Source organism: Salvia splendens, chromosome 15, assembly GCF_004379255.2.
Source record: "Salvia splendens isolate huo1 chromosome 15, SspV2, whole genome shotgun sequence".
Lineage (NCBI taxonomy): Eukaryota > Viridiplantae > Streptophyta > Magnoliopsida > Lamiales > Lamiaceae > Salvia > Salvia splendens.
Window position 1 is genome coordinate 2,241,644 of NC_056046.1, and position 118,992 is coordinate 2,360,635.

At 40.4% G+C, this 118,992-nt stretch overlaps 15 protein-coding genes, 3 long non-coding RNA genes and 1 pseudogene across 22 annotated transcripts; 11 read left to right on the top strand and 8 right to left on the bottom strand.

The window, feature by feature from the left end:
• Positions 1 to 894: 894 nt before the first annotated feature.
• On the top strand, positions 895 to 5,508 carry LOC121768513 (homeobox-leucine zipper protein GLABRA 2-like). Its single transcript, XM_042165047.1, has 11 exons — positions 895 to 1,080; positions 1,210 to 1,442; positions 1,918 to 2,035; positions 3,002 to 3,202; positions 3,277 to 3,663; positions 3,760 to 3,861; positions 3,963 to 4,172; positions 4,262 to 4,436; positions 4,506 to 4,777; positions 4,864 to 4,950; positions 5,031 to 5,508. Exons 1-11 carry the CDS (start codon positions 991 to 993, stop codon positions 5,409 to 5,411), a joined length of 2,256 nt encoding a protein of 751 aa, XP_042020981.1. The 5' UTR covers positions 895 to 990; the 3' UTR covers positions 5,412 to 5,508.
• Positions 5,509 to 7,391: 1,883 nt separating this feature from the next.
• Positions 7,392 to 8,804, top strand: LOC121768516 (photosystem I reaction center subunit VI, chloroplastic-like). The gene is made up of 3 exons (XM_042165050.1): positions 7,392 to 7,570; positions 7,931 to 8,057; positions 8,477 to 8,804. The coding sequence occupies exons 1-3, from the start codon at positions 7,446 to 7,448 to the stop codon at positions 8,654 to 8,656; spliced, it is 432 nt and encodes a 143-aa protein (XP_042020984.1). The 5' UTR covers positions 7,392 to 7,445; the 3' UTR covers positions 8,657 to 8,804.
• A 52-nt stretch (positions 8,805 to 8,856) lies between these two features.
• LOC121768514 (rop guanine nucleotide exchange factor 12-like) lies at positions 8,857 to 11,664 on the bottom strand. Its single transcript, XM_042165048.1, has 7 exons — positions 11,148 to 11,664; positions 10,734 to 10,850; positions 10,502 to 10,656; positions 10,349 to 10,423; positions 10,018 to 10,275; positions 9,625 to 9,939; positions 8,857 to 9,548 (listed from the first exon to the last, which is right to left on the bottom strand). The coding sequence occupies exons 1-7, from the start codon at positions 11,467 to 11,469 to the stop codon at positions 9,309 to 9,311; spliced, it is 1,482 nt and encodes a 493-aa protein (XP_042020982.1). The 5' UTR covers positions 11,470 to 11,664; the 3' UTR covers positions 8,857 to 9,308.
• Positions 11,665 to 12,958: 1,294 nt separating this feature from the next.
• LOC121768515 (hydroxyphenylpyruvate reductase-like) lies at positions 12,959 to 15,379 on the top strand. Its single transcript, XM_042165049.1, has 2 exons — positions 12,959 to 13,514; positions 14,777 to 15,379. The coding sequence occupies exons 1-2, from the start codon at positions 13,092 to 13,094 to the stop codon at positions 15,290 to 15,292; spliced, it is 939 nt and encodes a 312-aa protein (XP_042020983.1). The 5' UTR covers positions 12,959 to 13,091; the 3' UTR covers positions 15,293 to 15,379.
• A 1,330-nt stretch (positions 15,380 to 16,709) lies between these two features.
• On the bottom strand, positions 16,710 to 17,395 carry LOC121768518 (dynein light chain 1, cytoplasmic-like). The gene is made up of 2 exons (XM_042165051.1): positions 17,191 to 17,395; positions 16,710 to 17,111 (listed from the first exon to the last, which is right to left on the bottom strand). Exons 1-2 carry the CDS (start codon positions 17,326 to 17,328, stop codon positions 16,968 to 16,970), a joined length of 282 nt encoding a protein of 93 aa, XP_042020985.1. The 5' UTR covers positions 17,329 to 17,395; the 3' UTR covers positions 16,710 to 16,967.
• A 5,957-nt stretch (positions 17,396 to 23,352) lies between these two features.
• On the top strand, positions 23,353 to 25,558 carry LOC121769282. Its single transcript, XM_042166030.1, has 3 exons — positions 23,353 to 24,117; positions 24,739 to 24,924; positions 25,057 to 25,558. Exons 1-3 carry the CDS (start codon positions 23,650 to 23,652, stop codon positions 25,336 to 25,338), a joined length of 936 nt encoding a protein of 311 aa, XP_042021964.1. The 5' UTR covers positions 23,353 to 23,649; the 3' UTR covers positions 25,339 to 25,558.
• Positions 25,559 to 25,596: 38 nt separating this feature from the next.
• Positions 25,597 to 27,485, bottom strand: LOC121768619 (annotated as a pseudogene).
• Positions 27,486 to 28,049: 564 nt separating this feature from the next.
• LOC121769112 (protein disulfide isomerase-like 1-6) lies at positions 28,050 to 31,636 on the top strand. Its single transcript, XM_042165806.1, has 12 exons — positions 28,050 to 28,714; positions 29,022 to 29,151; positions 29,370 to 29,535; positions 29,702 to 29,820; positions 29,970 to 30,050; positions 30,116 to 30,205; positions 30,294 to 30,365; positions 30,448 to 30,516; positions 30,737 to 30,817; positions 30,947 to 31,081; positions 31,182 to 31,235; positions 31,313 to 31,636. The coding sequence occupies exons 1-12, from the start codon at positions 28,203 to 28,205 to the stop codon at positions 31,406 to 31,408; spliced, it is 1,605 nt and encodes a 534-aa protein (XP_042021740.1). The 5' UTR covers positions 28,050 to 28,202; the 3' UTR covers positions 31,409 to 31,636.
• LOC121769113 (sulfite exporter TauE/SafE family protein 3-like) lies at positions 31,566 to 34,608 on the bottom strand. 3 transcript variants are annotated; one of them, XM_042165808.1, is made up of 14 exons: positions 34,473 to 34,594; positions 34,269 to 34,386; positions 33,911 to 34,163; positions 33,655 to 33,814; positions 33,333 to 33,533; positions 33,177 to 33,241; positions 33,068 to 33,095; positions 32,894 to 32,991; positions 32,740 to 32,826; positions 32,601 to 32,651; positions 32,297 to 32,518; positions 32,103 to 32,196; positions 31,876 to 32,016; positions 31,566 to 31,797 (listed from the first exon to the last, which is right to left on the bottom strand). In XM_042165808.1, the coding sequence occupies exons 3-14, from the start codon at positions 34,124 to 34,126 to the stop codon at positions 31,709 to 31,711; spliced, it is 1,452 nt and encodes a 483-aa protein (XP_042021742.1). In that variant the 5' UTR covers positions 34,127 to 34,163; positions 34,269 to 34,386; positions 34,473 to 34,594; the 3' UTR covers positions 31,566 to 31,708. The 3 variants fall into 3 exon arrangements, with proteins under 3 accessions (XP_042021742.1, XP_042021743.1, XP_042021741.1); XM_042165809.1 differs by lacking the exon at positions 34,269 to 34,386 and having other exon boundaries at positions 34,473 to 34,608; XM_042165807.1 differs by lacking the exon at positions 34,473 to 34,594 and having other exon boundaries at positions 34,269 to 34,452.
• Positions 34,609 to 41,398: 6,790 nt separating this feature from the next.
• On the bottom strand, positions 41,399 to 43,285 carry LOC121769536 (stage V sporulation protein K-like). The gene is made up of 4 exons (XM_042166375.1): positions 43,146 to 43,285; positions 42,874 to 43,045; positions 42,182 to 42,276; positions 41,399 to 42,087 (listed from the first exon to the last, which is right to left on the bottom strand). The coding sequence occupies exons 1-4, from the start codon at positions 43,188 to 43,190 to the stop codon at positions 41,584 to 41,586; spliced, it is 816 nt and encodes a 271-aa protein (XP_042022309.1). The 5' UTR covers positions 43,191 to 43,285; the 3' UTR covers positions 41,399 to 41,583.
• A 1,471-nt stretch (positions 43,286 to 44,756) lies between these two features.
• Positions 44,757 to 52,173, top strand: LOC121768437. Its single transcript, XM_042164947.1, has 15 exons — positions 44,757 to 45,236; positions 46,056 to 46,452; positions 46,545 to 46,722; positions 46,831 to 46,970; positions 47,100 to 48,279; positions 48,374 to 48,474; positions 48,830 to 48,974; positions 49,077 to 49,145; positions 49,243 to 49,288; positions 49,361 to 49,728; positions 49,933 to 50,012; positions 50,109 to 50,244; positions 50,460 to 50,652; positions 50,768 to 50,850; positions 51,895 to 52,173. The coding sequence occupies exons 1-15, from the start codon at positions 45,125 to 45,127 to the stop codon at positions 52,027 to 52,029; spliced, it is 3,363 nt and encodes a 1,120-aa protein (XP_042020881.1). The 5' UTR covers positions 44,757 to 45,124; the 3' UTR covers positions 52,030 to 52,173.
• A 237-nt stretch (positions 52,174 to 52,410) lies between these two features.
• On the bottom strand, positions 52,411 to 53,516 carry LOC121768438 (60S ribosomal protein L37-3). Its single transcript, XM_042164948.1, has 4 exons — positions 53,356 to 53,516; positions 53,126 to 53,261; positions 52,752 to 52,853; positions 52,411 to 52,663 (listed from the first exon to the last, which is right to left on the bottom strand). The coding sequence occupies exons 1-4, from the start codon at positions 53,356 to 53,358 to the stop codon at positions 52,617 to 52,619; spliced, it is 288 nt and encodes a 95-aa protein (XP_042020882.1). The 5' UTR covers positions 53,359 to 53,516; the 3' UTR covers positions 52,411 to 52,616.
• Positions 53,517 to 54,781: 1,265 nt separating this feature from the next.
• On the top strand, positions 54,782 to 56,459 carry LOC121766318 (heparan-sulfate 6-O-sulfotransferase 3-like). The gene is made up of 2 exons (XM_042162574.1): positions 54,782 to 55,089; positions 56,075 to 56,459. Exons 1-2 carry the CDS (start codon positions 54,847 to 54,849, stop codon positions 56,255 to 56,257), a joined length of 426 nt encoding a protein of 141 aa, XP_042018508.1. The 5' UTR covers positions 54,782 to 54,846; the 3' UTR covers positions 56,258 to 56,459.
• Positions 56,460 to 57,286: 827 nt separating this feature from the next.
• On the bottom strand, positions 57,287 to 59,722 carry LOC121767306. Of its 3 annotated transcripts, none has more exons than XR_006043067.1 (5): positions 59,416 to 59,722; positions 58,765 to 58,879; positions 58,069 to 58,124; positions 57,639 to 57,680; positions 57,287 to 57,540 (listed from the first exon to the last, which is right to left on the bottom strand). It is a non-coding gene; the product is annotated as an uncharacterized LOC121767306 (long non-coding RNA). The 3 variants fall into 3 exon arrangements; XR_006043065.1 differs by lacking the exon at positions 59,416 to 59,722 and adding an exon at positions 59,252 to 59,379; XR_006043066.1 differs by lacking the exon at positions 59,416 to 59,722 and adding an exon at positions 59,252 to 59,379 and having other exon boundaries at positions 58,728 to 58,879.
• A 215-nt stretch (positions 59,723 to 59,937) lies between these two features.
• LOC121767308 lies at positions 59,938 to 61,223 on the top strand. Its single transcript, XR_006043069.1, has 2 exons — positions 59,938 to 60,842; positions 60,910 to 61,223. It is a non-coding gene; the product is annotated as an uncharacterized LOC121767308 (long non-coding RNA).
• A 3,558-nt stretch (positions 61,224 to 64,781) lies between these two features.
• Positions 64,782 to 67,939, top strand: LOC121767304 (purine permease 3-like). Its single transcript, XM_042163549.1, has 2 exons — positions 64,782 to 65,604; positions 67,293 to 67,939. Exons 1-2 carry the CDS (start codon positions 64,894 to 64,896, stop codon positions 67,689 to 67,691), a joined length of 1,110 nt encoding a protein of 369 aa, XP_042019483.1. The 5' UTR covers positions 64,782 to 64,893; the 3' UTR covers positions 67,692 to 67,939.
• Positions 67,940 to 71,304: 3,365 nt separating this feature from the next.
• On the top strand, positions 71,305 to 73,003 carry LOC121767305 (purine permease 3-like). The gene is made up of 2 exons (XM_042163550.1): positions 71,305 to 72,104; positions 72,617 to 73,003. The coding sequence occupies exons 1-2, from the start codon at positions 71,427 to 71,429 to the stop codon at positions 72,953 to 72,955; spliced, it is 1,017 nt and encodes a 338-aa protein (XP_042019484.1). The 5' UTR covers positions 71,305 to 71,426; the 3' UTR covers positions 72,956 to 73,003.
• Positions 73,004 to 85,526: 12,523 nt separating this feature from the next.
• LOC121767307 lies at positions 85,527 to 88,143 on the bottom strand. Its single transcript, XR_006043068.1, has 6 exons — positions 87,650 to 88,143; positions 86,941 to 87,055; positions 86,476 to 86,539; positions 86,282 to 86,337; positions 85,852 to 85,893; positions 85,527 to 85,754 (listed from the first exon to the last, which is right to left on the bottom strand). It is a non-coding gene; the product is annotated as an uncharacterized LOC121767307 (long non-coding RNA).
• Positions 88,144 to 112,728: 24,585 nt separating this feature from the next.
• Positions 112,729 to 114,620, top strand: LOC121767274 (purine permease 3-like). The gene is made up of 2 exons (XM_042163513.1): positions 112,729 to 113,576; positions 114,095 to 114,620. Exons 1-2 carry the CDS (start codon positions 112,770 to 112,772, stop codon positions 114,473 to 114,475), a joined length of 1,188 nt encoding a protein of 395 aa, XP_042019447.1. The 5' UTR covers positions 112,729 to 112,769; the 3' UTR covers positions 114,476 to 114,620.
• Positions 114,621 to 118,992: the final 4,372 nt, after the last annotated feature.

Genomic DNA, 118,992 nt, shown 5'->3' on the forward strand with positions numbered 1-118,992 from the left:
ACTGCTCGAAAGTTGACTAAAACGTGACCTTTTAAACTTAAATTTACAAATAATAAAATTTACGGTGACATCAACTTCAACTAAATAATTTTTTTTACTCGAACTATTACGTGAACAACACAGCTAATAAATACACAGCATTTGTAATCAAAGTTGGAGCTACTCCATCTGTCTCTTATTATTGACATTGTTTGACTTGGCTCGAATTTAAGAAATGTAGTGGATAATTAAAGGAAAAAGTTAGTGAAATGTAAGTCTTACTTTTAATATTAATTTTATAATAAAATATTAATGAAATGAGTTAGTAGCATGTGAAGTCGTACCAACGTACTCCCTCTGTCTCACTTTAGGAGTCCCGGTTTACCATTTTTGGGTGTCCCACTTGAGGAGTCCCGGTTGAAATATTTCATAAATAGTATTAGGCCTCACATTCTGCTAACCTCTTTTCCACTCACATTTTATTATAAAACTAATATAAAAAAGTAGGACTCACATTCCAGTATTTTTTCACCAATTTTCCTTTACATTTCTTAAAACTCGTGCCGAACTCAACTGAGACTCTTAAAGTGGGACGGAAGGAGTAATAAATAGTAAGTGTGTTAATTAGTTGAAGACATACCAAAAATGAAATAAGTGTCAATTAATGTAGACTAGTGAAGGAGTATAATCGCCGAAGCGGATTCGGAACACTCGTGGTCAAACAAAAGAAATAACCATAAAAAAAATCCGAGGTGTACCAACTAATAAAATTAATGAGATAGAAACAAATAGGAGATGGATTATTCATTAAATTAGTGCATGGGTAGGAAATGGACAGAGATATGAAAAAAAGAGCATCAATTAACCACACCTCACTAAGTCTCAATTTTGTTTGATATCCTTAATGAATAGACCCCACAATCCATTCTTCACAAGGCTATGAAATGAGCTTCATATAAAAATGAAAAAAAAAGATAAATATAGTAATTTATCATCGATTTGGCAAATGCAATGAGCCTTGTTGATATGTCTTCCAATAATCTTCCCACCTCTCAATCCAGAGATCTTCACAAATCTGCTCCAGCTCTCTCACTCTCTCTTGTACTCTCCTCTCTCTCATGATTTCCTTTTTCTTGCCTTTTTTTCTTCTTATTTTTAGAAATTTATTTTGCATGTAATTTCGAATTAATTATGTGCTTTTCCTGTTTTTTTTTCTTCTATTTGTGGAAGGCTGGTATATTCCACGGCGGCGGAGGCGAGGAGGAGGAGGGCGGGATCGGCGGCGAGGCGGTGGAGATAAGCAGCGAGAACTCCGGCGCTGCTAAGTCGCGGTCAGACGACGACTACGACTTAGCCGCGGAGGGATTGGAAGATGAGGATGAAGACGAAAACGACGGCGGAAAGAAGAGGAAGAGGAAGAAATATCACAGACACACACCGCAGCAGATTAGAGAAATGGAAGCGTATGTTTTCTCTCTTTTTCCACACACACGCTTTGAATTTTTACAGAATTTAATTTTGAATTTTTTGATGGTGAAGATGAAAAAAGGGCCAATTTTTACATGAAATGTGACATGAATATGATCGGAAAAATAATCGGAGCAGATTAATTAACGAAATAAAATTCAACTTAATTAGTGTGAGATTAAGACAAGATATGAAAGGGCTATTTTAGTATATTAGTACCACGTTTTTCTTGATGGGTGTATAGTTATTTTCATGGTGTCCGAAGTTGTCCATTTCTAAGAGAGTGAAAGTGAATATATATTATACAGATATGACAGCCTTTTTTGTATTTTATTAATTAAGCTGACATATATGTGCAAGTGGCTAGATGTAAATGTACTTTCCCTATATGGTTTATTGTATGTTTTTTAGGCTTTTCACATAAATAGTAAAAACGATTTTCTAAGTTGAAAATATGAATGTAATTTGCAGATTATTTAAAGAGTCTCCTCACCCAGATGAGAAGCAAAGAATGCAGCTAAGCAAGCAATTAGGGCTTCATCCTAGGCAAGTGAAGTTCTGGTTTCAAAATCGTCGAACGCAAATTAAGGTAATCCATCACTAAATGTTTCAATCGTCTAAATTCATTGGTCGTAATAACAAAAAGGGACTTTATAGCCCAACAAAGGGAGTACTCCCTCCGTTCCCTCATAGTTGAGGCAAAACTTTTTGATACAGGGTTTAAGAAATGAATGTTGAGTGTGTTAAATAAATAGATAAAAAAGTAAGAAAGAGAAAAATGTAGATAGAATAAAATAATCAGTGAATAAAGTAAGATAGAGTAAAGTAAGAAAGAGAAAAAAATTACTACTCCCTCCGTCCCACACTACTCGCACTTATTTCCTTTTTTGGCGTCCCAAGTTACTTGCACTCTTTCCATTTTTAGTAAAAAATTCACCTACAGCCGTCATTTTTGACTTTCCTATACACTCATTCCTTAATCTCCGAGCCGAAAAGGAAATGAGCGAGTAGCCTGGGACGGAGGGAGTACTATATATGGAAACAACTAACTATGATTAAACTTCATGAAATAGAAAAATGACTAACTATGAGAGAAAGGAGAGAATATTTAAGAAGTAGGAGTGATAGAAACTATATACATTGAAATTGAATATTGCGTGAACAAATGAAATATAAAAATTTTCTTGAAATTTAAGAGTATATTGATTAGTGATAAGTGACCCTACAAGTCTACAACATTGAGCTAAATCTAATTCCAATCGCAATTTAAATAAAACGAAAAAAATACACCCAGCCGACATTTTTCAGACATCATAATTGATTTAGTGACATTTGATATAAGTGGGTAATTTTGAGATCTTTCGCGCCACCAAAACGATGCCGTTTAGCTATCTTTTTGCCAATCCTTTCTACTCCATTTAAACTTCTAACAAAGATGCACATAAAATTGTTATGCTTAAAATATCTCAAATAATGAAATTTCCACATCATTAAATTTTTAAAGCTGTTACTAAAATCATCACTAATATGTTATAGTATTTGTTTGGGTGTACAGGCTATACAGGAGCGTCACGAAAACTCTCTATTAAAATCCGAAATAGACAAACTTTGCGACGAAAATAAATCGCTGAGAGAAACCATAAAAAATCAATCTTGCTCCAACTGTGGATTTGCTAGCCCTAACAAAGATGGTACAACTCCCTTGCCCACTGAAGGCCAGAAGCTCAGAATAGAGAATGCTAGGCTCAAAGCTGAGGTACAACCAAATGATGCACAACAAAACTTAAACCTTTTTCTTGACAATTTCACATATATGTTCAAACTTTGCAGGTTGAAAAGCTTAAATCAGCCATGGCAAAACACCCCCATGGATCATCGCCAAGAAGCTCCTACTCTCCGGGAAACGATCAAGACGACAGGAGCTCGTTCGAGTTCCCCAATGCCGGCTGTGGCCTTGAGAAAGCGCGCATCATGGAAGCTGCGAGCAGAGCTGCCGAGGAGCTGAGGAAGATGGCTAGCCACGGCGAGCCACTTTGGGTTCGGAGCTACGAGACGGGGAGGGAGATGCTCAACTACGACGAGTACAGAAAGGAGTTTTGTGCTGAGGATGAGAATGGCAGTAACATGCAGGCAAGGAAGAAATCAGTGGAGGCGTCGAGAGAGACTGCACTCGTCTTCGTTGATCTTCCTTGGCTCGTTCAGACATTCATGGACGTGGTGATTCATCGTTCTAAATCCCGTTTTCTAGTATATGTATATGTGTGTGTGTGTGTGTGTGTAGCAAACATTTGAATGAGGAAATGTTCATTACAGAATCAGTGGAAGGAGTTGTTTCCTTGCTTGATCTCAAAGGCAGCTACAGTTGATGTCATTTGCAACGGGGAAGGTGTCAACCGAGACGGTGCTGCTCAGTTGGTAAGACGCTGACAGTCTGAAAGACTGCATAATATGTATATGCAAGAAATTGCAACATGGAACATGGTTTTAATTAAGGGCTTTGTCTTAAAACATACCAGATGTTTGCCGAGATCCAAATGCTGACCCCGTTGGTTGCCACGAGAGAGGTGTATTTCGTCCGATACAGCAAGAAGATAAGCGCGAATCAGTGGGCGATCGTGGATGTCTCAGTTGACAGAGGCGAGGACAGCACCGGTGCCTCTCTGCACAAGTGCAGGAAGCGCCCCTCGGGTTGCATCATCGAGGACAAATCCAACGGCCACTGTAAGGTAGTAGTAAGAGATTAGATATCGTATTGCCAAGAGGCGGAGCGATCTTACATTATGCTCGTTTTGCTCTCGTGCGATGATTTTTCCAGGTGACTTGGGTGGAGCACGTTGAGTGCCAGAGGAGCACGGTCCACTCTCTGTACCGGACCATGGTCAAGAGTGGGCTAGCATTCGGGGCGAAGCGCTGGCTCTCCACGCTGCAGCAGCAGTGCGACCGCCTCGTCTTCCTCGTGGCTACGAATGTTCCTCTAAAGGATTCAAGTGGTAATAAGTTAGTAACTTCCTCTCAAGTTAATGAATAATCAAAACTGAAGAAAGTATCATCAACACCAGGTGTTGCTACACTTGCTGGGAGAAAAAGCATTCTCAAACTAGCGCAGAGAATGAGCAGAGGCTTCTGCAGAGCGCTAGGCGACTCGAGCTTCAACTCGTGGAACAAAATCACTAGCAAAACTGGAGACGAGATCAGGGTGGCTATGAGGAAGAACCACAACGACCCCGGTGAGCCCCTTGGCACAATCCTGTCTGCAGTTGCTAGCGTCTGGCTGCCCGTCTCTCACCATGTCCTCTTCGACTTCCTAAGAGACGAGAATCGTAGAAACGAGGTCTCAACTAAACACGAAATTATCACCATTTTCATCACTATTCTAAACCCGCCTAACCTCTCTTTCTTACTTTTTTCTTGCAAAAGTGGGACATAATGTCCAAAGGGAGCACAGTGCAAACCATAGCAAACCTAGCCAAAGGGCAAGACCGTGGAAACGCGGTCACAACCATGGTGAGCCAAACCACCACGAAAGCATAACACGAACAGAGCCACACTTTACTAACCTCAGGTTGCTATGATCTTGGACACAGGCAATGCAGAACGAGGAGCACAAGATGTGGGTGCTCCAAGATAGTAGTACGAACACATACGAGTCGATGATCATCTACGCCCCCGTGGACATCAAAGGGATGCAGTCAGTGATGACAGGCTGCGATTCAAGCAACATGGCAGTCCTGCCCTCAGGCTTCTCGATCCTTCCAGATGGGGTCGAGTCGAGGCCATCGGTGATCACATCTAAACCGGAGGAGGAGAAGAGTGCGGAAGGAGGTTCGTTGCTTACCATGGCATTCCAGATACTGATCAGCAATGCATCAGCAACAAAACTGTCTCTGGATTCAGTGGAATCAGTTAACACCCTCATATCCTGCACACTGGAGAACATAAAGACCACTTTGCAATGTGAAGATTGAAGGCATTTTTCCATTTAGTTATCAGTCAGAAAGCAGAGTAGTATTAAGTGTTAACATTCTTTTTTCATTTGTTTTAAGAGTGAAGAAATAGGTGATATTTTTTTGCGTAAGAGCCTCAACAATGGCGTGGAATTCCCGGTGGAATTTCCAAAAACACCTCATGTCACGTCATACGGACTTCCCACTGCACTGCTACGTCATAAGAAATTCCCACTGTACAGTGGCGGACATACCCAAGGACTTCCCACAATTAAAAAAATTCAAAAATTCACAAATTAAACAATTTCCGGAAGTAAGAAATTTACGGAATTAAATAGTCGACACGAATACGGAGAAAATGCAACCACTTTATTTAAAAAAAAATACTTCATTATAAAAAAATACATAATTACTAAAAAATTACATTATTAAAATAAAAACTGACTTCTCACTCCTCGGATTCCCTGCCGCCGCCACCCCCTCGCCGTCACCGTCCGACATGTCTCCGAACCCCAAATCGCGCCGCATACTGTTGATGAGAGGTTTAAGCGACCGCTTGTAATGGGGTCGGTCGATTGGCGCCATTCAACCATTGCACGTAACAAGGTTTCATGTGCCGCGATGCGGGCGAATGAGGGGTTCTCGGGATCGTTTTGGACGGGTGCTGCCGATTGGGCATCGGCGGATCCCCTGGTGCTTCCCCTCGCCATCCGTGGGAGTCAACGCAATGGCGGACGTCCGCGCGGCGTCGCGACGAAATTCCACGTAAACACCGCGGAACTGCGGTGTCCTCGGCGGAATTCCGTATCCGTGCATACCATGCACAATGGCGGACGTCCACCGCGGAATTCCGGCACGCCGATCGGAATTCCGCCGGGATGGGCGCCATTACTGATGCTCTAAGTAGAAGATAGACAGCATCACTATTTTTTTGTGTGTGACATTGTACTATTTTTTTGTGCGCAGATTATGATAGCTTCGAAACATCATTCAACATCATTCCCTTTTCTTTTTCAATCCTTGTTGGCATGATATTGCTCGTTTTAAATAACCACAAAATAAATTGAAAATCAAAATCAAAATCAAAATCAAATTAAAGTTTGTAAAAGAATTATCTTTTATCTTCCAAAAAATTGCCAAAAATCAAGAATCTGCAATCATAGAATTATGATGAGATAAAAATTCTAACAAGCATTTCATCATATAATTCCCGATCAAAATTTTACTCTAAAATCTGAGCAAGCAATCATCCATTAACAGATGAATAAATTGAGGAGAGCCTGAAGGGGGCGGTGGCGCCATGGAGGAAGGGGGTGGTGAGGGAGAGGGATTTGAATTGGGATGTGAGAAGCATTGTTGATCGATTTTGGAAATCGATAACACTGGTTTTTGTGTGAGCGCAAAGATAAAGTCGCTACTTTGTTATGCGATTTCGCTTGTTTTTAAGCGATTCTTAAGATTACATGCAAAGCATGTAAGCCCGTCGAATAACGGCCCAAGCCCAAAGGCCAAGAAGCTCTAAAATTTTGTCACAAAATCAAAATACATTATACCTATTGAATAATTAGCACTTTAAGATTGCATAATTTTTTTTAATATATTTATTTTTCGCAGAAATACACACAATTTTTAATCTTCGTGTCAATTCTAAAACAATCTAATAATATTCTTGTGAGTTGTGTCGCCTTTAAGCTAAGTTTTAGAGTAACATTCCCTAGTTTTTCTTCTTTTGAATAGTTAGAAATTCTTGAATTAGTCTCTCCCTCTCAACGTATATGCATCAGTTTTCCAATTGCTCTAAAACACCAAAAACTCAAAAATTATGGTGAATCCCAACCAAAAATAAAATTGATAATAAAAATAAAAGGATAGGGTTATCCAATTCGAGCCACTGGCACCTCAAAAATGGGAATCCCAAATCTCTTGAAGGCAAACCAGATTTCCACGTGGCATAACCGCATCCAATCAAGACCATAAAATACAATCAAGAATCAAAGTAGTTTTTTCAGTTTACATCTCTACACACAGGCGCGTAGCATTGCACCAAGGAAAAAGATGGCGTCACTAGCAATTGCCGCCGCCCATCCCACCGCCGTGAAGGGCCTCTCCGGCAGCTCTCTCGCCGGAACTAAGCTCCACGCCAAGCCATCTCGCCTCACCTTCAAGCCAACCAACTACAGGTCTGTTTTACTCATGTGGCATGCAAGATCTTTTTTTAGACTTTGATCATAGTGAATTGTTATTAAATTTAACCTGGGTTGATTTTTTTAGAGGTATGATATACTCCTTTCTGTCAGATATTGAATTTGGGTTCCAATTAATTCGTTGTTTGTGTGAGGGCATAGAGTCATTGGGTAATTTATAGTCAGTATTGCTTGGAACTGAAATCTTGAAACTTATTTTCTCTGTATACATACATTTATTTTTAAAAAAATGAATCTTGAAAGGATTTTACTTATATATGGTGGATTTTATATGTGGGAAAGGTGAAAACCATGAAACATGCTCACTTAGTAATGCAATGGAAATGTTGTTTGTAGGAGTGGTGCTGTGGTGGCAAAGTATGGTGACAAGAGTGTCTACTTTGATTTGGAGGACATTGGCAACACCACCGGCCAATGGGACTTGTATGGATCAGATGCACCTTCACCATACAACTCACTTCAGGTATATATGCATCCTTCATGCTACAGAGCTTCTTACTAATTTGTATGTTTTCTGATCTATTTTTGTCAAATTAAAATTTTTCCAAGTACTTGAGAGCATTCTTGATGTTTTTAGCTTATCTATATGTATATGGATAGAGCGGCGTCATAAGGCATTTGGTGTCAAACTACATTGAAAATTGATCAAATAGCTAGCTCTGGTTGGTTTAAGTTGTCTATGAACCTTAGAAGTTTGGGGTTGATTTTGTTCATGCTGTAAATTTTCACTTTATTTTGATTGTTGATTATAAGGATTAAGAAGATTTTGATTAAAGTTGTCTAATCATTCAGACTACTCTAGTTCTGTATGTTTGTGGATTACTGCAAGCATTTTTGTGGTGACTAGGAAGTTTCTTGAAGAATCTTGTTTTTTTTTTGCAGAGCAAGTTCTTCGAAACATTTGCTGCCCCTTTCACCAAGAGAGGTCTGCTTCTCAAGTTCTTAATAATTGGAGGTGGTGCCACTCTTGCCTATGTGAGCTCCCAAGCAACCGGAGATGTTCTGCCGATAGTCAAGGGCCCTCAACTTCCGCCTAAGCTTGGCCCACGTGGAAAAATATAATCTTCGTGAGCTTAAAATTCTTAAACGTTTTAGTTGCGTCTGATGTTTGATTTCCACAGCTTTGTAAGTAATTCTCAAACCTACTTGTGACATTGTTGATCATCATCATCAAATGTTGTATTATTAGTCTTCGTGATTTTGCTTTTAAGTGTCACTCCCGCAGCATGATTATAGCATTCAACGATAATGAACGCGTATGCTTGCTCGTGAAACTAGTAATCTTAGAATGGCCTCCTAGTATAACTCAGAACGGCTTCTGGTTACATTGTTCAATCACATAACTATTTTGCCCTCTGCAGACTATTAGAACACTCGGACTGCAGCCAACTACGGTCGTGCAGTCCATAAACATGAGTCGTTAATTTGACTCCCTAGACATCTAATCTAAATGTACATAAAATCCAATTAATCTACCACTGCTTTTTGTTAGCAAAGCAGAGCTTTTTGAAATTGTTAAACTCTATGATTTTTGTCATTTCTGTACATACATTCATCCATCCATCCTTCCATCCATCACCTGTTGAGTTCCGTGAACTAGCTGCATATCATGTTAGTGGCGTGCCGTTGGGCTTCTCGTGCCCCCTAGGACCTCTAGCCTCTCTATGTAGGACAACTTCTTGCTCGGGGTGAGGTTTTCTTGTTTGGTGAGGGTCTATGCATCTGCATTCTCGTCGTTGGTTGTCTTCCCTTCTGTCTCCCGCTGCTGCTGCTCCGTTTCCTCCTTAGCCACTGCAACTTTGTCAGATACCTTTATGGACTTCGTCTTCTCTGCAGTCGCAGAGCCCCTTGCTTGAGCGTCAGCGCTCATCACGTCTTCTATTCTAGACAAGACGGTGAATGCTAACGTCTCCAAGATCCTCGAGTAGCTCTCAAGAACCGCGTGCCCCACATCCTTCAAGAATCAAACGCATCCTGAGAAAATCCATGTACTGCAAGAATCAGGAAAAATAGTGAAGAAGTATTCTTACCTTGTTGGATTCGATTTTGGTGATATCTAGATCTGACTGAGGGGTACCGGGGAAACGATGCTTGAGGATCAGCAACACGGTTTCTGCTCTATCTTCTAGAATCTCCCTCTTCTCTGTGCTCACGGCCGAACCCCATTTGTTGTCTTTGGCATTCATCTTCCTTTTCCATATCACGACAGATGCCTCGATCTTGTTCTTGAGTTCGACTATCTTATGCTCCGATGACAAGTCCAAAGACGACAGCAAGCAGTCCGGATCAAAGAAGTCCTCTGTGATCGTCTTGTATATCGCATCTCCAAGACTTACTCTCCCATTCTAGGATCAAACACACACACACACACACACACACATAAGTTTGGTAGACGAATCAAGAATCGAAATGCCTCGTTTCACCTTAGGGAGAGAATCAATGTAGGCCTCTGGGATCTCCATTTCATTGAGGACCTGAGCATTGATAGCCATGGCTGCTTTCAGCACTTGGTTCACTGAGTCCTTCTGATGCTGCAGCCATTTTCTGTTGTTCTCGGACAGCCCGTTCGGGGGCACCCTAGGCACAGGAATCCACCATTTGTCGTCGCTTCTCTGGGCCTTTTCGCCGTCCTTTGATCCGTAGAAAAACTCGTGCGGCTCCTTGAAGTTGTCCAGACAGTCCTACCCATCCAAAACCAGTCAAAAACCATGTCTTTGAAATGAAAAGATGAAGAAGGGAAGATGCGGCCTTAACAAGAAGCATCGTGTCAAGCTTGCGCAGCGCAGGAATGTTCACGTGCAGGTCGTTTCTCTGCCTCGTCGCCATCACCTGCGAAAGAGTGCATCATCACTATTGGATTCAAGAAACAGAGAATGGTTTAAGCAGGGGCAGAGGCTGAGAGAGAACCTCAAAGGTGGTTCCATCCTCCTTGTTTTGTGTGACAGCAACGAACTCAACTATGGAGTCAGTGACAGAGAGCAGCCAATCTATCTCCTTCCTCCACTTTACTTTAGTGTCGGGCGCCATCGGCTCCAATTTCTTCATCTCTCCATATGCAGAAGCTGCATTTCCCCATAGTCCAATCAAAGAGATGATCAACAAGATGAATCAAAATCAAATCTTGATCATTTTATTTCACCTGCTAAGTTTGTGATTGCATTTGACAATGCCAAAGCCGATGATACTCCATTCCCTCTTCCCGACATGTCCTCGCCTAGTAGCAACTTTGCAAACTTCTCCTTCATCATATCCATATCTATAACATAACACAAAGCCATCATTGCTAAGAAACTGAAAGGTGGTGACGACTCAAGTCTGCCAAATTCTGGTATGTCTCGTAAAAATTTGATAACGACATGTATATTAAATCACGAAATTTCATGTTTTTCGCATCCCTATATAAAATGATAGTCTTTCAGTCATGCTCAGAACAACAATAAAACAACATTGTTTTGATCATTACCAAAAGACAGTCTTTCGTGACAGCTGAAAAAAATTGAAACTTTCGTGATTTAATAGTATGTTTTCAAACTTTATGAGCCTGATTTCTTGCCTGTAGGTATCTTCCTGACAGGAGGGGGTACTTCTTTGGCGGGAGCAGGGGCGGGGGCGATTTTAGTGCCACGGGACTTGACGTTTTCTGTCCTGCTGAGAAGGCCACCTGGCCTGGGCTGGACAAGAGGGGGAGGAGGATCTTGGGGCAAGGTTGGGGCGGCGGCAGCCTCATCGGATCCATTGTTTACGTTGTTGCTGTCGTTGAGGTTACGTCGGAATTTGGTGGCGCTGCTCACGAGCATGCCCCTGAACCGCCATAGCTTCGACGATCTCGAAGGCTCTGCTTGATCTTCTGCAGTTTCCTCCATTTCTTTAACCATTATTGTCTATCTCTACCCCAATTTAAGCCACATTTGGAATCAACACCTTGCATGCATAAAGATTTAACTAGTTTTCTTTTCTACGAAAAATTGGTTTTGTTTTGGGAATTTTTGTTGTTTGATGGGGGATTGGACGTTACGGATGAAATGCTGCTTTTCTATCTTTTGGTATGTAGTTCTTGTTTCTTTTTGTGTGTTTCACCAATGTGCCAAAACAAACACACACAAACACACACATGCTAAAAAATTGTTGTATTTGGTGCGTGAATGTGTGGGGCAATAAGGACAAACTAGGGAAGCAAAATTATTGGTCTTTAGCTAAAATATTCTGAATTGATGACAATTACAAAAAAATGAGTATATTGTTAAATGACCTCTTGGTTTAATAATCATAAAATGATGCTCATCTTGTTTTAACGTGAGGTCATGCATTCAACACTTTTTAAATTACTTTTCTTGAATTATTAATTAATATGATTAATTTATAGCAGTAGGTTTTATTGTTATATTTTGAATTTTAAGAAATGATAGTATAAATAAAAATATCTTTTGAACTTTAATATTTTGAAACTTAATTATACCATAAAATTCCAAGGAATAATATTTTGCAACCATGAGATGAGACGATCGGTGCCTAAATTGACCGGTGGCCACCTAACCCAAATTCGCCTCTCCCCACCAACCCACAATCGGATATTAAAACGATATTTTTTTAATTAGATAATACTTATAAAGTAATTCTTCTTTTCATGTTCTCAATTCAAATCAATTGATAATAATGACTTGAACTAAACTAAAAAAATCTATTTTTTGTTTTATGTTTTTGGAGGAGCCTCAAATCGAACATAAGTGCATGCATACGACAATTTTGTTTAGGATATACTACATCTGTCCCATTAGAAATGAAACGTTTTCCTTTTTGGTTTGTCTCATTAAAAATGAAACGTCCTAAAAATGGAAACAATACTCTCTCTACTCTTTCTTCTCTCTTACTCTACTTTCTCTTCATTAACTCATAAAACAACACTACATAAAATCTCGTGTCGAAAAATAAATGTTGCATATTTATTGGGACGGAAGGAGTAGTATACTATATCAATTTAGTGCTTTTAATTTAAAACGTAGTATTAGAGAATATCAATTAAAGATTCAAAACCGTGAAAGTAGTAACAAGAATATTGAAAATACTGCCCTCTTTAAGTTTTTACTAAGTAATGGAAGGTAAATCAAGTAAATATTAGTTAAATCATTAACTATATGATTTGTTCCAATAGGAGTGGATTATTGATAATGGTAACTTTTTAGGGTTAATGATCAAGTAATCCTATGAATGTATAAAATCTATTTAAACTTTTGATATTATCAATTATAAAGGTGATTAGAACATACTCCTTCCGTTAATTAATTGATTAATTAGCTTAATTATCCAAAGCAAAGTAAACCAGAAGCATACAAAATAGCATTACTGACTCTCAACGGCGGAGAAATGCTAGCCACAATCTGGCGCCGAGCCGCGCCGCATCTCAGCCGTCCATCGCATCCACGAGCTGTCCTCATTATATTAACCAGCCACACCCACACTTTTCACAACTACCACTCAAACACCATCTCCCGCCGCGAAAATGGATGCGATCGGTGTTCTGATGATGTGCCCCATGAACAACTACTTGGAGCAGGAGCTCGACAAGCGGTTCAAGCTCTTCCGCTACTGGACCCAGCCGAAGCAGGCCGAATTCCTCTCCCAGCAGGCGGACTCGATCCGCGCTGTGGTCGGGAACGCCACCGCCGGCGCGAACGCCGATCTGATCGACGCGCTGCCGAAATTGGAGATCGTCTCGTGCTTCAGCGTGGGATTGGATAGAGTCGACTTGACGAGGTGCAAGGAGAAGGGGGTTAGGGTTACCAACACGCCCGATGTGCTGACGGATGACGTGGCGGATCTGGCGATCGGGTTGATGCTGGCGGTGCTGAGGCGGATCTGCGTTTGCGATAAGTATGTGAGGAGCGGCGCGTGGAAATTGGGAGACTTCAAGCTGACTACTAAGGTATGCTGTGTGATTTTGGTTTTGATGCGTTTATTTTGAGCTGATGAAGTTTAGGTTTTTGTGAATTTGGTGCATTTTGCATTGGCCTGTGTTATCACACATTCACATTATTACATTTTGGATGATTATAAATTCATAGGCATATCCTTGATTTCATGTTGAGACTAATTTCATCATGGATTGAGAGCAGTTTTCTTCATACAGTATTAAGTTTAGTGCTTGCTTGCTCGTTGTTACTGCTCTGGAAGCATTGAGAGTAGCTTCTGATGTGCAAATATGCTAATTTTCTCTTAAAAAGGACGATTTTATACATTTATTGTGATTTTGACTATAGTTTTTGAGATGGATCATTTCATATATGTATGTTTATATCTTTCAGAAATTACTTGTATTATCTTTGGCTCTTGTTTGCATGTTGAGGGAATAGAGGAATAGGGTCAAATAGGAGAATCCTATGTATCATTCTCAATGTTGTTAAATATGCCATCGCGCTTTTTTTGTGGCGGTCTTTTGTAAAAACGCCATCGCCACGACTGTTTATGGCAGCCGCCATGGCATTTATGGCGTCTGTTTTGTCTCGCTTAACTCATTAGCCCGTAATTCGGCTCATTTTCCAAATGAACCCTCCTATTTGCTTAAAATCCGGCCCATTTATATATTTGTAATATGCTTTTATACCTTTTTAGCTTCCGCATTTATCAGCTTCAGATTTTAGAATGCTCACTCTCTCTGTCAACCCTATCTCCATTGTCCTAGCGGGCTACTGCTGGCCGCCTAGCCCTGTCGCTGCCCGTTGCCTGAAGAGTTTTATAGTGGGCTGTTTATTTAATTTCGAATTCAAATTTGAGGCAGATTGAATACAGACATACAGTACATTCTATAGCAAAATAATACGGAGTAGATATACATATTGTATAAGATACAAAACAAACATAATGTCTACTGGAGACTTTACGGTTTAGTTATTGAGCTAAGACTTTACTGGTGGAATGCATAGCCCAGAAACTCTCTTTATTCATGCTTTGTTTATTAAAAAAATGAATCGCAATTCGGAATCTCCAAAGTCGTAATGAGACTTCAATAAGTCATGAATTAGTATTGTTTTGGGTATTTTTGCAAATGTAGAGTTCCGTAGTCTTTTATCATTCAATTGTATCGCATTACTTTCTGTCTTTCGGGCTTGCTTCATTTAGTGGAATGTTGGTCTTTGATAGTAATTCATAGATGTATTCATGTTCTCAACTCGTTCATTATTTATGCAGTTCAGTGGCAAAAGAATTGGCATCATAGGACTGGGCAGAATCGGGCTAGCAATTGCTCAGCGAGCAGAGGGATTCGATTGCCCCATCAGTTACCACTCAAGATCCAAGAAAGCCACAAACTACACCTACTATAGCAGCGTTGTAAAATTGGCATCAAACAGTGACATCCTAGTGATCGCATGCGCCCTGACTCCAGAAACAACCCACATTGTGAATCGTGAAGTAATTGATGCGCTGGGTCCAAAGGGAGTTCTGATCAACATCGGAAGGGGACCCCACGTTGATGAGGCCGAACTGGTGTCTGCTCTTGTGGAGGGCCGTCTTGGTGGCGCTGGACTTGATGTCTTCGAAAAGGAACCGGAGGTACCAGAGCAACTCTTTGGGCTCGAAAATGTAGTTCTGTTGCCGCATGTCGGGAGCGGCACCGAGGAAACGCGTAAAGCCATGGCTGACCTTGTTTTGGGAAATTTGGAAGCTCACTTTTCCAGCCAGCCTTTGTTAACACCTGTGGTTTGATAACTCTATGAAAATTGAAAACCATTGATCCTAAATTCAGAGGCAACTTGATAAATTGTTTCATTCAAATAAAAACAATATCTCTAATCATTTGTGTTTATCTATCGCTTTCTTTTCAGTGGTTGGTTTGCATCTATCTTATACTCCAGTATGAGATGATCATTTTAGTTGGGTACAACTTAAAAAGCAATACGAATCACTTGAAGTAGGATGGAGGGAGTATTACTTGGGGATTGGTACTTAATCTGTTCTTTACAAAGAAAATTCAAAGCTATTCAAAATTAAATGAACCAATATATCTATGCCTATTAGAAAATTAAATGTACGTCAATTTTAATTAAGGATATTTTGATTTTTTTTCAATTTTGACATATTAATATTTATTTTTAATCATTTATAATTTATTTTGCAATACATGCTAGATAATTCGCTTTATTAACAATAGCGATAATCATTTGGGGAGATGATCAAAATAAGTATGTGTTTAAATCCAGAAATGCAGACCAAATCTTGGCCCTAGGATTAGATGATCTAATGGTCAATAATTAACCAAAAACATGGAAGGTCATATTTAAGCAATTTTAGGTCATATTATAATATTTGGGTTTAATGTCATGCTAAGATCGTTTTAGGTCATGCTTTGTTAGCATGACCTAAAAATTACCTAATTATGACCTAAAAGTGACATAATTATGATATTGTTCTGCGTTTCTGTATTTAAATCTAGTTTTGCATAGATCAAAACCCTAATCATTTGTGTTTATCTTTTTATTATCTGGGGTAATAAATTCGCTTTCTTTTCGTTGGTTTGCCACTATCTTATTTTTATTACTATTGATTTGGATAAATTAATTTTAGATAGTTTTCGTTCAATTCATTACAAAATGGAGAAAAATTGTCTGGGACGCGACAAGAAGAGGGTCTTTGTAAATTATGAGGAAAATTGATTTGATCACAAAACCTTTAAAAAGCACTGAAAGAATTTTTAAAAAAAATTATTTTCCTCATTGTAATTCGATATGTAAACAAGAATGCACTTAATTATATCTTGGTTTCTCATAGTATCATTTTTCTAATACATGCTCCAAAATACTAGTAGATAGGATACAAAAATAAACCTTCTTAAAATTTTGTATTTTTACATAGAGCATCCAAGTCTGGTACAAGTCATAGCATCTGCTAATTTGGGGTCAAATTAGATGCCAAATAGCAACATTCCACAAACATTTCAAGATAAAAAATCATCCCACAAAGATTGTCCCATTTTTTTTATTTTCATCCGTCCCACAAAATTTGTCTAATTTCACTTTTTACCATTTTTTATAGTGGACCTCATGTTCCACTAACTCATTCTTACTCATATTTTATTATAAAACTAATATATAAAAGTATGACTCACATACCACTAACTTTTTCATTGCATTTCTTAAAACATGTGTCCGGTCAAAGTGAGACAATCTTTGTTAGACGAAGGAAGTAATTTAGAGCCCCTCAAGACTTTTCTGATTGTAGTATGCACGGAGAAACATCAAAAAGGAGTTCCCCAACAAAAGAAAAAAGTTAAAGGAAAAGGAAATGAACACCAATGTCCAATGTTGTATTCCTTCCACATTAGTCCTAACACACTATCCCAATTCCCACTACACTTTCTCTAATCCCTCTATCTCTATCACTATCACTGAGAAGCAGCTTTGAAGATGAGGAAGTTGAGAGTGTGTAGAGTGAAATATATGAAGCTCCCTTTGGAGTGAGTGAAAAAGCACCCAAACTTGGATCCCACCACACACTGCCATCCACTCCCATACGTGTTGTCAAAATCCTGCAACCAAACAAACCCTAACTACCAAACATCAATCTTTAAATTAATTCCCCCCCCAAAAAAGAGAGAAAAATCTGACCTTCTTGATGTGGGAAGCTATAGATTTGCAGTCGAGAACATCGTAGAGATCCAAAGCATGAGAAGCAGAGGCCATTGCTTGGATCTGCATCTTCATTGGCATGTCTGTCTCCTCTATCAAACCTTTCCCTTCTAACATCTTCCTTAAATCCCACTTCAAAACACACTCTTCTCCTGTTGTTAGGATAACAATTTCTCAAGTTATATAGCCGCAATCTTTTGTGGAGTGATTTGGCAAATTATATTTTAATGTCACTTTATAGCCGTATTATATTGTGGGACATTCTTTTCTGGCGTCATCAGTCAAAGTGGATAAATATGGATGTAAATCTGTATTTCAAAATAAAAAATTTTCTATTTTAATTGCAGCAATTTTGGTAAGATCGTGATTGCCGGAGGAATAGTTATTGTTTTTTTTTGGTTTTTTGCCATAATTATCAATATGATACTTAGAAAATTGTCAATTAATATTAAGTTTCAATGTTGGACGGCTTCAAACTCGTATAGCAATACAAATTCAAACTCGCATTGCTCTAAAATAAACGTGTTTTCGGCTAAAAGATATGGGCCAATCATTTTTTAACGGGCTTTAGTTCACTTGTTTTATATTGCAGGCTTAATTGAATTAAACTCTAGCATTGGCCCACCAACAAATGTGTATTTTCAGTTTTAGGTTCTATACTTTCATAGTAAAAAATATTTTGTTAAATACAGTTAATTCATTCATAAAATCTAATCAAATATCAGTTAATAATAAACTATAATCGAATCAAACGAATCTTCGGATCATACGAGATAAATAAATCACGATTGAAAAGTCAGAACTCAAGAAGTGTCTGATTCAAATTAATAAAAGAGTTTGTAGTTTCGATTTGAATTTGTGATATTTTTATTTTTTTTCTTGAATATCAATATAATTATAACACTGACAAATTTTGACACATTGATAAGCCATACATATTTTGACCTATTGATTGATAATTGAGATCCTAACAACACTATTTTCTAATAGGCACAGATATATTTATAAGTTATTATCAATTTGCATATAAAATATAAATTTATCAAAAAAACACCAAAAATAAGAATAAACGCAACTTATTAATTAATTTGATAACAAAAATCTTTTTAAAAACACAAAAAGACTGAAAAAACAAATACTATAAAGCATTTTCCTAATCGAAATTGAATTTGTTGTATGTAACATATTCGCTCATCTTCATACGTATATAAATACACCCCAATTATATTTAGGTCGAACACAAAAAAAGTGCGAACGCATAGCCAATACGCATAATTTAACGGTTTTACAATTTTGATTTTCTTATTTTAAGAAAATTATAGGTGATGAATATATGCTAGATATTTTAGAAATCCAGATTTTCTTATTGACTACTAAACTTTTTTTATCCAAGAAGTATAGGTGGTTTTAGAGCATCAGCCGTGCATCCGCGCGGGACATCCGCCATTGGATCGGGAAAGGCGGACGCGGACGTCCCCGACAGATGTGAGGTATCCGCGGCCATCCGCCGACGTCCGTCGGGACATCCGTCGTGAGGTTCGCTATTGCGGTGCCAAGACGGACGTCCCGATTTTTAATTTTTTAAAAAACTCTATATATACGGCTCGTTGAACTTCATTTCATTCGCACCACTTGTATTAACGAGTTTCTCTCTCTACTTTCATTTCTTTTGAAGATAAATGGTTTTTTAAAACTCTATATATACGGCTTGTTGAACTTTATTTCATTCGCACCACTTGTGTTAACGGATTTCTCTCTCTACTTTCATTTCTTTTGAAGATAAATGGAGCACGACAGTGATTCTCCCGTATTAGTGTCGAAAGCTTTGGGTTGTATTTTTTTTAACTATGTATTTTTAAAAAAAATAATTATGTACGTTTTTTACTATTTAAATAAAATTATTGCATTTTCCCCGTATTCGTGTCGAAATTTTAATTCCGTAAATTGTATATTTGTGAATTTTTATTATTGTGGATGTTCACTGGTATGTCCGCTATTGTGCAGTGGGATGTCCTTATGACGTTGCATGAGGTGTTTTTTGTGTCCGCCGAGGTGGGGTCGCGTGGGGTCGGCCGACCCCACCATCGGCTCCGAAGAATCGCCGGAAAACGCCCTTAATCGGCCGCCGACCCCACAGTCTCTTTACCTCTGCCCCGTTCTCAAATATCAACCTCTCGGCGGCGTGCAGAGAAGAAAGAAGGGTTTACTTTTCTGTTCCCATATTGGGCCTTCTTCATTAATTACAAATTAATTTAAAGCCCAATTAACTTTCTGCCTAGAGTATTTTAATAATATAATTTCTAATATAAAATCAAGTCTTTATAAAGCATAAGTTTTAGCCATAATATTGATGATATTTTATTTTTTCAAAGGAAATTATTATTATTTTCTTTTTTCAACTTTGTAGTACTAATTAATGGAGTAATTAGTAAATTCACTATTTTTCTCTTATTCATAAATATTTTTTACCCTACCTCAAATTAACATAATAATTACTTTTGATTATTAATTTCATTATTTTGCTCAATAAACTAGATTAAAAAGTGCTATAGTATACCATAAAAGAGTATTAGTTGAATAATTTCGACTTCTAGTAATTTTATTAAATCTATCCAAACTACTATGAATACTTTGTAATAAAATAATATTTAGTCGTTTTCATAATTTGAATATTGATTGAAGTCAATCAAAAGTAGTAATATTTAAATTTTAATATTTTTATTGAAAATAATTATTTAAATACGTATATTATTTATTTTTGTTTCTGACCCTACAATAATATGAATTTATGGATCCGCCATTACCGCCGAGATGTCCGTCAAGACATCCGTCTCCATTGCTGAAGCTCTTAAGTGAAAAAAACCTCCCTAGGAATCTCCACTAACTAATACACAAACTCCAAGTTAGCTAAACAACAAAATGATATGTCGGGGGAATAATTGTGAAAAAAAAAACAAGAACGCAGTGAAGGGTGTCTTCAAAATTAAATTTTTTATTCAATTTTGTCCTGGTTGTAAAGGTTTACCATTAGGTAAAAGCTTAACTGGTGGGATCTTTTATTCACTTTTGGGTGCTTTGCTAAAGTGTTGAGGACTAGTAAAGATAAGATTAAAATATGCTCCATATTTATCAACCTAAACCTATAAATTATTACTTTTAAAAAATTAAACTAAAAGATCGTACTAATCATTGAATATAATGTGATTCATAATAGTATACTCCATCCATAACATGTTACTCGCACTTTTCATTTTAGGTCGTAAATTTGGGATTGAATTTTTAGAGTAATTATATTAGAATTTTAAGTGTAATGAGACATCACTTAATAAATAAGCTCTTAACTTAATCTAACATATTAATTAAATGCATTAATTCTAACTCAAATTATAAATAGTGTAAGAAGTTTGTGACGAGCCGAAAAACAACAATGCAAGTAACATGGGACGGAGGGAGTACTTTATATACAATGCGAAACATTGTCACAATAAAATGAAGGATAATATGTTGTTTCGCTCCGATAATAACTCAAATTAGTGTATAGCTTAGGAGTTAGGGCATCTCTAACCATTTACATCAAACTCAAACCCATTTTTGAGTATACGCTAATAGGGATGTCAATCGGACCGGCCCTACTTGGGTTTCGGGTCAATCGGGTGAGGACTAATCGGGTTGTGAATTCTTTCAGGTTGTAAAAGTTCAACCCTAACCCTAAAATCTCGGGTTTCAGGCTGGCCCAGCGGGTTAATCGGGTTGCTACCGATAAGATTAACATGCGATCAATACAATAAATAATGATGAAAATTAGTTATATTCATAAAATGTAAAATAGTTAATTATGATAAATTTGAGATATATGGTCAAACTCAATCATAAACATGATCAAATACTAATATTTGAGATATTTCGTGAAATTTTAATGCATGTTTTAGAAATTTAAATATTTTTTTAAAGTGAATTTGAAGTTTTTAATTTATTTATCAATTATTATATTAATAAAAATTCAATATATAATTTGTATATTTAATATAAAATTGAAAGTTATTTTTTAGTTATCTATATTATAAAATTAATCAAAGAAGTGTTGAATTAGGAGTAAAAAATAGAATAATAGAAATTTTATCTGGTTTTCGGGCCAGCCCATTGGATTTCCGGGTCTAGCCCTAACGTGTCGCGGGTTAATCAGGTGCGGGCTAATCGAGTTTTAATTTTATCGGGCTGGAAATTTCCAGCCCTAACCCTATAAATTTGGCGAGCTATTCGGGCCAGCCCATGGGTTGCGGGCTACATTGACATCCCTATATGCTAACACCAAAAGTAATTTTACTCCAATCATTTACACCAAACTCAAACCCAGAAGAATAGTCCATACCCACCTACATTTTATACCTTTTCAATTACACCCACCTACTTGTTCAATTACACATTTATGCACAACATTATGTCAAAAATTTAAATTAAATTAAATTAAATTATAAAATAATTTTTCTTATTATATATAAATATACTTTATATTAAAAATACATTATCTTAAAAATTAATATACATTTCATGTGCTATGATAAAATTAAAATATAAATCAAAACATATTTAAAAACATCTTAATTACAAAAAATGGGTTTGAGTTTTTCCCACAACTGATCAACTAGTGCAAGCTCGGAGGAGCATTTTACTTCTTTTTGCACCATATCAAGTCAAATACTTTTGAAATCGAGCATCTTCATTTGTTATTGTAAATTTTTTTTCGTGTTTTAATTCACAAAATTAAATAATAATGGACTGATTTACAATATGTCAAAAATTTTTGCAGTAAGACCATATTTGATGTAAATATGTAGAAAACATAAAAATGAGTTTGAGTTTGGTGTAGGGTTGAAGATAATTTTTTTAAAAAAAGACTTTGGGTGTATGGTTAGAGTTGGTGTTAGGACTGATTTCATAGCCCTAGGTTTCGTGTCACTGTCACCAAACATCAATTATTAAATCCACCCACTAAATAGGTCAATTATAATCAACCTAAATGAATTAATTTATAAAATATGCATTTTATATTAGTATGATATGATGTTAATTGAAGTGCGAAATGTAAAATTACACTCACCTCGTATATTAAATACCATATATACAAACCATCTACTATTAAGTACAGTATAACGATAATAATTTTGCTATGCCAGCAAGCTAATTGGAATTTAAAAGAAATGCATAAAATATGCAAAAATACCTATTTTTCGTACATGTTAATGATCTATAGAATAGTAGAATGCCAATGGCAATATCGAAAGGTAGTAACTAAACATGAAATTGTTGCAATCGTGATTTGTCTAATTTTTTATTATATCAAGTTACTAACTAATCAATCATTAATTTAATTTTGGCGTCTTCTTTTCATTACCATGAAAAAGAGAGTATCTTTCATGGCCATATAATGACTGAAAGTGAAAACAATTCAAAACTAGAATGAAAGCTCAATAATACGAAAATACCCATTATTTATTCGATATTTGACTAAATTATATCCTTTTATAATAAAATCAATTATAAAACTAGAAAAAATCTACAAATGGCAGCATACTAGTAAAATAGGCAGAAAGTGGTAGAAAAATATCATCCACGTCAAATAAAATAATTTAATAAGCATATAATGTAAAGTTTGACCTTATAATTCAATCCGACCAAGCATGATAGTTTGCATAAATCATAATATAGCACACTTCTAGATTATACTAAATATACAATAATATCAAATCATGCGCTAGTAAATTAGTCTTTTCAATTCAACTAAACACGAGTTTAATTAAATGCCCAACTTTCTACTTGACCGACAAAACAAAAACATCAATTGAAGTATATAAAAAACATGTCATATTAGTCACAACTTCCCAACTAAAAAATGCTAAAATTTAACTAAACATTAATATCGCTCATGGTAGTAGTATTTGGTAAGTTGTTGAGTAATTAAAACATAAAATAAAATAAAATAAAACAAAATAAAACCATTGAAAAAGGGACCCACCGCTCCACTAAGTTGCGAAAGCGACTTGTGGCTGCCGACACTATGTAAAACGCGTAGGCTCGGAGCCAGGCCCGGAGCCAGCCTCGGAGTCAGTTGTGAATCTCTTTCCCATACATAGCTTTCATCACCACACAAACTCACTCTTCACTTTCCACCTCTGCTTGCTTACTCCCATGCACATTTGCACACACACTACACGCACTAACTCTGTTTTTCCAACCTCTGCATTTCCAAATTCTTCCATTTCTTCGCATTGGATTATGTGCTTTCTTTGATTGTTCCCTCTCAGTTGTCAAATTCCTAATTCTGCAGTTTAATCGAAACAAATTGAGCTTTTTTTTACATGATTAGGGTTTAGAGTTGAAACAGAGTCCATCAATTTACTTCTCACTTCTCCCAAAATCTCGGAAAGGGGAAATTGAGAAATGCAGCACGCGAAATCGGAATCCGATGTCACGAGCTTGGCGCCGTCGTCGCCGTCGAGGTCTCCGAAGAGGCCTGTGTACTACGTGCAGAGCCCGTCGCGGGACTCGCACGACGGGGACAAGTCGTCGTCCATGCATGCGACCCCCAATTTCAACAGCCCCATGGAGTCCCCCTCGCACCCCTCCTTCGGCCGCCACTCGCGCAACTCCTCCGCCAGCCGATTCTCCGGGATTTTCCGGTCGTCGTCTGGGCGGAAGGGCGGCCGCAGCAAGCGCAACGACAAGGGGTGGCCAGAGTGCGATGTGATCGTGGAGGAGGGGAATTACGACGAGTTCGACGATGATAAGGCATACACGCGGCGCTGCCAGATTTTGTTGGCGCTATTGGGGTTTGTTGTGCTGTTTACGGTCTTCTGCTTGATCATCTGGGGCGCCGGGAGGCCGTTCAAGGCTGAAGTTGCTGTCAAGGTAAGATTTTTTTACTGATTTTAGTGTTTTGTGTGTGTTTGTTTGATTAATTGATTGTGTTGGTTTTGAGGTTAAATTTGGGGAAATTGGGAATTTGGGGTTTTTTGTGTTTTGAGGATGCTGGTTGGAGTTTTGGTGTTATCTGCTAGAGTTGGAAGTCATAGTTTCTGCCTAATCTTGGCATAAAGTGAGAATTTTGTATTATAATATATACTAATTGGGAAATTTTTTAGGCTTCACTCTGGATATTTGGGAATGAGGAAAAACTCAGATGTTACACCTTGTTGCATTTGTGATGGTGATTTGATTAGGCAGAGCTTGCTTGGTTTGGATGTTTTGTGTTATGATTTGTGGAGAAGCAGATATGGTTATCTGATGATCAGTTGCAGATGTGTGTAAGACAAATTGATTGTTGCATAAATTCTTGATGTGGATTGGTAGAGCTTTTAATTTGTGACCATTTCTACTGAAGCTGATGATAGGTTGACTGAAAGCAACTTGCATTTATGATAGGTCTTGGCTTAGCTAAGATATTGAATTTTTTATGATCTCGACTCTTTATCTTGTGTAAGACCTCAGAAGGGTAGCTGAATACTCTAAAACTCAGAATATTGTGTGCAGAGCTTGACGGTCAACAACATGTACATCGGCTCGGGTGCAGACTTCACCGGAGTTCCAACAAAGATGCTAAATGTGAATGGTTCCTTGAGGATCAGTGTGTACAATCCTGCTACATTCTACGGCATTCATGTTACTGCAACACCGGTCAATCTCATCTACTCTGATGTCGTTGTTGCAACAGGGGAGGTAGGCATCTACGACACCCTCCATTTTGCTTCTCCGTGTTTTTTTTGTGTGTGTAGTTCTTATCGCATGTGCATCAATATCATGAAACCAGTTTAAAAGGTGTTTACTTTGAGTATGATTGTGTAATCCCAGCTGAAGAAATACTATCAACACCGGAAAAGCCACAAGAATGTGGTGGTGCACATAGAGGGAACTAGAGTCCCCTTATATGGGGCTGCATCGAATCTAGAAGTTAAAGCTGGCGGCGCTGTCCAGGTTCCACTGACGTTGGAGTTTGAAGTAAGAACACGAGGTGATGTGGTTGGGAAGTTGGTGAGGACAAAGCACCATAGAAGAGTGTCGTGCCCATTGATCATTGATTCGACTAGCAACAAGGCCATCAAGTTCAAGAAGGATGCTTGCACTTACAGCTGAAGTAGCCTACTTTAACAGCGCTTGTGGTGATGCTGCTGAAACTACATTTTGAAGCAAAATTCTTTTTTTTGGGTTTAACTTAGGAAATGTGAAACTTCCCATTTCGAAAGATTGTGGTAATAAAATTGAGAGGTGTAAAGAATGTGAAAGATTGTGGTATTAGTTGTATCATGTATAATATGCTAAGAAATTCAATTGAATAAGATGTCAATTTTCAATAGAAGAATATCTATTAGCTCGAAAAACCAAATGCACTAGTTATCCTTGTTTGCAGTTTGACCAATATTCAGCAACAAGGTTTGAAAATGCAGAATTCATCTCCATAAGCTTTGAAGGTTCGTCATACTCCACCAATTCCCCTGCAACAAACCATATAAATACGCAACAAAACATCGTGTTACATCTTGCGTTTCACTTCACATACGACACGAGGGTAAACCCACCGTTCGACAAGACCAGCACCATATCGCTGTCTACGACAGTCGGAACCCTGTGTGCCACTGTTATGACAGTACAGTTAGCAAACTCTTCTCTGATTATCTTCTGCAAAATGGCATCTGTGGCCGAGTCAATCGAGGCTGTTGCCTCGTCGAGAACCAAGATCTTGTTCCATCTAAGAAGCACTCTTCCAAGGCAGAAGAGCTGCCTTTGCCCCATGCTCCAGTTCTCCCCTTCATCACTAACTGCACAAAACCAAGAAATACTAAAATTGGCAGTGATGAGGTAGTTTGTCTTGATCTGTTTTATTACCACATTTAGTATCTTTACCAGAAGAGTCTAGCAAGTCTGGCAGTTTACTGACTGTGGACTTAAGTTGGCATTTCTCAAGGGCCTGCAAATCAAGAATTAATAATGAAGATTAAAACTTCATCTTAAATATGGATTTATGTTACCTCCCATATCTCATCATCAGAATGAAGGCCTAATGGATCAACATTTGTCCTAACACTTCCCCTAAACAGAGTAGGCTCCTGAGGTATAATGCTGAGCGTCAGCCTCAAATCCCTCAGCCCTATCGAGCAGATATCAAAAGTTCGTCTATGAGGATCTTCCCGCTGTGAGGCTCAACCAGACGAAACAAAGCACTGATCAATGTCGTTTTCCCGCTCCCCGTCCTGCCCACCGCCCCCACTCTCTTCCCTTCTTTGAAAGTGCAGGTAATCCCCTTGAGGACTATAGGAGCATTAGGGCGATAGCGTATCCGTTCTTCAATATTCACATGTGTTTAACATAAGACAACGTGTAAAGTAGTTTCATTTCTTACCTTCAAGTCCATTAGATCGATCCTACCCTTTCGAGGCCACAAAGATGGAGGTCTCTTATCTGCTATCACAGCTGGTGCACGAGGTGGTATCTGCATGTACTGTTTTATCCTCTCAACGGAGACGATGTAGTTGGCAAAGCTACTGTACCATCTCAAGAGAAACACCTGCGTGCTGGTCAGTGCGAAGGCATAGGAAAGACATAGTCCTACAAGACCTGTAACAGCACAAAAAAATTGTCCAAATTAGCATAAAAAGATTGGAAAAGGTTGAGTTAGCAGAAACTTACCTTGGAGCAATGTAGTAGTTTGGGCTCAATAGTAAGAATACAGCACAAGTGAACAAGGTGAGGTTTTGAAGTGCCTCAGTCCTCAACACGAGCCATTCCAAGGCCGCGCTTGAGCAAAGGGAGACCTTTGCATTTGTGTCGACAAGTTTGAGGTAGTTCGTGATGAAGATGTCAGCAACTCCGAAAGCTCTTATGGTTGCAACTCCATGCGCTGTCTCGGACGCATAGTTCATAACGGGGGCTTTTGTTGTTCCGTTTATCCTCATCAGCTCGCCTGCAGATCTTTGGTAGTATCCCTTACATCCAAGAACTGAAATTTTCAGACAATAATGTACTGATGCAAAAGTTTGAGGTTATACAAATTAAGGTATGTTTATTTCTTTGAGAGTGATAAATTAATTTCTATTATCCACTTAATTTAAACTGCATGTGTAAAAATAATGGTCTGAATCAAAACTTTAGGATTTGGAATGAGAATTTGAAGGGGATTTCAGATAAATCCACGTAAAATACATTTGATTGATGAACCACCGTTTAAAAAATTATTGAAAATAAGATTTCTGAATTTTATTACAGAAGGAATCGGACGAAGACATGAAGGGAATCCAACCTCCACATTTGATCAAATTTCAGGTAATAGAAATCTGGAATCTCTTCTCTTGTCTGGCAAAAATGAACAGCATAATTTATTATACTCCATATTATTTCTTTTTATGGACCGAATCTATTATAACATTTATTTATTTTCATTTCTAAAAATTGGTGTACAACGAGAGATGTCACCACCGTCACGATACTTCATTAGTTTTGTAAGTATTACGAAAATCATTACAAATCGAAAATTGGTGTATTGTCATTCAAAATTATTAAATTCATATTTAAGTCATGAATAAAGTAGAATTTGCTATATTTAGAGCCAACAATCCTTTTCTTTATTTTGGAATATCCGCAAGGAATGCATGGAACGGTACATGAAATTTTTTAATAAATCAATTTTAGTATTTGATCATTTTATGTAGTAAGTTTTAGTATAGTATTTTTGTACACATAGGAAAAGAAAAAAGACTTCAATTTTATTTTGAAAAATGAAATTTTGTTAGACGCCGTCGCCGCAATATGCGGCTGGTTTATGTAAAATCAATGTAATATCTAATGTTGTTTAATCCTCTGCATTTGAGCACGTTGCTGCATTAATTTCATACACCCCCACCATTTTCCTTTCAACTCTGTAAACGATCCAAACAACAGATCTCCCACACTAAAAAGTTTCAATCTTTACTTCAAAAATCTTGTAAATTAACCTCCAAATCACCATGTACAACCACAAGCTTAGCTCAAGAACCCTTCTTCTCCCCGCAATTCTACTCCTCCTCCTCACTTCCGCAGCAGTTTTTTCAGAAATCGAAGACGCTGATGATCTGGGAGACATTGATGAACTCATCGCAATAGACGATGAGCAAGAAAACGGAGCAAATTCGGAGCCCGCAACTGCGAATTTTGAAACTGGGAAGAAATCGGAGGTGTTGAGCAGAGCTCAGAGAGTAGTGCTTGAGCTCAACACCGACGGCCCGAAGAGGACAATTGAGGAGAATGAGTACGTGTTGGTTTTGGGGTACGCGCCGTGGTGCGGCAGAAGTGCTGAATTGATGCCGAGGTTTGCTGAGGCTGCGAATGTGCTCAAGGGTTTAGGGAGTAGGGTTTTGCTGGCCAAGATTGATGGCGACAGGTACTCCAAGGCGGCTGCGAGTATTGAGATTAAAGGGTTCCCAACTCTGTTGCTGTTTGCCAATGGCACCTCTCGGCCTTACACCGGTGGATTTTCATCGTAAGCGTTTTGAATTTTTGGTTTGTAGAGATTGATTGAAGGTATAAGTGGTGGAGTTTGATATTTGAGATCATAGATTATTGCATTGCTATAAATCATTATGATTTTGGAACTAGTTTATGTCATTGCATTGTGTGTGATTTGTTATGAAGTTTTGTGGTTCCAATCAAGATTCTTGATTGAGAAGAGGATGATCTGTGATGAGTTCATTTGCATTGGTGTAGTCATTGTAGATATGTGTTTGATGTATTCTGTTTGTGACTAGATACTGATATGGAGCTCTCTCTTGGTGACATTTTGTGAAAAGGGAAGAAATAGTGTTATGGACAAGGAAGAAGACAGGGGCGCCTGTTATTGGAATACGCTCAGTAGCTGATGCGAATGAATACCTGAAGCAGCACTCTACATATGCAGTTGGGCTATTTGATAAATTTGAGGTGCGTGTGTGTTAAGAGCTTGAGTTATTTCAAAAATACTGATTAGTAGTACTTTTCATTTCTTAGTCCAGTTACTTTGTGATATAGTCTTTAGTCTACATTGAAATTGAAGACATTGCTAGTTAGGGAGATGCTGCATTGGTCTTGTTTTATCTTTAGTTTGCATCTTGTTTGATCTAGCTGGTGCAGACTTGCTAAATAATAGATCGTATATTCAGGGGCCTGATTATGGGGAGTTCGTAAAAGCTGCTGTTGCTGACAATGAAGTCCAATTTATAGAAACAAGCAGCGCTGAGATAGCCAAAGTATTATACCCTGTTGGCACGCTGACTAAACCTTTCTTTGGTCTTGTGAAAAGCGAACCAGAGCATTACACATCGTTTGGTGAGTTCATTTAGGGAAGACAATCACAACTTCATTTCTAATGTGCAGTTTTGTGTTATGCAATAGCTATAAAAAAACAATAACACTGCATAAACCTCCATGGTTTTATTATCTTATTATTCGAACATATTATTTGGGCTGAAGAGGCAATTGTTGTGGCATACAGACGGACATTTCAGTTCAGACGAAATCTTGCATTTTTTGGAGAACAACAAGTTCCCGTTGGTTACTGTAATGACTGAGCTGAACTCTGCTAAAGTATACTCCAGCACGAACAAGCTACAGGTTGCTCTTCCATCACTTGCAGATTATTTTTGCTTTTTTCCAGTTTATAAAAAATCAGTTAGTTCATCTCTAAAATTAAAAAAAAGGATTGAAATGTATGTCAACGGTTGAAAGTGTACTTTTTAATCTCCCTTGTATGTTCAAACTAGGTGTATGTCTTCGCTGAGGATGACGACTTGCAAAAGTTTCTTAAGCCATTACAAGAAATTGCGAAGAAGTTCAAGTCACAGGTCTTCTACTCTTAGTCTTTCCTTTTGCCATTTCATTTCTCTGAAATGTTCCTGTGATATTGCAGATGATGTTTGTAGCTGTAGATATTAAAGAGGATAACCTCGCGAAGCCCTTCCTGTCTTTATTTAGTCTAGAAGACTCGGAGGATTCTGTGGTAAAACTCAAGTCATTCTTGCTTATCCTTCTTGTATGATTCTTGGTTTAAATTTCTCTATCATTTCCTTCTTCATTTTCGTCTGTAGGTTGTTTCTTTTGACTACAACAGCAACTCGAAGTATCTGCTGGAATCAGATATAACATCAAGAAATATTGAAGTAATAAATTTCTTCTGTAATGTTGTGGATTTCATCAATCATGTAGTTTCTCGTTCGGTCATTGTATGTATTGGCATTGCAGGAATTCTGTACCGGCCTCGTGCAAGGAACATTGAAACCATACTTCAAGTCACAAACAATTCCTGATAATGTGAGTTCCTATAAACCACTGCTAGTATTATTTCGTTCCTGCATAACGAATCGATACTTGGGAGGTTACATTATCCTGATTTCAAAAATGAGTATATATGTTGAAGAGTAGAGGTTTCATGTTTCCCGTAGAAGATAAATGCTTGTCGAATTGTTTTAATCGGGTATGTACAAGTTTCTTTAACAGCATTAGTAACGTGACTCAAATTTCGTTACTGCAGAAAAACGCCAACATTCTGACTGTAGTGGGAAAGACATTTGATGAGTTGGTCCTTAACAATCCTGCAAACATAGTTCTGGAGGTTTGTTTAGAGCTTCGCGCTTCCAAAACCTTCTTCTATTTTTCTTTTTTCACATTTTCTTTGTTTAGTTTATGAGCACAATTCGACATCTCTTATGTTGATGAAGTCTTGACACTGCTCGTTCTTTAGGTCCACACGCCGTGGTGCATCACCTGCGAAACCACGAGCAAGCATGTCCAGAAACTGGCAAAGCACTTCAAGGGGTTGGATAATCTGGTCTTTGCAAGGATAGATGCTTCAACTAATGAACATCCAAAATTGCAGGTAATAGGACGTCTCGTCTACTCGTATCTTCAATCCTTATGCTATAACATTACAAATTTAGCTAGAACATTTCGTCTTGAAAATTGAAATATATGTGCAGGTTGAGGACTATCCAACTCTACTCTTCTACCCTGCAAACGACAAGTCAAACCCGGTATGCCATAGCTACGTTTCTTAAACTTTCCACTCCTTATAGTCGAGCCTTGTCTTTTTAACGTGTCTCATACGCAGACCACGCTCTCCACAAAGTCCAACTTGAAGGACTTAGCTGCACTTATCAACAAAATTTTGAAAACTCAAGAAGACGCGACCAAGGATGAATTGTAGTTCGACATACATTGTTGGAAGCCGATTTGCCTCCAGAGTTATACGACGGACAAAACCCAGAGATGATGTTTGTAGATGGAAACGATTTGTGAGCTTATACTGCATAGAAACAACCTATATATTTATATCTATAAAATTTAGTTTGTAACAAGTCCAATGATAGCAAGAGGGTAGTTGGACATACATTAACTCTTGATTTTAGTACTTATGTCATCAAGAACATAAAAATAGCTTCTTACAATGGCGAAAAACAAGACAAAAGTTTAGTACAAAAGTCTGTACATGAAATTGAGGCAGCAACTAAGACTTGTTGTATTCACAAAAGTTGTAAAACCACAAGTCATGCCCACGGTCTTCGCTTCCGATGATGTTTTCGATTCCAACCCAACCTGTCCAAAACAGAGTAGCATAAACTTGCATTGCTCTCCTCGTTCTTGGCAACGAAACACGATAGAAAATGAGCATACCTAGTGAAATCGCGCTCACAAAGATGGTGAAGGCGAGGATGAAGATGATCAACGACGCCCTACCAAGTATTTTAACGATCTTTCTGACCACGTGGAGCCCCACCAATGCAGCAAAGGTAGCCACTGCAACAAAATAAAGGGCTGCAAGAAAAACCGAAAGGAAGTGAGCTGTCTATGATCGACATCACAGTGAGGTTTCTCAGCTTCCTAAAGGTGAAAGAACGTACCATAGGATGGAGGGAAACGCCTCAAGAGGTAGTATTGTATAACAGACATGGATGCTGAGAATGCCATGACCAGTGTTGCTGTGGCACTCGAGACCTGCATTTCAAGTATTCAAACAAGTTAGCTATACGATCAAGTCTCAAATGAGAAAAAGTTTGGTGTTGTAAGTTTCTCAATGAGAAAGAAAGAGATGCACCTGTGGTGGAACTCCTAGCTCGAGAAACAACGGACCTAAGATGAATCCCCCTCCGAGGCCTAGCAGACCGCCTACGACACCAGCTAATATTCCACAGAAACAGCAAAGAATCAACTGGTATACTGTCCAGTTAATTCCCGGTTGTCCTTTGGATTCAATCACGCTCCAACCCTTATACAAGCAGACAGCCTGATATCCCGAGGCTCCAATTGCAACGGGAATCTACAGATGGAGAAAAGAATGATAAAATGTGAAAAACACAAAACTCTAGCTACTCCAATGCGTAAGAAATGGAGATATTTACCTGCAATAAGGTTACTATCCAAAATGCAACTGAACAAGTGGTCATAAAGTCCTGGAGAAACGTCGTAATGTTAGTGAAGAAGAAAATTTTGAACAACAGAAAATCAGTTTAAACTTGACAGATTAAGCCAGGGAGGTACCCTGGAGATGTGGAGTGAGCAGATAACGAGCCAGACAGCAAATAGAAAGGCGAGCTTCTTCCAGGATACGTTGTTGATAACTGAAACCTGCAGAGTTATCCAATCCACCTCAGTAACTAATGTTTCTGAGATGTTGAAGTTTTTATATTGTTACCTCTAACGGTTTTTGCTCATCGAGATTCACTCGATTTTCATCAGTGGGGCCTGTTGGTAGAAGCTTGTATGGAGCTTCTTCGCTTCCACTATATTGTGCTGAGATTAATAAAAAAACATTAGCGCATTCAAGAAAATTTTTAACGAGCATAAACAATTCAAGAATCCGACTTACAGTCAGATGCAAAGCGCCTAGCAGCTTCCTGTAAGTCGAAAGAAACAAGCAAACTGATCAGCCTAAAGGTGTAACATGAAAATCCAAATAAGTAGAAAATTTACAGCACCTTCTTTATTATGGTCTCTTTCTTCCATGTTTCGACACCTTTGAAAAAAGCCTTTCCCGAGGTAGCTGTCAAATTGCATAACGAATAAGCAGTTAAGCACTCCCTTCATTCGTTTAAGAGAAAAAAGGCAGACAGAGGCGAGCATATGTTAGTTACCTATGAAGAGAATTATGAGCAAGACAGTAACCATCCATTCTGCCAAAATCACATTGAAAAAAACTCCAATGCTAATTCCAAGAATCAGCATTGGCTGGAAAAGAAGAGCTAAATCATAATCAATTATTGGGAGATCGAGGGAAGGATGGCGGAGCTTGATGTTGTAATAGACAGTAGCAAGTGCAGCACCGGTTATCATACCTGATCAAGAAAACGACACAACACTTAAAAAACAAACGGGATACAATCATACAACAATAAGCACATTCTCAGCCATATATACACATGTGTAAACTAGTCTATGTCTAGCACTGAATCTTACACTTTGATATAGCAGTTGATGTTTTCGGGTCGAACCCAACTATCAACACCAGCATCGGAACGAAAATGCCACCTCCACCAACACCTCCAACACTAGCAAGAGCAGCACCAAAGAATCCAATCACAGTACCACCAACTATTCTCCATCCAAACTCCATATCCTACAAATTACAACCCTTTCATCAAATTTCACACAATTTGAGCACTAAGTAAAGAAATTTCATAAACAAAATTGCTAAATAATTAAAAAAACTAACAGGCCAAACAGGTCTTGCTTGCAAGCCTCTACTTTGCTTCAAGAAACTGATAATTCTTGTGAAATAATCAGATTCAGAGGCACCATTTCCTGTAGCAGTCACTTGCTCAAGATTCTCCTGAGCTGCAACAATTCCACAAGCTAAAGCTAGTAAAGCAATCAAAATCAGAGCTTTTCCTCTCAAACCCTTGTCACATTCTGCTCTTATCTCAGCCATGAATTCCTCCAAACAAAACCCTACTTGTTTCTTCACCCTGCAAAAAAGATCAAGAATGTTCCTTGAAACCCATGTACCAAAATCAACTAAAAACACAAACAAACATCAAAATTCAGGGCAAGGAAAAATGTGGGGAGTTAACCTATCAGAGTGAAGAAGCTCAGCAACTTTGAGTGACAATTTTTTCTTGATAATTTGGGTGGTGAGAATCGAAGCCTCAGATTCTATCTTTATTTCTCAAACACTACTACACAAGAAAACTGAAGTGGCATGCAATTATGCAAACATGTTTCCCCCTCTTTACTTTTTAATGCTGCAATTCAAACGAATAAGAAAACAAACACACCTTTAAATGTAGTTTGTCTCCGGCTCGGTGGCTCAAGCTTCACTCACCATAAAAAAACGGAACTGTAGCTTTCAAAAGAGAATCTTTTCAAATCTTTGTGATGAAATTACTATTCATTCTCTCATGATGATGAGTTGATGACTTTCATCTCTGCCTTTTTTGTCGATGTTAGGCCATCCACAATATGAATAGCCCAGCAATAGCTCAGTCATAGCCCAGCCACTATCACATCATCAGCACTAAAAATCCTCCTGCCACGTCATCAAAACAAGCAAATAGCCCAGCAATAGCCCAGCCATAGCCCAGGCACATACTATCTACATCATTATTAACAAATATATACAAAATGAAATAATTAAAAATCACACAATATACGGAATTAAATTTACGACACAAAAACGAGAAAATCCACTAATATTAATAAAATATAAAAGTACATTAATTAAAAAAAATACATAATTAAAAAAAACTAATGGCGGTCAATCCTCCGTGCCCATAACTCTTCAATTAAATCCTTTTGGAGTCGAATATGAGCCGCCGTTTGGCGCATGTCGGCGTGTGCTTGTAAGAGGCCGGCTTCATCGTGAGGTACCCCACTCCGTACGTTGGGGGCGGCCACGCCGTGGCTTGGACCGGCTTCATTATCGTCGTTGACCCAATTGGTCAGTTCGCCACCTTCATCTTCGACAATCATGTTGTGCATGATAATACATGCGTACATGATATCAGCAATGCATTGGACATCCCACAAACGCGTTGGACCCTTAATTGCCGCCCATCGAGACTGGAGCACACCAAATGCGCGCTCCACGTCCTTGCGCGCCGACTCCTGCCGTGCCGCAAAGTAGGCCTTCTTCGCATCTCCTGGGCATCGGATCGTCTTCACAAAGACGGGCCACCTAGGGTATATCCCATCCGCCAAGTAGTAGCACATATCATGTTGGTTGCCGTTGGCGACAAAACTGATGGCCGGACCGACGCCCTGACACTGCTCGTTGAAAAGTGGCGACGAGTTGAGGACGTTGAGGTCGTTGTTCGAACCAGCTATCCCAAAATACGCGTGCCAAATCCAAAGCCGGTAATCAGCTACGGCCTCCAGGATCATCGTGGGATTCTTTCCCTTGTAGCCGGACGTGTAGAACCCCTTCCAGGCTGCGGGACAGTTCTTCCAGTCCCAATGCATACAATCTATGCTGCCTAACATACCCGGGAACCCATGCTGACTCCCGTGCATCCGCAACAGATCTTGGCAGTCTTCGGGGGTAGGCTTTCGCAGATACTGATCACCGAATACTTCTATCACTCCCAGACAGAAATTCTTCAGACATTGCAAGGCAGTAGTCTCACCGATGTGGAGATACTCGTCCCACATGTCTGCCGCGCCTCCGTAGGCCAACTGCCGGATTGCCGCAGTGCACTTTTGAATAGGTGTGTGGCCGGGTCTGCCAGACGCATCGTGTCTGAAGCGGAAATACAGATATCGAGACTCCAAAGCGTTGACAATACGCATAAACAGGTTCATGGTCATCCTAAAACGACGCCTGAAAAGGTTGGCGTTGAACCGAGGCTCCTGTGCGAAGTAGTCTTCGTATAGGCGCTGATGTGCAGCTACGTGATCCCGATCAATCACACTGCGGCGGTGGACCACTGGGGGAGGTCGAGGTATCGCCGGCTGCAAGGCCCTTTCCATCCATTGGTTTATCGCGTTGGTCGTATAGGCGTCCAACGCCTCGGCCATTCGACGTTCGTACTCCTCAGCATCCCCTCCGCTACCACCACTACTACCACCAGCATTACTCATTTTGCGTTGTTGATCTTGAACAGAAATTAAGATAGAGAGAGTACTCGTTAAAACAAGTTGTGCGAATGAAAATGACGAACAAAGCGCGTATATATAGTGTTTCGAAAAAAAAAATTATTTTTTCGCGCTAGGCGGTGCGCTGGGCGATCCGGGCGCTGCAATAGCGCCGAACGGACCGCCTAGCCGACCGCCCAGCGCCACATAACCGCCCAGCGCTGCGCGGTTTCTCTCTCCACTCAGCCGCTGGGCGGCTGCAATAGACCGCCCAGCGAACCGCCCAGCACCGACGCTCGGCTGGGCGGTCACTGGGCGCCTATTGTGGATGGTCTTACTGATATACTTATTTTGGTAGTATGATGTATAAAAATATGAGAGAATTAAATTTAATTATGATACTCCAACTTTATAATAGTAGGAGAATTAATTTTTGTGGCTCAGAGCATTCATGATTCATGACCATGAGACAGCTTAGTAGTTGTACTTGCTATCATTACTTTTCTTTTATTAGGAGGAGTATTTTGATAGGGGAATTTACTTATATAAGTAGTTAACTATTAATTCATTTTTGTTATGAAATGAAATAAATTGAAAACTATAGGTAAACTAAACGTTTGCTACTTTAATTATACATCATCAATGTTACTATTAGTTGGTTAAATCAGTTATTATTATTATTATTATTAATTTTTATTAGAACATAAAACATAAAAAGTGGATATAATTAGTGGCATGAATAAAGTGTAAGAAGATGAGCTGGCAAATCCATAATCTCACTAGGCCCATATTATTAATTTTTACTTTTTGGAGGATTATATTTATAAGTTCTGAACTTTATAATAAGGTCATCCACAACGCTGTCTCTATACCGTCTCTTAACTACTATTTGAGCACTATTTGAGGGCCCCACTGTCCTTTTTTCCTCCATCTCTTAACTAAGAAACGGAACCTGCAACGCTCCGTCTCTTAACCGTCTCTATACCGTCTCTTAATTACTATTCATTCAATTTAATTTATAATTTTTTTAAAAACCCAATTCAAGTTAAACAAACACACTTTATTAAAATTAAAACAATATTACAACTTAACATTAAAAAAAACGAAGACATAATTAAAATTCTAAAAAAATAAAAATGACATAATTTAATCTTCTCCGCCAAAGTTTTCCCAAATGTGCTCAATTAGATCCTCTTGGAGTTGGGTGTGGGCGCTAGAGTCGCGTGTCCTTGCCCGAATAGCCAACCGTTCTTGTATAGATGGATGCGCTCCACTTCGCGGCGGCTTCCTCCCGGTTCCGATTGATGTACTTCCGGGAGCGTCGTGGGGGTGGTGCGGCTTCCTCCGCCTCTCGTCGTCGATCTTCTTCGAGTGATTGTTCCATTAATTGGCGCATTTGCTCAAAAGGATCCATTTGTTTGAGTTGATTGAAGATGGAAATTGGAGTGATAGAGAGGATTTGAGAGGAATAGATGTGTGTTTGTGTTTGAAATGAGTATGGAATAGAATTATTTATAGAGTAACAAAATTAAAAATTTAAAAAACGAAAATAAATATTTAACGGTAATATTACCGTTTGAAAAAAAAAATTTTTTTTATTAAAAATCGATTTTTTTTAAAAAAAATGAATTATTGCGTCATCAGTGACGACGCCCACTCGCGGGCCAGCGAGTGGGCGTCACGCACGCATGGGGACGTGCCACGTGTCCCTGGCGCGTGGCGAGACATCTCGTCTCGTGTCTCGCCGAGACGAGCTACGCGACGAGACGGGCGCGAGCTGGAGACGAGATGGGCGCTGCAATGCGTCTCGCGGGGGTCTCGTCTCTCCGAGACGAGACGCGAGCCCGGCGCGAGACGCGTTGTGGATGGTCTAAATAATTAAAAACATTATTAAAGTCCCATTTGACCCACAATAAATTCAATGATACAAAAGCTCCATACCAATTCAATTGCATCGCGTCTCCTACATCCCAAAATAAAATACTACTCGAGTGGTCATTTTCGTTTTAAAGAAAATTGTAATTTATATAATCATATTCTAAACTATGGATCATTTAACAAAAGTATCCAAATGCCCCGAATTATTAATTTTTTAATAATACTTTGAACACTGATATTTTAATCTAGATTTTTTCTATTAAGATATGCCTTAATTTGTTCAAGCTGTACGTGTATTTTATTATCTTCATTTCGCATGAGTCATGCATGATGCTCATGATCAATATATTTGACCAACTACTCCACGTATGATTTTGATGATTAATCCAAACTCAGTTATAATTAGCATCGATTTGATAGTACATTGATATCGATTTCAAATTTAATTATAACATAATTATCTATACTAATTGTATATAAGTCAAGTTGAGTTCGACAATATTAAATCACAAGTCAAGTCCAACTAACTAATTGTATATAAGAACTTATTCATTTGGTTAATCAATGTATAAAGTCACGTTCAAGAAGCTTCTCACCATTTGAATATAGTATAACATAATCTAACAATCTCCCACCAATACAAATTAATCATATAATATTATATCAAGTGTCGAAATCAACCATCTACTTTTTAAATTGCAAATCCACAAAAGAAAGAAAGCTAAATTGCCTACTTTTATATTCACAGTAACAATAAACGTAATGAAATTATTGTTTAATTGGACGATTACTATAATTGTCAAATGTAATTACGTACATCATTAACGTAAACTGCATGACTCTCACGCATAGTCTTCTCCTAAACACAGTTTACGTTTGTCCTAACCTATACGCTACCGCCACGTCAACATTTCCTAATCTGCCCCTCTCCTTTCCACATATTTTCATCCAACCCCAGCGTGTCGCAATCCGTCCACGTAAGCGTAGGAGTGGGCTCCACCACCACAACCGTGATTCTCTCCGCGTCGCCACCTCCCTCCGCCTCCCAACCCCCACCACAAATCAAAGGGCCCTTCGCAATCGAGACGGGACGGCAGCGGAGGAGTCATCTCCGTCGTTGAATCTTGAATTGCGTGATCTAACGGCCGAGGCGGCTTCGGATTACGGCGACGGCGTTAAGTTCCGGCGAAGGATACATTTGTGCGATAAATTATTAAATTTAGTTTTAGAGAATCTATCTATTTAATTGATATAATATGAAATTGTGTGTTCTTTTTTGTTAACTAGTCACCTTATTTAATACTCCCTCCGCCCCCCATAATTTATTACCATTTGACTTATTTTTAAGAAATATAATAGAAAGTAAGTTGAAAAAGTTAGTAGCATATGAGTCCTATTTTTATATATTAATTTTATAATAAAATATGAGTGAGAATGAGTTAGTGGAATATGAAGTTCACTACTAAAAATGGTAAAAGTGAAATTTGATAAATTTTTAGGGACAGACAAAAATAAAAATAAGTGACAAATTTTCAGAAATTGATAGAGTAACAGTGCACTGTTACTTCCAAGTTCCAACACGAAAGTCAATATAATAACCAATTGACATGTATTTGATCAATCTCCATAAAAAAATATATAAGGAGGCCGATATTTCTCATTACAAAATTATTTTTTACAAATATTGAAAGAGAAGTAGAGTATCAGGACATTCTCATGATCTGTCGGCAACATATATATACGTATATAAATATTGATTATGCGATAGTACGATTGAGAGATATGATCAATTGATAATTTTATTAAATTGATAATTAACAATTATATCAATAATTTATATTATGTCAACACAAAGACATTTGTATTGATATCTATAATGTAGGTTGTTGACACAGTTGTCAGTTATTAATTTAAGAAAATTGTCAACCTAACATGACTCTATATTGATATATAGATACTTTACGCTAAGTTTTATTCATTTAATCCAATGACTTTTAGTAAACATAAAAATTAAAATAAATGGATGGTCGTCATTTCAATTCAAAGTTATTTCCCGGAAGTTTCAGGCTTATTAAGATATGAAGTAATACTAAAATTGTGGGAGATGAAAGGGTAATGAGAACGTTAGGTATGGTGAAAATGTGGAAAAACAATAGTAATAAATGACGAAGAATAATGACCTAACAAAAAAATTAATTGTTGTCATATTTTATGCATGCGATGAGTTAATTGCATGTTTACAAATCACCATAACTTATGCACGACTCAAACGTAGATTAGTGATTGAAAATAATGTGACTGCGCCAACGCATTCTTTCAGGGAGAATTTATAACAATCTCGATCAACTATGGTAAAGACAATAGCTTTCTTATTTACTCCACTTAGTATTAGTACTATTATTTATTTATCAATTTTATATGCCCTAATAAATTTTCTAGTATTTCCATGAGTACTTGTTTAATGGCGGATCTACGTGGAAATAAGGCAAATTCGATCAAAGTTTGTGACTTAATGGAATTGGTGGGAGAGTTTCTTTAAAACGAAAGTAACTCTTATTGCAAAATGATTCAAAATTATTTAATAACGTCCTCTTCGAACTAGCATTTAGAAAACGATGTTAAATCTCATGATGGGCCGAAAATAACTTGGGCTGAAAATTCTAGGGTACAAGTGTTTCCCTTAAATCCAATTCAATGTGGTAGTTAAGAAGATAGGAAAACCTTTCTTTGTATTTTTGCTTTTTTATTTTATTCGAAACGTAAATTGAGCTATACAAATATTAGTAGTATTTCAAAAGAAGTATTGTTGGCCAACGGAGCGCAGTTGGCAGCTCGGAGCTGTGGTGACCTTGAGGTCACGAGTTGAAACCTAACTATGGTCAAACCCAAAAAAAAAGTATTGCGGATATGATGTACACTCTCCGTCACACGATAGGAGTCACTCTTATTGTGGGCACGGATTTTAAGAAAAGTAAAGAATAGTGGATTGAAAAAATTAGTGGGCTATGTGACCTATTTTTTATATTGATTTTATAATAAAACGTGAGTGAAGTAGGTTGATAGAATGTAAGACTTATTTACTATTTATGGTAAAAATTAAGTGTGACTCTTATTGTGGGATGGACAAAAAAGACAAAGTGTGACTTTATTGTGGGTCGAGGGAGTAAATTGTAAAGGAACAAAATCATGGTTTTAAAAAATACCTACCAAACAGTACAAAATAAATTACTACTATGATGCAAAGGAACCAAAATATGTGAAGAAATAGTCGGACAAAAGAAATACTAATGCCATTAAAATGGCTGGCATTAGCACATCAAAAGTTGGGTTATCTTACAAATGGTGATGTAATTAATAACTAATTACTATGAAGTATATATGACAACAATTAATTATAAATTTCTTCATAATCACAAAATGCCCTATTTTGCCGTGATATCACAAATTTAGCAACTTCTTGTAGATATCTGCCCCATTCTGTATACCCATCGCCAGGTCCCCCAATGATATGATTTTCTCACCTGGCATAGCCACTTTCTTCGCCTCAATCAGCATCTGATCCAGCAAATGTGCATTCAGCAAGCTACGTAGGTTTCGAGGCGTAAGCTCAGTTATCGTTCGAGCAATACTGTCGGTGCTGCAAGAGCTATCCAGCTCAAAGCCACATAACAAATCATTCTCCTCTTTAATGCTTGCCTTCCTCTCAAGAATCATGGCAAGATCTTCGCAAGTCAAGTCGTCGAATTGAAGCCTTGCTGAGAACCTTTTGTACAAATTGAGATTGCACTTCATGTACTGGTTCAAGGCACTGTAATTCCCGGCTAACACAATAGATGAGTCTCCTGCGTCCATCGCAGCTATGAGCTCCTCCTGTGTATCGGAATTAATGAGATCTTCTTCATCTATGTTCACAAGCAGCACGCCACCTTCTGCATATTTCATCTGGTCATGTCAACGATGCTCTATTATGTGGTGTGGACCGTGTGGTTTTAGGAAATCAAACTATTATATTATGCTGAATGAAACAGTTCTTAACCTTTTGATTTCCTTGCATTTCAGTCACAGTGTATGAAGCCAGAGCTCCAGCTAAGTAAAATAGTTTACCAATTATTCGAGCCACTGTGGACTTACCTGTTAACGTGCGTATAAAAGGTTGCATTAAGAGTAGCAAATAGTCATAGAAAGCTATGAAACAAACATGAACTCTTGAGAAATCAATTATGTTAATCTCGAATAGTCTAATGAGTAATGACAGTAGTATTTTCCATTTATACACACCAAGCATTTTCAAGCAAATTAGTTGCACAGAAGACTTCATTATATCCCATTCGCAATAAAGAGTGAAGCCGTTTCCCGCCTTCATTGCAATCTCCTCGCTGTTCTTTTCCCACATAAAATTCTTGAGCCTTATCTTAACAGCTAGGCAACACTGTGGCTGGCTAACATTTTCACATTACTTGATCAACAAAGTTCATCCATAAGACCTTTTCATTTTTTCCCATTTCCAATAAAATTGTTGATTTTTAACTAAGGTAATGAGAAACTTGAGTCCCTTCCTAAAGATGGAATTCCTACATACATTTCACAAATCTCTCCCCATATAGCAAGGTACATGAAACATGAATTAGTTAAGTCAACAGCCACTACATTGAAAGAATCATGAAGCATGACAGTTAAACTCGGAAATAACCCTAATTCCTGCGAGTGATTACGATTTAGGAGCCGTACCAGTTCCATTCCTGCCGACGAACACCATGTGAAAGGGTTTTGGAGGTATAACCCTAATTCCATCGGCAGCGTCCTTCTCCGCATCAATTATTTTATCCACAATTGATTCCAACTGCCTCTTGATCTCCGGCAGTCCCACAATACTAGAAATTTCACGTTTTACTTCCTCCAGCTGATGGCATAGAAAAACACGAACAATGATTTGATTATCATCCAAAAATACTTGCGAAATTAAATGTAGGAAACAGAAGGGAAGATCAAAATCAAGGTACCATGGGTTCGTCTTCGTAGAAAGTTTCACAGTTGATAACCGACATTTTTTTCTCGGTGTTGGAATTTCGTTTCAGGGTTTTTGAATGTCAGAATTTTGGGCGAAATATCAAATCGCCAAAAGACAACACGCGGAGTATAATTTTAATTTCACTATTAATTATTAATAATATTGTTAATTGAACTTTTAATCGTTAATGGAAAGTTAAGGGTGTCATGTCATTCAATCCAACACCACAATGTACAACAATATTCTTCAAGTGTTCATCAAAATCATCGATAAAAATAATGATTATATACCCAAGAAATAAAAAAATACTACTAATAACACTTAGGCTAAATGTTGGATATTTAATAAAAGTACACAATAGCATTAAAATTGTTCAATGTTTAACTTCCACTATGAACCACACCAGTAACGTTAACCTACTCATAACGTAACTCTTCCATATCTTGTCTCATGTGAATATGAGAAACTCACTATATTGCGGATACTCTTATTTAGACAAAGTATATACCTACTTTTCTTTGTCCCTTTTAATATTTTTTTCCATCTTACCAAAATTAATTCATTTCTTTTCTTTAAACTTTTTCACAACATATTAGCTATACACCTTTTCTTATTTACAATTTATATCCCAGGCCCATAATTTTTTTCACAACACTTTACCATATAACTTAAAAAATCACTAATGATATGAGTGTAATTTTGAACTAACACTATTTCAAGATTTTTTATTCATTTGCTACTAATTATACTTAAAACTCGCGTAGTTTGTAATGAAGAATATTTTCTAGAGAAATGTGGGAGTATCGAAATCAAAGATTATGTCAAAATAAATTTGTATTCCTTTTTATCTCAATTAAAACGATACTTATGTTATTTTGGATTATCGACTCAAAGTGACATCCTTATAAAATTGGAAACTCACTCCCTCTATTTTACAAGTACTATTTTCTAACTTTATTTTCTCCACCTCTAGAAACGCAAAATAACACTCTAGAAATGAGTGAATATTGATAAACGGATCCATAATTTGTTGGAGTATATTTTTTAGGGAGAATTTACATGCCTTATAAGAGGCTAGAGAATGCTATATAGTCTAGAATTAGGGAAGATATTCTTAAGTAAAGATCAATTCTCTGATTTTCCTTCCTTTTTATGAAGATCCTGATTTCTTTTAACAAATTTGAATATGTATCATATGTTAAAGCATCATATGTTAAAGCTTCATATAAAACCAAAAAATATGAGTAGAAATTCAAATACTCCATTCGTTCCATATTACTCGCACTTTTCATTTTAGACCGTAAATTTGGAATTGATTTTTTAGTGTAATTAAATTAGAATTTTAAGTGTAACGAGACATCACTTAATAAATGAGTCCTTAACTTAATCTAACATATTGATTAAATGCATTAATTCTAACTTAAACTATAAATAGTGTAAGGAATTTGTGACGAGCCGAAAAACAACAATGCAAGTAACATGGACGGATGGAGGGAGTATTAGATAAGTGATTGGTTAGGGGTAAAGTCGTACTATCCTCGCATCGAATAACCTCGTAACAAATTCTAATCCAAACGTGGACAGTTGATTAGATTGATTAAACCCCAAAAACAAACTTACCGCCGGATTTGGGGATTCATAGCATATTCTCCGTTGTAAATACTGTTGAGAAAGTGAGAGAGCACATAGTCCGCACCAGTCGTCATACACTGAAAACCTAATGGTATTCGAGCTTGGAGTGGATTCATTAGGAAATGGCGTGCCGTGCTCGCATCCAATTCCTCGTTCAGCTCGATCTGAGATTATTTTTGAGTGATTTGTTGGAGTGATCGCATGAAGAATGTTGGAGAATCCGATTGCTGAGATTATAAAGTTTTTTAATCGTTGATTTTTGTGGTTTATGTTGATCGCATTTTAGACGAGTGTTTGAGGTTTGAAAAGTGGCAGTAAGTGAGGATTGGAGTTGGCAAAATGAGCAGCAGCGAGGTGAAAAGCGCGAGTGTTCGCGACCTAGCCGAGGAAGCTAAGAAGCGGACTGTTTTTCTGATCGTAAGCGTTGTTGGATTGTCTTACCTCATGTCATGTAAGTGATTGTCATTATTCATCCCCTTCTTATTTGCTATCACTCTCATGTTATTCTACTGTTTATAGGAGAGTTCTGTCTGGTTATTTTGTGATTCTTGATAAGATTTGTGCTTTTAGTTTTCTATTTTCCTCAACCAGATTTGTTGATTAAGATAAGGAAATTGGTGATTACTCTGTTTAAATAGTTGGAGATGAAGCTGTAAGAGTTTGAGATTTGGGGATTCGTGGAGCTATTTGCAACAGGAACTGAAGTTACATTGAAGCAATATCGCAGCTTTATAATGAGAACATTATGCTTTTACATAAAATTTGTTGATTATTTTGTAGCTGCTAGTTAAATTTGAGAATGAGTGCTTAAATGATACTGGTTTTGGCTTGAGACTGTGAAGAAAAATTGTCCACGGTGATTGGTTCTATATCTTTCTCATTGCATGCGTTTATCACGTCTACGAACAGCAGAAAGTAAGGATTATAGTGTTTCAATCAGAGTGATAAGTTCTTCGACAACCTTATCAATCATGACAAGTTTCCAAATTCATTACCACATATCAATTTACATGATTATTAGCACATAAGATGCACCTTTATAGGACAAAATAAAGATGAAAATGAAATTGGAGTTTTTATTTGGAGCTATACATGTTCCATTATTGTGAAAGGCATTTGCGTCTAAGTAACATTTTGAAGAAAAGCGCCAAGTGAGAACTAGATTTTTTTTCTCACAATGATAATTTTCTTGGATCTTTTTTCATGACACTTGCAAGATTCTAATTTCCTGTCCACAGTGTTTAGCAATTAATCCCTTTTCCTATTGCAGTAACAAGTTCTTCAGTTCTAGTCAACTTGCCTGCTGCTCTCTTGCTAATTATCACACTTCGCTATCTATTATTGGATATTGATACACGGAGGAAATCTGCTACTTACAAGAGCAAACAAACATCAGCAAACAATTATTCTAATAAAAATCTGCTTAAGGGCCTCAGGGTTGAGACTGAAAGGTCCGACTGGAAGCATGATGTGAACTCTCCTATTGTTGAAGATGCAATTGACCTATTCACTAGACATATTGTCTCTGAGTGGGTGACAGATCTGTGGTATTCACGCATAACACCAGATAGACAGGGTCCAGAAGAGATCATATTGATCATGAATGGCGTGCTTGGAGTAATTTCAAATCGCATGAGAAATATTAATTTAATTGATTTTTTAACCAGGTACAGCTCTCCAATATTTTCCTAACCAATTTCTTCTCGTCGATGTAGTGTTTGAATGACATTTTAGACAAGTATTTGCTTGCATTTTGCAGGGATATTATCAAAATCGTATGTCGTAGGTTGGAGCTCTTTCGTGCAACAAAAACAAAGATTGAGAGACATCAATCAAGGTTCTTGACCACTGAAGAGCGAGATATAGAATTGAAGTCTCTTCTGGCTGCTGAGAACAAGCTGCATCCCATTTTATTCTCTGCTGAAGCTGAGCATAAGGTTGCACTCTTTTGGCATATTCCTTGCAGATTAGCTACAATAATCAGAAAATAGTTGCTTGCTTCCCCTACCTGACAAATTTTTTTATATTAATTTTGGAGTAAACAGGTTCTTCAGCATGTTATGGATGGCCTTATTGTACTTACGTTTAAGCCAGAGGATCTGAGGTGCTCTTTGTTCCGCTATATAATCAGAGAACTTCTTGCTTGTGTTGTAATAAGACCAGTTCTGAATCTTGCTAATCCCAGGTAAGCACACTGTTCATTTTTAATTTCTTAACATCCCCCCCCCCCTTGCATGTTAAACATGCACTGTTTCTGTTTTAAATGGTCAACCTAATTTGGCATCTTTGTGCTGTGTCAATAATTTGATGGCAGGTTTGTTAATGAGAGAATTGAGTCTTTTGTCATTTCTAGAAAAGTTGAAAAAGGAAGTGTGGTGGCAAACATAACATCAGAGTCTAGAATAAATGCACCTGTCAGGATTCCATCTGATCTTAGCTCACAAATAGCAGATCCTTCTGCCAATGGTGTTGAACTGGTCCAATTGAAGAAGGGTGAAAAAAACAAAGAGGTCAATAGTCATGAATCAGTTGCCATGAACAGAGAACTTCTTCCTAAGGATCCATTGCTTGACATGGATACACGATCAACTCGCTCTTGGAATTCTTTTCCAGACACTCATAATGGTGATGAGAGAGGTCTTCGAAGAGAACTCTCCGGGGGAGAATGGGCTAATGCCCTAGACGTGTTTTCTCAAAGAAAAACTCATGCCCTGGCTCCAGAACATTTTGAAAATATGTGGACAAAGGGAAGAGACTACAGAAGGAAGGAAGATACAGATACATTGGCTGATCCTGCACAGAGGAACTATGCAGTGGGGGTATCTAATTCAGTGATGCAAACAAATGGTCTTCCCGAGCTGAAGAAAAAGGAGACGGGCACAAAAGTAAATTCTATGGGGAAAGATTTGTTGGACTCTGGATTTCATAGAAAGCTGGAGGATGGAAATGCTGAATCCTTATGCGAAGAGGCAGATCTTGAAAGTGTGCCTTCTGATGAGGATGAATCCTGGAGCAGTAGTTATACTGAGGATGATGATATGAACAATGTTATGGGTCTTGACTCTCCAGGTGTTAAAGTTTGGGATGGTAAAAATAAAAGGAATTTCAGCCACATTCATCATCCTCTTGAAACTTTTGACAGACACAAGAGCACAAAAACTAAGAACAGACAACTTCGTTCCACACTACATAGAACAAAGTCTGCAAAGAAAAGATCTCGATCTAGTACTCATAATGGGCAAGTCTGGCAAGAGGTGGAACGAACAAGTTATTTATTAGGAGAAGGGCAGAATGTGTTGAACCACTACAAAGTGACTGGCAAACCTGGAGACTCGAGCGAGGACTCTGAGGCAGAGCTATCGGGTAGAATAAATAGTGGAGCTACAACTTCATCATCTATGTCCTATGCTTCTTTACCTGAAAGTCAAAGTCTGGCAGCTAATTCGGCAAAAACTTCACTAATTGCTGATTCATATTTTAAATTAAGATGTGAGGTACTGCAATCCGAGTTTGCATTTTTTTGGAATTTAATTATACTTGATTGCATGTTCTATGCTTGAAGATGCTAAGTACTCATTTACTTTGCAGGTATTGGGTGCCAATATTGTAAAAAGTGGATCCAAAACCTTTGCTGTTTATTGCATTTCTGTTACAGATATGAACTGTCACAGTTGGTCTATCAAAAGAAGGTAGCCTGATATCCTCTAGACCATCTGTTATATATTGGTTCTTGCAAAATGTTTGTTTTATGGTTGTTTTTGATTTTTTCTCGTGTTTGGGTAATTTGGCTTCATAATGTATGGGTTCATCCTTTCATGCAGCCATCTAAATAAGCACTGTTTCAGATAAGACTTAAATAGTTGAGTAGTTGATGTAATTTTTTTCTGCATGACATTCAAAATAAGAGGTTGTGGGTGGTGGTTGGGTAAAAATCTTCCTGTTTGAGGAGATATGGTTTATATTGGAGATGATGAGTTTAAAATACAGTAATGCCACATAGTAAGGTTAATTTTCTAATGATAATGTTATTTCTGATGCTGACAGATATCAACACTTTGTGGAGTTACATAGGCGTCTGAAAGAGTTCCCTGAATATAATCTCCATTTGCCACCAAAGCATTTCCTCTCAACTGGCTTAGATGTGTTTGTCATTCAAGAGCGATGCAAATTGCTTGACCAGTATCTTAAGGTCCTACTTTACTTAAATTGATATATTTTCTATGTGCTTTATAATTTTGCATTTTACTTTCATTTACATGTCTCTCTTTCTCTCTTTCCAACTGCTTTGCAGAAACTTCTGCAGTTTCCAACTATTTCGTGTTCGATTGAAGTTTGGGATTTTCTTAGTGTTGATTCTCAGGTTTAAAATATGAGACTTATATTTTTCCAACTTGTGAGAAACCTCATGCTAGTATGTTACTAACTAGGCTCACTTTGCTTTCTGTGGTGATCTGCAGATGTATATATTTTCAGATTCATTGTCCATACTTGATACTCTCTCAGGTGAATATCTGAATGACAAAGTTCCTTTCATCTTGATGACCTTTTAATAGTTTTGAACTGGTTTTGCTTCAGTTGACCTTGATGAAACAGTACGCCCAAAGATCAAGGACTGCAGGGATAATGTGGGGCCTGTATATGACCAGTTATCATCCAAAAAAGAAATTTTCAGTCATGGAAACCAAGATTCTACTTCTCGAATCAAGGGTGACCAAGCTACTGATGGATCAGGGTTGAAAGGAAAAGGTCAAGTTTCATCTTCACCAAAAAAGCCTGAAAAGGAATTCAAGAAGGCTTTTGATCAGTCAAGTAATGGCTCAGAAAACTCAGAGCAAAAGAACATAAAACGATCCAGTAAATCAGAAAGGACCATGGATAGTGATCATCAAAAATCACATCCTCTTGCTGCTGATAATTCCACTGATCCAATGCTTCCCAGTGAGGTCATTTTCTATTTTCTTTCTTGGCCTATTTCTTTATCGGATCTAAATTTCAGAATAGTGTCTTCTGATTGTTACGTTGGTGCATAATGATTGAGATCTTAAATTCAAACCAATCTATATTCACTAATTTTAATATAATTTGGCTTCTTCATTTTTCTTGCTGAAATCGTATTTTTTGTTTTTACCCTTCCCTGTTTCTAACAGTGGGTGCCGCCAAATCTAAATGTTCCTGTATTTGATTTGGTTGATGTCATTTTACAACTTAAAGACGGCGGATGGATCAGGTACTGAATGTTGTATAAATATGGACAAGTCAATATAAGGCTTGCTAAGCTCTCTCATGGCTATCCTTTAATTGTGCACTATGGTTGTGGTTACAGGAGAAAAGCTTTCTGGGTAGCTAAACAAGTTCTACAATTGGGAATGGGTGATGCTTTTGATGATTGGTTGATTGAGAAAATACAGCATCTTCGTAGGGGATCAGTGGTTGCTTCTGGAATCAGGCGATTGGAGCAGGTAATTTGGAATCTCAATTCAATTTTACTAGTACGGTAGTACCATGGGCTTCCCTATATTCTTACAAGAAAATTTAAGCTTTAAATCTTGTCGAGTACTCAGTATTTTGGAGAATCATGTGGTCTCACTTCTCTGATGATGCATGTGTTTGCTCTGACCTATTTCTCCAAGAAATATTGGATTATAATATTATCATTTGCAACTGCTATAACTAGATACTATGGCCTGATGGAATATTCATAACTAAGCACCCTCGGAGGCAGCGACCTCCTCCTGATAGCCCATCCTCTGGAGACCAATCTCCCGCTTCTTACTCTTCACCTAAAAAGGGAGATACCCTGACTCTGGAGGAAATACAACAACTGGAAGCTGAACAGCGAGCCAAATTTGTTTATGAATTGATGATTGGTAATATTTAACTGTCCATTCTAATCTTTATCTCATTTATAGTCATATGGAATTGAGAAAAATTTATTCAGCAACCATTCTTGGAGATAGTAATGAGTTGAGTCTTTTCCCGCAGACAAGGCTCCAGCAGCTATTGTAGGCCTTGTTGGACGTAAGGAATATGAGCAATGTGCAAAAGATCTCTACTATTTCATTCAGGTTATCCTTCTTGCATCGTGTCTGCACTATATATTTCATAGCATCCACATACAAACTGACAATAGTACTTTATATTTCATAATAGTACAGATTATCCTTCTTGCATCATGACCGCACTTCAACTGCATTTCATCATGCAGTTTACTATACCCATTGTATGTGTGGCACTTTCTTATAAATATGCTTGCATTTTGTGCCTGTCTAGTACCTAAATGCCAAGCACGAAGTATGAACATAATATGCTGGGCTATGCTCCACGGAGCGTCTGTGTAGTACTATAATTGATTTGTACTTTGCAAGCACCAAAATCAGCTGGAAGCATTGAATATTAATTCACTTATGATCCGTATGTTCTAGATGTGTTTCAGATTCTTCTGCTAGCCCCATAGGTGAAATGTTCCCGTCTATTGAAATTAAAGTTCTTACACCCCAATGCAAGTCAACAATACCTTCGGTGTAACTATAGATTTAATGTCTGTATCTGTTTCCCATAGTTAGTGTTAAGCAATGAATAATTTATAGTATATTATTGATGTGAAATATCATATTGGCATTATTGATTGAACTTCAGCTTGGACATATGGAAGCACAAAAATACAAGTTTGATCTGGAAAAGCTTGTTAAAATTTCTGCTTATGTTGACATCTACGTGACTAATCCAACCATTACATAAGTCACATATCAACCAACCCTTGACTGCAGCATATCCTTTCCTGTGTATTCTGATGTAAATCTTAAGATTGAAAATGTAGTCTCGTAGAGCATAGTTTTTAGTCTCTTTGCTTTTCTTTTCAATCAATAAACATTGTGTGCAATATATATTTTGTAGTCAAAACATTTTAGACATCCCGGCAACTGCTATTCCCACTTTCACTTCTACATTTTTAGTGATAAATAATCTGTGTTTCCATACATTTTCTTGTGGCCTTTGTACCTTCTAAGACTTGAAAAAGAATAAGCAAGTGATGTCATCATTTGATTTGTTCTTGCTATACTCAATCCTCTAGAATCATAACTGACAGACCAATGTCACTGTGCTTGCAGTCATCTGTTTTTATGAAGCAGCTAGCTTTCGATCTTCTCGAGCTGCTGCTTTTATCTTCATTTCCAGAACTTGACCATGTTTTCAGAGAATTGGATCAAGACAAAGAGAAGTTCGGCAAACCCACATTGAGCTAGAATAGATCGAGTGATTAAAGAAGTGTGATAAAGAAAAGAGTGAATTTTTGCCTGAGATTGTCAGAGCAAGTGTGTACAGCGACATCTTTAGTTTCATACATCATTGAAAAGAAAACACTCCCAAATACCATATTTTTGCAGCCAGTTTGTGCTAAATAGTGGGCTCAGTAATAGGAATTTAGCATTCCTCATTGGTGTGGTGTGTAACTTGATTCAGAAAACAAGGTTAAAGGAAGACTAAGAATTCACTCTTTTCTTTAGCACAATGAGGAATGCTAAATTCCTATTACTGAGCCCACTATTTAGCACAAACTAAAAATGCTGAGAAACACTTCAAATTAATAGCCAAAGTACGATATTTGCGCCCTATAAAACACCTTATTTTGCGAATACAACTAATAAGAAATATTTGAAGCAAATTGGTCTTTCAAAATTCAAAACAAAGTACATCAGCATAAGTAGAAATAAACAAAAAATTCCAATTGGCAAAATTGCTTTAAAACGGGTTTCAAAATTCATTAGTTGTCTTGTACAATGAAAATACCAAGGGAAAGTAGAATCAATTGCTGTCTCCACAGATTAGTCCCTTAAGCAGATGCAGCAACCGCCTTCTTCCTTGGTGCTGCTTCAGTACCTATATCCATCATATATTCCATATAAATATATAATAATGCTAATCACAACTTGAAAAAGAATAATATAAATACAAAAACGCTAGCAACCTTCTCTGAAGTTGGTCTTGAATCTGCGGGGAACATTGCGTAGATACCTCATGCGCCCAGTGCCGGTTGTCTTTCGGCGAATGGCCTTCACACTCCAGTTGTCTAAAGTTCAATTTCAAATAGAAATCATTCAGCAAATTGATCGGATCACATAAGCAATAAACATAGACGCAAATAAATCAAATAATCAGAGCTCAAAGCAAAATTGACACTACAGTCAATCATGAATAATAAAAGGCACAAGATACACTGAGCAAACACGGATTCCGCAATATTTTCCTCTGGAATTTTTATAGTAACATGATCACAGGAAGAGAAACAAGGAATTTAAATACTGATAAATTGAATAACAAATTTATATGTAAGAGACATACATGTCCTCTTGCGAGCAGCAGGATAAGCACAGGCGGAGCAGCGGCTCTTCTGGAGGTGGAAGCTGCGGCGGCCGCACCTCACACACAGTGTGTGTGTCTTGTTCCTCCTCTTTCCAAAGCTCCCAGTTCCCTTGCCCTACAAATTGAATTATATGCACATTACTGCTACTGTCGACACAGATCTAATCAGATTTCATATACGGATAGAGCTGCGCGAGGTTGAGATTTACCATGGCGGCTGTAAAGTTGCAGAAACCCTAGCGTGAGGAGTAGTTGGAGAAGAAGAAATGAGAGCGGCGCCATTTTTATATGATGAGCGATTGGGAAAGGGTTTTAGATTTCGGATTTCTGAAAATTGATCTTCATTGGGCCGTGTTATGCATGGGCTTTGAACTGATAGATTGATAGTGCGTGCAATAGGGCTGTTTTAAGACATTAAATAAGTAGGCTCTGAAAATTGATCTTCATTTGGGATGGCATATGGTGATGTGTATGTCGTTTTTAAGACATAAATATCTGTGTTTTGTTTTGTCACTAGGACTCGAATCACCTATGCAAGTAGTTTAGTGTTTTGTCGGTCGTATGCGGCCAAAACAATATGCTATCTAAATGCAGTGTTTTGTAGTTGAATTTGTACTTTGCATATAACCACTAGCTAGAAAATCCAACTAGTCCCTTTCACCATCAAATATTCATGCGATGAATACATGTGGTCACTTCATTTAAATTTAAGCATACGATCACTTAGAATAAATATAAGAAAAATGAGGAAAATAACACAAAAGCAAGGTGCGACGGTGGATGGTGAAAGCCGATTCTCTAGTGGAATTCTGCTGCCAAATTCTTAGCGTGCTGAGCAGATATCCAGCCATAACACCAGCGGTTCCGCCCACAAATTCTCTTCCCCAATTACTCGCCACAAATCCATTTCAATCTTCATTTCTTTTCCAATTCGAACTCGAAAAGTTTATTAACTCCATACATTCAAACACATCCTCTCAATGGGTACATCGAGCCAAAAAAAAGAATATTATGGTTGTTTATTTTAGAGTTTAATGATCCTTCATCTGAGACATGACGTCGTAGAGCAGGTTTTTCGACATTCCGGCGAGGCTCGGTGGAACTCCGTCGCCGGAGAGTTGTTTTTCCGCCATTCTCTCCACATCCAATTTTTTTACAAAGAGCTTTACAGAAGAAATATCAATTACTAGTACTCCCTCCGTCCCCTAATAGGAGTCGTTGTTTGACCGGGCACGAGTTTTAAGAAATGTAAAGAAAAGTTGGTTGAAAAAGTTAGTGGAATGTGAGACCCACTTTTTTATATTGATTTTATAAAAAAATGTGAGTGGGGTGATTTAGTGGAATGTGAGACCTACTACCATTTATGGTAAAAATGAAGAGTGACTCTTAATGGGGGACGGTCCAAAAAAGAAATTAGCGACTTTTATTCGGGGACGGAGGGAGTACTATTTTGTCTGTATGGGCTTGTTAACACATTTTGGATTAGAATTTCAAATCTCAAAATCTATACATTTGGGCCTTTTTTGTAACCCATTCAACTCAGGGTCTGCAAAGTTGGGCTCGGCCATGTCTGAAACAGGGCCCGGCCCATATCCGAAACAGCTCATATTTGACTGGTTTTGGCTCTCTCCTCTCTCTCTCTCTCTCTATCTCTCTCTACAAGGTAAAGTACACTTCCCCATCTGCACGCGCCGCCGCTGATGGCGTACTCATCCTTATCCCTCTGTCTACCACCTTCTACTCCCAAAGCGGAGTTGGTAGCTTCAACCTCGTCGACATTATTTACGGCCTCTTCTTCAATTAGAAAAACCCTTTCTCCGCTTCTGTCTCTCCCGAGTTGCCGCAGCTCAATCGTGGCGCGTGGCCACCGGAGATCGTTGATTGTGGGTATGGCTCCCGAAGAAGAGAAGATGACTCGCCGTTCGCCTCTCGATTTCCCCATCGTTAGTTTGTCTCTCTATCTCCGCCCCCTTTTATTTGTGAACTTTCATCGAACACCTTTATTTAATTGCAATTCCCACTTCTGTTGTGAAATTGTAGATATTTAATTGGCTATACATTTCTTCGTGTGCAGACTAATATGTTTGTCTTACATATATTGTTCTTTTTTGAGATGTGAGTAAGTTTAGAAATTGAAGAATTTGAACTTGGATGTTCTGTGAAAGCCTAATATGACTGGAGTTTATGAAGTCTTACAATTAATTTCAATTCTCTCCAACTTGTTAGTTGAACTGAGATGCTGTGAATGCCAATATAAATTGAAGTAAATAGCTTTAGCTTTGTGACTGGTAATGAAGGAAATCTTTAATTCATACTGCGGTGGGAACCAGAATTTGGTGCTTGTCAAAATTGGTTTGAAGTAGTATTATTAAGAATTTCATTTTGAAAGATAAATGGGTTATATCTATGTGGCAAATGTGCTAGCACCTCCTTATATGCAGAGCTAGAAATTTTGCTGAATTCTAGTGAATGTTGAAGAACTTCACATGGCCTTTAAGATCAAATGGATGATCATCTGTTCATTTAGCTTCACTGTAATAGTACCATTTAGAAAATATGTAATGCAATCTTTCATCATAAATTGTGGCCAGATAATCGCTGTTGAGTTATTTCCCTAGGACCAATCTACTGACCTCTTACCAAGTGGAGTGATCACTTTATTGCCCAAATCCTTTTGAAGTTCTATGAAATGATGCCATGGATAGCATGAGATGGGAGCTATATTCTAGTTGACATTGTCCTTTGAACTCTTCAAGTAGTGAGCACTGGATTTGGTGGCACTCTGATATGTTTCAGCCATTGCTTTATGATGACATTAAATGCACATTGACGGTTGACAATTGCATCACAATAAAACTCTCATTGCTTATTAGTAAGTATTATCTTATTTGGCTGTTTATCTGAGGGTAAATTGTTGTAACATTTCAGGAGTGGGATAGGCCAAAGCCTGGAAGGAGACCTGACATTTTCCCACAGTTCAGTCCTATGAAGACTCCATTACCACCACCCATGCCGGCTGATCCTGAGGAAGATGAAGAAGAGGATGAAGAGAAAAAAGAAGAAGAGGAGGAAGACCCTGAGAAGGAGGATCCCGACAAGCCAGACCAGTAGCGCCCATAGACCGTTACATGAAATCTTGGATGTGGCTTCACTTGGAGCAACTGGTTGGGCTAGACCATCTCAGTGTTTTGTGTTCAAAATGACTTTGTACTAGATGAGTTTTCTGCAAGGATCTAGATATACTTGTAGGCAATATATCTCTTCTAAACCTAAATTCATCTTGAATAATACTACTACCTCCTCTCCACTAAAAGTGGCACACTACTTTTGGGTACTAGACTTAAGGAGGGAGAGTTAACTGCTGTTAGTAGTGTGACCTAATGCTTTAGCATTGTTCATTGATAAAAAAAGGTCTTTATTAGCCCCTGCTTTCTGCACCCTAAAAACAATTCTTTTATTACACAGCAAATTTGCTACCAAAGATCAACACTTTTAAGTTTTAACCCAGAAAAAAAATGAAACACTTTGAAACAGAGTCACCTATGGAATTTGAAATATTCCCTGCAAATTCAAATTGCAAACACAAATTTAGTAACCCTCAAATTTTTTTGTTATAACTAAGTGACCAAAGAGGGATTCGAATTACATCCACCTACAAACATTACATTTAGGTTGGTATATAGCATTTCAATCCATACAAAATTATAAATAGAGTCAGCCTCTTTCAATGTTGAGTATTGTTGACCAATTGTGTCTGTGCAAATGAAGTTATCAAATCATTTGAGGAACTAGTAAGAACCAGCAATTTCTGAACCTAAATTTTCCACAATTTCTATGAGCTCATTGGAGCAGAGTATCTAAATAATTCACCGTAGGATAGATATTGACAATAATAACTCATACAGAACTATTCAACAGAGGGGTGTGTTATATTGCTAACTCTGTTAAATCATCAATGCAGTGTATTAAAAATGTCAACACAGTGACATTAAAATGTCAACCCATTATATCAACCCATTATATTGAAGTTCAACAAAATTATGTATAACATTTTAATGTCATCATATTGACATTTTTAATACACTGCGTTGATGAAGTTAGCCATTATATTGAAGTTCAACAAAATCAGGAAGTCATACATTTATACATAAGCCATTTCATAGATTCAATTGTTGAACATACAATCTTACACCCACACACCCTTCACGGCTAGATACCGATAAACATTAGTGGGAACAACCTAAAATGTTTAAATTACATTACAAAGAAAATGACAAACAGGACAAGCAATGAGCTAGCTATTCTTCTGGGACTCATTTTTTGCCACTTTTCTTCAGACCAGAACCGCCAAATGCCCCCTTTTGCTGGGCCTTTGCCTTAAGCTCCTTAAGAGCCTGGCAAGAACATAAAAAATTGTGACTATTATCAGTGAGGATCGGAGACAGATTATCGGTCTTGTCCAAGATTATATTGTGTGGATAAGATAGTTTACCTTCTCTTCTTCTTTCTTCTTTTGAATATTAGCCTTGTCAGTCTGCAAAATCAAAATACAATATGAGAAAAAAAGGCATCATGTTCATTCCAATATCATTAGTTGACATACTTGCTTTAGGGTATCTTGAAAACAAAAGGTATTACAGCTCATAAACACCATTACATCTACAATTTGGAGTTTCATATGCATCTCTACATCAAGAACAAAAAAAACAAGACAACAATGCCAGAAAATTTGTTCCAAGATCAATTTTTTCGGGACTATGAAGTTTAATCTCAACAATTTACACCAAACACAAATATCTCAAAAAATTCAATATAAAAATTCACATCAAACATCACACACACATAATAGAAAATAGAGTTGATCACCACAAATCAAAGAAGAATATTCCAAAATTTAACACAATTGCCTTAACCAACAATACCTCGTCGTACTCTTTCTTTTCAGCCTTAGGTTGCTTCAAAGGCTTGGCTTTTCCTCCTGATGCAGGGCAACAAAAAGCAAAAGGCATCATAAAAATCAGCAAAAACATCATTTTGTTCTTTAATAACAATACTGATAATTAAACGATTATGTATATGATCTCATATGCAAGATAATAAAAGTGATCAATATGATGCCCTAACCAAATTACTCAGAATATATTTACCTTGCTTGGTTGACATGATTGAGTTGAGTTGAGTTGAGTTGAGTTGAGTTGAATATGAAATAAAAGTGATCAATATGATGCCCTAACCAAATTACTCAGAATATATTTCAGTATTTGGTTGGTATTCGATTGAATTTATATAGACCCCTAAATTCAGGTGGAATTACAATTTCTCCCTCCAATGTTCCCATTATCGAATATTGGGTGCCATGCAGATGGGAATATTATCTGCCCTCATTTTCCATACCTACTTATTCTCCTCCCTAGTTGTTGAGCATAGAATAGAAAGATTTAATATATCTCCACCAATTAATTACAGATTCAGCGAACAGAACTCGTGGGATGCGATAGCACTAGCAATGAATGTTGGACGAAGAAAGAAGTCTACATTCAGTGAACGGACTCATAAAATTGAAGCAGTACGGTGGACTCACACACGACAATGGAAGTTGAGCATAGAAGGAAGTGGACCTTCGATTGGGGCGGAGATGACACACGACGACAACTCAGAAAACCAAATTTGATAGAGCTTCACGACCTTCACAGACTGCTAATAAGGTCGGTCGATCTTCGATCCCACCCGAATCTGTCATTGCAAAATGTAGAATTGATATGACAAATGTAGAATTGAATATTGCAACATGCTCTTTGTTAACCTTGTTCTCTATAACAAAATCAGTTTAATTTTATCCTATGTGCATATTAAGTAGTAGTATAAATTTCAATTTGACCTTCGATTTTCAATGTAACTGTGACCTCTCTCAATAAATCCACTCTCCTATCAATATTGATAATAATATCAATAAAATTAATTTCAAAAGTGTACTAATCTTAACAGAAAATAAAAGGTGATATTAATAAATGCATAAAAAAGAAAAAAAAAATGATAAAGTGCTATTGGCGATACACGTTTATGACTACAATTGTTAAAAGTGGTTAAACATCACCAGACGCCAACCCTAATAAAAAATGGTAAGACGGAGCGGAGTGCTGCTAAAGAACGTCGCCGCCGGAATAAGTTCCAGATTGGCGGAGATTCTCGTCTGCCCTCTCACCAAGCAGCCCTTAAGGATGTGCGACAAAACCAACTCACTCATAAGCGATTCAATCGGCGTGTCTTACCCGATCGTTGATGGGATTCCTCGCCTCGTTCCCTCCGATGGAATAATACTGCACTCCGATCAAGATCTCAATTCCTCCGATCCACCGCAGACTAATTCGAGCTAAGCACTCCTTCAATTACCCATCTATTCATACATACGCTGTGAAAGGGGAATAGAATGATGATTGCTTTAGTCTGTTGATTTATAGCAGTTTCTCTCTTTTTATTGCAAATGTTGGCATCGCCGCTTTCTGTTTCAACAATTCGTGATGAGGAACGTTTACCCTAAAAAATTGGGGATTTTAATGATTTATTTCTTCAAGCAAATCATATTACTTTTGTGATTAATTAATAAATTTTGTTGAAGCAAGATTGATTCTTGGTTTAACAATGTTGGTCACAATTGGGCTAGCATGCTGGGCCGAATAATTATTTAGTTTGGGCTTTAATGTTTACCTTCATAGTTCCCGAATTATTTTTTAATAATTGAATAATTTTACACACACACTTATCTTTTTCTCTCTTCACAACCACTTAATTAAAATAAAAAATACTACTACTGATAAATATATTGTTTTTGTCCTTTGACTAACTAAATTACAAACTCACATGCTAGCGATAATCACTTGATCAATATTGAGTATTCACAATGTAACAATGTTTGTATGTTACAAATCTATTACACATGTTTATATACGTATGTAGATACAAATTATTAACTCAATACAAAAATCTCAAAATTTAGGCACCATACCATATTTTGTGTAGGCCTTTGATAGGTGATGATTGCCTACATATTAGTGTAAATAAAGTTTAAAATATCTTTCCCTTTAAAAAAAGGAATAAAATAATAAAGGTTAAATTTTCTTTCCTTTAGAAAAGGGAAAAAATGATTGATCTCAAGAAATATCATCTCCACCTAAATGATGGATGTCAAGAAATATTATCACACTTTTTTACTCTCTCGACTGTGATTGGCTAGACACACAATATGATAATGTATCCCGACCACTAAATTTTTACTCATACGTTACATGCCAATTGCCAAAGGACATGTCCCATAATTTAACAAGAAAAGAAAATTTAATTACCAATGTCTTGACCCCTCAAACAAGAAATTCCAAAATGAAGTTTGATGTTAAAGAAATGTACTATTTTCTTGGGTAGTAAGACAATGCAAAACCATATACATGTAGCTTGTGTTTTCCCTCTCCTCTACTAAGCTTGACAACGTCGATATATTCGAGGCCTACGCCCAATGTTTTCTTGTTGTTCAATCGAAATTCAATGCAAAACCAGTTGCTACTCATTCTCATTCAATTCCTTCACACACTTCCCATCAAAATATGTGTGTAAACTTCATTAACTCAAGCATTCCACTTTTCTCCATTATTTAACACTATATATATTTCTCAAGTTTTTTTAGCTCATCTCATCAATATCAATGGTAAGTCTCTCATTGTACTTTTGTGTGTGTGTGTGTGAGGGAAAAATGGGTTTTGAAGTTGGTGTAGTTTTTGAAGCGTTTAACGGCGAGGCTGGCCGGATCGGTGGCGAAAACGGTGGGGTTCATGGTGGCTCAGCCGGCGGCGACGATGACGACGCTGCTTTATTACAGCGATCTTCTTCCGAGGAACCTCAACTTGGACCGGTTTGTTGAACATCAACTTCTTGTACCTGAAAATTTTTTGTTTCATTTTCTCGTTAATTTTTTGAGAACTTTCTGGTAGATTCCTTTTGTTGTAACTATTTTGTGTATATTCAAAATGGGACAAGAAGAAAACCCGTTTTCTTGTAAAATATTTTCGAGTTGAAAATAAGTTTACTACTTTTAGCAGCTAATAGTAGTAGTAAACAAGGTTTGTTAATATTTGAGATAAATGAATTTTTATCGTACTTTCTACTAATTGTAATATGGAGTGATAAATAAATATCAATTGATCAACCAAAATAAGTGATTTACTATGTTTTCCAAATGAGAGGTATAAATATTTTAATATTTTTTTTAATTTTTATTAACCAAATGAGAATCTTAATTTTCTCTATACTATTTCATATGCATCATTTAGAAGACGATCAATCTTATTTCATGTTCATTGAAATTATAAATACAAGTACGTTTTCTACTTTCATTATCGTTCTAATTGAGCATGCTTTTGTATGCAAATCATAGTTAAAATTTCAGTTGAACAAACAATTTTAGAAAATTGATTAAAAGTATATCTATCATATTAGGAAAGCGTTCGGCTATGTTACCTAGTATGCTCTGTTATTACATTAAAAAATCTTTGACATAAATAATATCTAAATTGGCAGTCATTTTTCGCAGACATCTGTTTGGAATTTACTATAATATTTAACTTAGTAAGTGAACTAAACTTTTTATAAAACCAATAGGAAGAAACAAAGATGTCTAATTTCCACCTCAACTTTGATAGTTGTGGCTTCGGATTTGCACTTTTTGCGTCTCTTCTATTTGTATGATATAGACGACTTTATTGGATGCCGATTTTCTAACAACAAAATAATGAAATGCAATAATTTAATTTCTTAATATTTGGACTAACATAATCAGATAAATTAACCTGTCCAGACACAGTACTAGTCATTGAGTCACAGGTTTACGAAAAAAATGATATCCCACGTTAGTATGAGATACTTCTTTCGTCCGTCATTTAAACAACTCTTTTAACTCAGCACGAGGTTTAAGAAATTATTTGATTTTGTGAAGAAAAGTAGCGAGAGATAGTGAGAGGAATGTGAGACCTATTATTTAAAGTACTTATTAGTTTCATATTTGATCGTGAGTATAAAAAGTTAGTGGAATATAGGGTCCACGTACTAAAAACGGAATAAAGTAAACGGTTATATAAATTGTGGACTACGCAAAATGGAAAAATGATTCTTTAAATGGTGGAGAGTGAGTATAATGATTCTCCATCTACTTTTGCAATGATTACGTACGAACATCTAATATATTAATGTAGCTATTAGGTGAAGAAGAAGTGTGTAACTAACTAAATGTGTTTATTCATATCTTACAAAGATAAAAAATGTGTTCAATTATATACTCCATATATGTTACAAAATCATAAAATTAAATGTATCATGAGAGATTTAACAATATAGTTCAAATATGATTATATCGGAAATCCGAGCTACTCATGAACCACACAAATTATGGTAAGTGGCACTTTTAAAGGATGCTATATTGGATTTGACTAAATAAAATTTAACTATAGAATTAAAAAAAATTATAGGAGTATGTATTACAAGTATTTTCATTTTTCTATATATTTATATTTATATGGAATTATTATTATAGATTTTACTTTATAAATTTATTAATGGGTGTCACAACACATGACAGACTGAAAGCCCACTTTCAAAGGCTTAAAAATTTCCTTGTCTTACTTTTTTTTGTGTGGCGTGGATTCATTTTATGCCTCTATCTACTACGAAACGAAATATAATCAATCTAATCAATCAGTATTATATTATTTATTTATTTTTGTGTAGTATTTTTTATAATGTTTGTGTGAATAATAGAATTATATATGTGCTGTATCCGTTAATTCAGTAAAATAAAAAAGATATTTTTTTATATAGTATTTCACTTGAGGACACAATATATCTTATCTATAAAGATAAAAATAAGATACAAAGATATTCGTCTATGTTGGAAATATTTGCCCACCAACTAAAGAATTTGAACCTCAATTCCACAATTTCGATATTTCATTTGCGTCTCCTTCCCAAATTTAATACTTGAATATTAATTAGTATTAAATAATCAAAATATTGTTATTTAACGTCTCCTAATCCTGAAACGATCAATCTTAGTAATGGTTTAATACCTAAGGATTGAAAATAAAACAGTAAACATTTAAATATAGGAGTACTGCATAATCATAAAGACGAGGCCAATAACAGAGTTTTAAAATGTTTTAACCTTATCATTTAAATTATACTACAAATATTTTAATTGGGTGTGAATATGTGATCAATCCTAGTAAAAATCACCCATTTAAAAGTCAAAATTGGTAGAGAAAAATTAGAATAAAATATCCAACATTCCTACTTGCTACTGTCACTTAAATACATTTATTGCTTTTCAATGACTATTCAAACTACATGGGGTGACTCAATTTCTAAATTTATTGATCAAGAACAGAGGAGGAAGAAAAATGAGGCCTTGTCCCGACTTGATAATGAAACGAATGTTACAAAAAATATAAAAGTATTTCTATGATCACAATGTTCAAAAGTATAATACTGCCTTTTTGACTTAGTTAACGTTTGATAGTAGAAGATATTATGTCAGCATTATGTTATTAATTTTAATTATTTTGCTCAACAATAAAAATTAGTAGTTGCGGGAAGGGGTAAGGTACGTAATTAGACGGTTTAATCCACGAAATTTCTTAAGCTACCAAACATCAAATTGTTTTAATCTATCAACCAAATAATAATATACTAGTATAAAACTAATTTTATTGTGACTTTTATCTCGATTTTTTTTTATCTTATGTTTATTCTAGCATACACGCGGTTAATTTTGTAACATAAAATTACCCCGCAGTTTAAATTTGGTAGAGGTTATGATGGGACAGAGACTAATAAATTTAATATTTTATAATCTTTGTCATAACCTGCCATTTGGCCATCATAAATCATACACTACAAGACAAATTTGGTAGTCAAATTCAATGGCTTTCTTACGTATATGCCTCTGCCTCTTTCAACGTTATTTTTCAAAAATTGGAGGAGTTTTGGGAGGACTATATATGGGAGGATTGTGAGAACGTGAGGCTGTGTTAAGATTGTAGTTACGTGGCAGGATGAATTTTTGGGAGGGCTACGAGAAAGCTCTCATACTAGTGATTATATTAATTATTGATAAATACATGCAAATAAATGTATAGACAATATAGCAGTAGTATACTCCCTCCGTCCTATAAAATTATGGGCAATAGATATGACATAGAAATTAAGATAAAAATTGGTAAAGTAAGAGAGATGATTATAATGGTATGATAAAGTAAGAGAGAGGAAGATAATGGTAGTTAAATTAGTGTTAGTGAATAGTAGAGACCTATATTATTAAATTGATATAACTTTTTAAAAATAGAATTCACATATTTTTGTGGGACGGACGATATTTTTGTGGGACGGATGAAAATGGAAAGCGAACGAATTTTTATGCTAAGTATAATATTGTAATCGAGTGATTATACTAATCATTGATAAATTTAAAAAAAGGTTGATTTGATTTGCACAATATTGATAACGTGATGTAAAATCGTAAATGTTTGATGATTGGTTGTAGTAACGGTCGGTGCCAAATCTATCAAGACAAACTACCGCCGATATATATCTTCGTGCAAATTGATCCATTGTCACATATCTCTACACTTTAATTAGGTATATCTTTCTGATTAAAATAAAATATTATTTCTCCTCAAAAAAAGGAGAAATTTAAAAAGTAGAGCCAGCAAATGGAAGAAGACCAAACCACCACCACCGCCGCCATGAAACGGGTCTATCTAATAATCAACTGCCTGATCCTCGCCGTGGGCAACTGCGGCGGCCCTCTCATCATGCGCCTCTACTTCGTCCGCGGCGGCAAGCGCATCTGGTTCTCCAGCTGGCTCGAGACCGGCGGCTGGCCAATCATCCTCCTCCCCCTCCTCGTGTCCTACACGCGCCGCCGCAGAGCCGGCAGCTCGAAGCTCGTGCTGATGCGGCCGCGCGTGTTCGTGGCGGCGGCGGCGATCGGGGCGGCGACGGGGCTGGACGACTATATGTACGCGTACGGCGTGGCGCGCCTCCCCGTGTCGACGTCGGCGCTGATCATCGCGACGCAGCTGGCGTTCACGGCGGCGTTCGCGTTCGTGCTGGTGGGGCAGCGCTTCACGGCCTACTCGGTCAACGCGGTGGTGCTGCTGACGCTGGGGGCGGTGGTGCTGGGGCTCCACACGGACGGCGACCGGCCGGAGGGGGAGTCGAATCGGGAGTATCTGTTGGGGTTTTTTCTGACGCTGATTGCGGCGGCGCTGTACGGATTGATTCTGCCGCTGGTTGAGCTGATGTACAAGCGGGCGAAGCAGGCGCTCACCTACACTCTTGTCATGGAGATTCAGTTAGTTATGTGTTTCTTTGCCACCGTGTTTTGCACCGTTGGAATGATCGTCAACAATGATTTCCAGGTACGTGCGTGCTCATGTCTGTGTCGTCGAAAACCATAAATGCATCCAAAATAGCACTTACCACTTTTCATGGTCATAAATAGTATATAATTCTTGATTCATATACTACTATTAGTAACTAAAATGACTAATATAGATGCCTAACTACCTGTACCCCTATGTATACTATCTCCCGTCACTAAAGAATATGCACTTTGGGATCGACACGAGTTTTAATATAAAATTGGTAAAGTAAAAGAGATATAGAGAGATAAAGTAATTAAATAATTGTAATTAGTGGTGAATGAGTCTCACCTTGAGAAAAAAGACTTCCCAAAATTAGAAAGTGCATATTCTTGTGGGACAGACTAAAAATGAAAGAGTGCATATTCTTGTGGGATAGAGAGTATTTCGTAAATTAATACTAGCACTATTAATTAAAAGGATGATGAATAATTATGTTGCAATTAAATAATTTAAATGAAGGCTTATGCACCACAAAATATCAAACACAGATCGATGTTCTATGTGTGGTACTGTGCATTAAGTATTGTAGGGTATATTGCCTTGAATCTTATCGAATAATAATAATGGGACAAAGATGGTATGTCTTAATTTCAAATGGACTGAAACTCCATATGAGACCGGAAAATTCTACGAATCTACTTTACTGCATGGTTTTAAATTTCAATTATTTTCAGTTTATATTCTTAACTTTTATTTTTTTTATAGCTAGAACTTGAATTCCTTTTAAGTTTATAGAAAACGTAATACATGAACGGCTAAATTAAAACTTTTAAAATTTAACTTATTTTATTTATCATCTCAATCACACTTTTGGTGCAATAATACTTTAATGGGTCTATGACGAATTTGTTCAAAATTGAGGCTATAAAAAAATAAATAAAAGTTGAAGATATGAATTGAATTATTTGAAACCCCGATTTAAATAAATTAAACCAAAAGTAAGACTATAACTGAATTTTGAAAGTTCATACTACTATATTATTAAGATATGATTTGTACTACCTTTTTAGCTGCATAGTGCAACCACCAACCAACCACGTGCATACCACAATAAGTGGAGAATATATTATTAAGATATGATTTGTACTACCTTTTTAGCAGTTTAAGGATATATTATTATAAAAAGTTAATGACAAATTTGCTCATTGAAGATTATGCTAGTTTAAAGTATTATAACATACCTAGAAGTTGGTGCCTTACTGTAGTAATATCATAATGGAAAAGAATGGGGAAAATTGTGCCTTTTTGAGAATCCTACAATTTGCACCATGACATAGTAGAGTACTATATATAATCGTTTAAAAGTGAAGGTTAAAATTCTTCCCATGATACTTTTATATATATTGTGAATAGCACCGATAATTTATATGATCATGTTCGAATTTGGTAGTTAAAATTATATTTAAATTTATGAACTGCTTGCAAAAAATCATTAACTACTATACCAATATCTTCAGCAGCCGTCAAATAAATTGATCTTCTAATTTTTTCTTTATAAAAGGATCAATCATTATAACACCTAATTTAACTAGTGGGAACTCTGAATGCTGACCTAAACGGCTTATCAACTAAGTTGTGTTTCATTGAGAAATATTTACGTATATAAAAAATTTTTAGAGTAAGTAAAAAGAGATAAAGTTAAATACTATCTCCCTTTGAACGTATTGTGTTTGGGTTGGTAGGCAATCTCAAGAGAAGCGAAAGAATTTGAACTTGGAGAGACAAGATACTACGTTGTTGTAGTTTGCAGTGCCATAGTTTGGCAATGCTTTTTCTTGGGTGCAATCGGAGTCATCTATTACTCATCATCCCTTTTATCAGGCATTGTCATCACAGTCTTGCTTCCCATTACTGAAATATTGGCTGTTATTTTCTATCATGAGAGATTCCAAGCTGAAAAGGGTGTCTCTCTCTTCCTCTCTATTTGGGGTTTTATCTCCTATTTCTATGGTGATATCAAACACAACAAGGACACCAACACGAACACGAACACGAACAAAAATAACGACGACGCCGGCAATGCTAATAACAATGGGCTGACTGCAGAAACACAGTTGGCAGATCAAACTTCTATACCTTGATCGACCACTTCTCTTTCTTGATTATATGAATGTATGGGTCTGCACTCTTTTTGTCGCTTCTATGTTGTTGTTTTTTTCTTGTACTAATATGCATATTATTCATTGGGCCTTTTATGGTCAAATATTGTAGATCTCTCACAATTGGGAAATACTAGTGTTTGATTGTATAATGTGCGAGTGATCACACTCCATCATCAATTATTGAGCAGATCTGATGCAGCTATAGAAGATAAGATCTTGGAGGCTAAGCAAATTATATATTAGGTTTTATTTATTTTCTAGTTAATAGAATTCGTAGATTGAAAAATATTAGGAGTAATTGTTTTTCCTTCTTTTACTATTTTGCATTTTTTTTTCTTTTAGTTTTATTTTCCATAAATTTAGGATTTCGCTTTACCTATGCTAGGGGGCGATTTCCGCCAGAACCGGGAATGAGAATAAGTTTATATTTTATTTCTCAATGAATGAAAATACTATAGAATTCTATTATTTATAGAATTCTATCTAAAACATATCTTGCTAATCAAGCAAGACAATTAAATAAAAGTTCACGAAAGATTTATTAAATAAATAAAGATAACTAACTAAAATAAAAGATATGTTGGATCAAGAATATATATTGGAGAGGATCTTCTGCAATATTTGCTAAATCGAGGACCCTATCAACTCCCCCGCCGATGAAATTCGCCTTGTCCTCAAGGCGGAGGTAATGAAAATGCTGCAGCAATGCATCCTCTGCGTCTACAAGCTTCAAATGATTTCCGATCTCCGGATAGGTAGTTCTGACTACAATTGATGGTGAAATATTGACCAAGTCGCTGGATCTTGTCGCATATTCCATTCTTTTAGTAGATTTGGAATGCAATATAGGAGAATCATCATTAGTTGTGGAACCAAAGCTAATCAAATGAGAACTATTCACTTCCATCGGCCAATCATCTCTATTGATTGCACAGCAGGTGTAGAGCTACAGTTGCGGAACCGAAGCAAGAAGTTGAGAATGTGAAGCAGCCACATATGATTCCTCTAAAGCTGGCTCCCTAACACATACGCTTGCCATCTCGATTAATTGAATGTCAAGACATTCCTCTGCTCTCCCAAAAGTAAGTGACAGATTGGCCTCGACACCGGGATTCTCACTTTCATCATCTCTTATGCTCGTAGTCTCACATAAGTTTGCTACTACAACAATCCAGTTTCTCCAAATGCTCACATCATTATCAAACTCATCCAAATCAAGAACAAGGACTTTATGCAACACAACTTGAAGGTCCCCACTGGCCGCTTTTTGTTTCGATACATCTGAGGGGTCAAGAAGAAATATGTCAAGAAGATAGTTGTGTGAAGCTTCGTATACAGCTGATGCGGTGAACATGGCTGCGAGCAAGGTTGTGATGTAGCGCGCACTAGGTATAGCACCGCAAGATAGCATCTGTCTGAACAAGAGAAAAGGTTCACCATCCTTTCCAAGCTGAGTGAGACAACTGACCCTAGAATTCCATGTCGCAGAGGCGGCTTTTAACCCTCCTCCAGATGCAACAACGTTGTACAGAATTCGGATGACTCCGAACCCAACAAAAGCTCCAGGGTCAAATATGCGATCTTCCATGCCATCAACTTGTACGTAGCTTTTACCGAAAATTGCAATAGGTTCAAACTGTTGGATAATGAAAACCCATGCCCAAGCATAAGATTGGAGGTCTCTGTTGTTGTAAATCGTCCTGGCTGGAGTGGTTTCTCCGAGATCACTCCTCTCATATATCTTCACTACTCGCTGCCTTTCTTCATCCATCAAGTTCGAGAACATAGTCTTCATAACTCTTGCATTGGCCATAAAATGAGGCTCAACCTCATAAGGATATGTCTGTCCAAAAGGACGTTGTTTCCCATCTTCATGCTTCAAATCAGATGAGTGTTCTTGTCCTAACTCCGGCTCCAATAAGTCATCTAGAGCACAACTCTGCTCGGATATCAAATCCACAGTCACTGCAGGTTCGACGGGGACAATACCAACAAGGACATTATCTACAACCAACTCCGTCGCAACAACAAATTCTTTCAAAGGTATAGCATCTAATTTATTTTCTTCACCTACATCTAAGATCTCCTCGTCTACTTCTAAGACCATCGTACCAACTTCGTCCGCGAGCGGGTTAACACGAGCAGCGGTGGTGGCCGAGGGAACAGCCGGAGATGGAGCTTCTGATAAAGTGAGCAGATTTGAAGTGGAAGAGAGAGGCTTCCGAACAGGAGTAGCATTCATATATATTCGTGCAGCCCCATGTGTTTCTTCACCCATCCCATAGGTAGGGACATGTCGGTCCAAGGTACGAGATAGATCCATGCCAACGACATCTAAGGAGGACGTCTGTCGCAGGGTTGCAAGTTTCCCTTCATACGGATCAGGGTCAAATCGTTGTTTGACCGCCAATAGAAAATCATCCCAACCCTTGCCGGAATTATTATCCATCAGTATGCCAACCAATCTGACGCCGGGTAATCAAACAAGTAGTGTATAAGATAGAGGCGATCGTCTAGCGGTGTGTAGTGGTAGTTATAGTACTCTTGGATCTTACAGATCCAATCTCGGGCGTTCTCTCCATCGAAACGTGGTGGTTCGAGATGGATCCAGGGTAGGGATTCGGGCTTGACACCCATGGGTGCTTTCGTGACCGACGGCGGCAACGACCAACCTTGCGTAGGCGTCGCGACTGGGTCAGGTGGCTCTTTCACTCGCGCCCCGGTGACAGCGGCTATGAGCTTGGCGAGGCTTTCCTCAATTCTTTTGTGAACAGAATCTTGTCGTCGTGCAAAAGAATCGTGCTCGAATTCTGTCGCCATCGGACGTGTGGGTGATTAAGATTTGAGAGAAAGTGGCGTGAAACCTTTGCGAAAATTTGAGAAGATTTTGGAGGTTAATGGTTTGTAGTGGGAGAAGAGTAAATCAATGGAAGCACCAGTTGATAGACCCTTGATCTATCGGACTAGAGCACAACGATTTGTAGTGAAACGAAGAACACGAAGAACAAGATAAACCCTAGTTGAGGTGCTAGGGGGCGATTTCCGCCAGAACCGGGAATGAGAATAAGTTTATACTGTATTTCTCAATGAATGAAAATACTATAAAATTCTATAATTTATAGAATTCTACCTAAAAGATATCTTGCTAATCAAGCATGACAATTAAATAAAAGTTCACAAAAGATTTAGAAAATAAATAAAGATAACTAACTAAAATAAAAGATATGTTGGATCAAGAATATATATTGGAGAGGATCTTCTGCAATATTTGCTAAATCGAGGACCTTATCACTTTGATTATTAACTTGCATTGAGACTCAATTTGTTGAGTTCATTTTTACCGGTTCAGTCATTCTCATACCTTTCTGCATCAAGATCATGCTCTGATATTTCGTTGTGTTCCATTAGTGTATATAATGCGCCAATTGTACAGTGGTGCCAAAGTTCAGAATGGTTAGTCAATATGATGATTAAAAATAATACTAATGAAATAATTGTATACTAATAATGTGGTTGAATGGTTAGACTAATCTTTGATTAATGATTGGTTGTTTAGACTTTAAACAGCTGTTAAATACGGCCTAATGGGATTAAGCCATCGGCGAAAGCGACTTCGGACATATCTTCAATTTTGCTAGATCATTACTGAATTTGAATCAAGAAAGAGAAACTGATCAAATCCATCAATTGGAAGAAGACAAAACCACCGCCGCCATGAAAAGGGTTTATCTAATAATCAACTGCATCATCCTGGCCGTGGGCAGCTGCGGCGGCCCTCTCTTAATGCGCCTTTACTTCCTCCGCGGCGGCAAGCGCATCTGGTTCTCCAGCTGGCTCCAGACCGGCGGCTGGCCCATAACCCTCATCCCCCTCCTCGTGTCCTACACGCGCCGCCGCAGAACCGGCGATCGCGCCATCGTCCTCATGCGGCCGCGCGTGTTCTTCGCGGCGGCGGCGCTCGGGGCGGTGACGGGGCTCGACGACTACATGTACGCGAACGGCGTGGCAAGGCTCCCCGTGTCGACGTCGTCGCTGATCCTCGCCACGCAGCTGGCGTTCACGGCGGCGTTCGCGTTCGTGCTGGTGAGGCAGCGGTTCACGGCGTACTCGGTGAACGCGGTGGTGCAACTGACGCTGGGGGCGGTGGTGCTCGGCCTCCACACGGATGGGGACCGGCCGGAGGGGGAGACGAATAGGGAGTATCTGATTGGGTTTTTTCTGACGCTGATTGCGGCGGCGCTGTACGGACTGATTCTGCCGGCGATTGAGCTGACGTACAAGCGGGCGATGCAGCCGCTGACGTTCACCCTCGCTTTGGAGATTCAGTTAGTTTTGTGTTTCTTTGCCACTGCGTTTTGTACCGTCGGAATGATCGTCAACAACGATTTCCAGGTAAATTTGCACATGCTCTGTATTTGTCTCGTCGAAAAACGATACTCCCTCCGGTCCCCATTAAACGTCATAGTTGACCGGTGCGAATTTTAAAAAAATTGTTTGACTTTAGGAAGGAAAGTGTTTGAAAAAAGTATGTGGAATGTGGTCCCCACTTTTATATACTCTATATGTGAGTAGAATAAGTTAGTGGAATGTGGGGTCAATTTCTAAAATTAGTAAAAGTGAAATGATACATTTATTGAGGACTGTCTAAATAAAGAAATGAGACTGGGGCAGTGCTGTTAAGATATTGACAAATACAAAGACATACTCATGCTCGAGCCAAAAGTGTAATCGTGGGTTGTTGGCAATTGAAACTAAACACTTCCATGTATGTTAGTGTAAAAGAAAATTGATCAGCCATTGTTTTTAGGATAGAACCGCGTGAATTTCAAATTTTCAATCATGAAGAGCATGGATAATTATGTTTAGATATTTGATAAATGGTGGTTTTGTGTTTTGTTTGGTAGGCAATTCCAAGAGAAGCGAAAGAATACGAACTGGGGGAGACAAGATACTACGTTGTTGTGTTCTGCAGCGCAATAGTTTTGCAAGGCGTTTTCTTGGGTGCAATAGGAGTCATCTATTACTCATCTTCGCTTTTTTCAGGCATCGTCATCTCAATTATGCTTCCCGTCACTGAATTATTGGCTGTCATTTTCTTTCACGAGAGATTCCAAGCTGAAAAGGGTATCTCTCTCTTTCTCTCGATTTGGGGTTTTATCTCCTATTTCTATGGTGATTTCAAACACAATACAGACACGAACACAAACGAAAATTATGTATACCTTGATCAATGTTTTTCTTGATCATTACAATATTATGTATGTATATGGGTTTGCCCACCTTTTTTGTTAGGATTTTTTTTCTTTATTTTTGTACTCATGCTATTTAGTACGGTGATGGGGTACGAACTAAACAACTAAACCCTAATGGCGAGCCCAATAGCAGTGACGGCCCATTAGCCCAAAACCCAAGAAAGAGTATCAGTTCGGCACAACCAAAGAGTTCAGTTCGGTTCGGCACAACCAAAGAGTTCGGTCGCAGCCTACAGCTCGGTAAAAGCCAACCAATCAAGCTCTACTCTCAGATCGGCAAAAGAACCAATCAAGCTCTACTCTCAGATCGGCCAAAGCTGATCGGCAAAGTTCAGCAGTTCGGTCTCAGTATTCGACCGAACAAGGAGATAGTGGACCCATGCAGGACCTCCACGACCTCCACTACACCCACGATCTATTTAGTGGTATGAAGCAGTTGTCAACCTGCAAGCCACGATCTTGGATAGTGGACCCATGCAGGACCTTCACGACCTCCACCACACCCACGATCTATTTAGTGGTATGAAGCAGTTGTCAACCTGGAAGCCACGATCTTGGTTCACATGTATAAATAGAACTTAGATCAGATAGACAAGGGAGCTCTCTAGATATCGAATCTCAGATAGCAAGTCAGTATTGTAAGCTGTAATCCAGATCAAGCAATACAAATTTGCCCTCCTTTCTTCCCGTGGACGTAGATTTACCTCAGTAAATCGAACCACGTAACTTTCTGTGTCGTGATCTATATTTATTACCTGCATTTATTACCATCAAAAATTCGCCCAATCATCACTGGCGCCGTCTGTGGGAACCAGAGAACCAAATCTGTGATAAAAGCGAGTTTTTGATCCTCTTCCACCAAAAAAATGCATACCAGATCACATAATACCCGTGCTTCCGTCCGTGATAACCATGAGGAAGCTAGTCCAGCCCGTAAGTCTGGAAAACAGCCTCGTGAGAAATCTGTCTCCAGTTCTCACGGTGAAGGAACAAGCCACTCCAGAAGTCGTCGCACCGAGTCTTCCCAGCAGCCCGATTTGAACGAGGCTGTCAAGTTGTTTTTGGCCGAGAAGCAGGATGAATTCTTAACATTCCTGCAAACAGGCCAAAAGCCGGAGACGAAAACGGCGGATTCTCCCTCTCCATCCAGACATGAAAGTCACTACCGCAGTAGTGTCGCATCTCCCCGGAGAAAGAATCCTCACCACCGACATGTTCCTCTTCCTCCTCGTTACCGGAACCACAGGAGAACTCCATCTCCACCATACCGAAGAGATGTCGGGTTCGCCATGTATGGAGCGCTGAAGACTCCATTCTCGGATGATATCACCCGAACTCCGTTGCCGCAGAATTACCGAACTCCGTCAATGACTTATGACGGGTTAGTGGATCCTCATGATTTCTTGGGACGCTATCAGTATAATATGGCGAACCAAGGTCTCAATGAGGTTCACATGTGTAAGCTGTTTCCCGAGCTGCTCATCGGGAACGCAAGGAGGTGGTTTGATAGCCTCCCTCAAGGCAGCATTAGATCTTACAGAGATCTAATGGATACTTTTCATAGGAGATTCTTCCAGAAAGCGGAAGCCCGAATCACTTCGGCTCAGCTGCTTTCCATTCGTCAAGGTCGCGATGAAAAAATTAGCGACTTCATGACGAGGTTCCACAAGGAATGCCTACAAGTAGATGATCTCAATGATCTACTTGTCATTTCGGCATTCCAAAATGGAATACTGCCAGGAGCTCTCTACAGGAAGCTCGTTGAATGCAGTCCGCAAACAGCTCAAGAGATGTGGGACATTGCGGACCAGTTTTCTCGTGCCGATGAGGCAGACCGTCGAAAACGGTCTTTAGACAGCTCATCTAGAGGAGACAAAAAGAAGCCCGATCATAGCGATCAGAGGCTTCCTCGCCGAACTCCTTTTGAAAGAATTCAAAGGGCACCGGTACAAGGCAGATTGGGACCACGTCTCGATCTTGAGAAACCGCCCGCTCAGTTCGTACCATTGAACAAGTCGAGAGCGGAAATTTTCGAACTGCATTCCGATATGTTCGAAAAGCCAAAGCGGATGACGAAATCGGCCGCGCGCCGAAGTCAGGATAATTATTGCTCCTTCCATCAAGACCACGGTCACGATACCGAGGAGTGCCGACATTTGGCTGCAGGTATTGATGTTCTTGTGAAAGCAGGGACGTTAAAAAAATACCAAAGCAAGCAGCCGAAAAAGAGCAAGAAGCAGAGAGGTGCGAACTGCGCTCCTCAGGATCCGAAAAGGCAACAAGATCCCGAAGACGATGACGAGCCGCAATATGATGGAGTAATCCAGACTATTGACGCTCTCCCAGCCGGGAAGACTAAATCGTCCCTGAAGTCAGAGCGCAGAGGCTTCAATCGAGAGGAGCCAACGCATAAAAGGCTGAAGCAGGACGAAGTGATTACATTTTCAGATGCCGATCCCGTCCCGGCCATCTCTCCTCATCAAGACGCCATTGTCATTCAAGCCGGAGTGGCAAACAAACTGATCCACAGAGTGTTCGTGGATACAGGAACGTCAGTTAGCATTCTTTTTAAAGAATGTTTCGATAAACTGGAAGTGGATCCAGCTCGGCTCAGTCCGGCTCCGCTTCCTCTGAAAAGTTTCGCCCAGGAGGACACCCGCCCTGAAGGTATTATCAGCATTCCGATTACGGTGGGAAGAGCGCCTACAAGCTCCAGTACGATGATCGAATTCTTTGTGGTAAAAGCTCGGTCCCCGTACAACATTATACTGGGAAGAGACTGGCTCAACACAGTTCGGGCCATTTGCTCTACTTATCACCTCACCATCAAGATCCCCACTAAAGGAGGGATAGCGGTCATCCGAGGTGATCAAAAGAGAGCAAAAGAGTGTTTGCAGATTGCGCTTAAAAGTGCCGAGCAATCAGATCGGCACCATCAAGCATAGCAATCACAGCAGCCGGAGTCAGAGGCAGGCGAAATGACCGAAGTCACACCGGAGCCGAACTCGATGGAAGTTCGGTTATATGAAGATGATCCATCCAGAACGGTGAAGATCGGTTTCGCGGGAACACCTCTACTCCGGGAAAAGACCATCCAGCTCCTCAAAGAGTACAAATGCGTCTTTGCGTGGTCGCCGTTGGACATGACCGGAGTGCCCCCCGAGGTAATTACACATCGGTTAAATATTGATCCTTCAGTCCGGCCTATAAAACAGAAGCAAAGACTCTTTGCGGCTGAAAGAAGTCAAGTCATCCATGACGAAGTCCGCCAATTACTGAAAGCGGATGTGTTATTTGAAGTGAAATATCCTTCTTGGGTGGCCAACCCTGTGATGATCAAGAAAAAAGAGGGAGGATGGCGGATGTGCATAGATTTTACCGATCTAAACAAGCACTGTCCTAAAGATTGCTATCCCCTTCCGAACATAGATAAAAAATTAGAAGCTTTGATAGGCTTCGAAATTTTTTGTTTTCTTGATTTATACAAAGGATATCACCAAGTTCTAATGGATGAGAGTGATGCTTCAAAAACGGCTTTCATTACTGACTTCGGCATTTTTGCTTACAAAAAGATGCCATTCGGTTTAAAGAATGCCGGAGCCACATATCAAAGGATGGTTGACAAGCTATTTCGGCACCTAATCGGAAAAGAGGTTGAAGTGTATGTTGACGACATAGTCGTTAAAAGCAGAAGCACTTCGGAGTACGAAGACAATCTCAAGTCCACTCTCGACGTGCTCCGAAAAGCCAACCTCAAACTCAATCCCCAAAAATGTACCTTTTTGGTAGATTCGGGAAAGTTTCTAGGTTGTTGGGTTTCAAAGGAAGGACTCGAGGCAAATCCGCTAAAAGTTCAAGTTGTTCAGAACATGGCGATGCCGAAGTCCATACATGATGTGCAAAGGCTAACTGGATGTCTAGCCGCACTGAATAGATTCCTTTCCCAAGCAGCCGAAAAGCAACTGCCGTTCTTCAAAGTGTTGAAAAAGGCACCAAAGTTTGAGTGGGGAGCCGAGCAGAAAAAGGCTTTTGACGAGCTCAAAAGTTATTTAGCCAAGCTTCCAATTCTCTCTGCTCCAACCGATGCCGAAGTGATATTCTTATACTTAGCGGCATCAGATCAAACCATTAGCGCGGTGCTTGTACGAGAAGAAGGCCTAAAGCAGCTTCCCATCTACTTTACAAGCCGAGCATTAAGAGGTCCAGAAACAAGGTATCAACCTCTGGAAAAAATTGCTCTGGCGTTAGTAAATGCAGCAAGGAGACTGCGGCCATACTTCTATGCTCACAAGGTATGCGTCTTAACCGATCTGCCACTTCGGCAAGTTTTGACCAAGCCAGAAGCATCAGACAGAATCGCCAAATGGGCCATAGAGTTGGGAGAACACTCAATCGAATACCTACCTCGGAAAGCCATCAAGGGACAAGCCTTGGCAGATTTTCTTACAGAGGCAAAGTTCGATCAAGTAATCCCTGTCATTGCCGAACAGAAAAATTCTGCCAATACCGAACTAGCACAGCCCCTGGAATCCGAAGAAGAGCCGCCGGATTGCTGGAGCGGATTCGTAGATGGAGCTTCGAATAAAACGGGAAGTGGAGCTGGTATTCTACTTATCGCTCCCGACGGACATGAGGTAACTTATTCACTTCGGTTCTTATTCCCAACTACTAATAACGAAGCCGAATACGAAGCCCTCCTTGCCGGACTTCACTTAGCGCAAAGTCTATTTGTCAAATCTCTCAAAATCCATTGTGATTCACAAGTCATAGTGAATCACATGTTGGGTACAAGTGAAGCCCGAGATGAGAGGATGAAAAAATACTTGGACAAAGCGCAAAACATTAGCCGAAGTTTCTCTTATTTTCGGATAATCCGCATTCCCAGAGCGGAAAACAGCCGAGCAGATACTTTAAGTAAGTTGGCCTCATATCCGAGCTCAAAGGTGGAGGAATTACTACACCGAAGCATTGATGAAGCTGAGGTACATTCAGTAACCAGCTCGCCGAACTGGATGACGCCGATCTTACAGTATCTAGATCAAGGACAACTGCCCGAGGATAAGAGAGAAGCTCGGAAAATCACATGCCGAGCACTTCGGTATGAACTTCATGAAGGAGTCCTATACAGAAAGTCCTACCTTCAACCGTTATTGCGATGTGTAGGACCAGAAGAGACGGACTACATCCTTAGAGAAGTTCATGAAGGATCTTGCGGTAGCCACATCGGAGCTAGAGCTCTAGCTAAAAAAGTTCTGAGATGGGGATATTATTGGCCAACTTTGGTACAAGAAGCAGTGCAGCTCGTCAAGACATGTACGAAGTGCCAAATCCATGCAAATATCCCAAGGATGCCGCAGACCGATCTATGTGCTATGCAAAGCCCTTGGCCTTTTATGCAATGGGGCATAGACATAGTAGGACCACTACCACAAGCTCCTCGGCAAATGAAATTCCTTATCGTTGCCGTGGATTACTTCACGAAGTGGGTGGAGGCTGAACCATTAGCTACGATAACGAGCTCGAAGGCATTGGATTTTGTCTGGAAGAACATAGTTTGCCGATTTGGCATACCCCATATCCTCATTTCGGATAATGGGACTCAGTTCACCGACAAGACATTCAAGAATTGGTGCCAAGAGCTGAATATTCAACAGCGGTTCACTTCGGTCTCTCACCCACAAGCAAACGGACAAACGGAAGTAACAAACCGTATTCTGGTGAAAGGGTTAAAAGCTCGGTTAGAACAAGCCAAAGGACAATGGGTAGAAAATCTTCCTCAAGTCCTATGGTCTTACCGAACTACACCAAAAACCTCAAACGGTGAAACTCCGTACAGTCTGGTGTACGGCACTGAAGCCGTGATTCCGGTTGAGATCGGCATACCCAGTCCCCGAACTCTTAATTTCTCAGCAGAACTGAATGAGGACGGACTGAGAGCCGAACTAGATCTTGCCGAAGAAAGAAGAGAATTGGCCTGCATAAAAGCAGCCAAGTACAAGGAGCAAGTAGCCCGGTATTATAACCAAAGGGTGAAAAAGCTGCAATTTCAAGTGGGAGATCTCGTCTTGAGAAACAATGAAGTAAGCCGAGCAGAAAAGCTGGGAAAACTCGAACCCACATGGGAAGGTCCATATCGGGTGTCAGAAGTCCTCGGCAAAGGGTCTTATAAATTGACTCACATGTCAGGAGAACAAGTACCCCGAACATGGCACATTTCCAACCTCAAGAAGTTCCATTTGTAAGAGACAGTCCGGTCAGTCAGTCTTGTGTCTAGTTCGGTCCTAGGGGTATGTGCTTTCTTTGTTTTTTACTTGTTTTTCATGCTTGTCGTTTTATAAAAGTTTAAAACCTTTTTCGTCTTTTTTATTTTGTCTTTATGTGCGTTGTCTCTCTATGTGCGTGTCGTCTCTTACAAATGTTACTGAGGTATCTTGTTCTTTAAAGGCTGATCCCCTTTTTAGAACATGTATTAAAGACAATTGTGAGTCCAAGCTTCTCAGGAAGATACAAGACTCCACAATTCAGCTTAAGAAATAAGCAGTTCGTCTAAAACGAACTGCAAAAAGGGAAAGTCCGATCCGAGCGATAAAACTCGCCAAATTAGGACAAAGGGAAAGTCCGATCCGAGCGATAAAACTCGCCAAATTAGGACAAAGGGAAAGTCCGATCCGAGCGATAAAACTCGCCAAATTAGGACAAAGGGAAAGTCCGATCCGAGCGATAAAACTCGCCAAATTAGGACACAAACCAAGTCCGGTCAAAGAAGTTTACTTCATAAGACCAAAGACGAGTCCGGTCAAAGAAGTTTACTTCATAAGACCAAAGACGAGTCCGGTCAAAGAAGTTCACTTCATAAGACCAAAGACGAGTCCGGTCAAAGAAGTTTACTTCATAAGACCGAGGACGAGTCCGGTCAAAGAAGTTTACTTCATAAGACCGAGGACGAGTACAATAAATGAAATAAAAAATCGCTGAACTGTAAGTACGCAGTGATAGAAGCGAAATGAAAAAAATTTTCACTTATTAAGTCTTGTTCGGCATACAACTCCGCTGCCCTACGAGAGGGCGTTACGCTATTACAAAGGACTATTCTACTGTCCACGGTTGCTAAAGTTGAGCCACCTATCCGAAAAATCCTCATGATGCTGAGTTCGGGCGTTCCGAGCAGTTGAAGAATAAGTAGGTGGACGAGCTGCTCTGATCGATCTACCGCCTCTTCCCTGAGTCCGGGAAGTTCTGGCACCTCGGCGGCGAAGAGTCTCTTCACGAAGCATTTGTTGATCTTGCTCACTCATAATCACAGCTCCTCTACGAACTTCAGTCCGTCCTTGTCTTGACGTTTCCGGTTGCTCCTGAGTCCGTTCTCGTCTTGACGTTTCCGGTTGCTCCTGAGTTCGTTGCTGATTTGGAGTAGGATTTTGAGCAAGTGGATCAGAGGTTTGAGCTGGAGTGTGAGCATCTGTTGGCGGGAAATGCCTAAGGAATCTCTCGATTGAAGGACGCCGGGAAAGAATGATGTCGTACCGAGAAGCCCAGCGCCGCAATGATTTCACAACTTGTTGGCAAGCCGAGCTCTCCAGCGCATTGTTCCTCCGGAGTACATGAAGCTCCTCCCACAGTTCATCAACTTGATTCTGAACTTCAGATATGCTCATTCCCCCGCGTCCGCAGATGAAATCCTCATATGCAGTCCTCTCAGCGACGACAATATCCAGCTCGGCCTCCAGATCCTTCCTTATGGACTCTAAGTCCTTATTGTCGGACTCCAGCTCCACTGAACGAGCCAAGAGTTCGTCATACTTCATCTGGTCCTCTATGGCTTTTTTCTCAGCTTCGTTTAAAGCCGAAGAGTATAGCCGCTTCCAGTGAAGTACCTCCAGCTCCTTAGAGTTAAAGAATACAAAGCAGCTAGGTCAGTTCGGCATTTCAGCTTACCGAGCAGGCAGTAAACCACAACAGGAGTAAAAGAGGTCAAGAAAAGCTATACGAAGACACGAGTGTAGAAAGAAAATTTTTTCATTCATAAGAAAAAATTTTTTTACACAAGGAGGGCTTCAAGGCCATTTTACAAGAAGGAAGAAAGAAACTAAACTAAGAGAAGGGAGACGAAATCATACTCCGCCAGTTTCATCTCCGGCTCCCCTCCGGGTTTCAGCTTCTCCCTCCTTGTCCACCTCGGCTTCAGCCTCAGCCTCCCTACTCCCCCCAGCCTGCTCGGCGCCTCCATAGCCGAACTGTTGCACCTCCTGCTCGGCCTGCCCGTCGCCGGTCTGCCGATCCGGCTGCTCGGTCTCCTTGCCGGCCTCGTTTTCCTGCTCACCCTCTCCTTGGAAAATTGGAGCGGGTGAAACAGGTCCCAAGGAGGCAAAGATGGCCTCCATGTTCTCGTCCCGGTCAGCTCGGCAATTACGGACTCGGTCAGCAGAAAGCAGGACCGAGGAAGACGCGAGCTTGTCAAGGAGCGGCAGACTCTGGAGACGAGCTGCAATTTCTCGGCCATACAGCGGCAGGACGACTTCGGGTCCCTGCTCAGCATTATCAGTCATCAGTTTCAGCAGATCACCGACAAAGGCCGAAAATTGATTGCTCAAAAAGAGTTTCTCCGCGAAAGCACGGAGAGCCTCCCCTTGGGCAACCACGGCAGCAGCCTCCCTCTGTTTCGACTGCTCTCTCTGGATAATGAGCTCGTTTTTTGCCCGCTGTGCCTCATCCTGAGCCGAGATCCTAGCAGCCCTTGCCTTCTCAAAGTCTGCCCTAGCCTGTTCGGCCTGGTGACGAGCAGCAGTCAACTTCCTCTGCATCTCAGCATAGTCGCTGGACGCTTTAGAGAGTTCAACTGCGACGAGCTTGCTGAGCATATCGTTCCTCTGAAAATAGAAAAAGGAAAAAGTCAACCGAGGGGCCACAAAAAATACAGGAAAAAAGCAAGGCCAGAAAATCAAGAAGAGAATTCACCTCGGCGAAGTCCGTGGGCCATAAAAAGGGCTCACAGATATGTTCCGAAGGAGGCGCCAAGACCACGTCTTTCTCTGGCGCTCTTGGGGGCTTCTGAAGCTTCGCCTTCCTATTTGCCGAAGTCGACTCCGGCTTCTTTGGATCCGAAGAGGTCTTTTTGCCTCTTCGGATTCTTCTCGGCATCAGACGCCGAGCTGGTGGTATTCGGCCTCTCCGGTTCCTTAGATTCGGAGGATTTGCGACCGAGCTTGTTTAGCAAGTTCACTGCCAAAAAGCAAGAAAACAAGGTTAGTTTTCGTCGTCAAGGTAGTAATGCATAAAAAAGAAATTCTCACCCTCAGTCTCGTCGTCCGAAGACGAGGAGTCTAACACGAAGTCGCCCTTGACGAGCTCAGACTCCAAGTACTGCGTCCTAATCATAGGAATCTTATTGAGCTCGCCCTCGAGCTCGTTCAACGGTTCTAACCGAGGATGAGGAATTACGGACTTCGGCCCTCTCCAGGGAAAGCCCGGAGCCGCTGTCCTATTGTAAAAAAAGAAGCGATTTTGCCATTTCGGCCATTTGGTTTTACAAAAGGCTCTAAAGGGCTGTAAAGGGATCAAGTAAAACCAAGATCCCTTCCTCTTAAACTGGAAGAAATTAAGGATTGCCCTCAAAGACAGATCCTTATCTAGCCTACGCAGTTCGGCAGCAAAGGCCGATAAGTGCCTCCAAGAATTCGGAGTCACCTGACCTAAAGGGAGTTGGAAAAAATCAAGAAGCTCTACAAAAGGTGGGGGAAGAGGGAAACGAAGCCCGCATTCTAAGCAGGCTTCGTAAACGGTGGCATAACCCTCCGGCGGCGAGTTAGCCCTATGATCGTCGTCGGGAATCACCACCTTCCCCCCGGGAAGAAGATATTTTCCGTGTAGGGATATCACAGTGTCCTTACTCAAGATGCTGTGAAAGTATTCTACGGTCTTCTCCCCGGACTCTTTCCGGCTAGAAGATCTCTTACCCCCTTTCCTACCGCTACCTGATTCAGAAGAAGAAGAAGAAGACATGATTCTTACTCTTTGAAAGTCTGAAGAAGTTCTGAAGAAATTCTTGAAGGAGCGGAAGGAAATTTTGCGCAAAAGAGAGAGAATGCAGAAGAAACAATAGCAAAAGTGTTCCAATGATGGAAAATGGTAATATTTATCAGATTCACAGAGGCATTTCAAATCCGTAGCGCCGTTTCAAATCCCCCTTTTTCTGGATTCGACGGCCGGATTCGCTATCGCATTTAATGCAGACACGCGCATGGCACGTCCCCTGACGTCAGCCTCCCCCTTACACTCATCCAAAATGCCGAAGTGATTCACTTCGCTTTTCGGGGGGGGGGTAGTGATGGGGTACGAACTAAACAACTAAACCCTAATGGCGAGCCCAATAGCAGTGACGGCCCATTAGCCCAAAACCCAAGAAAGAGTATCAGTTCGGCACAACCAAAGAGTTCAGTTCGGTTCGGCACAACCAAAGAGTTCGGTCGCAGCCTACAGCTCGGTAAAAGCCAACCAATCAAGCTCTACTCTCAGATCGGCAAAAGAACCAATCAAGCTCTACTCTCAGATCGGCCAAAGCTGATCGGAAAAGTTCAGCAGTTCGGTCTCAGTATTCGACCGAACAAGGAGATAGTGGACCCATGCAGGACCTCCACGACCTCCACTACACCCACGATCTATTTAGTGGTATGAAGCAGTTGTCAACCTGCAAGCCACGATCTTGGATAGTGGACCCATGCAGGACCTCCACGACCTCCACCACACCCACGATCTATTTAGTGGTATGAAGCAGTTGTCAACCTGGAAGCCACGATCTTGGTTCACATGTATAAATAGAACTTAGATCAGATAGACAAGGGAGCTCTCTAGATATCGAATCTCAGATAGCAAGTCAGTATTGTAAGCTGTAATCCAGATCAAGCAATACAAATTTGCCCTCCTTTCTTCCCGTGGACGTAGATTTACCTCAGTAAATCGAACCACGTAACTTTCTGTGTCGTGATCTATATTTATTACCTGCATTTATTACCATCAAAAATTCGCCCAATCATCATACGGCTATATATCATATTGAAACATCATTTGCTTTTCACATTTTTTGGAATGTAGAGAGAATTTCTCACGACTCGAAAATAGTCCTTGGTTGCGACCAAGATTTGGACCTTTCAAGCACACTCCTATCATCAATTGTTGGCCGAATACTGCTCTGGGTTCATGGATTTGGGCCTTTTGGTTCGACATAGATAATTGTTTCAATTGTTAATATCTATTCTTTAGGGACGGAGGGAGCATTATTAAGAAAAGTGCGTTGAAAAAAGTTAGTACTCCGTCCATCCCTTTTAAGATGACACATTTTCATTTTTAGTATGTCCCATATAAAATGACACAATTTTATTTTTGAAAACTTTATATCTTCAATTAACACACCTAACCATTTTTTCTCATTCCAATTAAAATATTTATCTCTCATATTTACTCTCACATTTTCTATCTCTTATTAAACACATTAACTAACTCCTGCAATGTCGACAAAAAAATGTGTCAACTTAGCTAAGATAGAAGGATTAGTATATATGTCTCACTTGTATATACTCCCTCCGTCCCATAGAAATGGGCCATTTGAGGTTGATATGAGTTTTAATGTGTAATTGGTAAAGTAAGAGAGAAGGAGAAAAAGTAGTTGAAATTGTGTAGTGGGCGTCGGCAGTCGGGGCCGCGACCGACCTCGAAGACTACATGTACGCCTAAGGCGTGTCGCGGCTCCCCGTGTCGACGTCGTCGCAGATCCTCGCCACGCAGCTGGCGTTCACGGCGGTGCTCGCGTTCGTGCTGGTGAGGCAGCGCTTCACGGCCTACTCTGTGAACGCGGCGGTGCTGGGGCTCCACACGGACGGCGACCGGCCGGATCGGGAGCATCTGCTGGGGTTTTTTCTGACGCTGATTGCGGCGGCGCTGTACGGACTGATTCTGCCGCTGGTTGAGCTGATGTACAAGCGGATTTGTTGGGGTGGAACTAATAAATAGATGAGAGTTTGAGGACTAAAGTGGAATAAGTAAAATTGAGAGAGTTAAGCGAGCTGATCTCTGCAAAAAAAAAAAAAAGGCAAGCTGATCTCTGCAGCTCGAAGCTTCGGAAAAAAGGAGCAGCTCACACACACATTTTCTCCAGTCAGAAATTGAGAGAGATTCAAGAGGGGAACACTATGTTGGTGAGGTTCGTGTTTGTTCTTACTGTGATTGTAAAGAGCGAATTGTATGTGAGCACGAGTGTTCTAGGTCATCTGGATTGTAGTTCTTGTTGTAATTCACCTTAGGATAGATAACTCATACAGAACTATTCAACAGAGGGGTGCGTTATATTGCTAACTATTTAAGTTGCTAACTCTGTTAAATCATCAATGCGGTGTATTAAAAATGTCAACACAGTTACATTAAAATGTCAACCTATAATATCAACCCATTATATTGAAGTTTAACAAAATTATGTGTTGACATTTTAATGTCATCATGTTGACATTTTTAATACACTGCGTTATTGAGTTAGCCATTATATTGAAGTTCAACAAAATTAGGAAGTCATACATTAGACATAAGCCATTTCATAGATTCAATTGTTGAACATACAATCTTACACCCACACACCCTTAGTGGAACAACCTAAAATGTTTAAATTACATTACAAAGAAAATGACAAACAGGACAAGCAATGAGCTAGCTATTCTTCTGGGACTCATTTCTTGCCACTTTTCTTCAGACCAGAACCGCCAAATGCCCCCTTTTGCTGGGCCTTTGCCTTAAGTTCCTTAAGAGCCTGGCAAGAACATAAAAATTGTGACTATTATCAGTGAGGATCGGAGACAGAATATCGGTCTTGTCCAAGATTATATTGTGTGGATAAGATAGTTTACCTTCTCTTCTTCTTTCTTCTTTTGAATATTAGCCTTGTCAGTCTGCAAAATCAAAATAAAATATGAGAAAAAAAAGGCATCATGTTCATTCCAATATCATTAGTTGACATACTTGCTTTAGGGTATCTTGAAAACAAAAGGTATTACAGCTCATAAACACCATTACATCTACAATTTGGAGTTTCATATGCATCTCTACATCAACAACAAAAAAAACAAGACAACAATGCCAGAAAATTTGTTCCAAGATCAATTTTTCGTGACTATGAAGTTTAATCTCAACAATTTACACCAAACCCAAATATCTAAAAAAATTCAATATAAAAATTCACATCAAACATCACACACACATAATAGAAAATAGAGTTGATCACCACAAATCAAAGAAGAATATTCCAAAATTTAACACAATTGCCTTAACCAACAATACCTCGTCGTACTCTTTCTTTTCAGCCTTAGGTTGCTTCAAAGGCTTGGCTTTTCCTCCTGATGCAGGGCAACAAAAGCAAAAGGCATCATAAAAATCAGCAAAAACATCATTTTGTTCTTTAATAACAATACTGATAATAAAACGATTATGTATATGATCTCATATGCAAGATAATAAAACGATGAACAATTTACCTTGCTTGGTTGACATGATTGGATTGAATTGAATTGGTTAGGGTCTCTCGATCAATATGATGCCCTAACAAAATTACTCAGAATATATTTCAGTATTTGGTTGGTATTCGATTGAATTTATATAGACCCCTAAATTCAGGTGGAATTACAATTTCTCCCTCCAATGTTCCCATTATCGAATATTGGGTGCCATGCAGATGGGAATATTATCTGCCCTCATTTTCCATACCTACTTATTCTCCTCCCTAGTTGTTGAGCATAGAATAGAAAGATTTAATATATCTCCACCAATTAATTACATATTCAGCCAACAGAACTTGTGGGATGGAGGCAGTGCGGCGATCGCACTAGCAATGAATGTTGGACGAAGAAAGAAGTCTACATTCAGTGAACGGAGTCATAAAATTGAAGCAGTGCGGTGGACTCACACACGACAATGGAAGTTGAGCATAGAAGGAAGTGGACCTTTGATTGGGGCGGAGATGACACATGACGACAACTCAGAAAACCAAATTTGATAGAGCTTCACGACCTTCACATACTACTAATAAGGTCGGTCGATCTTCGATCCCACCCGAATCTGTCATTGCAAAAGTTTTTGGACGTATCATTTGTAATTTTTTGTGATGTTAGCATTTGCAACTTCAATATTTTACACACATAGTTATAAAGCACTCAAGTTCATATGACAAATGTAGAATTGAATATTGCAACATGCTCTTTGTTAACCTTGTTCTCTATAACAAAATCAGTTAAATTTTATCCTATGTGAATATTAAGTAGTAGTATAAATTTCAATTTGACCTTTGATTTTCAATGTAACTGGGACCTCTCTCAATAAATCCACTCTCCTATCAATAAAATTAATTTCAAAAGTGTACTAATCTTAACAGAAAATAAAAGGTGATATTAACAAATGCATAAAAAAGAAAAAAATGATAAAGTGCTATTGGCGATACACGTTTATGACTACAATTGTTAAAAGTGGTTAAACATCACCAGACGCCAACACTATTAAAAAATGGTAAGACGGAGCGGAGTGCTGCTAAAGAAGGTCGCCGCCGGAATAAGTTCCAGATTGGCGGAGATTCTCGTCTGCCCTCTCACCAAGCAGCCCTTAAGGATGTGCGACAAAACCAACTCACTCATAAGCGATTCAATCGGCGTGTCTTACCCGATCGTTGATGGGATTCCTCGCCTCGTTCCCTCCGATGGAATAATACTGCACTCCGATCAAGATCTCAATTCCTCCGATCCACCGCAGACTAATTCGAGCTAAGCACTCCTTCAATTACCCATCTATTCATACATACGCTGTGAAAGGGGAATAGAATGGTGATTGCTTTAGTCTGTTGATTTATAGCAGTTTCTCTCTTTTTATTGCAAATGTTGGCATCGCCGCTTTCTGTTTCAACAATTCGTGATGAGGAACGTTTACCCTAAAAAATTGGGGATTTTAATGATTTATTTCTTCAAGTTTTTTTTTTCTTTTTCCAAAGGTTTAGGCATTGCAAATCATATTACTTTTGTGATTAATTAATAAATTTTGTTGAAGCAAGATTGATTCTTGGTTTAACAATGTTGGTCACAATTGGGCTAGCAGCATGCTGGGCCGAATAATTATTTAGTTTGGGCTTTAATGTTTACCTTCATAGTTCCCGAATTATTTTTTTAATAAATAGTAGTAATTGAATAATTTTACACACACACTTATCTTTTTCTCTCTTCACAACCACTTAATTAAAATAAAAAATACTACTACTGATAAATATATTGTTTTTGTCATTTGACTAACCAACTTACAAACTCACATGCTAGCGATAATCACTTGATCAATATTGAGTATTCACAATGTAACAATGTTTGTATGTTACAAATCTATTACACATGTTTATAGGGGTGTGTTAAGGTTCTTCGCAGCTTTTCAGTCCAATGTTCTTTTTAATCACATCCCTTGGATCCTTGAATTGGATGGTTGTGATGATCTGCATTATTTGTCGAAAAATTTGCATTATTAGACGGTGTGCATTATTCAACTGAAAATATGCATTATTACACTATAATGGTGCATTATTAGTCGGTGTGCATTATTCAACTAAAAATCTGCATTATTAAATGACACGTGACATCAATCTAACCGTCGGATGACAAAATCGGGGGGCTGGAATTAAAAAGAACAATAGAACAAAAGATACCACAAGGAAATGAATACATCCCCATGTTTATATACGTATATAGATACAAATTATTAACTCAATACAAAAATCTCAAAATTTAGTTGTGTGGCCACTTGGTCTACAAACCATACCATATTTTGTGTAGGCCTTTGATAGGTGATTATTGCCTACATAATAGTGTAAATAAAGTTTAAAATATCCTTCCCTTTAAATTTTTACTGTGATTGGCTAGACACACAATGTGATAATGTATCCCGACCACTAAATTTTTACTCATACGTTACATGCCGATTGCCAAATGACATGTCCCATAATTTAACAAGAAAAGAAAAATTAATTACCAATGTCTTGACCCCTCAAGCAAGAAATTCCAAAATGAAGTTTGATGTTAAAGAAATGTACTATTTTCTTGGGTAGCAAGACAATGCAAAACCATAAACATGTCGCTTGTGTTTTCCCTCTCCTCTACTAAGCGTGACAACGTCGATATATTCGAGGCCTACGCCCAATGTTTTCTTGTTGTTCAATCGAAATTCAATGCAAAACCACTTGCTACTCATTCTCATTCAATTCCTTCACACACTTCCCATCAAAATATGTGTGTAAACTTCATTAACTCAAGCATTCCACTTTTCTCCATTATTTAACACTACATATATTTCTCAAGTTTTTTTAGCTCATCTCATCAATAACAATGGTAAGTCTCTCATTGTACTTTTGTGTGTGTGTGTGTGTGTGAGGGAAAAATGGGTTTTGAAGTTGGTGTAGTTTTTGCAGCGTTTAACGGCGAGGCTGGCCGGATCGGTGGCGAAAACAGTGGGGTTCTGTTAAGGGTTTTCCCCTTAACCTCGCCAAGCTTAGCCTCGGCGAACCTACTTCTCCGGCGCCCTGCGTCAGGGTCGACGGACAACGAGCGGATCGTGTGCGGGAATCCTCTCCCGTCAGGCGATCAGGCTCGATAACTTGCTTCTCAAGATAACACAAAATATGTGGGCAATTGATAATGTTTTATTTCTTGAAAGTTTATGAACAATTCGCCCTATTTATAGACTAAGGACCCTAGGGTTGATTCGACCTAATCCTACTCTTATCGGGAAAGAATCAACAAAGAAAACCCGACGTAAAATAAATAATAAAACTAATAATTAAAAAACAAAAATAACCGAAAATTAATAAAGGAAATAAACTAAGGCAGAATTCTATTTGGCGACGAAGTCGCCCAACCTCTTCGGTGGTCTAGCGTTCCTTTTTGGTTTTGTCGTCGCAATCGACTCCCCTTCCCTTGGCCTTGCCTCCATATTCTCCGTCGGCCGCGGCTCTGCAGGAGGAGACGGTTCCCTTGGCTGCGGGACCGTATCAACTCCCCCCTCGATAGCAACATCCTTGTCCTCAAGGAGCACATTGGGAAACTTGCGTTTGATCAACTCTAGCGGCTCCCAAGTCGGCGACTCCGACCCGTCGGACCACCGGACGAGCACGTGGTCCTGCGGCCGTCCCCCCAGCCAAAGAACCCTCTTGTCCAGCACCCGTACCGGATAAACCACCGGCCTATCCCCTAAAAATTCCGTGGGCAAGTCACCGCATGCCGCCTTGCCATCTCTGGTTACGAACGGCCGTAACAAGCTAACATGAAATACGTTATGTATTCGACTTCCTTCCGGCAATTTCAACCGATATGCCACCGGCCCCACGCGTTCTAACACCTCAAAAGGACCATAATACCGCCGAGCCAGCTTCGCGGATAAAGGCCGCGCCACCGAGTGCTGTCGGTATGGCTGCAGCTTGAGTAAAACCCTATCGCCCACTCCATATTCCACGTGACGGCGATGCTTATTTGCGGAGTCCCGCATCCGCTGCTGAGCACGCTCTAAATTTCTCCGCAGTTCAACGATTAGCTTGCTACGTTCGATGATTAGGTCGGCCACGGATGGGGGAGTAGCTGCTCCAGGCGCCGCGTAGACTAAGTTCGGCGGGTCTCGGCCATACAGCGCTTTGAACGGGGATACCCCCAGCCCCGCATGGTGGAAGCAGTTGAGGGCCAGCTCCGCCCAAGGCAGGAAGTTGGTCCAGCGCGCCGGTCGATCAGCCGTGAAGGCGCGCAGGTACTGTTCGAGTCCCCGATTCCTCACCTCCGTCTGGCCATCCGACTGCGGATGATAAGCCGTAGTGAAATTCAATTTGGTTCCACTTAGTCGCATGATCTCTTCCCACACCTTGTTCAAGAATACCGAATCCCGATCAGATACTAAAGTTTTGGGAAACCCATGATGTCGGACCACCGTATTGACAAACAAGTGTGCTACCCTCATGGCGTCAAACTTAGTGGGTAGCGGTGCGAAATGCGCGTATTTCGTCAACCTGTCCACCACCACCATTATCACAGTGTACCCACGTGATGGCGGAAGTCCTGTGATGAAATCCATGGACACATCCTCCCAAACCTGTGACGGGATAGGTAAGGGCTGCAACAATCCTGCAGGCTTCTGCGTGGAATACTTCGTGGTTTGACAGACGACACACGACTCCACAAACCGTTTCACCTCCTTCTTCATGTTCGGCCAATAAAAGTCTCTACTCACTCGCCGCAGGGTCCGTTCAAAACCCGGATGCCCTGCTGACGGCGAGCTGTGGTATTCGGTGAGTATCGGTATTCGCGCAGATGAGCGGGAACTCACAAAAATCCGCCGGCTGTAATATACTAGGCCATTCACCCAAGTCAGATGGGGCGGTGCGGCTCCTTCATTGATTGTCTGGGTGATTTCCCTCATTTCCGGGGAGGAGGATGTCTCGCGTCGTAACAGATCGAGCAACTGCGGCACTGGTTGGGTGGCCGCAGTTAGCAGGGCACCGGCGTGTGCGGCCTCGGCAGCCGACTCCCCGTGTTGATTCACGGCACCGTCGGTTGACTCCCTTGCCGACTCATCGCGTCGTGACAAAGCATCTGCCACCCTATTCGAACTACCCGTCTTATACTCGATGGTGAATTTGTAACCCATGAGTTTCCGGACATACAACTGTTGATCCGGGGTCTGGACGACCTGTTGGAGTAATTCCTTTAGGCTCTTTTGATCACTCCTGATGATGAACTCGCGGCCCAGTAGGTATTGCCTCCACTTTTGAACCGCCTCCACAATCGCATATAGCTCCTTGTGATATGTTGACGCTGCTCGACGGCGGGGACCCAGTTTCTTGCTAAAATAAGCAATTGGGTGATTGTTCTGCATAAGCACAGCCCCTATGCCTAGGTCCGAGGCGTCCGTCTCTATGCAAAAGGGGGTGTCGAAATCCGGGAGCTTTAGAACGGGCGCCGTCGTCATGGCCGATTTCAAGTCCTTGAAGCTCGCCTCTGCCTCGGCTGACCATTCGAACCCATCTTTCTTAAGCAACTTCGTCAACGGGGCAGCAACCATTGCATACCCCGCCACAAACCGACGATAGTACCCTGTTAAGCCCAGGAAACCCCGGAGTTGCCTTACGGTCTTTGGTTGTGGCCACGCCGTCATCGCCTTAAGTTTGGCCGGGTCGGCCTTGAGGAGGCCTTCACTTATCAAGTGGCCCAAGTACTCTACCGTGGTGCTGCAGAAGGAGCATTTAGAAAGCTTAACAAAGAAACTGTTACATTGTAGCACCGATAAGACCGCCGCTAAGTGTTCTGCATGGGTTTCCCGCGACGGGCTGTACACCAGTATATCGTCAAAAAAAACGATAACGAATTTCCGTAGCATTGGTTGGAAAATCGCGTTCATAGCCGCCTGAAACGTGGACGGGGCGTTCGTCAATCCGAATGGCATGACCAGAAATTCAAAATGGCCGTCGTGCGTGCGAAAAGCCGTTTTGAATATATCCTTGTCGTTCATTCGAATTTGATGGTACCCAGAACGCAAGTCCAATTTGGTGAATACCCTTGCCTTGCCCAACTCATCAAAGAGCTCGTCCGCCGTTGGAATCGGGAAATGATCGGGAACCGTGGCGTTGTTCAATGCTCGATAATCAATACAAAAACGGAAAGTCCCATCTTTCTTGCGGATTAGAAGAACCGGCGACGAGAAAGGGCTGTTGCTTCTTTGGATAATTCCCTGCTCCAACATTTCCCTGACCTGCCGCTCTATCTCGTTTTTTTGAAAATACGGGTAGCGGTAGGGTCTTACGTTAACGGGCTTTGCCCCTGGCAATAGATGGACACGATGATCGAATGGTCTTGCCGGGGGAAGGCCTTCCGGTAAATTAAACACCTGACGAAACCGTTCAAGTACGGCCGCTACCTCCGGTTGTAGGTTCGGCGGAAATTCCTCGCTCGCGGCCACGGTCAGGGCGGCATCTCCCGCATCTAATAGTAGGACTTCATAGAATTCACACGTCGTGCGAGACGATGACAAGGCTAGCAGAGAATGAAGACTAAGGCGCCTGGGTTGGGGCAGAATCCCCCTCAAGACAACCGTCTTATCTCCATGCACAAATTCGAGCGTCTTCCCCACGAAATCTGCCGTCACTTTCCCTAAGGATTCCAACCAATCCATACCCAAAATAATGTCCGGGCCATGGATAGGTAGAATATGCAGGTCGACCACGAAGACCGTTCCCTGGACCGCCAACCTTGTTTGCTTCGAAACATGAGTACAGAGCAGTGCTTCACCGTTCCCGACGACCACTCGAAAAGGCTGGATTGGCGATAGAGGCAGATGAAGGCCCTCCGCGATCCTAGGGTGTAAGAAGTCTCTGTCACTCCCGGTGTCAATCAAGATGCAGACTTCTCTGTCTCCAATCAAACCCGTTACCTTAAGGGGACGTGACCGTTGACCCCCTTTCATCGCTTGGATGTGGGTAAAATCCGCTGCCTCATTCTCCTCTGTTACAGACTCACCGTCCGCACCCACGCCTTCATCTTCCTCAGCGTAGCACAGCAAACGTTGTTTGCAGACATGGCCCACCGCCCATTTATCGGGGCAGTAATAACAGAGCCCCAGCCGAGCCCGTTCCGCTTTTTCCGCCTGCGAAACCCTGACCATCGGGGCCCGTAGCTGCACGGCTGGCCGTCCCGAACCCCCCTGGGGCTGAGCCGTCCCTCCCGGTGATTGGGCAGGCTGCTGCGCAGGGGTAACGCTCTGCGGTCCCCTCGCGTCCCTGTTCTGCCAGGGTCGTCGCGCACCTGTCGATGGTTGGGGTGTGCGTTCGACCATAGTATCGGACAACTCCAGTGCTAGGGCCATAGCGGCCGCCAAGGACTGCGGTCTGTGCAACTCCAATCTCTCCCGCAAATCGGGCTTAAGCCCCGCAACGAATAGGGTGAACAGATCGGATTCCGGGACTCCTTTAACACGATTCAAGTATCGTTCAAATGTGTCGTGATATTCCAACACCGTTCCCGTCTGTGTCAGTTTTGCGATCAGCCCATAGAAATTCTTGAAGCTTTGTCGATCGAAACGGTGACGTACATCCTCCAAGAATTCACGCCACGTCACAAATTCATTATTTGAGCAATAGTTGAAAACCCACTCTGCTGTCGGTTGGTCGAACAACATGACCGCATAATGCAAGCGCTGGGCCTCGGGCATCATCAAATGATTAAAGTAATATTGGACCTTTGAGATCCATGTTGCTGCGTCTGTCCCATCAAAACGCGGAGGCTGCATTTTAACTCGCTCCGGCTTATCGTACCCCGCTGCTTGGAAACGCTGGGGTGGGTCCCAGCACGACAGCGGTCGCTCCCCTGGTTGTGCGAACACGCCGGTCTGGTCCCCCCCAAACCCTGCGCGATATCCCGTCTCCCGACGGCCCCGACAGTCCATCCCGGTCTCGCGACCTCCTGGGGTCAAGGTCCGAGGACGCGATACTCTATCCCCCGAATACCGCCAACGATTACCCTCGTCCTCCCACTCGTCACCGTCCCCCATACCCAACGGTGGATCAGCCTCGCGAGAAAAGTGTGGTTCGAGATTTTCAAACCGTCGGTCCGTTTCATCGCGCCAAACGTCCAACTTATCAAAGCGTTCGAGTAATCGATCCAGTTTGTGACTAACCTGATCCTCTGGGGTCGAATCCTCCCCAAATCTTGCGTCGAAATCACTAGCCTCCAGACCAGGCCGCTGCAACCCACCCTGATCGCGGCGGCCTCCAAAAGGCGGAACACGTCCACCAAACCTGGTTGGTGGATACGTATCTTGACGGCTTGAGCCCCATACGGCCTTGCCGTTATTGTTGTATCGCTTCATGAGTACTGGATGAAAGCACCAGTTGTTAAGGGTTTTCCCCTTAACCTCGCCAAGCTTAGCCTCGGCGAACCTACTTCTCCGGCGCCCTGCGTCAGGGTCGACGGACAACGAGCGGATCGTGTGCGGGAATCCTCTCCCGTCAGGCGATCAGGCTCGATAACTTGCTTCTCAAGATAACACAAAATATGTGGGCAATTGATAATGTTTTATTTCTTGAAAGTTTATGAACAATTCGCCCTATTTATAGACTAAGGACCCTAGGGTTGATTCGACCTAATCCTACTCTTATCGGGAAAGAATCAACAAAGAAAACCCGACGTAAAATAAATAATAAAACTAATAATTAAAAAACAAAAATAACCGAAAATTAATAAAGGAAATAAACTAAGGCAGAATTCTATTTGGCGACGAAGTCGCCCAACCTCTTCGGTGGTCTAGCGTTCCTTTTTGGTTTTGTCGTCGCAATCGACTCCCCTTCCCTTGGCCTTGCCTCCGTATTCTCCGTCGGTCGCGGCTCTGCAGGAGGAGACGGTTCCATTGGCTGCGGGACCGTATCAGGTTCATGGTGGCTCAGCCGGCGGCGATGATGATGATGGAGTACGGACTAAACAAGCCCAATAGCAGTGACGGCCCATCAGCCCAAAGCCCAAGGAAGAGTATCAGTTCGGCATTACCAAAGAGTTCGGCCCCAGCCTACAGCTCGGTAAAAGCCGACCAATCAGTTCTACTCTCAGATCGGCAAAAGCTGCTCGGCAATAGTTCAGCAGTTCGGTCTCAGTATTCGACCGAACTGGGAGATAGTGGACCCATGCAGGATCTCATGACCACTACACGATCTATTTAGTGGTGTCAAATCATGCAGAATCTCATGCGGGATAAGCGGACCAAACAAAGAGGTAGTGGACCCATGCAGGATCTCCATGACCTCCACGACATCCACAACCATCATTAGTGGTGATGCAAGCCACGATCTTAGTTCAATGTATAAATAGAACTTAGATCAGATAGAAAAGGTTTAAGCTCTCTAGACATGAAAGATCATATAGCAAGTCTGTATTGTAAGCTGTAGAAAACAGATCAAGCAATACAACTCTGCCCTCTTTTCTTCCCGTGGACGTAGATTTACCTCAGTAAATCGAACCACGTAAATCTCTGTGTCGTGATCTGCATTTTCCTGCATTCATCACGCCAAAAATTCGCAAAACCATCACTGGCGCCGTCTGTGGGAAACAGAGAACCAAATTTGTGATAAAGCGAATTTTTGACCCTTTTTCCACCCCAAAAAAATGCATACCAAATCACACACTACCCGTAATACCATTCGTGAAAACCATGAGGAAGCTAGTCCAGCCCGCAGGTCCGGAAAACAGCCTCGGGAGACAGCTACTTCCAGTTTTCACGATGAAGGAACAAGCCGCTCAAAAGGTCCACACACCGAGTCTTCCCAGCAGCCTGATTTGAATGAGGCTGTCAAGCTGTTCTTGGCTGAGAAGCAGGATGAGTTCTTAGCCTTCCTGCAAAAGAGCCAAGAGCCGAAGACGAAAACGGTGGATTCTCCTTCCTCATCCAGACATGAAAGTCACTACCGCAGTAGTGCCGTGTCTTCCAGGAAGAAGAATCCTCAACCCCGACATGTTCCTGTTCCTCCTCGGTACCGGAATCACAGGAGATCTCCATCTCCTCCATACCGAAGAGATGTCGGGTTCGCCATGTACGGAGCATTGAAGACTCCGTTCTCGGACGATATCACCCGAACTCCCCTTCCACAGAACTACCGAACTCCGTCGATGACTTATGACGGGTTGGTGGATCCTCATGACTTCCTGGGACGCTATCAGTATAACATGGCGAACCAGGGTCTCAATGAGGTCCATATGTGCAAGCTGTTCCCCGAGCTGCTTATCGGGAACGCGAGAAGGTGGTTCGATAGCCTCCCCCAAGGCAGCATTAGATCTTACCAAGATCTAATGGATGCTTTCCACAGGAGGTTCTTTCAGAAAGCGGAAGCCCGGATCACTTCGGCTCAGCTGCTTTCTATACGTCAAGGTCGCGACGAAAAGATCAGCGACTTCATGACGAGATTCCACAAGGAATGCCTACAAGTAGATGATCTCAACGATCTACTTGTCATTTCGGCATTCCAAAATGGAATCCTGCCCGGAGCTCTCTACAGAAAGCTCGTGGAATGCAGTCCGCAAACAGCTCAAGAGATGTAGGACATTGCGGACAAGTTTTCTCGTGCCGATGAGGCAGACCGTCGAAAACGGTCTTTAGACAGCTCATCTAGAGAAGACAAAAAGAAGCCCGATCATAGCGATCAGAGGCTTCCTCGCCGAACACCTTCCCCACCAAAGGAGGGATATCGGTCATCCGAGGTGATCGAAAAAGAGCAAGTGTGTTCGCAGATTGCGCTTAAAAGTGCCGAGCAATCAGTTCGGCACCATCAAGCACAGCAATCACAGCAGCCGGAGTCAGAGGCAGGCGAAATGACCGAAGTCACACCGGAGCCGAACTCGATGGTGTACGGCACTGAAGCTGTGATTCCGGTTGAGATCGGCATACCCAGTCCCCGAACTCAATTTCTCCTCAGAAATGAATGGTGATGGACTGAGAGCCGAACTAGATCTTGCCGAAGAAAGAAGAGAATTGGCCTGCATAAAAGCAGCCAAGTACAAGGAGCAAGTAGCCCGGTATTATAACCAAAGGGTGAAAAAGCTGCAATTTCAAGTGGGAGATCTCGTCTTGAGAAACAACGAAGTAAGCCGAGCAGAAAAGCTGGGCGAACTCGAACCCACATGGGAAGGTCCATATCGGGTGTCAGAAGTCCTCGGCAAAGGGTCTTACAAATTGACCCACGTGTCAGGAGCACAAGTACCCCGAACATGGTACGTTTCCAACCTCAAAAAGTTCCATTTGTAAGAGACAGTCCGGTCAGTCAGTCTTGAGTCCTGTTCGGTCAATGTGCTTTCTTTGGTTTGCTTGGTCTTTGTTTGTCTCTGTGCGTTTTGTCTGTGTGTTTTGTCTGTCTCTGTGCGTGTCGTCTCTTACAAATGTTACTGAGGTATCTTGTTCTTCGAAGGCTGATCCCCTTCTTAGAACATATACAAGCCAACGATTGTGAAGTCCAAGCTTCTAAAGAGGATACAAGACCACAATTCAGCTTAAACAAGCAGTTCGTCTGAAACGAACTGCAATAAGCCAACGATTGTGAAGTCCAAGCTTCTAAAGAGGATACAAGACCACAATTCAGCTTAAACAAGCAGTTCGTCTGAAACGAACTGCAATAAGCCAACGATTGTGAAGTCCAAGCTTCTAAAGAGGATGCAAGACCACAATTCAGCTTAAGAATCAAGCACTTCGTCTGAAACGAACTGCAACAAAAGTCCGATTCACGCGATAAAACTTGCCTGAATTAGGACAAGGGAAAGTCCGATCCACGCGATAAAACTCGCCGAATTAGGACAAGGGAAAGTCCGATCCCCAAATTAGGACAACGGAAAGTCCGATCCGAGCGATAAAACTCGCCAAATTAGGACACAAGCTTAGTCCGGTCAAAGATGTTTATTTCATCAGACCAAAGACGAGTCCGGTCAAAGATGTTTATTTCATCAGGCCAAAGACGAGTCCGGTCAAAGATGTTTATTTCATCAGACCAAAGACGAGTCCGGTCAAAGATGTTTATTTCATCAGACCAAAGACGAGTCCGGTCAAAGATGTTTATTTCATCAGACCAAAGACGAGTCCGGTCAAAGATGTTTATTTCATCAGACCAAAGACGAGTCCGGTCAAAGATGTTTATTTCATCAAGACCAAAGACGAGTCCGGTCAAAGATGTTTATTTCATCAGACCAAAGACGAGTCCGGTCAAAGATGTTTATTTCATCAGACCAAAGACGAGTCCGGTCAAAGATGTTTATTTCATCAGACCAAAGACGAGTCCGGTCAAAGATGTTTATTTCATCAAGACCAAAGACGAGTCCGGTCAAAGATGTTTATTTCATCAGACCAAAGACGAGTCCGGTCAAAGATGTTTATTTCATCAGACCAAAGACGAGTCCGGTCAAAGATGTTTATTTCATCAGACCAAGGACCAAGTCCGGTCAAAGAAGTTTACTTCATAAGACCGAGGACAAGTACGATGAAATTTTTTCGCTAAGCTGTAAATACAGTGTTAGAAGCGAAAACAAAATTTCATTTTTCAAATCTTGTTCGGCACACAACTCCGCTACCCTACAAAATGGCGTTACGCTATTACAAAGGACTATTCTACTGTCCGGGGTTGCTAAAGTTGAGCCACCTATTCACAAAATCCTCGTGAAGCCGAGTTCGGGCGTTCTCGGCAGCTGCAGAATAAGCAGGTCGACGAGATGCTCTAATCGACCTGCCACCTCTTCTCTGAGCCCGGGAAGCCCTAGCACCTCGGCGGCGAAGAGTCTCTTCACGAAGCATTTGCCGATCTTGCTCATTCATAACCACAGCTCCTCTGCGAACTTCAGTCCGTCCTCGACTTGACGTCTCTGGTTGTCCCTGAGTTCGTTGCTGACTTGGAGTAGGGTTTTGAGCAAGTGAATCAGAGGTTTGAGCTGGAGTACTAGCATCTATTGGCGGGAAATGCCTGAGGAATCTCTCAATTGAGGGACGCCGGGAAAGAACTATGTCGTACCGAGAAGCCCAGCGCCGCAATGATTTCACGACTTGTTGGCAAGCCAAGCTCTCCAGCGCATTGTTCCTCCGGAGTACATGATATTCCTCCCACAGTTCGTCAACTCGTTCCTGAACTTCAGAGATGGTCATTCCCCCACGCCTGCAGATGAAATCCTCATACGCAGTCCTCTCAGCGACGGCAGTGTTCAGCTCGGCCTCCAGATCCTTCTTTTCGGACTCTAAGTCCTTATTATCGGCCTCCAGCTTCATTGAACGAGCCAAGAGTTCGTCATTCTTCATCTGGTCAGCTATAGCTCTTTTCTCAGCTTCGTCTAAAGCCGAAGAGTACAGCCGCTTCCAGTGAAGTACCTCCAGCTCCTTGAGAGTTAAGAATACAAAGCAGCTACGTCAGTTCGGCATTTCAGCTTACCGAGCAGGTAGTAAACCACAACAGGAGTAAGAGAGTACGAAAGGCTATACGAAGACACAAGAGCAGACAGAAGAATTTTTTCATTCATAAGAAAAAAATTTTCTACACAAGGGCTTCAAGGCCGTTTTACAAGAAGGAAGAAACTAAACTAAGAGAAGGGAGACGAAATCATACTCCGCTAGCTTCGTCTCCGCCTTCTCGGTGAGGTTCAGCTTCCTTCTCCTTGTCTGCTTCAGCTTCAGCCTCGGCCTCCCTGCTCTCCCCAGCCTGCTCGGCGCCACCGTAGCCGATCTGCTGCGCCTCCTGCTCGGCCTGCTCATCGCCGGTCTGCCGCTCATGCTGCTCGGTATCACCCTCTCCATGGAAAATTGGAGCGGGTGAAACTGACCCTATGGAGGCAAAGATAGCCTCCATGTTCTCATCGCGGTCAGCTCGGCAACTACGAACTTGGTCTGCAGAAAGCGGGACCGAGGACGAAGCAAGCTCCTCAAGCACCGGCAGACTCTGAAGCCGAGCTGCTATCTCTCGGCCGTACAGCGGCAGGATGACTTCGGGACCCTGCTCGGCTTTATCGGTCATCAGTTTCAGTTATCCAGAATGCCGAAGTGACTCGCTTCGCCGAAGTGATTCACTTCGCCTTTTCGGGGGGGGTAGTGATGGAGTACGGACTAAACAAGCCCAATAGCAGTGACGGCCCATCAGCCCAAAGCCCAAGGAAGAGTATCAGTTCGGCATTACCAAAGAGTTCGGCCCCAGCCTACAGCTCGGTAAAAGCCGACCAATCAGTTCTACTCTCAGATCGGCAAAAGCTGCTCGGCAATAGTTCAGCAGTTCGGTCTCAGTATTCGACCGAACTGGGAGATAGTGGACCCATGCAGGATCTCATGACCACTACACGATCTATTTAGTGGTGTCAAATCATGCAGAATCTCATGCGGGATAAGCGGACCAAACAAAGAGGTAGTGGACCCATGCAGGATCTCCATGACCTCCACGACATCCACAACCATCATTAGTGGTGATGCAAGCCACGATCTTAGTTCAATGTATAAATAGAACTTAGATCAGATAGAAAAGGTTTAAGCTCTCTAGACATGAAAGATCATATAGCAAGTCTGTATTGTAAGCTGTAGAAAACAGATGAAGCAATACAACTCTGCCCTCTTTTCTTCCCGTGGACGTAGATTTACCTCAGTAAATCGAACCACGTAAATCTCTGTGTCGTGATCTGCATTTTCCTGCATTCATCACGCCAAAAATTCGCAAAACCATCAGATGACGACGCTGCTTTATTACAGCGATCTTCTTCCGAGGAACCTCAACTTGGACCGGTTTGTTGAACATCAACTTCTTGTACCTGAAAATTTTTTGTTTCATTTTCTCGTTACTTTTTTGTGAACTTTCTGGTAGATTCCTTTTGTTGTAACTATTTTGTGTATATTCAAAATGGGACAAGAAGAAAACCCGTTTTCTTGTAAAATATTTTCGAGTTCAAAATAAGTTTACTACTTTTAGCAGCTAATAGTAGTAGTAAACAAGGTTTGTTAATATTTGAGATAAATGAATTTTTATCGTACTTTCTACTAATTGTAATATGGAGTGATAAATAACTATCAATTGATCAACCAAAATAAGTGATTTACTATGTTTTCCAAATGAGAGGTATTTTTTTAATTTTTATTAACCAAATGAGAATCATAATTTTCTCTATACTATTTCATATGTATCATTTAGAAGACGATCAATCTTATTTCATGTTCATTGAAATTATAAATACAAGTACGTTTTCTACTTTCATTATCGTTCTAATTGAGCATGCTTTTGTATGCAAATCATAGTTTATGATTCTAACAAAAATTTCTACCGAATATTTATAACCCAATCCATTTTGTTCCGAATAAAATTTCAGTTGAACAAACAATTTTAGAAAATTGATTAAAAGTATATCTATCATATTAGGAAAGCGTTCGGCTATGTTACCTGGTATGCTCTGTTATTACATTAAAAAATCTTTGACATAAATAATATCTAAATTGGCAGTCATTTTTCGCAGACATTTGTTTGGAATTTACTATAATATTTAACTTAGTAAGTGAACTAAACTTTTTATAAAACCAATAGGAAGAAACAAAGATGTCTAATTTCCACCTCAACTTTGATAGTTGTGGCTTCGGATTTGCACTTTTTGCGTCTCTTCTATTTGTATGATATAGACGACTTTATTGGATGCCGATTTTCTAACAACAAAATAATGAAATGCAATAATTTTATTTCTTAATATTTGGACTAACATAATCAGATAAATTAACCTATGCAGACACAGTACTAGTCATTGAGTCACAGGTTTACGAAAAAAATGATATCCCATGTTAGTATGAGATACTTCTTTCGTCCATCATTTAAACAACTCTTTTAACTCAGCACGAGGTTTAAGAAATTGTTCGATTTTGTGAAAAAAAAAGTAGCGAGAAAGTGAGAGGAATGTGAGACCCATTATTTGAAGTACTTATTAGTTTCATATTTGATCGTGAGTATAAAAAGTTAGTGGAATGTAGGGTCCACATACTAAAAACGGAACAAAGTAAATGGTTATATAAATTGTGGACAACGCAAAATGGAAAACGATTCTTTAAATGGTGGATAGAGAGTATAAGGCCATCCACAACGCTGTCTCTATACCGTCTCTTAAACCGTCTCTTAACTACTATTTGAGCACTATTTGAGGGCCCCACTGTCCTTTTTTCCTCCATCTCTTAACTAAGAGACGGAGGCTGCAACGCTCCGTCTCTTAACCGTCTCTATACCGTCTCTTAATTACTATTCATTCAATTTAATTTATAATTTTTTTAAAACCCAATTCAATTTAAACAAACACACTTTATTAAAATTAAAACAATATTACAACTTAACATTAAAAAAAACGAAGACATAATTAAAATTCTAAAAAAATAAAAATGACATAATTTAATCTTCTCCGCCAAAGTTTTCCCAAATGTGCTCAATTAGATCCTCTTGGAGTTGGGTGTGGGCGCTAGAGTCGCGTGTCCTTGCCCGAATAGCCAACCGTTCTTGTATAGATGGATGCGCTCCACTTCGCGGCGGCTTCCTCCCGGTTCCGATTGATGTACTTCCGGGAGCGTCGTGGGGGTGGTGCGGCTTCCTCCGCCTCTCGTCGTCGATCTTCTTCGAGTGATTGTTCCATTAATTGGCGCATTTGCTCAAAAGGATCCATTTGTTTGAGTTGATTGAAGATGGAAATTGGAGTGATAGAGAGGATTTGAGAGGAATAGATGTGTGTTTGTGTTTGAAATGAGTATGGAATAGAATTATTTATAGAGTAAAAAATTAAAAATTTTAAAATGAAAATAAATATTTAACGGTAATATTACCGTTTGAAAAAAAAATTTTTTATTAAAAATCGATTTTTTTTAAAAAAATGAATTATTGCGTCATCAGTGACGACGCCCACTCGCGGGCCAGCGAGTGGGCGTCACGCACGCATGGGGACGTGCCACGTGTCTCGGGCCCACAACGCGTCTCGCGCCGGGCTCGCGTCTCGTCTCGGAGAGACGAGACCCCCGCGAGACGCATTGCAGCGGCCATCTCGTCTCCAGCTCGCGACCGTCTCGTCGCGTAGCTCGTCTCGGAGAGACACGAGACGAGCTGTCTCGCCACGCGCCCGAGACACGTGGCACGTCCCCATGCGTGCGTGACGCCCACTCGCTGGCCCGCGAGTGGGCGTCGTCACTGATGACGCAATAATTCATTTTTTTAAAAAAAAATCGATTTTTAATAAAAAAATTTTTTTTTTTCAAACGGTAATATTACCGTTAAATATTTATTTTCATTTTTAAAATTTTTAATTTTTTTACTCTATAAATAATTCTATTCCATACTCATTTCAAACACAAACACACATCTATTCCTCTCAAATCCTCTCTATCACTCCAATTTCCATCTTCAATCAACTCAAACAAATGGATCCTTTTGAGCAAATGCGCCAATTAATGGAACAATCACTCGAAGAAGATCGACGACGAGAGGCGGAGGAAGCCGCACCACCCCCGTTCGGGGTTCTCCAAGCGCGCTTCAACATCATCAAAGCCCCGTCTCGTTCGTGGTTCATGGAGAGCATGGTCGACATCATATATACGTGCATAATCTTGCACAACATGATTGTCCGAGACGAAGGACCCGATGCCGGAAATTGGTTCGACCCCGAATCCCCCGGAAGCTCAACCGCAAGTAGTCCGCCGCGAAGTGGAGCGCATCCATCTATACAAGAACGGTTGGCTATTCGGGCAAGGACACGCGACTCTAGCGCCCACACCCAACTCCAAGAGGATCTAATTGAGCACATTTGGGAAAACTTTGGCGGAGAAGATTAAATTATGTCATTTTTATTTTTTTAGAATTTTAATTATGTCTTCGTTTTTTTTAATGTTAAGTTGTAATATTGTTTTAATTTTAATAAAGTGTGTTTGTTTAAATTGAATTGGGTTTTTAAAAAAATTATAAATTAAATTGAATGAATAGTAATTAAGAGACGGTATAGAGACGGTTAAGAGACGGAGCGTTGCAGGTTCCGTCTCTTAGTTAAGAGATGGAGGAAAAAAGGACAGTGGGGCCCTCAAATAGTGCTCAAATAGTAGTTAAGAGACGGTTTAAGAGACGGTATAGAGACAGCGTTGTGGATGGCCTAATGATTCGCATGAACATATCTTACAAAGATAAAAATGTGTTCAATTATATACTCCATATATGTTACAAAATCATAAAATTAAATGTATCATGAGAGATTTAACAATATAGTTCAAATAGGATTGTAATGAGAGATTTCGAAAAAAGGGACTCAATTCGCAGGCCTTTCGAAATTTGGGATTAAATTCGCTGACCTTTCGGAATATGGGATCATGGCATGCGAATTTTTCAGAATAAGAGATTTTCACATTTTTAAATATTTTCTCTTCTTTTTCAATATTATTTTTCTCGTAATATTTACAAATTGACCAAATTATCCCTAAGAGTTCAATTTTTTAAATGGGTAGTCAATTATTTCAAAAAAAAAAAAAATTCACTTTCTCATTCAATTTATCTTCGAAGGGTTCCTCCTTATCCTCTGTACTTGTGCTCTATTTCTTCAATTTTCTGAGGTGGGGTTTCGTTTTTATAGTGATTTTTTATTTCGAAATTTTTTGCCTCTGATTTTGGTTTGAGGTTCCTCCTTATCCTCTGTATTTTGGGTGAGAAATGAACAGAGCAGAGTGGGAGTGATAAAAGAGTGGGAAGCGGAGAGAGTTAAATGAATCAAATATCCTTTCTTATCATTTTTCTTAAATTTTCATTCTTATTCAATTTAATACAGTGCAGTTATGATAAAATTTAAAAGTGCATCTTGAAAGTGATTTGCATAACTGCGTTTAAACAGAATTGGAGTACAAATATTAAAATTGTGGTGAAAATATTAGAGGGTAACTTGGTCAGTTTGTAAATATCATGAGACAAATAATAAGGAATAAAAAGAGAAAATAAGTAAAAATTCAAAAATCCCTTATTATGAAAAATTCGCATGCCACCATCCCATATTCCAAAAGGTCAACGAATTTAATCCCAAATTTCGAAAGGCCTGCAAATTGAGGCATTTTTTCCGAAATCTATCGATTAGGAATCATCCGAGCTACTCATGAACCACACAAATTATGGTAAGTGACACTTTTAAAGGCTACTATATTGGATTTGACTAAATAAAATTTAACTATAGAATTTTAAAAAAATATATAGGAGTATGTATTACAAGTATTTTCATTTTTCTATATATTTATATTTATATGGAATTATTATTATAGATTTTACTGTATAAATTTATTAAAGGGTGTCACAACACATGACAGACTGAAAGCCCACTTTCAAAGGCTCAAGAATTTCCTTGTCGTCCTTTTTTTGTGTGGTGTGGATTCATTTTATGCCTCTCTCTACTACGAAACGAAATATAATCAATCTAATCAATCAGTATTATATTATTTATTTATTTATTTGTGTGTAGTATTTTTTATAATGGCTACTGTTTGTAAGACTCGGTAGTATGGTATGATTAGAATCGGTGTATATTTCTCATATATTTTCACATTGTACATAACATCAATATATAGGATTGAGGGCTCATCTATACGGTAAACCTAATTAACATAATTACATTGATTCCAAATCTCCTATAATTGGTAAAGATTGATTCTCGTAAATCTTCCCTTTGATCCGGCGCAATCTTCTCCAACACTCCCCCTCAAGTTAAGTGACGGGGTTACCGATGCTCAACTTGCACAATACTTCTCGGAATAGTTTCGAGTTCACTGCCTTTGTAAGAATGTCCGCCAACTGATCTTCAGACTTGACAAACGGCATCTCCACTATCTTTGCTTCAATATTCTCCTTTATGAAGTGTCTGTCGACTTCAACATGCTTGGTTCGATCATGCTGGACCGGATTCTCCGAAATGCTGATGGCCGCCTTGTTATCGCAAAACAGTTTGCAGGTCTCTGATGATTCTAGGCTCAACTCTTTCATAATCCTCCTTAGCCATAGTAGTTCCGTCAATCCACTTTTGATTCCGCGAAATTCTGCCTCCGCGCTCGATAGTGCCACCACCTTCTGTTTCTTACTTCTCCACGTCACAAGATTACCTCCAACAAAGGTGAAGTATCCTGCGGTTGACTTCCTATCATTCGGATTTCCAGCCCAATCCGCGTCAGTAAACCCATGAATCTCCAAGTTCCCATGTTTCTCAAACAGCAGTCCGTGTTCTGCAGTCCCTTTTAAGTATCGTACAATCCGCAATGCTGCCTCCCAATGTTCTTCTTGAGGTGCATGCATGAACTGGCTTACAACTCCCACAGCATACGCGATGTCTGGTCTTGTGTGTGACAGATAGATCAATTTTCCAACCAACCTCTGATATCTCCCCCTGTCGGCAAGTCTTGCGTCTTTCCTTATTTGTAGCCCATGATTTTGGACCATTGGGGTGTCCGCAGGCTTACAGTCCACCATTCCCACTTCTGCCAAAAGATCGAGGATGTATTTCCTCTGATTTATGAAGATTCCCTTCTTCGATCTTAGCACTTCTATCCCCAGGAAGTATTTGAGGAGTCCTAGATCCTTCATCTCGAACTCTTTGAACAAGTTCTTCCTTAACTCGACCATCTCTTCAGTATCATCCCCAGTGATAATCATGTCATCTACATATATGATCAGACACGTAATTTTACCTCCTCTCTTCTTAATAAACAATGTGTGATCAGAGTTACTCTGTTGATATCCATACTTCTTCATCACCTCGGTGAACCTCCCGAACCACGCCCTAGGAGACTGCTTGAGCCCGTACAATGTCTTCTTCAGCTGGCATACTTCTCCATCTTGGAACTCACTAGCAAAGCCTGGTGGGGGTTCCATGAAGACGGGTTTTGGTAGCTCTCCGTGCAAGAAGGCATTAGTTACGTCGAACTGGTGAAGCGGCCAATCCTTGTTTGCAGCGATTGAGAACAAGACCCTCACAGTAGGGATGTCAATCGGGCCAGCCCACCGGGTTTCGGGCCAACCCTATTCGGGTTACGGGTCAATCGGGTGCGGGCTAATCGGGTTGTTATTTTTTCGGGTTATAAAAGTTCAGCCCTAACCCTAAAAGCTCGGGTTTCGGGCTAGCCCATCGGGTTAATCGGGTTGCTACCGATAAAATTAACATGCGATCAATCCAATAAATAATGGTAAAAATTAGTTATATTTATAAAATGTAAAATATTTAATTATAATAAATTTGAGATATATGCGTAAACTCAAATATTAACATGATCAAATACTAATATTTGAGATTTATGCAAGATAAAACATAAACATCAAGAAATTTTAAAGCATGTTTAGAAATTTAAATATATTTTTTTAGTGAATTTGATGTTTCTAATTCATTTATCTATTATTATATTAATAAAAACTTAATATATAATTTATATATTTAATATATAAAATGGAAAGTTATTTTTTCAGTAATCTGTATTATAAAATAATCAATGAAGTGTCGAATTAAAGTCAAACAAATAGAACAATATAAATTTTATCGGGTTTCCGGGCCAGCCCATCGGGTTTTCGGGTCTGGCCCTAACGGGTTGCGGGTTAATCGGGTGCGGGCTAATCGGGCTGTAATTTTATCGGGCTGGAAATTTTCAGCCCTAACCCTATAAATTTGGCGGGCTATTCGGGTCAGCCCACGGGTTGCGGGCTAAATTGACATCCCTACCTCACAGTATTGATTTTTGCCACAGGTGAGAAGGTTTCATCATAATCGATCCCATGTGTCTGAGTGTACCCTTTAGCCACTAGTCTGGCCTTGTATCTTTCCACCGTGCCATCTGGTCTCCGTTTTATCGTGAACACCCATCTACACCCAACTGTCCTTACTCCTTCAGGTAGCTTGCTCTTCACCCATGTACTGTTTCTCATTAGTGCCCTCATTTCAGTAAGCATAGCATCCTTCCAATGTTTATGTTTCATTGTTTCCTCTGCCGATCGTGGAATTTCCTCTTCCTCATATAGTGCAGCTTCGAAAGCCCGTGCCATTTTCGCCAAATTGCCTTGCACGAAATTTGCTACTCCATAACGGCTCTTCTTTCCAATCTTTTCAGGGGAGTATCTCTTTGGCGGTACCCCTCTTGTGGTTCGATGGGGGAGAACATACCCTCCAGTATCACTGTCAATCGTATTATCTTCTTCGGAGAAATCTGGACTCAAGGGGTTAGGAGGAACTGTATTTTCACCAGGAATAGGTTCAGGAATTACCTCGGATATCATCGGATGAGGATCTGGGGACCGCGGATGAGATGACTCTTGTGGTGAGACTTGCTCGGCGGCAATGACAACTGGTTCGGTTGGACCCTCAATCGAAGAGTTTGGAAGTGGCACAACCCAACTTAGATAGTCCGATGAACTACCTGAATCACTCTCCCCCTGACTACTAAGGTGGGTGTGGTAGAAAAATTCGGTTTCTAGGAAGTTGCAGTTCATGGTGGTGATGATCTTTTTCGTGGTAGGGTCAAAACACCTGTATCCCTTCTGATTTATCCCATACCCGACAAAAGCACATTTTGTTGCACAAGGTGATAGTTTGGTTCTCTCGTGTTTTGGGATATGGACATAGACGGTGCAGCCAAAGACTTTGGGTGAGAGGTTCAGATGTTGGGGAATTTTGGTCTTTTTGGAGAGGATATCGAGGGGGGTTTTTTTGTTGAGGATTTTGGTAGGGAGACGGTTCATGAGGTAGACGGATGTTGCTATTGCTTCAGGCCAGAAGTGTTTGGGTACCCTGAATTCGATCATGAGAGCCCGGGTGATTTCAAGGATAGTTCTGTTTTTCCTCTCGGCTACCTCATTTTGTTCGGGTGTGTAGGCACAGGATGTTTGATGGATCATTCCATTATCCTTACAAAATTGGGCCATAGAATTGTTAACAAACTCCCTCCCATTATCGGACCTAAGGGTTTTGATAGTGGTGTGAAACTGGGTTTGGATCATTTTATAGAACAGGATAAATTTTTCCACAACTTCAGATTTACGTTTTAAAAAATATATCCAAGTCATTCTTGTGCAATCATCCACAAATATCACAAAATATAGAAAACTACCCCCACCAAAAATTGGTGCAGGACCCCACACATCAGCATGTACTAAGGAAAAAATATCATTCATACGGGTATTGGTAAGCTTAAAAGACTGTCTATGGCTCTTAGCCAAAACACATGTTTCACAGGAAAAATCGGTAGGAATAGAAATGTTTGGAAAAAGAAGTTTAAAATAACCAGGAGAAGGGTGCCCTAGTCTTCGGTGCCACAGCCAAAGTTCTTGTTTTGTGGTTCCGTGAGCCAGCATTGCATTGCCATGTTGAGCTATCTCATCCACGTAGTAAAGTCCCTGTTTCTCAGTGCCACGCCCAAGAATCCTCTTCGTCTGAATATCCTGTAATATACAGAAAGTGGGGTGCATTAGAAGCGTACAGTTTAATTCTCTAGTCACATGACTAATAGACATCAATCTCTGAGATAACGTAGGAACATGCAGGCAATTTGACAAACATAGAGTAGGAGATATATCAATAGTTCCCGACCCAACGACAGTAATCAACTCTCCATTTGCAGTTCTGATAAATGTATTAGTAACTTCACCATAGCTACTAAAATCACTCCTATCGGGGGTCATTGTATCCGTGGCTCCACAATCAAAAATCCAACCCTTATTGCTCGTTTTATCCTTAATACAGACATGAAATGCAGCGGAAACAGTTTCTAATGGTGCAAAAGGGTTGTTTGACACAAAACTGCAAATATGTGGGCTTTTTCGAGAATTTCCAACATTCTGGGGTTGTACTTGATAATTTATAGGATCTGGGGGTCTAAATGAGATATCATGGGGTCCGATTTGCAATACTCGTTTCTGCTTGGGGTCAAGATATGAATAAGAGAAATTACTAGGGTTTGGCTTAAAGCCAAACCCTTTACCTCCATAAGCGCCGCCGTTCGTTCTCCTCAGCTCCTCCGCCCTCTCGGAGAAATTGCCGACTCCACGCACGCCGTCGCCGCCGGTCGAGGCTCCAGCCGACGATTTCCCTTGGCTAATCGCCTGTGCTTCCCGATTTTCGGCACCAATTCTCGCGGGATGATGCCCCTTCTCGTCTACGCTGACCGCAAGCTTTGCCTGAGCTCTCTCCTTTTGTTTCTCCTCCCACCACTCCGGATATCCGATTAGAAGGAAGCATTCTTCCCGGGAGTGCCTCGGTTTTCCGCAATGTGAGCAGATTAGCCGGGATTTATCCGGCCTGCTTCCCGGGCGGTGATTGGTCGTGGTGGGTCGAGGTGGTCCGCGCGAGTTGGGGCGTTGGTTCTGGGCCGCGAGTCCGAACCCAATTCCTCCGGTTGTTGAATCGGCTGTTTTGCCGTCGTCGTCTCCGGTGGGTGGAGGGGCTGTGTTGATGCTCCTCCGGGCAGCCTCCCTCTTCACCCAGCCGTAGGCTTCTTCGAGTGGCATCTCTGGTCCGTCCTTGAGGATATCCCTCCGGATTGAATCATATTCTGGATTCAACCCTGTTAGAAATTTGATTAGCCGCTTGTTGTTGGAGAATTCTCGAAATTGGGCGACGCCCTTGTCGCAACAAGTGACTGGTTGCTTCTGGCAGCGGTCAATATTGATCCACAGCCCGTTTATTTTCCGATAATATGTCTCTAGATCGAGATTTCCTTGCCTGATGTTGATTGCTTTTTCCTCCAGGTCGTAGATGAGATACGGGTCCGCCTTGCTCTCGTAGGTCACCCTCAGGCTATCCCACAATGCCTTCGAGGTTTGGTGATGCGCAAAGTCGGCGATGATATCGTCTTCGATATTGTCGACGATCCATGAAAAAACGACTAGGTCGTCCTCTTCCCAGTCCTCGTACCCCTTGCTCCCGGGTTCAGGGGGCTCGTTCCTGATGTACGAGTAGGCTCCTCGGCCTCCGATCTTCACCTTCATCAATCTGGACCAAATCGGGTAGTTTCTCCCGTTTAGCTTGAATGCAACAGTGATGTTCTTACTGTCCCTTAACTTTGATGCTTTCTGATCTACTTTCTTTTCATCATCTGTGGTATCTGACATGGTTTCTGGTGTAGGGTTGATTTCTGTGTTTGATTTTGGCTAAAGGATCGAGATTTTGGTATTGGCTATGATGATATTTGTTCTGAGCCACAATTAAACCTGCTCTGAGGCCATGTTTGTAAGACTCGGTAGTATGGTATGATTAGAATCGGTGTATATTTCTCATATATTTTCACATTGTACATAACATCAATATATAGGATTGAGGGCTCATCTATATGGTAAACCTAATTAACATAATTACATTGATCCCAAATCTCCTATAATTGGTAAAGATTGATTCTTGTAAATCTTCCCTTTGATCCGGCGCAATCTTCTCCAACAGCTACCTTCTTGCGAGCAGCGGAGGTCGGCGATGACTACCGGCTCCCAATCCTGTGTGAATCCTGACATTTTTTTCAATTCGAAAGCTATGCTAATCGATGAAGATAGAGGGAGAATTTTTGGGATCTTTCTGCCTATTTCTCTCCCTGCTCCCCACCGGTCGTCGGCCGGAGGTGGTGAAGGTTTGGTGCCGGAATTGGATACTACTTCGGCATAAGCCGGCGGTTGGCGACGTGATGTCTAAGCTTCTTGCCGCTAGGACAAAGGCTCTGGACATCTTTTTTTATCACGTCGCCAACCGTCGTCTGATGCAGCTATAGAAGATAAAGATATTGGAGGCTAAGCAAATTATATTTTAGGTTTTATTTATTTTCTAGTTAATAAATTTGTAGATTGAAAAATATTATGAGTAATTGTTTTTCCTTCTACCAAATTAAGTTTTCCTATTTTGGATTTTTTTTTTTCCTTTTAGTTTTATTTTCCATAAATTTAGGATTTCGCTTTACCTATATAAAGTAAAGGTCTCATTGTTGATCTTAAAAGACAGACTTTGATTATTAATTTTGCATTGAGTTTTTATACTCTTAAGTTCTCAATTTGTTGAGTTCATTTTTATCAATTCAGTCATTCTCATGCATCAAGATCATGCTCTGATATTTCGTTGTGTTCCATTAGTGTATATAATGTGCCCGTTGTACAGTGGGGCCAAAGTTAGAATGATTAGTCAATATGATGATTAAAAATAGTACTAATGAAATAATTGTATACTAATAATGTGGTTGAATGGTTAACTAATCTTTGATTAATGATTGGTAGTTTAGACTTTAAACAGCTGATAAATACGGCCTAATGGGATTAAGCCATCGGCGAAGCGACTTCGGACATATCTTAGATTTTGCTAGATCATTACTGAATTTGAATCAAGAAAGAGAAACTGATCAAATCCATCAAATGGAAGAAGACAAAACCACCGCCGCCATGAAAAGGGGTTATCTAATAATCAACTGCATCATCCTGGCCGTGGGCAGCTGCGGCGGCCCTCTCTTAATGCGCCTTTACTTCCTCCGCGGCGGCAAGCGCATCTGGTTCTCCAGCTGGCTCCAGACCGGCGGCTGGCCCATAACCCTCATCCCCCTCCTCGTGTCCTACACACGCCGCCGCAGAACCGGCGATCACGCCCTCGTCCTCATTCGGCCGCGCGTGTTCTTCGCGGCGGCGGCGCTCGGGGTGGCGGCGGGGCTCGACGACTACATGTACGCGCACGGCGTGGCGAGGCTCCCCGTGTCGACGTCGTCGCTGATCCTCGCCACGCAGCTGGCGTTCACGGCGGCGTTCGCGTTCGTGCTGGTGAGGCAGCGGTTCACGGCCTACTCGGTGAACGCGGTGGTGCTACTGACGCTGGGGGCGGTGGTGCTCGGCCTCCACACGGATGGGGACCGGCCGGAGGGGGAGACGAATAGGGAGTATCTGATTGGGTTTTTTCTGACGCTGATTGCGGCGGCGCTGCACGGACTTATTCTGCCGGCGATTGAGCTGACGTACAAGCGGGCGATGCAGCCGCTGACGTTCACCCTCGCTTTGGAGATTCAGTTAGTTTTGTGTTTCTTTGCCTCTGCGTTTTGTACCGTGGGAATGATCGTCAACTACGATTTCCAGGTAAATTTGCACATGCTCTGTATTTGTCTCGTCGAAAAACGATACTCCCTCCGGTCCCCATTAAACGTCATAGTTGACCGGTGCGAATTTTAAAAAAATTGTTTGACTTTATGAAGGAAAGTGTTTGACAAAAGTAAGTGGAATGTGGTCCCCACTTTTATATACTCCATATGCTTAAATGTGAGTAGAATGAGTTAGTGGAACGTGAGGTCAATTTTTAAAATTAGTAAAAGTGAAATGATACATTTATTGAGGACAGTCTAAATAAAGAAATATGAGAATGGGGGAGTGCTGTTAAGATATTGATAAATACAAAGACCAACTCATGCTCGAGCCAAAAGTGTTGTCGTGAGTTGTTGGTAATTGAAACTAAACACTTTCATGTTAGTGTAAAAGAAAATTGATCACCAATTGGTTTTAGGATAAAACCGCGTGAATTTCAAATTTTCAATCATGAAAAGCATGGATAATTATGTTTAGATATTTGATAAATGGTGGTTTTGTGTTTTGTTTGGTAGGCAATTCCAAGAGAAGCGAAAGAATACGAACTGGGGGAGACAAGATACTACGTTGTTGTGTTCTGCAGCGCAATACTTTTGCAAGGCGTTTTCTTGGGTGCAATAGGAGTCATCTATTACTCATCTTCGCTTTTTTCAGGCATCGTCATCTCAATTATGCTTCCCGTCACTGAATTATTGGCTGTCATTTTCTTTCACGAAAGATTCCAAGCTGAAAAGGGTATCTCACTCTTTCTCTCGATTTGGGGTTTTATCTCCTATTTCTATGGTGATTTCAAACACAATACATACACGAACACAAACAAAGACGGCGCCGGCACAGTTAATAAAACCGGGCTGATTGCAGAAACAGAAATGGTGGATCAAACTTGTATACCTTGATCAATGTTTTTCTTGATCATTACAATATTATGTATGTATATATATGGGTTTGCCCACCTTTTTTGTTAGGATTTTTTTTCTCTATGTTTGTACTCATGCTATTTAGTACGGCTATATATCATATTGAAACATCAATTGCTTTTCACATTTTTTGGAATGTAGAGAGAATTTCTCACGACTCGAAAATAGTCCTTGGTTGCGACCAAGATTTGGACATTTCAAGCACACTCCTATCATCAATTGTTGGCCGAATACTGCTCTGGGTTCATGGATTTTGGCCTTTTACTTCTACTTGAGCTTCGGTTGATTGGCAATTTTGGTTCGACATAGATAATTGTTTCAATTGTTAATATATATTCTTCGGGGACGGAGTGAGCATTATTAAGAAAAGTGTGTGGAAAAAAGTTAGTACTAAGCCCAACAGCAGTAAAGCCCAAGAAAGAGTATCAGTTCGGCATGGCTAAAGAGTATCAGTCCGGCATGACTCAAGAGTTCAGTTCGGCACAACCGCAGAGTTCGGCCTCAGCCTACAGCTCGGTAAAAGCCAACCAATCAAACTCTGCTCTCTGGTCGGCATCAAGCTCTACTCTCAGATCGGCAAAAGCTGCTCGGCAATAATTCAGCAGTCCGGTCTCAATATTCGACCGAACTAGGAAATAGTGGACTCATGCAAGATTTCCACCTCCGCTACACCGACGATCTATTTAGTGGTGTCAAGCAGTCATTAATTCATGCAGAATAGTGGACCCATGCAAGGTCGCCACGACCTCCACGACATCCACTACCTAATAAATGCTGCATGCCACGATCTTGGTTCAATGTATAAATAGAACCTAGGTCAGATAGATAAGGCCTTCTGTTAACTTCTGTTAAGCTCTCTAGAGAGAAAATAGCAAATAGCAAGTCTGTATTGTTAGCTGTAGAAAACAGATCAAGCAATACAACTCTGCCCTCTTTTCTTCCCGTGGACGTAGATTTACCTCAGTAAATCGAACCACGTAAATCTCTGTGTGTTGATCTTCCTTTATTTTTACGAGCATTCATCACCATCAAAAATTCGCCGATTCATCACTGGCGCCGTCTGTGGGAACCAGAGAACCAAATTTGTGATAAAGCGAATTTTTGACCCTTTTTCCACCTCAAAAAAAAAAAAATGCATACCAGATCACATACCACCCGTAATACCGTTCGTGATCACCGTGAGGGAGCTAGTCCAGCTCGCAGGTCTGAAAAACGGCCTCGGGAGACATCTACCTCCGGTTCTCACGAAGGAGGAACAAGCCACTCCAGGAGTCATCGCACCGAGTCTTCCCAGCAGCCCGATTTAAATGAAGCTGTCAAGCTGTTCTTGGCCGAGAAGCAGGAGGAGTTCTTAACCTTCCTGCAGAAGAGCCAACAGCCGGAGAAGACAACGGCGGATTCTCCCTCCTCATCCAGACATGAAAGTCACTACCGCAGTAGTGACGTGTCTTCCAGGAGAAAGAATCCTCAACCCCGACATGTTCCTGTTCCTCCTCGGTACCGGAACCACAGGAGAACTCCATCTCCTCCGTACCGAAGAGATGTCGGGTTCGCCATGAACGGAGCATTAAAGACTCCGTTCTCGGACGACATCACCCGAACTCCTTTGCCGCGGAACTACCGGACACCGTCAATGACTTATGACGGGCTAGAGGATCCTCATGACTTCTTGGGACGCTATCAATATAATATGGCGAACCAGGGTCTCAATGAGGTCCATATGTGCAAGCTGTTCCCCGAGCTGCTCATTGGGAACGCCAGAAGGTGGTTCGACAGCCTTCCTCAAGGCAGCATTAGATCCTACCGAGATCTAATGGATGCTTTCCACCGGAGGTTCTTTCAGAAAGCGGAAGCCCGGATCACTTCGGCTCAGCTGCTTTCCATTCGTCAAGGTCGCGACGAAAAAATCAGCGACTTTATGACAAGATTCCACAAGGAATGCCTGCAAGTAGACGATCTCAACGATCTGCTTATCATCTCGGCATTCCAAAATGGAATCCTGCCCGGAGCTCTCTACAGGAAGCTCGTTGAGTGCGGTCCGCAGACAGCTCAGGAAATGTGGGACATTGCGGACCAGTACTCCCGGGCCGATGAGGCAGACCGTCGCAAACGGTCGTTAGACAGCTCATCGTCCCGAGAAGACAGAAGGAAGCCCGATCATAGCGATCGGGGGCATCCTCGTCGGACTCCATTTGAAAGAATTCAAAAGGCTCCGGTGCAAGACAGATTGGGACCCCGTCTCAATCCCGAGAAGCCGCCCGCTCAGTTCGTACCGCTGAACAAGTCAAGAGCGGAAATTTTCGAACTACATTCCGATATGTTCGAAAGACCAAAGCGGATGACGAAATCAGCCGTGCGGCGACCTCAGGATCAATATTGCTCCTTCCATCAAGCCCACGGACACGATACCGAGGAGTGCCGAGATTTGGCTGCAGGTATTGATGTTCTTGTGAAAACAGGAACATTAAAAAAATACCAAAGCAAGCAGCCGAAAAAGAACAAAAGACAGAGAGGTGCGAACTGCAATCCTCAGGATCCGAAAAGGCATGAGGATCCCGAAGACGACGACGAGCCGCAATACGATGGAGTAATCCTGACTATTGATGCTCTCCCTGCCGGGAAGACTAAGTCGTCCCTAAAAGCAGAACGCAGAGGTTCCAATCAAGAGGAGCCAACACATAAAAGGCTGAAGAAAGACGAAGTGATTACATTTTCAGATGCCGATCCCGTCCCAGCCATCTTTCCTCACCAAGACGCTATTGTCATTCAAGCCGGAGTGGCAAACAAACTGATCCACAGAGTATTTGTGGATACAGGAGCGTCAGTCAGCATTCTTTTTAAAGAATGTTTCGATAAAATGGAAGTGGATCCAGCTCGGCTCAGTCCGGCTCCACTTCCTCTGAAAAGTTTCGCCCAGGAGGACACCCGCCCTGAAGGTATTATCAGCCTTCCGATCACGGTGGGAAAAGCGCCTACAAGCTCCAATACGATGATCGAGTTCTTTGTGGTGAAAGCTCGGTCCCCGTACAACATCATCCTGGGGAGAGACTGGCTCAACACAGTTCGGGCCGTTTGCTCTACTTATCACCTCACCATCAAGATCCCCACTAAAGGTGGGATAGCGGTCATCCGAGGTGATCAAAAGAGAGCAAAAGAATGTCTGCAGATTGCGCTTAAAAGTGCCGAGCAATCAGTTCGGCACCATCAAGCATAGCAATCACAGCAACCGGAGTCAGAGGCAAGCGAGATGACCGAAGTCACTTCAGAGCCGAACTCAATGACCGTTCAGTTATACGAAGATGATCCATCCAGAACGGTCAAGGTCGGCTTCGCAGGAACGCCTCTACTCCGGGAAAAGACCATTCAGCTCCTCAAGGAGTACAAAGATGTCTTTGCATGGTCTCCGTTGGACATGACCGGAGTGCCCCCCGAGGTAATCACTCATCGGTTAAATATTGATCCTTCAATCCGGCCAGTAAAACAGAAGCAAAGACTCTTTGCGGCAGAAAGAAGCCAAGTCATCCATGACGAAGTCCGCCAATTACTAAAAGCGGATGTACTATTCGAGGTGAAATATCCTTCTTGGGTGGCCAATCCTGTGATGATCAAGAAAAAAGGAGGAGGATGGCGGATGTGCATAGATTTTACCGATCTAAACAAGCACTGTCCAAAAGATTGCTATCCCCTTCCGAATATAGATAAAAAAGTAGAAGCTTTGATCGGCTTCGAAATTTTCTGTTTTCTTGATTTATACAAAGGATATCACCAAGTGTTGATGGATGAGAGTGACGCTCCGAAAACAGCTTTCATTACCGATTTCGGCATTTTCGCCTATAAAAAGATGCCATTCGGTTTAAAGAATGCCGGAGCCACTTATCAAAGGATGGTAGACAAGCTTTTTCGGCACCTAATCGGGAAACAGGTTGAAGTGTATGTCGACGACATAGTTGTCAAAAGCAAAAGCACTTCGGAGTACGAAGGCAACCTCAAATCCACTCTCGACGTGCTCCGAAAAGCCAACCTCAAACTCAACCCCCAAAAATGTACCTTTTTGGTAGATTCAGGAAAATTTCTGGGTTGTTGGGTTTCAAAGGACGGACTCAAGGCAAATCCCTCAAAAGTTCAAGTCGTTCAGCACATGGCAATGCCGAAGTCCATACATGACGTGCAAAGGCTAACCGGATGTCTAGCCGCACTGAATCGATTCCTTTCCCAAGCAGCCGAAAAACAACTGCCGTTCTTCAAGGTGTTGAAAAAGGCACCCAAGTTCGAGTGGGGAGCCGAGCAGAAAAAGGCCTTTGACGAGCTCAAAAGTTATCTAGCCGAGCTTCCTATTCTCTCTGCTCCAACCGAAGCCGAAGTAATATTCTTATACTTAGCGGCATCAGATCAAACCATCAGCGCGGTGCTTGTACGAGAAGAAGGCCTAAAGCAGTTTCCCATCTACTTTACAAGCCGAGCATTAAGAGGTCCAGAAACAAGGTATCAACCTCTGG

What these genes read in the sequence shown, in the direction of transcription:
- LOC121768518 (XM_042165051.1), bottom strand. Translation starts at nt 17,328, where the DNA reads ATGTTAGAAGGGAAAGGTTTGATAGAGGAGACAGACATGCCAATGAAG. An exon ending in TAGCTTCCCACATCAAGAAG is followed by an intron (nt 17,112 to 17,190) that starts GTCAGATTTTTC and finishes GTTTGGTTGCAG; the next exon opens with GATTTTGACAACACGTATGG.
- LOC121769113 (XM_042165809.1), bottom strand. Translation starts at nt 34,126, where the DNA reads ATGGCTGAGATAAGAGCAGAATGTGACAAGGGTTTGAGAGGAAAAGCT. An exon ending in GCTCACTCCACATCTCCAGG is followed by an intron (nt 32,652 to 32,739) that starts GTACCTCCCTGG and finishes ACGTTTCTCCAG; the next exon opens with GACTTTATGACCACTTGTTC. An exon ending in GGATAGTAACCTTATTGCAG is followed by an intron (nt 32,519 to 32,600) that starts GTAAATATCTCC and finishes CTCCATCTGTAG; the next exon opens with ATTCCCGTTGCAATTGGAGC.
- LOC121768516 (XM_042165050.1), top strand. Translation starts at nt 7,446, where the DNA reads ATGGCGTCACTAGCAATTGCCGCCGCCCATCCCACCGCCGTGAAGGGC. An exon ending in TTCAAGCCAACCAACTACAG is followed by an intron (nt 7,571 to 7,930) that starts GTCTGTTTTACT and finishes TGTTGTTTGTAG; the next exon opens with GAGTGGTGCTGTGGTGGCAA. An exon ending in CACCATACAACTCACTTCAG is followed by an intron (nt 8,058 to 8,476) that starts GTATATATGCAT and finishes TTTTTTTTGCAG; the next exon opens with AGCAAGTTCTTCGAAACATT.
- LOC121768437 (XM_042164947.1), top strand. Translation starts at nt 45,125, where the DNA reads ATGAGCAGCAGCGAGGTGAAAAGCGCGAGTGTTCGCGACCTAGCCGAG. An exon ending in AGTTGGTCTATCAAAAGAAG is followed by an intron (nt 48,475 to 48,829) that starts GTAGCCTGATAT and finishes TGATGCTGACAG; the next exon opens with ATATCAACACTTTGTGGAGT. An exon ending in GAATCAGGCGATTGGAGCAG is followed by an intron (nt 50,245 to 50,459) that starts GTAATTTGGAAT and finishes TGCTATAACTAG; the next exon opens with ATACTATGGCCTGATGGAAT.
- LOC121768438 (XM_042164948.1), bottom strand. An exon ending in TGCTGCTCGCAAGAGGACAT is followed by an intron (nt 52,854 to 53,125) that starts GTATGTCTCTTA and finishes ATTGAACTTTAG; the next exon opens with ACAACTGGAGTGTGAAGGCC. An exon ending in CAAGACCAACTTCAGAGAAG is followed by an intron (nt 52,664 to 52,751) that starts GTTGCTAGCGTT and finishes TGATGGATATAG; the next exon opens with GTACTGAAGCAGCACCAAGG.
- LOC121767305 (XM_042163550.1), top strand. Translation starts at nt 71,427, where the DNA reads ATGAAAAGGGTTTATCTAATAATCAACTGCATCATCCTGGCCGTGGGC. An exon ending in TCGTCAACAACGATTTCCAG is followed by an intron (nt 72,105 to 72,616) that starts GTAAATTTGCAC and finishes TTTGTTTGGTAG; the next exon opens with GCAATTCCAAGAGAAGCGAA.
- LOC121767274 (XM_042163513.1), top strand. Translation starts at nt 112,770, where the DNA reads ATGGGATTAAGCCATCGGCGAAGCGACTTCGGACATATCTTAGATTTT. An exon ending in TCGTCAACTACGATTTCCAG is followed by an intron (nt 113,577 to 114,094) that starts GTAAATTTGCAC and finishes TTTGTTTGGTAG; the next exon opens with GCAATTCCAAGAGAAGCGAA.
- LOC121768513 (XM_042165047.1), top strand. Translation starts at nt 991, where the DNA reads ATGAGCCTTGTTGATATGTCTTCCAATAATCTTCCCACCTCTCAATCC. An exon ending in GAGACGGTGCTGCTCAGTTG is followed by an intron (nt 3,862 to 3,962) that starts GTAAGACGCTGA and finishes AAAACATACCAG; the next exon opens with ATGTTTGCCGAGATCCAAAT. An exon ending in AATCCAACGGCCACTGTAAG is followed by an intron (nt 4,173 to 4,261) that starts GTAGTAGTAAGA and finishes TGATTTTTCCAG; the next exon opens with GTGACTTGGGTGGAGCACGT.
- LOC121768515 (XM_042165049.1), top strand. Translation starts at nt 13,092, where the DNA reads ATGGATGCGATCGGTGTTCTGATGATGTGCCCCATGAACAACTACTTG. An exon ending in ACTTCAAGCTGACTACTAAG is followed by an intron (nt 13,515 to 14,776) that starts GTATGCTGTGTG and finishes TTATTTATGCAG; the next exon opens with TTCAGTGGCAAAAGAATTGG.
- LOC121767304 (XM_042163549.1), top strand. Translation starts at nt 64,894, where the DNA reads ATGGAAGAAGACCAAACCACCACCACCGCCGCCATGAAACGGGTCTAT. An exon ending in TCGTCAACAATGATTTCCAG is followed by an intron (nt 65,605 to 67,292) that starts GTACGTGCGTGC and finishes TTGGGTTGGTAG; the next exon opens with GCAATCTCAAGAGAAGCGAA.
- LOC121769112 (XM_042165806.1), top strand. Translation starts at nt 28,203, where the DNA reads ATGTACAACCACAAGCTTAGCTCAAGAACCCTTCTTCTCCCCGCAATT. An exon ending in CCAGCACGAACAAGCTACAG is followed by an intron (nt 29,821 to 29,969) that starts GTTGCTCTTCCA and finishes TGTTCAAACTAG; the next exon opens with GTGTATGTCTTCGCTGAGGA. An exon ending in CAAACGACAAGTCAAACCCG is followed by an intron (nt 31,236 to 31,312) that starts GTATGCCATAGC and finishes TCTCATACGCAG; the next exon opens with ACCACGCTCTCCACAAAGTC.
- LOC121769536 (XM_042166375.1), bottom strand. Translation starts at nt 43,190, where the DNA reads ATGTCGGTTATCAACTGTGAAACTTTCTACGAAGACGAACCCATG. An exon ending in TCTACGAAGACGAACCCATG is followed by an intron (nt 43,046 to 43,145) that starts GTACCTTGATTT and finishes CTATGCCATCAG; the next exon opens with CTGGAGGAAGTAAAACGTGA. An exon ending in CGTCGGCAGGAATGGAACTG is followed by an intron (nt 42,277 to 42,873) that starts GTACGGCTCCTA and finishes GCACGTTAACAG; the next exon opens with GTAAGTCCACAGTGGCTCGA.
- LOC121769282 (XM_042166030.1), top strand. Translation starts at nt 23,650, where the DNA reads ATGCAGCACGCGAAATCGGAATCCGATGTCACGAGCTTGGCGCCGTCG. An exon ending in AGGCTGAAGTTGCTGTCAAG is followed by an intron (nt 24,118 to 24,738) that starts GTAAGATTTTTT and finishes TATTGTGTGCAG; the next exon opens with AGCTTGACGGTCAACAACAT. An exon ending in TCGTTGTTGCAACAGGGGAG is followed by an intron (nt 24,925 to 25,056) that starts GTAGGCATCTAC and finishes GTGTAATCCCAG; the next exon opens with CTGAAGAAATACTATCAACA.
- LOC121768514 (XM_042165048.1), bottom strand. Translation starts at nt 11,469, where the DNA reads ATGGTTAAAGAAATGGAGGAAACTGCAGAAGATCAAGCAGAGCCTTCG. An exon ending in TGTCAGGAAGATACCTACAG is followed by an intron (nt 10,851 to 11,147) that starts GCAAGAAATCAG and finishes GTTATGTTATAG; the next exon opens with ATATGGATATGATGAAGGAG. An exon ending in CCAAAATCGAATCCAACAAG is followed by an intron (nt 9,549 to 9,624) that starts GTAAGAATACTT and finishes TGATTCTTGAAG; the next exon opens with GATGTGGGGCACGCGGTTCT.
- LOC121766318 (XM_042162574.1), top strand. Translation starts at nt 54,847, where the DNA reads ATGGCGTACTCATCCTTATCCCTCTGTCTACCACCTTCTACTCCCAAA. An exon ending in CGCCTCTCGATTTCCCCATC is followed by an intron (nt 55,090 to 56,074) that starts GTTAGTTTGTCT and finishes GTAACATTTCAG; the next exon opens with GAGTGGGATAGGCCAAAGCC.